Source organism: Gobio gobio (assembly GCF_949357685.1).
Source record: "Gobio gobio genome assembly, chromosome: 7".
NCBI lineage: Eukaryota > Metazoa > Chordata > Actinopteri > Cypriniformes > Gobionidae > Gobio > Gobio gobio.
This window is the reverse complement of record NC_137103.1, coordinates 59057145-59201323: the sequence shown is the minus strand read 5'-3', so window position 1 is coordinate 59201323 and position 144179 is coordinate 59057145. Positions and strand designations below refer to the sequence as shown.

The 144179-nt window shown below is 39.4% G+C and overlaps 1 protein-coding gene across 1 annotated transcript; it reads left to right on the top strand.

Annotated features, from left to right (window-relative positions):
- The first annotated feature begins 78194 nt into the window (after positions 1 to 78194).
- LOC307129815 (neoverrucotoxin subunit beta-like) lies at positions 78195 to 128092 on the top strand. The gene is made up of 5 exons (XM_079822573.1): positions 78195 to 78277; positions 122755 to 122867; positions 122978 to 123047; positions 125043 to 125135; positions 125300 to 128092. Exons 2-5 carry the CDS (start codon positions 122778 to 122780, stop codon positions 127102 to 127104), a joined length of 2058 nt encoding a protein of 685 aa, XP_079678699.1. The 5' UTR covers positions 78195 to 78277; positions 122755 to 122777; the 3' UTR covers positions 127105 to 128092.
- The last annotated feature ends 16087 nt before the right edge of the window (positions 128093 to 144179 follow it).

Genomic DNA, 144179 nt, shown 5'->3' with positions numbered 1-144179 from the left:
CCTATTTTATTTTTTAATAATGATATATATCTCTCTGTGTGTATGTGTGTGGACTCGTGGCGGCCAGTGGTACTCTGGACAGTGCACAACCGTTTCCGAATCCTTCGGGAATCGGATCCTGGATCTTCATTCACCTAACACAGCCCGCGCCGAGACGACTGGACCTCGGGTTGACCGCATGCTGGATTGTTTATATATGGTTATTAAATTTTAAAATTAAAAACAAATGTATTGATAGTGAAAAAACGATTTATGAAGCACCATACAGTGTTGAAAGGTATTTAGCAGTGGGAGGGGCACCCCGCCCTCTACCACTATGGAGTTGGAGAGGGAACAGAAACAGTTGTCATCCCAATTCGCCTGATGAGAACCTTGGGAAAGTTCGAAACGCGTCGCGAGAGTGTGCCTGGATGACACGGGACCGTAAAAATGAGTACAGCTGCCATCATTTGAAAGGTGGGTGATGTAGCAGAGCCTTGGAAAATTTTCTCTTCATGCCCAAATAGGCGTCGAGTTGGTCAAAATGGCCTCCATCATTGGTGTGAGTGATGTTGAAGAGCCGCATAATTTTTTCTCCGTCCCCTGTGACGTCGAGTGTCTCCTTATGTCCAAATAGACAGGAGTTATATATGTCCAAATAGACGGGAGTTATATGCCCCTCACCACATCTGCCTAAAACCTAACCTTCGTTTTTTTATAAAATTAAACCCTTGTTAATATAGCCCTCTTGATTTGAACCCTGGCAATTTTAGCCCTATTTTATTTTTTAATAATGATATATATCTCTCTGTGTGTATGTGTGTGGACTCGTGGCGGCCAGTGGTACTCTGGACAGTGCACAACCGTTTCCGAATCCTTCGGGAATCGGATCCTGGATCTTCATTCACCTAACACAGCCCGCGCCGAGACGACTGGACCTCGGGTTGACCGCATGCTGGATTGTTTATATATGGTTATTAAATTTTAAAATTAAAAACAAATGTATTGATAGTGAAAAAACGATTTATGAAGCACCATACAGTGTTGAAAGGTATTTAGCAGTGGGAGGGGCACCCCGCCCTCTACCACTATGGAGTTGGAGAGGGAACAGAAACAGTTGTCATCCCAATTCGCCTGATGAGAACCTTGGGAAAGTTCGAAACGCGTCGCGAGAGTGTGCCTGGATGACACGGGACCGTAAAAATGAGTACAGCTGCCATCATTTGAAAGGTGGGTGATGTAGCAGAGCCTTGGAAAATTTTCTCTTCATGCCCAAATAGGCGTCGAGTTGGTCAAAATGGCCTCCATCATTGGTGTGAGTGATGTTGAAGAGCCGCATAATTTTTTCTCCGTCCCCTGTGACGTCGAGTGTCTCCTTATGTCCAAATAGACAGGAGTTATATATGTCCAAATAGACGGGAGTTATATGCCCCTCACCACATCTGCCTAAAACCTAACCTTCGTTTTTTTATAAAATTAAACCCTTGTTAATATAGCCCTCTTGATTTGAACCCTGGCAATTTTAGCCCTATTTTATTTTTTAATAATGATATATATCTCTCTGTGTGTATGTGTGTGGACTCGTGGCGGCCAGTGGTACTCTGGACAGTGCACAACCGTTTCCGAATCCTTCGGGAATCGGATCCTGGATCTTCATTCACCTAACACAGCCCGCGCCGAGACGACTGGACCTCGGGTTGACCGCATGCTGGATTGTTTATATATGGTTATTAAATTTTAAAATTAAAAACAAATGTATTGATAGTGAAAAAACGATTTATGAAGCACCATACAGTGTTGAAAGGTATTTAGCAGTGGGAGGGGCACCCCGCCCTCTACCACTATGGAGTTGGAGAGGGAACAGAAACAGTTGTCATCCCAATTCGCCTGATGAGAACCTTGGGAAAGTTCGAAACGCGTCGCGAGAGTGTGCCTGGATGACACGGGACCGTAAAAATGAGTACAGCTGCCATCATTTGAAAGGTGGGTGATGTAGCAGAGCCTTGGAAAATTTTCTCTTCATGCCCAAATAGGCGTCGAGTTGGTCAAAATGGCCTCCATCATTGGTGTGAGTGATGTTGAAGAGCCGCATAATTTTTTCTCCGTCCCCTGTGACGTCGAGTGTCTCCTTATGTCCAAATAGACAGGAGTTATATATGTCCAAATAGACGGGAGTTATATGCCCCTCACCACATCTGCCTAAAACCTAACCTTCGTTTTTTTATAAAATTAAACCCTTGTTAATATAGCCCTCTTGATTTGAACCCTGGCAATTTTAGCCCTATTTTATTTTTTAATAATGATATATATCTCTCTGTGTGTATGTGTGTGGACTCGTGGCGGCCAGTGGTACTCTGGACAGTGCACAACCGTTTCCGAATCCTTCGGGAATCGGATCCTGGATCTTCATTCACCTAACACAGCCCGCGCCGAGACGACTGGACCTCGGGTTGACCGCATGCTGGATTGTTTATATATGGTTATTAAATTTTAAAATTAAAAACAAATGTATTGATAGTGAAAAAACGATTTATGAAGCACCATACAGTGTTGAAAGGTATTTAGCAGTGGGAGGGGCACCCCGCCCTCTACCACTATGGAGTTGGAGAGGGAACAGAAACAGTTGTCATCCCAATTCGCCTGATGAGAACCTTGGGAAAGTTCGAAACGCGTCGCGAGAGTGTGCCTGGATGACACGGGACCGTAAAAATGAGTACAGCTGCCATCATTTGAAAGGTGGGTGATGTAGCAGAGCCTTGGAAAATTTTCTCTTCATGCCCAAATAGGCGTCGAGTTGGTCAAAATGGCCTCCATCATTGGTGTGAGTGATGTTGAAGAGCCGCATAATTTTTTCTCCGTCCCCTGTGACGTCGAGTGTCTCCTTATGTCCAAATAGACAGGAGTTATATATGTCCAAATAGACGGGAGTTATATGCCCCTCACCACATCTGCCTAAAACCTAACCTTCGTTTTTTTATAAAATTAAACCCTTGTTAATATAGCCCTCTTGATTTGAACCCTGGCAATTTTAGCCCTATTTTATTTTTTAATAATGATATATATCTCTCTGTGTGTATGTGTGTGGACTCGTGGCGGCCAGTGGTACTCTGGACAGTGCACAACCGTTTCCGAATCCTTCGGGAATCGGATCCTGGATCTTCATTCACCTAACACAGCCCGCGCCGAGACGACTGGACCTCGGGTTGACCGCATGCTGGATTGTTTATATATGGTTATTAAATTTTAAAATTAAAAACAAATGTATTGATAGTGAAAAAACGATTTATGAAGCACCATACAGTGTTGAAAGGTATTTAGCAGTGGGAGGGGCACCCCGCCCTCTACCACTATGGAGTTGGAGAGGGAACAGAAACAGTTGTCATCCCAATTCGCCTGATGAGAACCTTGGGAAAGTTCGAAACGCGTCGCGAGAGTGTGCCTGGATGACACGGGACCGTAAAAATGAGTACAGCTGCCATCATTTGAAAGGTGGGTGATGTAGCAGAGCCTTGGAAAATTTTCTCTTCATGCCCAAATAGGCGTCGAGTTGGTCAAAATGGCCTCCATCATTGGTGTGAGTGATGTTGAAGAGCCGCATAATTTTTTCTCCGTCCCCTGTGACGTCGAGTGTCTCCTTATGTCCAAATAGACAGGAGTTATATATGTCCAAATAGACGGGAGTTATATGCCCCTCACCACATCTGCCTAAAACCTAACCTTCGTTTTTTTATAAAATTAAACCCTTGTTAATATAGCCCTCTTGATTTGAACCCTGGCAATTTTAGCCCTATTTTATTTTTTAATAATGATATATATCTCTCTGTGTGTATGTGTGTGGACTCGTGGCGGCCAGTGGTACTCTGGACAGTGCACAACCGTTTCCGAATCCTTCGGGAATCGGATCCTGGATCTTCATTCACCTAACACAGCCCGCGCCGAGACGACTGGACCTCGGGTTGACCGCATGCTGGATTGTTTATATATGGTTATTAAATTTTAAAATTAAAAACAAATGTATTGATAGTGAAAAAACGATTTATGAAGCACCATACAGTGTTGAAAGGTATTTAGCAGTGGGAGGGGCACCCCGCCCTCTACCACTATGGAGTTGGAGAGGGAACAGAAACAGTTGTCATCCCAATTCGCCTGATGAGAACCTTGGGAAAGTTCGAAACGCGTCGCGAGAGTGTGCCTGGATGACACGGGACCGTAAAAATGAGTACAGCTGCCATCATTTGAAAGGTGGGTGATGTAGCAGAGCCTTGGAAAATTTTCTCTTCATGCCCAAATAGGCGTCGAGTTGGTCAAAATGGCCTCCATCATTGGTGTGAGTGATGTTGAAGAGCCGCATAATTTTTTCTCCGTCCCCTGTGACGTCGAGTGTCTCCTTATGTCCAAATAGACAGGAGTTATATATGTCCAAATAGACGGGAGTTATATGCCCCTCACCACATCTGCCTAAAACCTAACCTTCGTTTTTTTATAAAATTAAACCCTTGTTAATATAGCCCTCTTGATTTGAACCCTGGCAATTTTAGCCCTATTTTATTTTTTAATAATGATATATATCTCTCTGTGTGTATGTGTGTGGACTCGTGGCGGCCAGTGGTACTCTGGACAGTGCACAACCGTTTCCGAATCCTTCGGGAATCGGATCCTGGATCTTCATTCACCTAACACAGCCCGCGCCGAGACGACTGGACCTCGGGTTGACCGCATGCTGGATTGTTTATATATGGTTATTAAATTTTAAAATTAAAAACAAATGTATTGATAGTGAAAAAACGATTTATGAAGCACCATACAGTGTTGAAAGGTATTTAGCAGTGGGAGGGGCACCCCGCCCTCTACCACTATGGAGTTGGAGAGGGAACAGAAACAGTTGTCATCCCAATTCGCCTGATGAGAACCTTGGGAAAGTTCGAAACGCGTCGCGAGAGTGTGCCTGGATGACACGGGACCGTAAAAATGAGTACAGCTGCCATCATTTGAAAGGTGGGTGATGTAGCAGAGCCTTGGAAAATTTTCTCTTCATGCCCAAATAGGCGTCGAGTTGGTCAAAATGGCCTCCATCATTGGTGTGAGTGATGTTGAAGAGCCGCATAATTTTTTCTCCGTCCCCTGTGACGTCGAGTGTCTCCTTATGTCCAAATAGACAGGAGTTATATATGTCCAAATAGACGGGAGTTATATGCCCCTCACCACATCTGCCTAAAACCTAACCTTCGTTTTTTTATAAAATTAAACCCTTGTTAATATAGCCCTCTTGATTTGAACCCTGGCAATTTTAGCCCTATTTTATTTTTTAATAATGATATATATCTCTCTGTGTGTATGTGTGTGGACTCGTGGCGGCCAGTGGTACTCTGGACAGTGCACAACCGTTTCCGAATCCTTCGGGAATCGGATCCTGGATCTTCATTCACCTAACACAGCCCGCGCCGAGACGACTGGACCTCGGGTTGACCGCATGCTGGATTGTTTATATATGGTTATTAAATTTTAAAATTAAAAACAAATGTATTGATAGTGAAAAAACGATTTATGAAGCACCATACAGTGTTGAAAGGTATTTAGCAGTGGGAGGGGCACCCCGCCCTCTACCACTATGGAGTTGGAGAGGGAACAGAAACAGTTGTCATCCCAATTCGCCTGATGAGAACCTTGGGAAAGTTCGAAACGCGTCGCGAGAGTGTGCCTGGATGACACGGGACCGTAAAAATGAGTACAGCTGCCATCATTTGAAAGGTGGGTGATGTAGCAGAGCCTTGGAAAATTTTCTCTTCATGCCCAAATAGGCGTCGAGTTGGTCAAAATGGCCTCCATCATTGGTGTGAGTGATGTTGAAGAGCCGCATAATTTTTTCTCCGTCCCCTGTGACGTCGAGTGTCTCCTTATGTCCAAATAGACAGGAGTTATATATGTCCAAATAGACGGGAGTTATATGCCCCTCACCACATCTGCCTAAAACCTAACCTTCGTTTTTTTATAAAATTAAACCCTTGTTAATATAGCCCTCTTGATTTGAACCCTGGCAATTTTAGCCCTATTTTATTTTTTAATAATGATATATATCTCTCTGTGTGTATGTGTGTGGACTCGTGGCGGCCAGTGGTACTCTGGACAGTGCACAACCGTTTCCGAATCCTTCGGGAATCGGATCCTGGATCTTCATTCACCTAACACAGCCCGCGCCGAGACGACTGGACCTCGGGTTGACCGCATGCTGGATTGTTTATATATGGTTATTAAATTTTAAAATTAAAAACAAATGTATTGATAGTGAAAAAACGATTTATGAAGCACCATACAGTGTTGAAAGGTATTTAGCAGTGGGAGGGGCACCCCGCCCTCTACCACTATGGAGTTGGAGAGGGAACAGAAACAGTTGTCATCCCAATTCGCCTGATGAGAACCTTGGGAAAGTTCGAAACGCGTCGCGAGAGTGTGCCTGGATGACACGGGACCGTAAAAATGAGTACAGCTGCCATCATTTGAAAGGTGGGTGATGTAGCAGAGCCTTGGAAAATTTTCTCTTCATGCCCAAATAGGCGTCGAGTTGGTCAAAATGGCCTCCATCATTGGTGTGAGTGATGTTGAAGAGCCGCATAATTTTTTCTCCGTCCCCTGTGACGTCGAGTGTCTCCTTATGTCCAAATAGACAGGAGTTATATATGTCCAAATAGACGGGAGTTATATGCCCCTCACCACATCTGCCTAAAACCTAACCTTCGTTTTTTTATAAAATTAAACCCTTGTTAATATAGCCCTCTTGATTTGAACCCTGGCAATTTTAGCCCTATTTTATTTTTTAATAATGATATATATCTCTCTGTGTGTATGTGTGTGGACTCGTGGCGGCCAGTGGTACTCTGGACAGTGCACAACCGTTTCCGAATCCTTCGGGAATCGGATCCTGGATCTTCATTCACCTAACCCTAACCCTAACCCTAACCCTAACCTAACCTAACCCTAACCCTAACCCTAACCCTAACCCTAACCCTAACCCTAACCCTAACCCTAACCCTAACCCTAACCCTAACCCTAACCCTAACCCTAACCCTAACCCTAACCCAAACCAAAAATGAATTAAGGGAAAGAGTGTACCAACATGCACATAATGTGACGCACAAAATAATGAAAAGGCAACATTTGGTACAGCATTTCCTGGTTCATGGCCTACAGTCGTTGAGGGTCACGTGTCTTCAAGCTAACCCACGATGGTCCTTACAGGAGCGACTCAGGGCCGAGAGTCGCTGGATCAAACGCTTGGACACTGTGCACCCCAGGGGACTAAATGAGATGTAAAAACTTATATGTATCTATCCTCTTTTATCTTTCTATCCTTTTCTCCACTTTCCAAAGCCTATGTTTTTTCCTTCTTTGAGCCACGTGTTTTTTATTAAGGTGACACACCACTCTAACCCTAAACCTAACCATTTGAGACCTGGCTCATAACCCTGATGGGCACACACCACTCTAACCCTAACCCTAACCAGCACACCCCTCTGGCACACAACCCTGAGGCGCTCACCCCTCGCTCTTCTAACCCTACCCGATTCTAGCCCGCGGGGTTAGAACCCGGGTAATAATAGCCCGCTCCAAAATTACCCCTCTGAACCGTACCCCGGGCTTGGTGTGACCCCCGGAAAAAACAAGTGGCTTTCTTTCTTCCCTTTTTGTTCTTTTTCTTAAATTATCAATACATTATTAATATATACCCCCTCTGTTCCTATAAAAACAGAAGTAATGGATAAATGGTTATATAAATAAATAAATAAATGAGTACATGAACACACTACAACACATCACACACAAGGAAACATGCAACTGTGGGGCAGAGTACTGTGGGGTTTGGACCCTGGCCCCGTCCAGTAGCCGTCTTTAGTGGTCAGTGGTTGGGTGGAGAGTGCATAACCATTTCCGATTCCTTCGGGGATCGGATCTTGGATCGATTTCCCCTAACAGGCCTGGTCCTCCAACTCTGAGCTTCGGATGGTGATGGATGGGGCTTGTGGTCACTCACTTCTCGGTTCTCTTCCCCTATTATTAAAAACATTTTAATACATGATCGCAATAAATATAATATAATAGGATAAAAAAGATCAGTGATAATAGAAATGGATTCATTAACATCAAAATGAGAATCATTCAGAATAAATACAAAAAAACATGGAATAAAGATGACACACACATTAAAAAAATACACATATTTTATTACCATGCACAGGATTGAAATAAATAAATATAATTCATAGACAGGAATTTTCTGTACAGATTGCTTCATTTTTAGCAGCTTTGGGAGCTATTTTGATAAGATTCTGAATGATTCAGGACAATTCTAATACATGATCACAATAAATATAATATAATAGAATAGAATAGAATAAAAAAGATCAGTGATAATAGAAATGGATTTATTAACATCATAATCAGAATCATTCAGAATAAATATAAAAACATGGTAATAAAGATGAGACACACACAAATAAAAAAATACATGTCATATCTTATTACCATGCACAGGATTGAAATAAATAAATATAGTTCATAGAAAGGATTTTTCTGTACAGATTACTTCATTTTCAGCAACTTTGGGAGCTATTTTGATAAGATCAAACATTTAAAATGTCTTTTTTCAATGTTATTGTATTGTTTACATCGTTTCACAAACCTTTCTGTCATTTGTACAGTTCCATGGATGGATTTTCATCGGGTTTTCAGACTTAAAACTGTTGGTTCATATATTTTACTCTCTGAGAAGGACTCATTTGCATACAGCTGCATTTTACACACACACAAACACGTGCAGCTAAGGAGAGAGACACATGATACTGTGAAAACTCGTTATATCTTCTTAATCTTCCTTTCTTTATTCTTAACCTCTTCATAAACCTTTTCTATAGGATATTCCACTATTTTTCGCTGTTTCAAACTCAAGTTTCATGTTGTTTTAGACTCATTGTAGTACTTTTTAGTTTCTCAGGATGACGTCATCCGATCCCTATATAAGGGGGCGCGCTTTGCGCGAGCTCTCATATGCAGCATAGCAGAGCTAGAGTACACACGTCGAGCAAATCCTCCGTGTTCTAAAACGAATTTTGACTTTAAAAACCTTTCTTTTGATTAACATTTTCTACTTTTACAACAAGCCCTTCCTGAAGAAGGTACAAATCAGTACCGAAACGTCGACAGGGCTTGAACAACTTTAATTAGACTTTTATTTATATCTTTTTTGATTTCTCATTCCATTTTTCTTTATTTTCGATTTTTTATTTTTATTTTCTTGTTTAAAACAAAAAACAAAAAGACCAAAAAAATCAAAAAAAATTCAGAAAGACCAAAAAAAGTGTTCTCTTTTTTATTTTCTCTGTACATAGTTAGTTTGAGATAGTGTAAAAAGACAGGATTAGTTAAATAAACATGTACAGAGGGAGACAGAGACAGATAGAGTCTCCTGGGCCCAGATACAGGCCTGATTACAGCTATGATGGCTCATATTATGTGAGAGCACGCCCCTATTTTCGTGGACCGGCCGGTCCTAGGGAAAGAGGGAGAGAAACTTTTAGAAGAGGTGACCCAAGAGGTTATGAGCAGAACAGGAGAGATTTTCAGAGCTTTTACGGACCCAGTTACGGCAGGCGGAGTTGGTCAGCAGATCCTAGACTGACCAGGAATGAAGCGTCCAGGCCTGGACGCTCATATGTTCCCACCGCTTCACACGACGAACGGTTTTACACTAGGGCTGATCCAGACAGATCTCCTGATCACCGTTTTCGCCATACAGAGGCAGCTGACACATACAGGCCTCAAAAAAATAATCAAAATAGAAACCGTAACAAAAAGAACAAAAAGAGGGACACAAGAAATAATACACAGAGGTTTAATGAGGGTGCATATTTTGAAACTCGAGCTGAGGACAGACATCCTCGATCATATGAGAGTTCTTATAGAGCACCACCTTACCAGAACCGTCCAAACAGAAGCCCCTCTTACGCAGCCACCTCCTATGCTCCCACACGTTTCAGAAATAAAAGAGTCTCCTTTCTCGGTCACGATGTAAGATCCCGTGATTTTTCAGTCCCTTCACACATAAGGACACAACAAAGTGTCAGTAAAAAACAGAGAGACGGTAATTACCGTCATTCTCCACAAGGGAGAGCCAGAGGCTCAGGTGGCTTCTCAAAAGAAGGAGGTAGATTAACGGGAGGTTTAAATAAAGCACAAAACACTGCGTCCACACCGGCGCCACCTCTACTCAAAAACACCATGAAACTGTTCTATGACGTGATCAGGCTGGTGCATCACCTGAGTAACATAACCACTAAGGTGCCTAACAATCAGCCAGTTACGTTCACAAGGCTCACGGAACTGCTTACAGACACAATTAAGCCTGCCTCGCCTAACGATCGTGTTAAGGAAATGCTGGAGGGTAATGCAAAAAATTGGTCTTTTACCACCCAGCTCATTTTAGAACAACACTATGAGGCGCTGATAGAGGAGGCTATGTCTAATATTAGACAACAGAATAACCAAGCAGATTGGCCGCAAGCCTTCGAGACAGCGAGTAACTGGGCTGAGAGAAGGTTCGGAAAAAGAATCACCAGCCAAACCATCGAACAGGCCGAAGCCTTGATCGCGGCAGAAAGAACAGAGGAAGCCACTAATGCAGTGGCTCCCTCAGAAAGAGCTGTAGTAGAGGTGGCGCCGGCACCACCACAAAAAAGACGCACCTATGCAGAAATAGTGGCACAAGTGTCCACTTCACAGCAGGCGGGTCCCAGTCGGGTCTCTATGCCAGTGGTGCGACCCAGAAAGGGGGTTCAACATATAGAGGTGCAGACTTCGCCCACGCTATTAGGGTCCCCTTTAAACAGGAGGGACTGGTCTTTCGAGGAGGAAGTTCCTCCAGCAGACCCCCGGGAGGTGCTCCAGCCCATACAGGCTGGTGAGTTCCCTCCATTGGAACAAAGGGCCCAAAAAAGAGCACAAAAACTCCGGCACTGCACTCGCCACCCTGACACCCCCGAGGCTCGCCCACCTCATGCAGCAGAAGTCTCTCCTGCCATAGCAGGGGAGCTGCTGTCATTTGAGGATGAGCAGCCACCACAGAGCCCACCTCATGCGGCAGAAGCCTCTGCTACAATTGTAGCGGAGCTGCTAGCATTGGAGGCCGAACCTCCTGTGGAGAATCCTCCTTCTCCTCCTCCTCCTCCTCCTCCCGCAGCAGAAGCCTCTGCTACCATAGTAGCGGAGCTGCTGGCTCTGGAGGAGGACGCTCCTTTAAACTCATTCCAAGTTCCGACCAGTCAGAATGACCCTGACCCCTTGTTGGACGCTCAGTCACCACAGTCTAGCGTCATCCTTTTCTCCTCATATCATTCGGAGGATCCGGCCCAATCACCATCTCCACTCACTAAACTCCTGAGACAGCTCTCACCAAATCTTAGTCCCATCACGGCTGTAGATAAAGAGAAAGGTCAGGAAAGTGAGACAGCGGAAAGGGTACAACAGGTCAAAATAAACCAACCCGTATTCACTGACATAACAAAAAGCAAGACAGTGCAGTTTGAGAGGTTCCCGTTAAGACCACTCTATGCCCCGACACACAAAGCACCAGAAAAGTCCACACTTGTGTCGTTGCGGCCGCTGGCAGATAACAGAGAGGTTCAGGTTCAATCACTTCTTCCAGTTAGTCCGATAGGCAGACCGGTCAGGCACGCAAACACGTACAAGAAGCTGTCAGATTGGAGTCTAACCATTGAGAAAAAATATGTCATCATCGGGGACTCTAATCTGTCCAGATTTCCTGATTTCGACTGCCCGGAGCTCCAGGTAGAAAGCTACCCGGGCGCCAAATTGCATCATGCGGGCCATTTAATAGAAAAGGCCACTATAACAACGGAACCAGAGAAAGTTATCTTAGCCTTCGGACTAAACAATAGAAGTCAGAGAAACAAACTCACAGCGGTCACTGAGCTGGTCCGAACTAACAGAGCGGCCATCAAAAGACTGCCCAGAACGGAGATCCTGTACCCTATCATTAATTTCTCCAGATCTCTTCCTATCTTTGAACAGGAAGTACTAGAGCATATTAATTCACATATAAAAAAGCACTTGAATTTTGTACCGGCCCTGCCCTCCACCAGTTTCCATGTTGACACGGACGGTTTTCATTGGAGGCCTGTTACTGCGAAAGCCATGCTGGAACATTGGATGCAGGCTTTAAACTGCCAGCTGTCCATAACCGAGTAGGGGGACAGAACAAGCTGATAGTTAACCTTTCCAAAACAGTAACACTCAGCCCAGTACAAAATGCAGTGCTCTCTCGTGGTCTCTCTTTCATTCCCACTCCGCTAGATTTTAAAACGCAAAGAATAGAGCTACTTAAAGACCTTCAAGACTATCACCGTAGACTTAAATTAGAGGCTTTCTTTGAAGGGAAGAAAAACAGTAAGGAAAAGGTCCCTTTTACCCACAACTCAGACTGGTCTCCAGCACTGTCCAGTCTCCCCAAAGAAATTATAAATATTATTAAAGCGGATAATTATGCATACAAACACTTAAATTGGGGACATAAAGATATCTTAAATTTAACGTCTACGGAAAGAAAGGCTTTGAAAGAATTAAAAAATAATAATAACATTATAATAAAACCCGCGGATAAAGGGAATGCGACTGTGATTTTAGATAGAGAGCAATATGTTCTAGAGGGACAGAGACAGTTAGGAGTGGAAGAACATTATCGTCCATTAGAAAAACCTATTTATACAGATACAATACAGGAAGTGAGAGAGATTTTAGAGGAAATGTGTATAAAGAAAATAATTAGCGGTGCGCAAAAGGGGTATCTGATGGGCGAGACATCCCCTAGGCCGAGGAGATTTTACCTCCTGCCGAAGATCCACAAAGAGCCAGAGAAGTGGAGCGTCCCCCATGAGGTCCCTCCAGGCAGGCCCATCGTCTCGGACTGCAACAGCGAGACGTATCGCACGGCGGAATATATTGAACATTTCCTGAATCCTCTCTCCACCAGACACCCCAGTTATTTGAAAGATACTTATGATTTTATTAATAAAATAGGGCCACTAAAAATTCCTCCAAACTCATTATTATTCACTATAGATATTGACAGTTTATATACCAACATAGAGACGGAAGTGGGATTAGAAGCAGTAAAAAAGATGATGATTAAATATCCAGATTATAACAGACCAGATAAATATATTCTCCAACTATTAAATATAAACCTTACTAAAAATGATTTCGAGTTTAACAATAAATATTATTTACAAACCAAAGGAACTGCCATGGGCAAAAAGTTCGCCCCTTCCTATGCCAATATTTTTATGGCAGATTGGGAGGAATCTGCTTTAAACACGGCCCCTATCAAACCATATCTATATTATAGATTTTTAGATGACATCTGGGGCGTCTGGACCCATTCTATGGACGATTTTGTTGCTTTCACTAATCACTTAAATAGTCACCAATCATCAATAACAATTAAATATACGGTACATCCAGAAAAAGTAAATTTCCTGGATGTTGTGTCTTACAAAGGTCCCAATTTTCCTGCCACCGGTCAGCTGGACTTCAAGGTCTATTTCAAAGAGACCGATACGCATTCACTACTACACAAAGACAGTTACCACCCTAGCCACACTTTTGGAGGTATAGTAAAATCACAGTTGTTAAGGTTCAAGAGAATTTGCACACAAAACACATCTTTCCTTGAAGCATGCAAGACCTTGTTCACAGCACTGAGAAAACGAGGATATACCCGTACTTTTCTCAAAAATGTATTCAGAACTTTTGATCGGCCGGCAGAGAAACCCTTAGAGGACGTGAGACAGAGAGACAAAATCATACCTCTGGTGACACATTATTCTAGTTTTAGTACACAGTTAAACGCAGCAGTTAAAAGTAATTTTGAAAAATTCATAACACCCTCTAAATACTTGCAACGTCATAAACCCATTGCAGCCTATAGGAGAAATAAAAACTTCCTGGACATACTGGTCCAAAGTAAACTTGTTAAACCAAAAAACAAAGGCCGAATTGGCAGTTGCAAATATTATGTTTCTCACAGATTCATTAAAAGCAGGGTAAATAAATGCGTTATAAAACTGTCCACGTCTCTGTCACATCTTAGCAAGAACTGCATATATCTCATTTACTGCCACAAATGTCGACGACAGTATGTAGGCCAAACCAAAAATGAATTAAGGGAAAGAGTGTACCAACATGCACATAATGTGACGCACAAAATAATGAAAAGGCAACATTTGGTACAGCATTTCCTGGTTCATGGCCTACAGTCGTTGAGGGTCACGTGTCTTCAAGCTAACCCACGATGGTCCTTACAGGAGCGACTCAGGGCCGAGAGTCGCTGGATCAAACGCTTGGACACTGTGCACCCCAGGGGACTAAATGAGATGTAAAAACTTATATGTATCTATCCTCTTTTATCTTTCTATCCTTTTCTCCACTTTCCAAAGCCTATGTTTTTTCCTTCTTTGAGCCACGTGTTTTTTATTAAGGTGACACACCACTCTAACCCTAAACCTAACCATTTGAGACCTGGCTCATAACCCTGATGGGCACACACCACTCTAACCCTAACCCTAACCAGCACACCCCTCTGGCACACAACCCTGAGGCGCTCACCCCTCGCTCTTCTAACCCTACCCGATTCTAGCCCGCGGGGTTAGAACCCGGGTAATAATAGCCCGCTCCAAAATTACCCCTCTGAACCGTACCCCGGGCTTGGTGTGACCCCCGGAAAAAACAAGTGGCTTTCTTTCTTCCCTTTTTGTTCTTTTTCTTAAATTATCAATACATTATTAATATATACCCCCTCTGTTCCTATAAAAACAGAAGTAATGGATAAATGGTTATATAAATAAATAAATAAATGAGTACATGAACACACTACAACACATCACACACAAGGAAACATGCAACTGTGGGGCAGAGTACTGTGGGGTTTGGACCCTGGCCCCGTCCAGTAGCCGTCTTTAGTGGTCAGTGGTTGGGTGGAGAGTGCATAACCATTTCCGATTCCTTCGGGGATCGGATCTTGGATCGATTTCCCCTAACAGGCCTGGTCCTCCAACTCTGAGCTTCGGATGGTGATGGATGGGGCTTGTGGTCACTCACTTCTCGGTTCTCTTCCCCTATTATTAAAAACATTTTAATACATGATCGCAATAAATATAATATAATAGGATAAAAAAGATCAGTGATAATAGAAATGGATTCATTAACATCAAAATGAGAATCATTCAGAATAAATACAAAAAAACATGGAATAAAGATGACACACACATTAAAAAAATACACATATTTTATTACCATGCACAGGATTGAAATAAATAAATATAATTCATAGACAGGAATTTTCTGTACAGATTGCTTCATTTTTAGCAGCTTTGGGAGCTATTTTGATAAGATTCTGAATGATTCAGGACAATTCTAATACATGATCACAATAAATATAATATAATAGAATAGAATAGAATAAAAAAGATCAGTGATAATAGAAATGGATTTATTAACATCATAATCAGAATCATTCAGAATAAATATAAAAACATGGTAATAAAGATGAGACACACACAAATAAAAAAATACATGTCATATCTTATTACCATGCACAGGATTGAAATAAATAAATATAGTTCATAGAAAGGATTTTTCTGTACAGATTACTTCATTTTCAGCAACTTTGGGAGCTATTTTGATAAGATCAAACATTTAAAATGTCTTTTTTCAATGTTATTGTATTGTTTACATCGTTTCACAAACCTTTCTGTCATTTGTACAGTTCCATGGATGGATTTTCATCGGGTTTTCAGACTTAAAACTGTTGGTTCATATATTTTACTCTCTGAGAAGGACTCATTTGCATACAGCTGCATTTTACACACACACAAACACGTGCAGCTAAGGAGAGAGACACATGATACTGTGAAAACTCGTTATATCTTCTTAATCTTCCTTTCTTTATTCTTAACCTCTTCATAAACCTTTTCTATAGGATATTCCACTATTTTTCGCTGTTTCAAACTCAAGTTTCATGTTGTTTTAGACTCATTGTAGTACTTTTTAGTTTCTCAGGATGACGTCATCCGATCCCTATATAAGGGGGCGCGCTTTGCGCGAGCTCTCATATGCAGCATAGCAGAGCTAGAGTACACACGTCGAGCAAATCCTCCGTGTTCTAAAACGAATTTTGACTTTAAAAACCTTTCTTTTGATTAACATTTTCTACTTTTACAACAAGCCCTTCCTGAAGAAGGTACAAATCAGTACCGAAACGTCGACAGGGCTTGAACAACTTTAATTAGACTTTTATTTATATCTTTTTTGATTTCTCATTCCATTTTTCTTTATTTTCGATTTTTTATTTTTATTTTCTTGTTTAAAACAAAAAACAAAAAGACCAAAAAAATCAAAAAAAATTCAGAAAGACCAAAAAAAGTGTTCTCTTTTTTATTTTCTCTGTACATAGTTAGTTTGAGATAGTGTAAAAAGACAGGATTAGTTAAATAAACATGTACAGAGGGAGACAGAGACAGATAGAGTCTCCTGGGCCCAGATACAGGCCTGATTACAGCTATGATGGCTCATATTATGTGAGAGCACGCCCCTATTTTCGTGGACCGGCCGGTCCTAGGGAAAGAGGGAGAGAAACTTTTAGAAGAGGTGACCCAAGAGGTTATGAGCAGAACAGGAGAGATTTTCAGAGCTTTTACGGACCCAGTTACGGCAGGCGGAGTTGGTCAGCAGATCCTAGACTGACCAGGAATGAAGCGTCCAGGCCTGGACGCTCATATGTTCCCACCGCTTCACACGACGAACGGTTTTACACTAGGGCTGATCCAGACAGATCTCCTGATCACCGTTTTCGCCATACAGAGGCAGCTGACACATACAGGCCTCAAAAAAATAATCAAAATAGAAACCGTAACAAAAAGAACAAAAAGAGGGACACAAGAAATAATACACAGAGGTTTAATGAGGGTGCATATTTTGAAACTCGAGCTGAGGACAGACATCCTCGATCATATGAGAGTTCTTATAGAGCACCACCTTACCAGAACCGTCCAAACAGAAGCCCCTCTTACGCAGCCACCTCCTATGCTCCCACACGTTTCAGAAATAAAAGAGTCTCCTTTCTCGGTCACGATGTAAGATCCCGTGATTTTTCAGTCCCTTCACACATAAGGACACAACAAAGTGTCAGTAAAAAACAGAGAGACGGTAATTACCGTCATTCTCCACAAGGGAGAGCCAGAGGCTCAGGTGGCTTCTCAAAAGAAGGAGGTAGATTAACGGGAGGTTTAAATAAAGCACAAAACACTGCGTCCACACCGGCGCCACCTCTACTCAAAAACACCATGAAACTGTTCTATGACGTGATCAGGCTGGTGCATCACCTGAGTAACATAACCACTAAGGTGCCTAACAATCAGCCAGTTACGTTCACAAGGCTCACGGAACTGCTTACAGACACAATTAAGCCTGCCTCGCCTAACGATCGTGTTAAGGAAATGCTGGAGGGTAATGCAAAAAATTGGTCTTTTACCACCCAGCTCATTTTAGAACAACACTATGAGGCGCTGATAGAGGAGGCTATGTCTAATATTAGACAACAGAATAACCAAGCAGATTGGCCGCAAGCCTTCGAGACAGCGAGTAACTGGGCTGAGAGAAGGTTCGGAAAAAGAATCACCAGCCAAACCATCGAACAGGCCGAAGCCTTGATCGCGGCAGAAAGAACAGAGGAAGCCACTAATGCAGTGGCTCCCTCAGAAAGAGCTGTAGTAGAGGTGGCGCCGGCACCACCACAAAAAAGACGCACCTATGCAGAAATAGTGGCACAAGTGTCCACTTCACAGCAGGCGGGTCCCAGTCGGGTCTCTATGCCAGTGGTGCGACCCAGAAAGGGGGTTCAACATATAGAGGTGCAGACTTCGCCCACGCTATTAGGGTCCCCTTTAAACAGGAGGGACTGGTCTTTCGAGGAGGAAGTTCCTCCAGCAGACCCCCGGGAGGTGCTCCAGCCCATACAGGCTGGTGAGTTCCCTCCATTGGAACAAAGGGCCCAAAAAAGAGCACAAAAACTCCGGCACTGCACTCGCCACCCTGACACCCCCGAGGCTCGCCCACCTCATGCAGCAGAAGTCTCTCCTGCCATAGCAGGGGAGCTGCTGTCATTTGAGGATGAGCAGCCACCACAGAGCCCACCTCATGCGGCAGAAGCCTCTGCTACAATTGTAGCGGAGCTGCTAGCATTGGAGGCCGAACCTCCTGTGGAGAATCCTCCTTCTCCTCCTCCTCCTCCTCCTCCCGCAGCAGAAGCCTCTGCTACCATAGTAGCGGAGCTGCTGGCTCTGGAGGAGGACGCTCCTTTAAACTCATTCCAAGTTCCGACCAGTCAGAATGACCCTGACCCCTTGTTGGACGCTCAGTCACCACAGTCTAGCGTCATCCTTTTCTCCTCATATCATTCGGAGGATCCGGCCCAATCACCATCTCCACTCACTAAACTCCTGAGACAGCTCTCACCAAATCTTAGTCCCATCACGGCTGTAGATAAAGAGAAAGGTCAGGAAAGTGAGACAGCGGAAAGGGTACAACAGGTCAAAATAAACCAACCCGTATTCACTGACATAACAAAAAGCAAGACAGTGCAGTTTGAGAGGTTCCCGTTAAGACCACTCTATGCCCCGACACACAAAGCACCAGAAAAGTCCACACTTGTGTCGTTGCGGCCGCTGGCAGATAACAGAGAGGTTCAGGTTCAATCACTTCTTCCAGTTAGTCCGATAGGCAGACCGGTCAGGCACGCAAACACGTACAAGAAGCTGTCAGATTGGAGTCTAACCATTGAGAAAAAATATGTCATCATCGGGGACTCTAATCTGTCCAGATTTCCTGATTTCGACTGCCCGGAGCTCCAGGTAGAAAGCTACCCGGGCGCCAAATTGCATCATGCGGGCCATTTAATAGAAAAGGCCACTATAACAACGGAACCAGAGAAAGTTATCTTAGCCTTCGGACTAAACAATAGAAGTCAGAGAAACAAACTCACAGCGGTCACTGAGCTGGTCCGAACTAACAGAGCGGCCATCAAAAGACTGCCCAGAACGGAGATCCTGTACCCTATCATTAATTTCTCCAGATCTCTTCCTATCTTTGAACAGGAAGTACTAGAGCATATTAATTCACATATAAAAAAGCACTTGAATTTTGTACCGGCCCTGCCCTCCACCAGTTTCCATGTTGACACGGACGGTTTTCATTGGAGGCCTGTTACTGCGAAAGCCATGCTGGAACATTGGATGCAGGCTTTAAACTGCCAGCTGTCCATAACCGAGTAGGGGGACAGAACAAGCTGATAGTTAACCTTTCCAAAACAGTAACACTCAGCCCAGTACAAAATGCAGTGCTCTCTCGTGGTCTCTCTTTCATTCCCACTCCGCTAGATTTTAAAACGCAAAGAATAGAGCTACTTAAAGACCTTCAAGACTATCACCGTAGACTTAAATTAGAGGCTTTCTTTGAAGGGAAGAAAAACAGTAAGGAAAAGGTCCCTTTTACCCACAACTCAGACTGGTCTCCAGCACTGTCCAGTCTCCCCAAAGAAATTATAAATATTATTAAAGCGGATAATTATGCATACAAACACTTAAATTGGGGACATAAAGATATCTTAAATTTAACGTCTACGGAAAGAAAGGCTTTGAAAGAATTAAAAAATAATAATAACATTATAATAAAACCCGCGGATAAAGGGAATGCGACTGTGATTTTAGATAGAGAGCAATATGTTCTAGAGGGACAGAGACAGTTAGGAGTGGAAGAACATTATCGTCCATTAGAAAAACCTATTTATACAGATACAATACAGGAAGTGAGAGAGATTTTAGAGGAAATGTGTATAAAGAAAATAATTAGCGGTGCGCAAAAGGGGTATCTGATGGGCGAGACATCCCCTAGGCCGAGGAGATTTTACCTCCTGCCGAAGATCCACAAAGAGCCAGAGAAGTGGAGCGTCCCCCATGAGGTCCCTCCAGGCAGGCCCATCGTCTCGGACTGCAACAGCGAGACGTATCGCACGGCGGAATATATTGAACATTTCCTGAATCCTCTCTCCACCAGACACCCCAGTTATTTGAAAGATACTTATGATTTTATTAATAAAATAGGGCCACTAAAAATTCCTCCAAACTCATTATTATTCACTATAGATATTGACAGTTTATATACCAACATAGAGACGGAAGTGGGATTAGAAGCAGTAAAAAAGATGATGATTAAATATCCAGATTATAACAGACCAGATAAATATATTCTCCAACTATTAAATATAAACCTTACTAAAAATGATTTCGAGTTTAACAATAAATATTATTTACAAACCAAAGGAACTGCCATGGGCAAAAAGTTCGCCCCTTCCTATGCCAATATTTTTATGGCAGATTGGGAGGAATCTGCTTTAAACACGGCCCCTATCAAACCATATCTATATTATAGATTTTTAGATGACATCTGGGGCGTCTGGACCCATTCTATGGACGATTTTGTTGCTTTCACTAATCACTTAAATAGTCACCAATCATCAATAACAATTAAATATACGGTACATCCAGAAAAAGTAAATTTCCTGGATGTTGTGTCTTACAAAGGTCCCAATTTTCCTGCCACCGGTCAGCTGGACTTCAAGGTCTATTTCAAAGAGACCGATACGCATTCACTACTACACAAAGACAGTTACCACCCTAGCCACACTTTTGGAGGTATAGTAAAATCACAGTTGTTAAGGTTCAAGAGAATTTGCACACAAAACACATCTTTCCTTGAAGCATGCAAGACCTTGTTCACAGCACTGAGAAAACGAGGATATACCCGTACTTTTCTCAAAAATGTATTCAGAACTTTTGATCGGCCGGCAGAGAAACCCTTAGAGGACGTGAGACAGAGAGACAAAATCATACCTCTGGTGACACATTATTCTAGTTTTAGTACACAGTTAAACGCAGCAGTTAAAAGTAATTTTGAAAAATTCATAACACCCTCTAAATACTTGCAACGTCATAAACCCATTGCAGCCTATAGGAGAAATAAAAACTTCCTGGACATACTGGTCCAAAGTAAACTTGTTAAACCAAAAAACAAAGGCCGAATTGGCAGTTGCAAATATTATGTTTCTCACAGATTCATTAAAAGCAGGGTAAATAAATGCGTTATAAAACTGTCCACGTCTCTGTCACATCTTAGCAAGAACTGCATATATCTCATTTACTGCCACAAATGTCGACGACAGTATGTAGGCCAAACCAAAAATGAATTAAGGGAAAGAGTGTACCAACATGCACATAATGTGACGCACAAAATAATGAAAAGGCAACATTTGGTACAGCATTTCCTGGTTCATGGCCTACAGTCGTTGAGGGTCACGTGTCTTCAAGCTAACCCACGATGGTCCTTACAGGAGCGACTCAGGGCCGAGAGTCGCTGGATCAAACGCTTGGACACTGTGCACCCCAGGGGACTAAATGAGATGTAAAAACTTATATGTATCTATCCTCTTTTATCTTTCTATCCTTTTCTCCACTTTCCAAAGCCTATGTTTTTTCCTTCTTTGAGCCACGTGTTTTTTATTAAGGTGACACACCACTCTAACCCTAAACCTAACCATTTGAGACCTGGCTCATAACCCTGATGGGCACACACCACTCTAACCCTAACCCTAACCAGCACACCCCTCTGGCACACAACCCTGAGGCGCTCACCCCTCGCTCTTCTAACCCTACCCGATTCTAGCCCGCGGGGTTAGAACCCGGGTAATAATAGCCCGCTCCAAAATTACCCCTCTGAACCGTACCCCGGGCTTGGTGTGACCCCCGGAAAAAACAAGTGGCTTTCTTTCTTCCCTTTTTGTTCTTTTTCTTAAATTATCAATACATTATTAATATATACCCCCTCTGTTCCTATAAAAACAGAAGTAATGGATAAATGGTTATATAAATAAATAAATAAATGAGTACATGAACACACTACAACACATCACACACAAGGAAACATGCAACTGTGGGGCAGAGTACTGTGGGGTTTGGACCCTGGCCCCGTCCAGTAGCCGTCTTTAGTGGTCAGTGGTTGGGTGGAGAGTGCATAACCATTTCCGATTCCTTCGGGGATCGGATCTTGGATCGATTTCCCCTAACCCTAACCCTAACCCTAACCCTAACCCTAACCCTAACCTAACCCTAACCCTAACCCTAACCCTAACCCTAACCCTAACCCTAACCCTAACCCTAACCCTAACCCTAACCCTAACCCTAACCCTAACCGCTACTGAAGATGTGTCTCACAAATTTCCCTCACACACAACACTTGAGGGAGTAGGAATTTCCATGGACAAAAATACTTTAACGTGACCCCTACTCCTACACTAACCCTAACCGTCACAGACCCACTGGCTGGAAACCCACCCACGTCAACCCTACTGATTATAACCCTAAGTCAAATTTCATAGGACAAAAAAATACTTTAACGTGACCCCTACTCCTTCACTAACCCTAACCGTCACAGACCCACTGGCTGGAAACCCACCCACGTCAACCCTACTGATTATAACCCTAAGTCAAATTTCATAGGACAAAAAATACTTTAACGTGACCCCTACTCCTACACTAACCCTAACCGTCACAGACCCACTGGCTGGAAACCCACCCACGTCAACCCTACTGATTATAACCCTAAGTCAAATTTCATAGGACAAAAAATACTTTAACGTGACCCCTACTCCTACACTAACCCTAACCGTCACAGACCCAATGGCTGGAAACCCACCCACGTCAACCCTACTGATTATAACCCTAAGTCAAATTTCATAGGACAAAAAATACTTTAACGTGACCCCTACTCCTACACTAACCCTAACCGTCACAGACCCACTGGCTGGAAACCCACCCACGTCAACCCTACTGATTATAACCCTAAGTCAAATTTCATAGGACAAAAAATACTTTAACGTGACCCCTACTCCTACACTAACCCTAACCGTCACAGACCCACTGGCTGGAAACCCACCCACGTCAACCCTACTGATTATAACCCTAAGTCAAATTTCATAGGACAAAAAATACTTTAACGTGACCCCTACTCCTACACTAACCCTAACCGTCACAGACCCACTGGCTGTAAACCCACCTGCATCAACCCTACGGACTAGAATCCCAACCCCCACGCTAACCCTACCCATTGTAAAACCCAAAAATCAATGGAATTTACTCACAAACCCCTTTCTACACTAAATCTACCCACCAGTGCACCTGTCGACCAGAGAACCTTTCTCAAAACCTTAGAATAAAAATCCAAATTCACGTTCCGCACGTCTAAATCGAAAGCTCTCAAACCATACGACTAATATGACCTTGACCTTTACCATATACCAAAATACTTCACCTCTGGGGGGGTTGCGATGCTGGATCAGGATTATCGGGCTTCGGCTTGGTTCGCTGGTCCAGAGCAAGTTCAGACCGGAAACTTCGCAATTCCTAAAAACCAGAAAAAGAAATAAGAACAATAGTTTTCAACAGTAAAGGTTAGCCACGACCCCGATACCACACTAGGACGTACCCGTCAGACTAACCCAACTGAATAAAACAGATTACAATTTAAAAAAAGACCCACAAATCAGTTTGAGGATCCTCATCCCCTCCGGTCTCTCTCTTGGCCCTCGGGTTTGGCAGAGAGACGGGATGGGGAGACGAATCGAACCCAGACAGGTTCGTTGGAAAATGTGAGTCCCAGACAGGTCGCACATTTTCTGATTCGTCCTTTCAAAATAGGATTTCTCAAATTGATTTCTCTCACGAGTTGACCTCCACCATAGACCAAAATACTTCACCTCTGGGGGAGTTGCGATGCTGGATCAGGATTATCAGGCTTCGGCTTGGTTCGCTGGTCCAGAGCAAGTTCAGACCGGAAACTTCGCAATTCCTAAAAACCAAAAAAAAGAAATAAGAACAATCATTTTCAACAGTAAAGGTTAGCCACGACCCCACTACCACACTTAAACTTACCCATCAGAATAATCCAACCTGACATTATAATAAATAAAAGGCAAAACAACAGAAGTTTCATAAACTAACGAAAAAAATAACAAGCTACCCACCTGGCCCATAAGCCAAAAAAGGCATTGCTCCTAGACGGGAGCTAATCACAGGCGACATAGTATAGTCTGACATGCGTCGGCCCGTGCCCCTCCTCATTCTCCCTACTACAAACCTTTCCAGACGAGTGCTGGCTTGGGGGGAGATGTTGTAATTTCCCCTACCCTAACCCTAACCCTAACCCTAACCCTAACCCTAACCCTAACCCTAACCCTAACCCTAACCCTAACCCTAACCCCTAACCCTAACCCTAACCCTAACCCTAACCCTAACCCTAACCCTAACCCTAACCCTAACCCTTATATATGTCCAAATAGACGGGAGTTATATGCCCCTCACCACATCTGCCTAAAACCTAACCTTCGTTTTTTTATAAAATTAAACCCTTGTTAATATAGCCCTCTTGATTTGAACCCTGGCAATTTTAGCCCTCTATTTTATTTTTTAATAATGATATATATCTGGTCTCGTCCAGTAGCCGTCTTTAGTGGTCAGCGGTTGGGTGGAGAGTGCATAACCATTTCCGATTCCTTCGGGGATCGGATCTTGGATCGATTTCCCCTAACACGCCAGGTCCTCCAACTCTGAGCTTCAGATGGTGATGGATGGGGCTTTGTTTATATGTGGTTATTAAATTTTAAAATTAAAAACAAATGTGTTGATAGTGAAAAAACGATTTATGAAGCACCATACAGTGTTGATAGGTATTTAAAAATAAATGTATTGAGGTTGAAAAAACGATTTATGAAGCACCATACAGTGTTGAAAGGTATTTAGCAGTGGGAGGGGCACCCCGCCCTCTACCATACGGAGTTGGAGAGGGAACAGAGACAGTCGTCATCCCAATTCGCCTGATGAGAACCTTTGGAAAGTTCGAAACGCGTCGCGAGAGTGTGCCTGGATGACACGGGACCGTAAAAATGAGTACAGCTGCCATCATTTGAAAGGTGGGTGATGTAGCAGAGCCTTGGAAAATTTTCTCTTCATGCCCAAATAGGCGTCGAGTTGGTCAAAATGGCCTCCATCATTGGTGTGAGTGATGTTGAAGAGCCGCATGGTTTTTTCTCCGTCCCCTGTGACGTCGAGTGTCTCCTTATGTCCAAATAGACGGGAGTTATATATGTCCAAATAGACGGGAGTTATATGCCCCTCACCACATCTGCCTAAAACCTAACCTTCGTTTTTTTATAAAATTAAACCCTTGTTAATATAGCCCTCTTGATTTGAACCCTGGCAATTTTAGCCCTCTATTTTATTTTTTAATAATGATGTATATCTGGTCTCGTCCAGTAGCCGTCTTTAGTGGTCAGCGGTTGGGTGGAGAGTGCATAACCATTTCCGATTCCTTCGGGGATCGGATCTTGGATCGATTTCCCCTAACACGCCAGGTCCTCCAACTCTGAGCTTCAGATGGTGATGGATGGGGCTTTGTTTATATGTGGTTATTAAATTTTAAAATTAAAAACAAATGTGTTGATAGTGAAAAAACGATTTATGAAGCACCATACAGTGTTGATAGGTATTTAAAAATAAATGTATTGAGGTTGAAAAAACGATTTATGAAGCACCATACAGTGTTGAAAGGTATTTAGCAGTGGGAGGGGCACCCCGCCCTCTACCATACGGAGTTGGAGAGGGAACAGAGACAGTCGTCATCCCAATTCGCCTGATGAGAACCTTTGGAAAGTTCGAAACGCGTCGCGAGAGTGTGCCTGGATGACACGGGACCGTAAAAATGAGTACAGCTGCCATCATTTGAAAGGTGGGTGATGTAGCAGAGCCTTGGAAAATTTTCTCTTCATGCCCAAATAGGCGTCGAGTTGGTCAAAATGGCCTCCATCATTGGTGTGAGTGATGTTGAAGAGCCGCATGGTTTTTTCTCCGTCCCCTGTGACGTCGAGTGTCTCCTTATGTCCAAATAGACGGGAGTTATATATGTCCAAATAGACGGGAGTTATATGCCCCTCACCACATCTGCCTAAAACCTAACCTTCGTTTTTTTATAAAATTAAACCCTTGTTAATATAGCCCTCTTGATTTGAACCCTGGCAATTTTAGCCCTCTATTTTATTTTTTAATAATGATATATATCTGGTCTCGTCCAGTAGCCGTCTTTAGTGGTCAGCGGTTGGGTGGAGAGTGCATAACCATTTCCGATTCCTTCGGGGATCGGATCTTGGATCGATTTCCCCTAACACGCCAGGTCCTCCAACTCTGAGCTTCAGATGGTGATGGATGGGGCTTTGTTTATATGTGGTTATTAAATTTTAAAATTAAAAACAAATGTGTTGATAGTGAAAAAACGATTTATGAAGCACCATACAGTGTTGATAGGTATTTAAAAATAAATGTATTGAGGTTGAAAAAACGATTTATGAAGCACCATACAGTGTTGAAAGGTATTTAGCAGTGGGAGGGGCACCCCGCCCTCTACCATACGGAGTTGGAGAGGGAACAGAGACAGTCGTCATCCCAATTCGCCTGATGAGAACCTTTGGAAAGTTCGAAACGCGTCGCGAGAGTGTGCCTGGATGACACGGGACCGTAAAAATGAGTACAGCTGCCATCATTTGAAAGGTGGGTGATGTAGCAGAGCCTTGGAAAATTTTCTCTTCATGCCCAAATAGGCGTCGAGTTGGTCAAAATGGCCTCCATCATTGGTGTGAGTGATGTTGAAGAGCCGCATGGTTTTTTCTCCGTCCCCTGTGACGTCGAGTGTCTCCTTATGTCCAAATAGACGGGAGTTATATATGTCCAAATAGACGGGAGTTATATGCCCCTCACCACATCTGCCTAAAACCTAACCTTCGTTTTTTTATAAAATTAAACCCTTGTTAATATAGCCCTCTTGATTTGAACCCTGGCAATTTTAGCCCTCTATTTTATTTTTTAATAATGATATATATCTGGTCTCGTCCAGTAGCCGTCTTTAGTGGTCAGCGGTTGGGTGGAGAGTGCATAACCATTTCCGATTCCTTCGGGGATCGGATCTTGGATCGATTTCCCCTAACACGCCAGGTCCTCCAACTCTGAGCTTCAGATGGTGATGGATGGGGCTTTGTTTATATGTGGTTATTAAATTTTAAAATTAAAAACAAATGTGTTGATAGTGAAAAAACGATTTATGAAGCACCATACAGTGTTGATAGGTATTTAAAAATAAATGTATTGAGGTTGAAAAAACGATTTATGAAGCACCATACAGTGTTGAAAGGTATTTAGCAGTGGGAGGGGCACCCCGCCCTCTACCATACGGAGTTGGAGAGGGAACAGAGACAGTCGTCATCCCAATTCGCCTGATGAGAACCTTTGGAAAGTTCGAAACGCGTCGCGAGAGTGTGCCTGGATGACACGGGACCGTAAAAATGAGTACAGCTGCCATCATTTGAAAGGTGGGTGATGTAGCAGAGCCTTGGAAAATTTTCTCTTCATGCCCAAATAGGCGTCGAGTTGGTCAAAATGGCCTCCATCATTGGTGTGAGTGATGTTGAAGAGCCGCATGGTTTTTTCTCCGTCCCCTGTGACGTCGAGTGTCTCCTTATGTCCAAATAGACGGGAGTTATATATGTCCAAATAGACGGGAGTTATATGCCCCTCACCACATCTGCCTAAAACCTAACCTTCGTTTTTTTATAAAATTAAACCCTTGTTAATATAGCCCTCTTGATTTGAACCCTGGCAATTTTAGCCCTCTATTTTATTTTTTAATAATGATATATATCTGGTCTCGTCCAGTAGCCGTCTTTAGTGGTCAGCGGTTGGGTGGAGAGTGCATAACCATTTCCGATTCCTTCGGGGATCGGATCTTGGATCGATTTCCCCTAACACGCCAGGTCCTCCAACTCTGAGCTTCAGATGGTGATGGATGGGGCTTTGTTTATATGTGGTTATTAAATTTTAAAATTAAAAACAAATGTGTTGATAGTGAAAAAACGATTTATGAAGCACCATACAGTGTTGATAGGTATTTAAAAATAAATGTATTGAGGTTGAAAAAACGATTTATGAAGCACCATACAGTGTTGAAAGGTATTTAGCAGTGGGAGGGGCACCCCGCCCTCTACCATACGGAGTTGGAGAGGGAACAGAGACAGTCGTCATCCCAATTCGCCTGATGAGAACCTTTGGAAAGTTCGAAACGCGTCGCGAGAGTGTGCCTGGATGACACGGGACCGTAAAAATGAGTACAGCTGCCATCATTTGAAAGGTGGGTGATGTAGCAGAGCCTTGGAAAATTTTCTCTTCATGCCCAAATAGGCGTCGAGTTGGTCAAAATGGCCTCCATCATTGGTGTGAGTGATGTTGAAGAGCCGCATGGTTTTTTCTCCGTCCCCTGTGACGTCGAGTGTCTCCTTATGTCCAAATAGACGGGAGTTATATATGTCCAAATAGACGGGAGTTATATGCCCCTCACCACATCTGCCTAAAACCTAACCTTCGTTTTTTTATAAAATTAAACCCTTGTTAATATAGCCCTCTTGATTTGAACCCTGGCAATTTTAGCCCTCTATTTTATTTTTTAATAATGATATATATCTGGTCTCGTCCAGTAGCCGTCTTTAGTGGTCAGCGGTTGGGTGGAGAGTGCATAACCATTTCCGATTCCTTCGGGGATCGGATCTTGGATCGATTTCCCCTAACACGCCAGGTCCTCCAACTCTGAGCTTCAGATGGTGATGGATGGGGCTTTGTTTATATGTGGTTATTAAATTTTAAAATTAAAAACAAATGTGTTGATAGTGAAAAAACGATTTATGAAGCACCATACAGTGTTGATAGGTATTTAAAAATAAATGTATTGAGGTTGAAAAAACGATTTATGAAGCACCATACAGTGTTGAAAGGTATTTAGCAGTGGGAGGGGCACCCCGCCCTCTACCATACGGAGTTGGAGAGGGAACAGAGACAGTCGTCATCCCAATTCGCCTGATGAGAACCTTTGGAAAGTTCGAAACGCGTCGCGAGAGTGTGCCTGGATGACACGGGACCGTAAAAATGAGTACAGCTGCCATCATTTGAAAGGTGGGTGATGTAGCAGAGCCTTGGAAAATTTTCTCTTCATGCCCAAATAGGCGTCGAGTTGGTCAAAATGGCCTCCATCATTGGTGTGAGTGATGTTGAAGAGCCGCATGGTTTTTTCTCCGTCCCCTGTGACGTCGAGTGTCTCCTTATGTCCAAATAGACGGGAGTTATATATGTCCAAATAGACGGGAGTTATATGCCCCTCACCACATCTGCCTAAAACCTAACCTTCGTTTTTTTATAAAATTAAACCCTTGTTAATATAGCCCTCTTGATTTGAACCCTGGCAATTTTAGCCCTCTATTTTATTTTTTAATAATGATATATATCTGGTCTCGTCCAGTAGCCGTCTTTAGTGGTCAGCGGTTGGGTGGAGAGTGCATAACCATTTCCGATTCCTTCGGGGATCGGATCTTGGATCGATTTCCCCTAACACGCCAGGTCCTCCAACTCTGAGCTTCAGATGGTGATGGATGGGGCTTTGTTTATATGTGGTTATTAAATTTTAAAATTAAAAACAAATGTGTTGATAGTGAAAAAACGATTTATGAAGCACCATACAGTGTTGATAGGTATTTAAAAATAAATGTATTGAGGTTGAAAAAACGATTTATGAAGCACCATACAGTGTTGAAAGGTATTTAGCAGTGGGAGGGGCACCCCGCCCTCTACCATACGGAGTTGGAGAGGGAACAGAGACAGTCGTCATCCCAATTCGCCTGATGAGAACCTTTGGAAAGTTCGAAACGCGTCGCGAGAGTGTGCCTGGATGACACGGGACCGTAAAAATGAGTACAGCTGCCATCATTTGAAAGGTGGGTGATGTAGCAGAGCCTTGGAAAATTTTCTCTTCATGCCCAAATAGGCGTCGAGTTGGTCAAAATGGCCTCCATCATTGGTGTGAGTGATGTTGAAGAGCCGCATGGTTTTTTCTCCGTCCCCTGTGACGTCGAGTGTCTCCTTATGTCCAAATAGACGGGAGTTATATATGTCCAAATAGACGGGAGTTATATGCCCCTCACCACATCTGCCTAAAACCTAACCTTCGTTTTTTTATAAAATTAAACCCTTGTTAATATAGCCCTCTTGATTTGAACCCTGGCAATTTTAGCCCTCTATTTTATTTTTTAATAATGATATATATCTGGTCTCGTCCAGTAGCCGTCTTTAGTGGTCAGCGGTTGGGTGGAGAGTGCATAACCATTTCCGATTCCTTCGGGGATCGGATCTTGGATCGATTTCCCCTAACACGCCAGGTCCTCCAACTCTGAGCTTCAGATGGTGATGGATGGGGCTTTGTTTATATGTGGTTATTAAATTTTAAAATTAAAAACAAATGTGTTGATAGTGAAAAAACGATTTATGAAGCACCATACAGTGTTGATAGGTATTTAAAAATAAATGTATTGAGGTTGAAAAAACGATTTATGAAGCACCATACAGTGTTGAAAGGTATTTAGCAGTGGGAGGGGCACCCCGCCCTCTACCATACGGAGTTGGAGAGGGAACAGAGACAGTCGTCATCCCAATTCGCCTGATGAGAACCTTTGGAAAGTTCGAAACGCGTCGCGAGAGTGTGCCTGGATGACACGGGACCGTAAAAATGAGTACAGCTGCCATCATTTGAAAGGTGGGTGATGTAGCAGAGCCTTGGAAAATTTTCTCTTCATGCCCAAATAGGCGTCGAGTTGGTCAAAATGGCCTCCATCATTGGTGTGAGTGATGTTGAAGAGCCGCATGGTTTTTTCTCCGTCCCCTGTGACGTCGAGTGTCTCCTTATGTCCAAATAGACGGGAGTTATATATGTCCAAATAGACGGGAGTTATATGCCCCTCACCACATCTGCCTAAAACCTAACCTTCGTTTTTTTATAAAATTAAACCCTTGTTAATATAGCCCTCTTGATTTGAACCCTGGCAATTTTAGCCCTCTATTTTATTTTTTAATAATGATATATATCTGGTCTCGTCCAGTAGCCGTCTTTAGTGGTCAGCGGTTGGGTGGAGAGTGCATAACCATTTCCGATTCCTTCGGGGATCGGATCTTGGATCGATTTCCCCTAACACGCCAGGTCCTCCAACTCTGAGCTTCAGATGGTGATGGATGGGGCTTTGTTTATATGTGGTTATTAAATTTTAAAATTAAAAACAAATGTGTTGATAGTGAAAAAACGATTTATGAAGCACCATACAGTGTTGATAGGTATTTAAAAATAAATGTATTGAGGTTGAAAAAACGATTTATGAAGCACCATACAGTGTTGAAAGGTATTTAGCAGTGGGAGGGGCACCCCGCCCTCTACCATACGGAGTTGGAGAGGGAACAGAGACAGTCGTCATCCCAATTCGCCTGATGAGAACCTTTGGAAAGTTCGAAACGCGTCGCGAGAGTGTGCCTGGATGACACGGGACCGTAAAAATGAGTACAGCTGCCATCATTTGAAAGGTGGGTGATGTAGCAGAGCCTTGGAAAATTTTCTCTTCATGCCCAAATAGGCGTCGAGTTGGTCAAAATGGCCTCCATCATTGGTGTGAGTGATGTTGAAGAGCCGCATGGTTTTTTCTCCGTCCCCTGTGACGTCGAGTGTCTCCTTATGTCCAAATAGACGGGAGTTATATATGTCCAAATAGACGGGAGTTATATGCCCCTCACCACATCTGCCTAAAACCTAACCTTCGTTTTTTTATAAAATTAAACCCTTGTTAATATAGCCCTCTTGATTTGAACCCTGGCAATTTTAGCCCTCTATTTTATTTTTTAATAATGATATATATCTGGTCTCGTCCAGTAGCCGTCTTTAGTGGTCAGCGGTTGGGTGGAGAGTGCATAACCATTTCCGATTCCTTCGGGGATCGGATCTTGGATCGATTTCCCCTAACACGCCAGGTCCTCCAACTCTGAGCTTCAGATGGTGATGGATGGGGCTTTGTTTATATGTGGTTATTAAATTTTAAAATTAAAAACAAATGTGTTGATAGTGAAAAAACGATTTATGAAGCACCATACAGTGTTGATAGGTATTTAAAAATAAATGTATTGAGGTTGAAAAAACGATTTATGAAGCACCATACAGTGTTGAAAGGTATTTAGCAGTGGGAGGGGCACCCCGCCCTCTACCATACGGAGTTGGAGAGGGAACAGAGACAGTCGTCATCCCAATTCGCCTGATGAGAACCTTTGGAAAGTTCGAAACGCGTCGCGAGAGTGTGCCTGGATGACACGGGACCGTAAAAATGAGTACAGCTGCCATCATTTGAAAGGTGGGTGATGTAGCAGAGCCTTGGAAAATTTTCTCTTCATGCCCAAATAGGCGTCGAGTTGGTCAAAATGGCCTCCATCATTGGTGTGAGTGATGTTGAAGAGCCGCATGGTTTTTTCTCCGTCCCCTGTGACGTCGAGTGTCTCCTTATGTCCAAATAGACGGGAGTTATATATGTCCAAATAGACGGGAGTTATATGCCCCTCACCACATCTGCCTAAAACCTAACCTTCGTTTTTTTATAAAATTAAACCCTTGTTAATATAGCCCTCTTGATTTGAACCCTGGCAATTTTAGCCCTCTATTTTATTTTTTAATAATGATGTATATCTGGTCTCGTCCAGTAGCCGTCTTTAGTGGTCAGCGGTTGGGTGGAGAGTGCATAACCATTTCCGATTCCTTCGGGGATCGGATCTTGGATCGATTTCCCCTAACACGCCAGGTCCTCCAACTCTGAGCTTCAGATGGTGATGGATGGGGCTTTGTTTATATGTGGTTATTAAATTTTAAAATTAAAAACAAATGTGTTGATAGTGAAAAAACGATTTATGAAGCACCATACAGTGTTGATAGGTATTTAAAAATAAATGTATTGAGGTTGAAAAAACGATTTATGAAGCACCATACAGTGTTGAAAGGTATTTAGCAGTGGGAGGGGCACCCCGCCCTCTACCATACGGAGTTGGAGAGGGAACAGAGACAGTCGTCATCCCAATTCGCCTGATGAGAACCTTTGGAAAGTTCGAAACGCGTCGCGAGAGTGTGCCTGGATGACACGGGACCGTAAAAATGAGTACAGCTGCCATCATTTGAAAGGTGGGTGATGTAGCAGAGCCTTGGAAAATTTTCTCTTCATGCCCAAATAGGCGTCGAGTTGGTCAAAATGGCCTCCATCATTGGTGTGAGTGATGTTGAAGAGCCGCATGGTTTTTTCTCCGTCCCCTGTGACGTCGAGTGTCTCCTTATGTCCAAATAGACGGGAGTTATATATGTCCAAATAGACGGGAGTTATATGCCCCTCACCACATCTGCCTAAAACCTAACCTTCGTTTTTTTATAAAATTAAACCCTTGTTAATATAGCCCTCTTGATTTGAACCCTGGCAATTTTAGCCCTCTATTTTATTTTTTAATAATGATGTATATCTGGTCTCGTCCAGTAGCCGTCTTTAGTGGTCAGCGGTTGGGTGGAGAGTGCATAACCATTTCCGATTCCTTCGGGGATCGGATCTTGGATCGATTTCCCCTAACACGCCAGGTCCTCCAACTCTGAGCTTCAGATGGTGATGGATGGGGCTTTGTTTATATGTGGTTATTAAATTTTAAAATTAAAAACAAATGTGTTGATAGTGAAAAAACGATTTATGAAGCACCATACAGTGTTGATAGGTATTTAAAAATAAATGTATTGAGGTTGAAAAAACGATTTATGAAGCACCATACAGTGTTGAAAGGTATTTAGCAGTGGGAGGGGCACCCCGCCCTCTACCATACGGAGTTGGAGAGGGAACAGAGACAGTCGTCATCCCAATTCGCCTGATGAGAACCTTTGGAAAGTTCGAAACGCGTCGCGAGAGTGTGCCTGGATGACACGGGACCGTAAAAATGAGTACAGCTGCCATCATTTGAAAGGTGGGTGATGTAGCAGAGCCTTGGAAAATTTTCTCTTCATGCCCAAATAGGCGTCGAGTTGGTCAAAATGGCCTCCATCATTGGTGTGAGTGATGTTGAAGAGCCGCATGGTTTTTTCTCCGTCCCCTGTGACGTCGAGTGTCTCCTTATGTCCAAATAGACGGGAGTTATATATGTCCAAATAGACGGGAGTTATATGCCCCTCACCACATCTGCCTAAAACCTAACCTTCGTTTTTTTATAAAATTAAACCCTTGTTAATATAGCCCTCTTGATTTGAACCCTGGCAATTTTAGCCCTCTATTTTATTTTTTAATAATGATGTATATCTGGTCTCGTCCAGTAGCCGTCTTTAGTGGTCAGCGGTTGGGTGGAGAGTGCATAACCATTTCCGATTCCTTCGGGGATCGGATCTTGGATCGATTTCCCCTAACACGCCAGGTCCTCCAACTCTGAGCTTCAGATGGTGATGGATGGGGCTTTGTTTATATGTGGTTATTAAATTTTAAAATTAAAAACAAATGTGTTGATAGTGAAAAAACGATTTATGAAGCACCATACAGTGTTGATAGGTATTTAAAAATAAATGTATTGAGGTTGAAAAAACGATTTATGAAGCACCATACAGTGTTGAAAGGTATTTAGCAGTGGGAGGGGCACCCCGCCCTCTACCATACGGAGTTGGAGAGGGAACAGAGACAGTCGTCATCCCAATTCGCCTGATGAGAACCTTTGGAAAGTTCGAAACGCGTCGCGAGAGTGTGCCTGGATGACACGGGACCGTAAAAATGAGTACAGCTGCCATCATTTGAAAGGTGGGTGATGTAGCAGAGCCTTGGAAAATTTTCTCTTCATGCCCAAATAGGCGTCGAGTTGGTCAAAATGGCCTCCATCATTGGTGTGAGTGATGTTGAAGAGCCGCATGGTTTTTTCTCCGTCCCCTGTGACGTCGAGTGTCTCCTTATGTCCAAATAGACGGGAGTTATATATGTCCAAATAGACGGGAGTTATATGCCCCTCACCACATCTGCCTAAAACCTAACCTTCGTTTTTTTATAAAATTAAACCCTTGTTAATATAGCCCTCTTGATTTGAACCCTGGCAATTTTAGCCCTCTATTTTATTTTTTAATAATGATATATATCTGGTCTCGTCCAGTAGCCGTCTTTAGTGGTCAGCGGTTGGGTGGAGAGTGCATAACCATTTCCGATTCCTTCGGGGATCGGATCTTGGATCGATTTCCCCTAACACGCCAGGTCCTCCAACTCTGAGCTTCAGATGGTGATGGATGGGGCTTTGTTTATATGTGGTTATTAAATTTTAAAATTAAAAACAAATGTGTTGATAGTGAAAAAACGATTTATGAAGCACCATACAGTGTTGATAGGTATTTAAAAATAAATGTATTGAGGTTGAAAAAACGATTTATGAAGCACCATACAGTGTTGAAAGGTATTTAGCAGTGGGAGGGGCACCCCGCCCTCTACCATACGGAGTTGGAGAGGGAACAGAGACAGTCGTCATCCCAATTCGCCTGATGAGAACCTTTGGAAAGTTCGAAACGCGTCGCGAGAGTGTGCCTGGATGACACGGGACCGTAAAAATGAGTACAGCTGCCATCATTTGAAAGGTGGGTGATGTAGCAGAGCCTTGGAAAATTTTCTCTTCATGCCCAAATAGGCGTCGAGTTGGTCAAAATGGCCTCCATCATTGGTGTGAGTGATGTTGAAGAGCCGCATGGTTTTTTCTCCGTCCCCTGTGACGTCGAGTGTCTCCTTATGTCCAAATAGACGGGAGTTATATATGTCCAAATAGACGGGAGTTATATGCCCCTCACCACATCTGCCTAAAACCTAACCTTCGTTTTTTTATAAAATTAAACCCTTGTTAATATAGCCCTCTTGATTTGAACCCTGGCAATTTTAGCCCTCTATTTTATTTTTTAATAATGATATATATCTGGTCTCGTCCAGTAGCCGTCTTTAGTGGTCAGCGGTTGGGTGGAGAGTGCATAACCATTTCCGATTCCTTCGGGGATCGGATCTTGGATCGATTTCCCCTAACACGCCAGGTCCTCCAACTCTGAGCTTCAGATGGTGATGGATGGGGCTTTGTTTATATGTGGTTATTAAATTTTAAAATTAAAAACAAATGTGTTGATAGTGAAAAAACGATTTATGAAGCACCATACAGTGTTGATAGGTATTTAAAAATAAATGTATTGAGGTTGAAAAAACGATTTATGAAGCACCATACAGTGTTGAAAGGTATTTAGCAGTGGGAGGGGCACCCCGCCCTCTACCATACGGAGTTGGAGAGGGAACAGAGACAGTCGTCATCCCAATTCGCCTGATGAGAACCTTTGGAAAGTTCGAAACGCGTCGCGAGAGTGTGCCTGGATGACACGGGACCGTAAAAATGAGTACAGCTGCCATCATTTGAAAGGTGGGTGATGTAGCAGAGCCTTGGAAAATTTTCTCTTCATGCCCAAATAGGCGTCGAGTTGGTCAAAATGGCCTCCATCATTGGTGTGAGTGATGTTGAAGAGCCGCATGGTTTTTTCTCCGTCCCCTGTGACGTCGAGTGTCTCCTTATGTCCAAATAGACGGGAGTTATATATGTCCAAATAGACGGGAGTTATATGCCCCTCACCACATCTGCCTAAAACCTAACCTTCGTTTTTTTATAAAATTAAACCCTTGTTAATATAGCCCTCTTGATTTGAACCCTGGCAATTTTAGCCCTCTATTTTATTTTTTAATAATGATATATATCTGGTCTCGTCCAGTAGCCGTCTTTAGTGGTCAGCGGTTGGGTGGAGAGTGCATAACCATTTCCGATTCCTTCGGGGATCGGATCTTGGATCGATTTCCCCTAACACGCCAGGTCCTCCAACTCTGAGCTTCAGATGGTGATGGATGGGGCTTTGTTTATATGTGGTTATTAAATTTTAAAATTAAAAACAAATGTGTTGATAGTGAAAAAACGATTTATGAAGCACCATACAGTGTTGATAGGTATTTAAAAATAAATGTATTGAGGTTGAAAAAACGATTTATGAAGCACCATACAGTGTTGAAAGGTATTTAGCAGTGGGAGGGGCACCCCGCCCTCTACCATACGGAGTTGGAGAGGGAACAGAGACAGTCGTCATCCCAATTCGCCTGATGAGAACCTTTGGAAAGTTCGAAACGCGTCGCGAGAGTGTGCCTGGATGACACGGGACCGTAAAAATGAGTACAGCTGCCATCATTTGAAAGGTGGGTGATGTAGCAGAGCCTTGGAAAATTTTCTCTTCATGCCCAAATAGGCGTCGAGTTGGTCAAAATGGCCTCCATCATTGGTGTGAGTGATGTTGAAGAGCCGCATGGTTTTTTCTCCGTCCCCTGTGACGTCGAGTGTCTCCTTATGTCCAAATAGACGGGAGTTATATATGTCCAAATAGACGGGAGTTATATGCCCCTCACCACATCTGCCTAAAACCTAACCTTCGTTTTTTTATAAAATTAAACCCTTGTTAATATAGCCCTCTTGATTTGAACCCTGGCAATTTTAGCCCTCTATTTTATTTTTTAATAATGATATATATCTGGTCTCGTCCAGTAGCCGTCTTTAGTGGTCAGCGGTTGGGTGGAGAGTGCATAACCATTTCCGATTCCTTCGGGGATCGGATCTTGGATCGATTTCCCCTAACACGCCAGGTCCTCCAACTCTGAGCTTCAGATGGTGATGGATGGGGCTTTGTTTATATGTGGTTATTAAATTTTAAAATTAAAAACAAATGTGTTGATAGTGAAAAAACGATTTATGAAGCACCATACAGTGTTGATAGGTATTTAAAAATAAATGTATTGAGGTTGAAAAAACGATTTATGAAGCACCATACAGTGTTGAAAGGTATTTAGCAGTGGGAGGGGCACCCCGCCCTCTACCATACGGAGTTGGAGAGGGAACAGAGACAGTCGTCATCCCAATTCGCCTGATGAGAACCTTTGGAAAGTTCGAAACGCGTCGCGAGAGTGTGCCTGGATGACACGGGACCGTAAAAATGAGTACAGCTGCCATCATTTGAAAGGTGGGTGATGTAGCAGAGCCTTGGAAAATTTTCTCTTCATGCCCAAATAGGCGTCGAGTTGGTCAAAATGGCCTCCATCATTGGTGTGAGTGATGTTGAAGAGCCGCATGGTTTTTTCTCCGTCCCCTGTGACGTCGAGTGTCTCCTTATGTCCAAATAGACGGGAGTTATATATGTCCAAATAGACGGGAGTTATATGCCCCTCACCACATCTGCCTAAAACCTAACCTTCGTTTTTTTATAAAATTAAACCCTTGTTAATATAGCCCTCTTGATTTGAACCCTGGCAATTTTAGCCCTCTATTTTATTTTTTAATAATGATATATATCTGGTCTCGTCCAGTAGCCGTCTTTAGTGGTCAGCGGTTGGGTGGAGAGTGCATAACCATTTCCGATTCCTTCGGGGATCGGATCTTGGATCGATTTCCCCTAACACGCCAGGTCCTCCAACTCTGAGCTTCAGATGGTGATGGATGGGGCTTTGTTTATATGTGGTTATTAAATTTTAAAATTAAAAACAAATGTGTTGATAGTGAAAAAACGATTTATGAAGCACCATACAGTGTTGATAGGTATTTAAAAATAAATGTATTGAGGTTGAAAAAACGATTTATGAAGCACCATACAGTGTTGAAAGGTATTTAGCAGTGGGAGGGGCACCCCGCCCTCTACCATACGGAGTTGGAGAGGGAACAGAGACAGTCGTCATCCCAATTCGCCTGATGAGAACCTTTGGAAAGTTCGAAACGCGTCGCGAGAGTGTGCCTGGATGACACGGGACCGTAAAAATGAGTACAGCTGCCATCATTTGAAAGGTGGGTGATGTAGCAGAGCCTTGGAAAATTTTCTCTTCATGCCCAAATAGGCGTCGAGTTGGTCAAAATGGCCTCCATCATTGGTGTGAGTGATGTTGAAGAGCCGCATGGTTTTTTCTCCGTCCCCTGTGACGTCGAGTGTCTCCTTATGTCCAAATAGACGGGAGTTATATATGTCCAAATAGACGGGAGTTATATGCCCCTCACCACATCTGCCTAAAACCTAACCTTCGTTTTTTTATAAAATTAAACCCTTGTTAATATAGCCCTCTTGATTTGAACCCTGGCAATTTTAGCCCTCTATTTTATTTTTTAATAATGATATATATCTGGTCTCGTCCAGTAGCCGTCTTTAGTGGTCAGCGGTTGGGTGGAGAGTGCATAACCATTTCCGATTCCTTCGGGGATCGGATCTTGGATCGATTTCCCCTAACACGCCAGGTCCTCCAACTCTGAGCTTCAGATGGTGATGGATGGGGCTTTGTTTATATGTGGTTATTAAATTTTAAAATTAAAAACAAATGTGTTGATAGTGAAAAAACGATTTATGAAGCACCATACAGTGTTGATAGGTATTTAAAAATAAATGTATTGAGGTTGAAAAAACGATTTATGAAGCACCATACAGTGTTGAAAGGTATTTAGCAGTGGGAGGGGCACCCCGCCCTCTACCATACGGAGTTGGAGAGGGAACAGAGACAGTCGTCATCCCAATTCGCCTGATGAGAACCTTTGGAAAGTTCGAAACGCGTCGCGAGAGTGTGCCTGGATGACACGGGACCGTAAAAATGAGTACAGCTGCCATCATTTGAAAGGTGGGTGATGTAGCAGAGCCTTGGAAAATTTTCTCTTCATGCCCAAATAGGCGTCGAGTTGGTCAAAATGGCCTCCATCATTGGTGTGAGTGATGTTGAAGAGCCGCATGGTTTTTTCTCCGTCCCCTGTGACGTCGAGTGTCTCCTTATGTCCAAATAGACGGGAGTTATATATGTCCAAATAGACGGGAGTTATATGCCCCTCACCACATCTGCCTAAAACCTAACCTTCGTTTTTTTATAAAATTAAACCCTTGTTAATATAGCCCTCTTGATTTGAACCCTGGCAATTTTAGCCCTCTATTTTATTTTTTAATAATGATATATATCTGGTCTCGTCCAGTAGCCGTCTTTAGTGGTCAGCGGTTGGGTGGAGAGTGCATAACCATTTCCGATTCCTTCGGGGATCGGATCTTGGATCGATTTCCCCTAACACGCCAGGTCCTCCAACTCTGAGCTTCAGATGGTGATGGATGGGGCTTTGTTTATATGTGGTTATTAAATTTTAAAATTAAAAACAAATGTGTTGATAGTGAAAAAACGATTTATGAAGCACCATACAGTGTTGATAGGTATTTAAAAATAAATGTATTGAGGTTGAAAAAACGATTTATGAAGCACCATACAGTGTTGAAAGGTATTTAGCAGTGGGAGGGGCACCCCGCCCTCTACCATACGGAGTTGGAGAGGGAACAGAGACAGTCGTCATCCCAATTCGCCTGATGAGAACCTTTGGAAAGTTCGAAACGCGTCGCGAGAGTGTGCCTGGATGACACGGGACCGTAAAAATGAGTACAGCTGCCATCATTTGAAAGGTGGGTGATGTAGCAGAGCCTTGGAAAATTTTCTCTTCATGCCCAAATAGGCGTCGAGTTGGTCAAAATGGCCTCCATCATTGGTGTGAGTGATGTTGAAGAGCCGCATGGTTTTTTCTCCGTCCCCTGTGACGTCGAGTGTCTCCTTATGTCCAAATAGACGGGAGTTATATATGTCCAAATAGACGGGAGTTATATGCCCCTCACCACATCTGCCTAAAACCTAACCTTCGTTTTTTTATAAAATTAAACCCTTGTTAATATAGCCCTCTTGATTTGAACCCTGGCAATTTTAGCCCTCTATTTTATTTTTTAATAATGATATATATCTGGTCTCGTCCAGTAGCCGTCTTTAGTGGTCAGCGGTTGGGTGGAGAGTGCATAACCATTTCCGATTCCTTCGGGGATCGGATCTTGGATCGATTTCCCCTAACACGCCAGGTCCTCCAACTCTGAGCTTCAGATGGTGATGGATGGGGCTTTGTTTATATGTGGTTATTAAATTTTAAAATTAAAAACAAATGTGTTGATAGTGAAAAAACGATTTATGAAGCACCATACAGTGTTGATAGGTATTTAAAAATAAATGTATTGAGGTTGAAAAAACGATTTATGAAGCACCATACAGTGTTGAAAGGTATTTAGCAGTGGGAGGGGCACCCCGCCCTCTACCATACGGAGTTGGAGAGGGAACAGAGACAGTCGTCATCCCAATTCGCCTGATGAGAACCTTTGGAAAGTTCGAAACGCGTCGCGAGAGTGTGCCTGGATGACACGGGACCGTAAAAATGAGTACAGCTGCCATCATTTGAAAGGTGGGTGATGTAGCAGAGCCTTGGAAAATTTTCTCTTCATGCCCAAATAGGCGTCGAGTTGGTCAAAATGGCCTCCATCATTGGTGTGAGTGATGTTGAAGAGCCGCATGGTTTTTTCTCCGTCCCCTGTGACGTCGAGTGTCTCCTTATGTCCAAATAGACGGGAGTTATATATGTCCAAATAGACGGGAGTTATATGCCCCTCACCACATCTGCCTAAAACCTAACCTTCGTTTTTTTATAAAATTAAACCCTTGTTAATATAGCCCTCTTGATTTGAACCCTGGCAATTTTAGCCCTCTATTTTATTTTTTAATAATGATATATATCTGGTCTCGTCCAGTAGCCGTCTTTAGTGGTCAGCGGTTGGGTGGAGAGTGCATAACCATTTCCGATTCCTTCGGGGATCGGATCTTGGATCGATTTCCCCTAACACGCCAGGTCCTCCAACTCTGAGCTTCAGATGGTGATGGATGGGGCTTTGTTTATATGTGGTTATTAAATTTTAAAATTAAAAACAAATGTGTTGATAGTGAAAAAACGATTTATGAAGCACCATACAGTGTTGATAGGTATTTAAAAATAAATGTATTGAGGTTGAAAAAACGATTTATGAAGCACCATACAGTGTTGAAAGGTATTTAGCAGTGGGAGGGGCACCCCGCCCTCTACCATACGGAGTTGGAGAGGGAACAGAGACAGTCGTCATCCCAATTCGCCTGATGAGAACCTTTGGAAAGTTCGAAACGCGTCGCGAGAGTGTGCCTGGATGACACGGGACCGTAAAAATGAGTACAGCTGCCATCATTTGAAAGGTGGGTGATGTAGCAGAGCCTTGGAAAATTTTCTCTTCATGCCCAAATAGGCGTCGAGTTGGTCAAAATGGCCTCCATCATTGGTGTGAGTGATGTTGAAGAGCCGCATGGTTTTTTCTCCGTCCCCTGTGACGTCGAGTGTCTCCTTATGTCCAAATAGACGGGAGTTATATATGTCCAAATAGACGGGAGTTATATGCCCCTCACCACATCTGCCTAAAACCTAACCTTCGTTTTTTTATAAAATTAAACCCTTGTTAATATAGCCCTCTTGATTTGAACCCTGGCAATTTTAGCCCTCTATTTTATTTTTTAATAATGATATATATCTGGTCTCGTCCAGTAGCCGTCTTTAGTGGTCAGCGGTTGGGTGGAGAGTGCATAACCATTTCCGATTCCTTCGGGGATCGGATCTTGGATCGATTTCCCCTAACACGCCAGGTCCTCCAACTCTGAGCTTCAGATGGTGATGGATGGGGCTTTGTTTATATGTGGTTATTAAATTTTAAAATTAAAAACAAATGTGTTGATAGTGAAAAAACGATTTATGAAGCACCATACAGTGTTGATAGGTATTTAAAAATAAATGTATTGAGGTTGAAAAAACGATTTATGAAGCACCATACAGTGTTGAAAGGTATTTAGCAGTGGGAGGGGCACCCCGCCCTCTACCATACGGAGTTGGAGAGGGAACAGAGACAGTCGTCATCCCAATTCGCCTGATGAGAACCTTTGGAAAGTTCGAAACGCGTCGCGAGAGTGTGCCTGGATGACACGGGACCGTAAAAATGAGTACAGCTGCCATCATTTGAAAGGTGGGTGATGTAGCAGAGCCTTGGAAAATTTTCTCTTCATGCCCAAATAGGCGTCGAGTTGGTCAAAATGGCCTCCATCATTGGTGTGAGTGATGTTGAAGAGCCGCATGGTTTTTTCTCCGTCCCCTGTGACGTCGAGTGTCTCCTTATGTCCAAATAGACGGGAGTTATATATGTCCAAATAGACGGGAGTTATATGCCCCTCACCACATCTGCCTAAAACCTAACCTTCGTTTTTTTATAAAATTAAACCCTTGTTAATATAGCCCTCTTGATTTGAACCCTGGCAATTTTAGCCCTCTATTTTATTTTTTAATAATGATATATATCTGGTCTCGTCCAGTAGCCGTCTTTAGTGGTCAGCGGTTGGGTGGAGAGTGCATAACCATTTCCGATTCCTTCGGGGATCGGATCTTGGATCGATTTCCCCTAACACGCCAGGTCCTCCAACTCTGAGCTTCAGATGGTGATGGATGGGGCTTTGTTTATATGTGGTTATTAAATTTTAAAATTAAAAACAAATGTGTTGATAGTGAAAAAACGATTTATGAAGCACCATACAGTGTTGATAGGTATTTAAAAATAAATGTATTGAGGTTGAAAAAACGATTTATGAAGCACCATACAGTGTTGAAAGGTATTTAGCAGTGGGAGGGGCACCCCGCCCTCTACCATACGGAGTTGGAGAGGGAACAGAGACAGTCGTCATCCCAATTCGCCTGATGAGAACCTTTGGAAAGTTCGAAACGCGTCGCGAGAGTGTGCCTGGATGACACGGGACCGTAAAAATGAGTACAGCTGCCATCATTTGAAAGGTGGGTGATGTAGCAGAGCCTTGGAAAATTTTCTCTTCATGCCCAAATAGGCGTCGAGTTGGTCAAAATGGCCTCCATCATTGGTGTGAGTGATGTTGAAGAGCCGCATGGTTTTTTCTCCGTCCCCTGTGACGTCGAGTGTCTCCTTATGTCCAAATAGACGGGAGTTATATATGTCCAAATAGACGGGAGTTATATGCCCCTCACCACATCTGCCTAAAACCTAACCTTCGTTTTTTTATAAAATTAAACCCTTGTTAATATAGCCCTCTTGATTTGAACCCTGGCAATTTTAGCCCTCTATTTTATTTTTTAATAATGATATATATCTGGTCTCGTCCAGTAGCCGTCTTTAGTGGTCAGCGGTTGGGTGGAGAGTGCATAACCATTTCCGATTCCTTCGGGGATCGGATCTTGGATCGATTTCCCCTAACACGCCAGGTCCTCCAACTCTGAGCTTCAGATGGTGATGGATGGGGCTTTGTTTATATGTGGTTATTAAATTTTAAAATTAAAAACAAATGTGTTGATAGTGAAAAAACGATTTATGAAGCACCATACAGTGTTGATAGGTATTTAAAAATAAATGTATTGAGGTTGAAAAAACGATTTATGAAGCACCATACAGTGTTGAAAGGTATTTAGCAGTGGGAGGGGCACCCCGCCCTCTACCATACGGAGTTGGAGAGGGAACAGAGACAGTCGTCATCCCAATTCGCCTGATGAGAACCTTTGGAAAGTTCGAAACGCGTCGCGAGAGTGTGCCTGGATGACACGGGACCGTAAAAATGAGTACAGCTGCCATCATTTGAAAGGTGGGTGATGTAGCAGAGCCTTGGAAAATTTTCTCTTCATGCCCAAATAGGCGTCGAGTTGGTCAAAATGGCCTCCATCATTGGTGTGAGTGATGTTGAAGAGCCGCATGGTTTTTTCTCCGTCCCCTGTGACGTCGAGTGTCTCCTTATGTCCAAATAGACGGGAGTTATATATGTCCAAATAGACGGGAGTTATATGCCCCTCACCACATCTGCCTAAAACCTAACCTTCGTTTTTTTATAAAATTAAACCCTTGTTAATATAGCCCTCTTGATTTGAACCCTGGCAATTTTAGCCCTCTATTTTATTTTTTAATAATGATATATATCTGGTCTCGTCCAGTAGCCGTCTTTAGTGGTCAGCGGTTGGGTGGAGAGTGCATAACCATTTCCGATTCCTTCGGGGATCGGATCTTGGATCGATTTCCCCTAACACGCCAGGTCCTCCAACTCTGAGCTTCAGATGGTGATGGATGGGGCTTTGTTTATATGTGGTTATTAAATTTTAAAATTAAAAACAAATGTGTTGATAGTGAAAAAACGATTTATGAAGCACCATACAGTGTTGATAGGTATTTAAAAATAAATGTATTGAGGTTGAAAAAACGATTTATGAAGCACCATACAGTGTTGAAAGGTATTTAGCAGTGGGAGGGGCACCCCGCCCTCTACCATACGGAGTTGGAGAGGGAACAGAGACAGTCGTCATCCCAATTCGCCTGATGAGAACCTTTGGAAAGTTCGAAACGCGTCGCGAGAGTGTGCCTGGATGACACGGGACCGTAAAAATGAGTACAGCTGCCATCATTTGAAAGGTGGGTGATGTAGCAGAGCCTTGGAAAATTTTCTCTTCATGCCCAAATAGGCGTCGAGTTGGTCAAAATGGCCTCCATCATTGGTGTGAGTGATGTTGAAGAGCCGCATGGTTTTTTCTCCGTCCCCTGTGACGTCGAGTGTCTCCTTATGTCCAAATAGACGGGAGTTATATATGTCCAAATAGACGGGAGTTATATGCCCCTCACCACATCTGCCTAAAACCTAACCTTCGTTTTTTTATAAAATTAAACCCTTGTTAATATAGCCCTCTTGATTTGAACCCTGGCAATTTTAGCCCTCTATTTTATTTTTTAATAATGATATATATCTGGTCTCGTCCAGTAGCCGTCTTTAGTGGTCAGCGGTTGGGTGGAGAGTGCATAACCATTTCCGATTCCTTCGGGGATCGGATCTTGGATCGATTTCCCCTAACACGCCAGGTCCTCCAACTCTGAGCTTCAGATGGTGATGGATGGGGCTTTGTTTATATATGGTTATTAAATTTTAAAATTAAAAACAAATGTGTTGATAGTGAAAAAACGATTTATGAAGCACCATACAGTGTTGATAGGTATTTAAAAATAAATGTATTGAGGTTGAAAAAACGATTTATGAAGCACCATACAGTGTTGAAAGGTATTTAGCAGTGGGAGGGGCACCCCGCCCTCTACCATACGGAGTTGGAGAGGGAACAGAGACAGTTGTCATCCCAATTCGCCTGATGAGAACCTTTGGAAAGTTCGAAACGCGTCGCGAGAGTGTGCCTGGATGACACGGGACCGTAAAAATGAGTACAGCTGCCATCATTTGAAAGGTGGGTGATGTAGCAGAGCCTTGGAAAATTTTCTCTTCATGCCCAAATAGGCGTCGAGTTGGTCAAAATGGCCTCCATCATTGGTGTGAGTGATGTTGAAGAGCCGCATAATTTTTTCTCCGTCCCCTGTGACGTCGAGTGTCTCCTTATGTCCAAATAGACGGGAGTTATATATGTCCAAATAGACGGGAGTTATATGCCCCTCACCACATCTGCCTAAAACCTAACCTTCGTTTTTTTATAAAATTAAACCCTTGCTAATATAGCCCTCTTGATTTGAACCCTGGCAATTTTAGCCCTCTATTTTATTTTTTAATAATGATATATATCTGGTCTCGTCCAGTAGCCGTCTTTAGTGGTCAGCGGTTGGGTGGAGAGTGCATAACCATTTCCGATTCCTTCGGGGATCGGATCTTGGATCGATTTCCCCTAACACGCCAGGTCCTCCAACTCTGAGCTTCAGATGGTGATGGATGGGGCTTTGTTTATATATGGTTATTAAATTTTAAAATTAAAAACAAATGTGTTGATAGTGAAAAAACGATTTATGAAGCACCATACAGTGTTGATAGGTATTTAAAAATAAATGTATTGAGGTTGAAAAAACGATTTATGAAGCACCATACAGTGTTGAAAGGTATTTAGCAGTGGGAGGGGCACCCCGCCCTCTACCATACGGAGTTGGAGAGGGAACAGAGACAGTTGTCATCCCAATTCGCCTGATGAGAACCTTTGGAAAGTTCGAAACGCGTCGCGAGAGTGTGCCTGGATGACACGGGACCGTAAAAATGAGTACAGCTGCCATCATTTGAAAGGTGGGTGATGTAGCAGAGCCTTGGAAAATTTTCTCTTCATGCCCAAATAGGCGTCGAGTTGGTCAAAATGGCCTCCATCATTGGTGTGAGTGATGTTGAAGAGCCGCATAATTTTTTCTCCGTCCCCTGTGACGTCGAGTGTCTCCTTATGTCCAAATAGACGGGAGTTATATATGTCCAAATAGACGGGAGTTATATGCCCCTCACCACATCTGCCTAAAACCTAACCTTCGTTTTTTTATAAAATTAAACCCTTGCTAATATAGCCCTCTTGATTTGAACCCTGGCAATTTTAGCCCTCTATTTTATTTTTTAATAATGATATATATCTGGTCTCGTCCAGTAGCCGTCTTTAGTGGTCAGCGGTTGGGTGGAGAGTGCATAACCATTTCCGATTCCTTCGGGGATCGGATCTTGGATCGATTTCCCCTAACACGCCAGGTCCTCCAACTCTGAGCTTCAGATGGTGATGGATGGGGCTTTGTTTATATATGGTTATTAAATTTTAAAATTAAAAACAAATGTGTTGATAGTGAAAAAACGATTTATGAAGCACCATACAGTGTTGATAGGTATTTAAAAATAAATGTATTGAGGTTGAAAAAACGATTTATGAAGCACCATACAGTGTTGAAAGGTATTTAGCAGTGGGAGGGGCACCCCGCCCTCTACCATACGGAGTTGGAGAGGGAACAGAGACAGTTGTCATCCCAATTCGCCTGATGAGAACCTTTGGAAAGTTCGAAACGCGTCGCGAGAGTGTGCCTGGATGACACGGGACCGTAAAAATGAGTACAGCTGCCATCATTTGAAAGGTGGGTGATGTAGCAGAGCCTTGGAAAATTTTCTCTTCATGCCCAAATAGGCGTCGAGTTGGTCAAAATGGCCTCCATCATTGGTGTGAGTGATGTTGAAGAGCCGCATAATTTTTTCTCCGTCCCCTGTGACGTCGAGTGTCTCCTTATGTCCAAATAGACGGGAGTTATATATGTCCAAATAGACGGGAGTTATATGCCCCTCACCACATCTGCCTAAAACCTAACCTTCGTTTTTTTATAAAATTAAACCCTTGCTAATATAGCCCTCTTGATTTGAACCCTGGCAATTTTAGCCCTCTATTTTATTTTTTAATAATGATATATATCTGGTCTCGTCCAGTAGCCGTCTTTAGTGGTCAGCGGTTGGGTGGAGAGTGCATAACCATTTCCGATTCCTTCGGGGATCGGATCTTGGATCGATTTCCCCTAACCCTAACCCTAACCCTAACCCTAACCCTATCCCCACACCCATTCCTGCCTAAACTTAGCCCTCACAGTCCTGATGGATCAGTGGCTTATACCTAAACCTAACCGTCACAGTCCTGATGGATCAGTGGCTTATACCTAAACTTAACCGTCACAGTCCTGATGGATCAGTGGTTTATACCTAACCCTAACCGTCACAGCCCTGATGGGTTAATGGCTTGGGTTGGGATCTATCCCCACACCCATTCCTGCCTAAACTTAGCCCTCACAGTCCTGATGGATCAGTGGCTTATACCTAAACCTAACCGTCACAGTCCTGATGGATCAGTGGCTTATACCTAAACTTAACCGTCACAGTCCTGATGGATCAGTGGTTTATACCTAACCCTAACCGTCACAGCCCTGATGGGTTAATGGCTTGGGTTGGGATCTATCCCCACACCCATTCCTGCCTAAACTTAGCCCTCACAGTCCTGATGGATCAGTGGCTTATACCTAAACCTAACCGTCACAGTCCTGATGGATCAGTGGCTTATACCTAAACTTAACCGTCACAGTCCTGATGGATCAGTGGTTTATACCTAACCCTAACCGTCACAGCCCTGATGGGTTAATGGCTTGGGTTGGGATCTATCCCCACACCCATTCCTGCCTAAACTTAGCCCTCACAGTCCTGATGGATCAGTGGCTTATACCTAAACCTAACCGTCACAGTCCTGATGGATCAGTGGCTTATACCTAAACTTAACCGTCACAGTCCTGATGGATCAGTGGTTTATACCTAACCCTAACCGTCACAGCCCTGATGGGTTAATGGCTTGGGTTGGGATCTATCCCCACACCCATTCCTGCCTAAACTTAGCCCTCACAGTCCTGATGGATCAGTGGCTTATACCTAACCCTCATCACAGGGTTATTGTATTAGTTTGGGTATATACCTAACCCTACCCATCATAGGGTTATTGTATTTGTTTGGGTTATACCTAGCCCTACCCATCACAGGGTTAGGGTATTAGTTTGGGTTTATACCTAACCCTACCCATCACAGCCCTGATGGATCAATGTTTTGGGTTTAGCTCCACACGGATCTTTTCCCATAATTTACCTGTTATAGTCTGGGTTAAGGGTTTTTCTTATACCAATTCTTGGTTCAGCCCTACTGGTTGCGGTTCAGACGAGGGGCGTTTGTAATTCTTCACCCACATATTATTATTATTTTTTTATAAATTACAGATGTCGCTTTTTGGAGGAGGGCGTGTTGGGGTTTTGTTTTTGGGGAGGGGCGTGGGGATTAGTGCGTGGGGATTCGTTGGGGGGTTTAGATTAGAGTTAAGGGAAGTGTGTGTGCCCAGTCAGGCCATGCATTTCCTGGGGGGGAGGGTCTTTTTGTTTATGGAGACCCGATACCAATGATGGTAAGGCCCCTAAGGTGGGGGGACGGCAGAGTCAAACAAGCGTCGGCCAGTGCCTTTCCTCAGACTCTTTTCCGGCCTAAGCAAGTGCTGGGTCGGGGAGGAGCTGTTGTAATTCTAAAAAACCTAACCTTGCCAGAGCCATCGGACCTGACCTGCTGGGAGACCCAAGTAGGGGTCAGATAAAGGGTTTTTTTTGGGGATTAGTTTAGTACCGTCGATTGGGTGCTGAGCAGCAGTTAAAATTGGGAGTAATTTTATTACTGGAGGAATGTGATGCCGGGCCAGGATTACCCAGTGTTGGCCTTAGGGTTGAGCTGGGTACGCTGGTTCGGAGCAGGTTCATTCAAGGACTTTGCATTCCGTCTGGTCCGTAGGGGATTGGCGTGTGTGTGGGGGGGTAGGGTAGGATTGGAGTACTTGCAGATCCGAGTACTTGAAATTGAATCAGAAGATACTGATGGGAGTGCAGTGCCAGGCCAGGATTATCCGGTCATGATTTTCGGATCGGGCTTTGCACTCTGCCAGGTTTTGAGTATGATGGGGTCAAAGTAGGGCCCCGTACTCTATTGGTCTTTGGAAAGAAGTAGGGAAGCGTGAGGAGTGGTTTAGTTTGGCCGGGTTTTTTGTTTTTTTTGGGGGGGCAGAGGCTCCCTCCGGCATCTTTCTTGGCCTATGGCTGGGGGAGATGCGGGATGGGGGAGCGAGCCAGGCCCAGACAGGCCCTAGGGAAATGTGCGACCCAGACAGGTCTAGCATTTCTTGGTTCGTCTCTGATGGGTTGGAGGGGGTTAGGGTTTGTTTAGGATGGGCGGTATTGGGACAGTGAGTAATATATATTTTTTTTTTTGTTTGTTTTGGATAGGATGGACACAGACGCGGAATTCAAGAGGACGGTTAGAGTATTTTTTAGATATATCAAGGCCTACCACTACGACCTAGAGGTCAGGGAGGCAGAGGAACAGAACCGCCAGCCAGCACACATGCTGGGATTGGCAAGGCGGGTTGCTGGGGGAGCTAAGCCAGCGTTTCCATCCTTGGACACAGAATGGCTGAATTATGGTAATGCCAGGAACTGGCTGCACACGGGAGTCCAGATCCTGAGCTCTCATTACATGGAGGCTCTGCAAGGGATCCGGGAGGAGCTATCAACCGTCTCCCGAGAACGGTGGGAGGAGGCGTTGCAGGTGGCAACAAGGTGGGCGCGCCGTAATGTAAAGGGGCTCAGGGTGCGTACCATTGACCTGGCCATTGGGGAAGTGAGGCGGACTATGTCCGGGGCCCCGGGGCAGAATCAGCAAAGGATGGGGGAAGTGGCTGAGCAGGGGGTTCTGGACCCAGGGCCAGCGGCCAAAATCCTGGTTCAGGAACGGGGAGGGTTGGCAGTGGCAGTAGAACCTATGCCCACGCCGCTGCCAAAGCGGAAAAAGCCAGCCCAACGGAGGTCGCCAAGATCTCCGATTCAGAACAAGAAACAAGAGCAGCAGGGTTCGGTAGGGGTGACTAAGAGTCCGGGCCAGGGGCCACGGGAGAACCGAGGAGTGGAGGAGCAGGGAGAGCTACAGGAGGTTTTTAGCCTGGAATCCCTGGAGCTTGGGGAAAGCCCCCCGTGGTCCTTGGAGGAGGACTTGAGGGAAGGGGCAAAGAAGAGTCAAAGCGCAGAGGCAGCAGTAAGAGAGGAACAGGCGCCGGTGAAGAAGACAGAAGGAAGGGGTCAGCAAGGTACTGGGGAGCAGGGCTTAAGCCTGCACCTCAAACACACCCACCCTGATGGGGAGAAAAACTGGGAGCTGGCTCCAGTCAGGAGTAGTCTAATAGTAGGCGATTCTAATTTGGGGAGGCTCCCCAAAATCAGTAACAGGGAGGTGGAGGTGGACTGTTTTCCTGGAATAAACCTGGCCCAGGCCTATAATTTAATTAAACACAGGACCCCGGTATCCCCGGTTGTACGGCATCTGATAATTTCAGTGGGTATCAACAACAGGAGGCAGGGGGACAGGGGTAACCTAAAACAGGGCTTGGCACGACTACGGGAGGCAGCGGCTAGGACCTTCCCTAGAGCAAGGATTTATATCCCTTTGTTAAATTTTAACAAGGATTTGCCAAGGTGGCAAAAGCAGAATCTGGCCTTGATTAATACCTTGATTACAGAAACAGGTCAGGTCTTACCCATCCTGCCAGAGGAAGATTTTCGCACTGAAAAAGATGGGATACATTGGACCTCAGGTACAGCGGAAATGATGCTTCGGCACTGGCTTACTGGGCTCCAGAGATAATTTGGAGGCCCGCAAGGAGGACAATGATTTTTTGGTTATATTTATTGTGGGAATAAGTTGGGAGTTAAGGGGATTATTGTTATTGTTTTTTTTAAAAATGTAACAATTAAGTTCATAAAAGAGAAAATAAACAAGGATGAGAATGTCCAAACAAATAAAGAATAAAAGAATTAAGAAATAAAGAATAAAAAATGAAAAAATGGAGAAAATGATGATTAGGGGGAAGGTAGGACAATAGTCCAAAGACCTAACCCTGGATCTGAATCTCCTTTATTTAACTCCGTTTGAGTTAGCAAAATATCGATAAAAGCTTCGGTTTGCCTAAAAGTAGTTTCGAAAAACGTACTATGGGTGTGATGACGGGTCCTAGAGAAGGGACTGGTCGGGTTTGAAGTGTCAATAAAGGCTTTGTTAAGCGCCAAAAAATCCTGGTTAAGGAAAGATTTTCAAAAAAATCAGTAAAATTTGAGTTTTTGCCTAGTTGATAGGATCATAGGGAATCTCAATATCGATAAATACTTTGGGTTTTGGCCTATTTTGACAGGATCATGAGGCATCTCGGGATATCGATTAATACTTCGATTTTTGCCTAATTGGCAGGATCATGGGGAATCTCTAAAATATTGGTAAATACTTCAGTTTTTGACCTGTTGGCAGGATCATGAGGAATATCGAGATATCGATAAAAACTTCGGGTTTTGATCTGTAGGGGAGTGATTTTTGAATTCCGAAAAATTTAGAGAAATTTCGGTTGCTGCCCAGTCAGATAGTGATCCATGGGTTGGAAAATATCGATTATAGCTCCAATCTGTGAGGAGTAGCGTTCGCAGAATTTTCGAGAAAAAACTTACCGCGGGTGAGGTGACAGGTCCTGGAATAGGTACCTCTTGGTGCAGTTGGGTAAAGTTAGGGATTGAAGCACCTGACGGTTGTCTTTCAGGTAAGGATGATGTCTGCTCGGTGTTGCTTTGATCCTTAGAGAGAAGGGCTGGTAGAAGCTTGATGTGCAGAAATGTGCATCCGCCAGTTTCGACTCTCGGCCCGGTTCGGGTTATAGGGAGAAGGGCTGGTAGAAGCTTGATGTACGGAAATGTGCATCCGCCAGTCTCAACTCTCTGCCCGGTTTGGGTGGTTGGGGCCTTGCCCTTTTCCCGGGGCAGGTGCTCTTGGTTTAAGTCAGTAGAAATTATTCTCTGACAAAGGGCCCTGATGTCAGACGTTTCTCTCAGGCTTTTCTCGAGCAACCTGGGTACCTTGCGGTGTTAACAAAGGGTTGTTTGGGGAAGCGGTAAGTATCCAGCCCCCCTGGGTCCACTTGGACAGCACGCAGGGAAGGTGGCCTGGGGCTAACAGGCCTTAATTGGAGCCCAGTCTTCTATCGGTGATGAGCACCGCCCAAGCAACAGCACATGTGCACCAACATGCGTACACACTGAAAATGTATTGTTGGGGAAGGGTTTGTAGTGGGGTACGAGTGATACTGTGTAAAGTTGACAACCCTAGAGAACCGAGCTTATAGTACACTTTGGACCGAATTGCAACCATTGGAAACTGAATTACAACCTTTGAAACAGTAAAAAACAGTAAAAAAAAAAAAAAAAAAAAGCGTATAATAATAATAAAAATTTTTACCGAAGCACAACAATTGGTTTTGCCGGTTCGGTTTACTGCGTTTTAGCGATTGACTAAGGGACACTGGTCTTGGGCTGATCATCCAAGGCGGGCCGCCAGAGAGGAGGGTGTCTGGTGTGTAAGGTGCCGAAACACCCGATGAGGCTCTGGAACACTACTGATGACAGTGTCTGGAATATTTCCCTCACCATTACGTTTGGGGGATTAGGGGATGATTACTGACTGGTTATTTTTTTTACCTTGAAAGAGCTTTTCTAAACGATCTACTTGTCACAAGTTCAGGTGGACCATTGACATTTCGTTCCTTATTACTAATTGTTGTGGACATATTTGCTTTCCTAATAACTTACCTGACCTAAACCTAACCGTCAGTCCTGATGGATCAGTGGCTTATACCTAAACTTAACCGTCACAGTCCTGATGGATCAGTGGTTTATACCTAACCCTAACCGTCACAGCCCTGATGGGTTAATGGCTTGGGTTGGGATCTATCCCCACACCCATTCCTGCCTAAACTTAGCCCTCACAGTCCTGATGGATCAGTGGCTTATACCTAAACCTAACCGTCACAGTCCTGATGGATCAGTGGCTTATACCTAAACTTAACCGTCACAGTCCTGATGGATCAGTGGTTTATACCTAACCCTAACCGTCACAGCCCTGATGGGTTAATGGCTTGGGTTGGGATCTATCCCCACACCCATTCCTGCCTAAACTTAGCCCTCACAGTCCTGATGGATCAGTGGCTTATACCTAAACCTAACCGTCACAGTCCTGATGGATCAGTGGCTTATACCTAAACCTAACCGTCACAGTCCTGATGGATCAGTGGCTTATACCTAAACTTAACCGTCACAGTCCTGATGGATCAGTGGTTTATACCTAACCCTAACCGTCACAGCCCTGATGGGTTAATGGCTTGGGTTGGGATCTATCCCCACACCCATTCCTGCCTAAACTTAGCCCTCACAGTCCTGATGGATCAGTGGCTTATACCTAAACCTAACCGTCACAGTCCTGATGGATCAGTGGCTTATACCTAAACTTAACCGTCACAGTCCTGATGGATCAGTGGTTTATACCTAACCCTAACCGTCACAGCCCTGATGGGTTAATGGCTTGGGTTGGGATCTATCCCCACACCCATTCCTGCCTAAACTTAGCCCTCACAGTCCTGATGGATCAGTGGCTTATACCTAACCCTCATCACAGGGTTATTGTATTAGTTTGGGTGTATACCTAACCCTACCCATCATAGGGTTATTGTATTTGTTTGGGTTATACCTAGCCCTACCCATCACAGGGTTAGGGTATTAGTTTGGGTTTATACCTAACCCTACCCATCACAGCCCTGATGGATCAATGTTTTGGGTTTAGCTCCACACGGATCTTTTCCCATAATTTACCTGTTATAGTCTGGGTTAAGGGTTTTTCTTATACCAATTCTTGGTTCAGCCCTACTGGTTGCGGTTCAGACGAGGGGCGTTTGTAATTCTTCACCCACATATTATTATTATTTTTTTATAAATTACAGATGTCGCTTTTTGGAGGAGGGCGTGTTGGGGTTTTGTTTTTGGGGAGGGGCGTGGGGATTAGTGCGTGGGGATTCGTTGGGGGGTTTAGATTAGAGTTAAGGGAAGTGTGTGTGCCCAGTCAGGCCATGCATTTCCTGGGGGGGAGGGTCTTTTTGTTTATGGAGACCCGATACCAATGATGGTAAGGCCCCTAAGGTGGGGGGACGGCAGAGTCAAACAAGCGTCGGCCAGTGCCTTTCCTCAGACTCTTTTCCGGCCTAAGCAAGTGCTGGGTCGGGGAGGAGCTGTTGTAATTCTAAAAAACCTAACCCTAACCCTTATATATGTCCAAATAGACGGGAGTTATATGCCCCTCACCACATCTGCCTAAAACCTAACCTTCGTTTTTTTATAAAATTAAACCCTTGTTAATATAGCCCTCTTGATTTGAACCCTGGCAATTTTAGCCCTCTATTTTATTTTTTAATAATGATATATATCTGGTCTCGTCCAGTAGCCGTCTTTAGTGGTCAGCGGTTGGGTGGAGAGTGCATAACCATTTCCGATTCCTTCGGGGATCGGATCTTGGATCGATTTCCCCTAACACGCCAGGTCCTCCAACTCTGAGCTTCAGATGGTGATGGATGGGGCTTTGTTTATATGTGGTTATTAAATTTTAAAATTAAAAACAAATGTGTTGATAGTGAAAAAACGATTTATGAAGCACCATACAGTGTTGATAGGTATTTAAAAATAAATGTATTGAGGTTGAAAAAACGATTTATGAAGCACCATACAGTGTTGAAAGGTATTTAGCAGTGGGAGGGGCACCCCGCCCTCTACCATACGGAGTTGGAGAGGGAACAGAGACAGTTGTCATCCCAATTCGCCTGATGAGAACCTTTGGAAAGTTCGAAACGCGTCGCGAGAGTGTGCCTGGATGACACGGGACCGTAAAAATGAGTACAGCTGCCATCATTTGAAAGGTGGGTGATGTAGCAGAGCCTTGGAAAATTTTCTCTTCATGCCCAAATAGGCGTTGAGTTGGTCAAAATGGCCTCCATCATTGTTGTGAGTGATGTTGAAGAGCCGCATAATTTTTTCTCCGTCCCCTGTGACGTCGAGTGTCTCCTTATGTCCAAATAGACGGGAGTTATATATGTCCAAATAGACGGGAGTTATATGCCCCTCACCACATCTGCCTAAAACCTAACCTTCGTTTTTTTATAAAATTAAACCCTTGTTAATATAGCCCTCTTGATTTGAACCCTGGCAATTTTAGCCCTCTATTTTATTTTTTAATAATGATATATATCTGGTCTCGTCCAGTAGCCGTCTTTAGTGGTCAGCGGTTGGGTGGAGAGTGCATAACCATTTCCGATTCCTTCGGGGATCGGATCTTGGATCGATTTCCCCTAACACGCCAGGTCCTCCAACTCTGAGCTTCAGATGGTGATGGATGGGGCTTTGTTTATATATGGTTATTACATTTTAAAATTAAAAACAAATGTGTTGATAGTGAAAAAACGATTTATGAAGCACCATACAGTGTTGATAGGTATTTAAAAATAAATGTATTGAGGTTGAAAAAACGATTTATGAAGCACCATACAGTGTTGAAAGGTATTTAGCAGTGGGAGGGGCACCCCGCCCTCTACCATACGGAGTTGGAGAGGGAACAGAGACAGTTGTCATCCCAATTCGCCTGATGAGAACCTTTGGAAAGTTCGAAACGCGTCGCGAGAGTGTGCCTGGATGACACGGGACCGTAAAAATGAGTACAGCTGCCATCATTTGAAAGGTGGGTGATGTAGCAGAGCCTTGGAAAATTTTCTCTTCATGCCCAAATAGGCGTTGAGTTGGTCAAAATGGCCTCCATCATTGTTGTGAGTGATGTTGAAGAGCCGCGTAATTTTTTCTCCGTCCCCTGTGACGTCGAGTGTCTCCTTATGTCCAAATAGACGGGAGTTATATATGTCCAAATAGACGGGAGTTATATGCCCCTCACCACATCTGCCTAAAACCTAACCTTCGTTTTTTTATAAAATTAAACCCTTTTCTCGGCGCCATAGGTAGACTGGTCATCAGACTGTCGAACGTCCTGCTGCGCAACCCCGCATCTGGGGTTTTAGGAGCTGATAATCCGTCCATGCTCATGTAGCTCATGTTTCTCTTTGCTGATAGCTGTAGAACACACTGGCCCCATTTATATATACACTGCTCTGGGATGTGGGAGGGGAATTTTCTGATAACAGCGACTTCAAAAGATAAAACCTTCTGTCAATAACATGATTTATTATACCGCATTCAAAAAACAAAAAACCAACTGTCAAAGTCAAAGACATCAACCAACTGTCAAAACATCAAAAACTTACTGTCAATCATATGATTTATTATGACAATAGGTCAAAAACCAACTGTCAAAAACATCAAAACCTAATGTCAATCATATGATTTATTATGACAATAGGTCAAAAACCAACTGTCAAAAACATCAAAACCTAATGTCAATCACATGATTTATTAAACAGGAAGTCCCGCCTATACAGGAAGTCCCTCCTACACCGGATGCCCTGCTTATACAGGAAGTCCCTCCTACACCGGAGATCCCGCCTATACAGGAAGTCCCGCCTATACCGGAAGTCCCGCCTATACCGGATGTCCCGCCTACACCGGATGTCCCGCCTACACCGGATGTCCCGCCTACACCGGAAGTCCCGCCCCCTATACCGGAAGTCCCGCCCCCTATACCGGAAGTCCCGCCCACCTGTCAATCAATCAAATTTTGACAGTTGGTATAGTATACTTACTACTTTATATATATATATATATATATATATATATATATATATATATATATATATATATATATATATATATAAAATTATAGTTTTACTTTTTGAATGAAATTACTGATATAAATCAACTTTTTGATGATATTCGAATTATATGACCAACACCTGTACATATAAAACATCTGAAAACAAATTCTTCTATCTGCTAAAGTCAAGAAATTACGTGGCTAAGACGTGGTGAGGAGGTCAAAATAATTGGTCATCAGCTGGTCTTTAGACAACGTTGTGGGGAGGTAAGGAAGCGACCAAGCGCTGCAGTCGAGATCGCAACTTCTGTTCTTCGTTGCCACAACGTCGTGGTATAGTCTTTTGGTGACGTGACGAACCCACGACCAATACTGACGTCACTTTTGTTCGCCGTTACGTCACGTGTTTGCTGGGTAGTCCCTCGCCGAAATGCTACTCTAAACCTAACCCTCAGTGTGGTAATAACCCTTGTTTATGTAGCCCTCATCATCCCAACCCGGGCATAATTTTATTTAATGATTTGAAAGTGTGTTCAGGCCGATGTTGGCTTTCTCACAGGATCGTGTTGGCTTTCTCAAGCAGTTTTTATATTTTTTTAATTCGATGTATTTGTTGGGTGACGGGCAGAACACATTGGTCCCGTGCACAACCGTTCGTCGGCTGGTCCGTCGTGGGGTTTTTTCCTTGTGGCGGATCGGCTGGCATTCTGGATCCTTACTTTTACCTAACCCAGCCAGCGCCATGTCTATGCATCTCCTGACAAAACATGGGATTAAAAATATAAAACGTCTGTGTAAGTGCCTACTTTTTTGTTTGTAAGTGCCTATTGTCTTGGCACTTGATAGCATTATGTAAAAATGAATATTAGTAAAGATTATTATATCATACTGTTTATGAAACACTATTTTGTGCTGAAAGGGGTTAAGTTTTGTTGGTAGTGCGAGAAGTCCCGCCCACACGGGGTATATAAGACCGTGTGGGTTCAGAAAAAAATTCAGTCATTGCCTGCGCCTGAAGAAGACAAAAAACATGTCGAAACGTTGCAAATACAGGTAGAATGAGCTAAAATGGCCGCCATCATGAGTGTGTGTGTGATGTTGCTGAGCCCAGGAAAAATACTCACCTTAGTCCAAACAGACTTTGGTCACTCAGGGATCTTCAGTGGACATCAAGGATGCTAGTCCCTCGCCGAAATGCTACTCTAAACCTAACCCTCAGTGTGGTAATAACCCTTGTTTATGTAGCCCTCATTATCCCAACCCGGGCATAATTTTATTTAATGATTTGAAAGTGTGTTCAGGCCAATGTTGGCTTTCTCAGGCAGTTTTTATATTTTTTTAATTCGATGTATTTGTTGGGTGACGGGCAGAACACATTGGTCCCGTGCACAACCGTTCGTCAGCTGGTCCGTCGTGGGGTTTTCCTTGTGGCGGATTGGCTGGCATTCTGGATCCTTACTCTTACCTAACCCTAACCCTAACCTTAACCTAACCATAACTCCGCTATTAATTTTGTCTTAACAAACTTAATTTCCTTCCTAAGTAGAGCATGTTAATTGAGTGGTCTACCAGTTATCGACTGGATTTGGTAGGTCGAAGTTGCAGACATGCGGAGCTTGAGCTGGCGGCAGAGGGTTCCCGAGATGAAGTTCCCGGCTGACCCAGAATCGAGGAGGGCAGTAACTGAAAGGGAAATTCCAGCAGCAGTAAGGTTTACAGTTGTGGTGAGTGGCTTCATATTATTTAGAGAAGGGATGATTGCACTCACCATGGGTCGAGGAGGACGGACTCGGCATTCGGAAATGTAATGCCCAGGTAGACTGCAGTACAGGCAGAGATTCTGGGTCAGCCGTCTCTGCCGCTCAGCCGATGTCAGTCGTGTGTTCTCCAGTTGCATGGGCTCGGGGTTAGGTTCTGGAGTGCTGACATCACCTGGTCGGCAGAGGCATGATGAAAATGACGACTGGCCCTGGTGTTCTTCAATACACGACTGCATACGAGTGGCGAAGCGGATGGAGAGTTGAATGAAGCGTTCTAGCCCGATGGTACCCTCGTATGCAGCCGCACCCGAGGATCCAGACCCTGTCGGTAGGTCGTAATCAGGGACTGCTCGTTCCATCCCCTAGCAGCCGCGAGGGTTCAAAACTGTAGAGCATACTCATTAACAGTGGAGGTACCTTGTTTCAGATGATATAACTGTTCTCCGATCGACGAATCCCATGATGGTTTCCCAAAGACCTCCTTAAAGTGAGACATGAACCCTGACAGGGTCTGGATCACTGGACTGTCGGTGGACCACATGGATTCCGCCCAACGGAGCGCTTTACCGGAAAGTTGAGATGTAATGAACGCCACTTTAGCACGATCGTTGGGGTACAGGCGCGGCTGCATCTCCAGGACCAGCAAACATTGTAGAAGGAATCCGTTGCAATCCTCCGCCGAACCAGAGAAGGGCGCCGGTCTGGCCATGGGACTGGCGTACTCCGGGGGCGAAGAAGCAGTGGTGTGGATTCCGGAACTGCTCGCTGGTGAAGGTGCAGGTGCGCTGGTGGGGAGAGCTCGCCGAACGGCATCGACAAGCTCTTGGAAGGGATCCGGGGTGCTCATCCTTGTGAAGTGCTGTGTTGGTCCGGTAATCTGTTACAGACAGAGGTGACACGGATAACAGAGGCAGGTGAAAGCAGAGTTTATTTGCAGAACCAGGATGTGAGCAGATGAGGTGAGAGTCAGAGAGAGTGATTCAGGTGAATGCTGGATAAACTGATGATACTGTACGTTTCTTGATTGTAGAACAACGGGACAATGGATTGAAGGAGACAAGGACCAGGAGACAGGACGAGACGAGGAGACACTCAGGATACGAAGGAGATCAGGTTAGTAGTCAGGTGAGTCCGAGGAAGCAAGCATGAGTAGTAGCATGTGCAAACGATACCGGACAGTGACTGAGTGTGAGCGTGAGGCTTAAGTGCAGGTGGTGATTGCAGTGATGATGACGTGCAGGTGTGTGTGCTCAGTACTCCGGTGATAGGGATCGTTGTGGTTGTGAGAGGGTGGAGCCTGGCGTGCTTGTAACATGTACATGAATTTGTATGTTATTTATGAAAACAGAAAAATAATACAGTGTAATTTGTCATTAATGATATAATCCTTAAAATAAAAGTCAAGGTGTTTATTTTCATTGAATTCTGGGAATTTCATTAAAAAGTTTAGAGAGCATTTACAAAGAGAGAGTAATAAATAAAGCCAACATTATTGTGCAGGATAAGAGGCATCCCTTATATTATGCTTTTGAACTACTGCCATCTGGACGGCGGTATTGTGTTCCCAGATGCATGAAAAACAGGACCAAACTATCTTTTGTTCCCCAAGTAATCAGATTTTTTAATTCATCCTCTAATGATGATTGATGGTCAGCTGGGGCCCGTTCTTCGTACCTCGCTAACTCCGTTAGCTGGATTTGATTGTTGACGATTTGGCATGATCTTGGATTTTTTGGTTCTTCGAAGCTCATCCTGGACTTGCTGTCATAGCAACAGGTCCGTAAGCTTAAACCTGCTCGGGAGCAGGCTTATTTCATGTAAACAGGATTAGATTGCATCTTGAGGTGATACTTAAAATCTGTCCCAGCCACTGCTACTTTATTACAAGAGTGCATTACTGAACCAGGGGCAATAATAATCATTTTAAATAATAATATAAAAATGTTATATTGTATATGTATATGAGAATGTATAATACTATAGACAGCCACTTGATTGAGCGATTTATTTGTGATGGAAAAATTACTTTATATAATTTAATTTTTATTGGTTTACACACATCACATGTTGTACAGTTAATCTGAGCCGTGCATTAAGTGATCACGGATATTATGGTAGTGGCTTGATGCAGCGCAAGAGAGGATAATTTGATCTTGACCCATTAGAAACTTGAATACTGTCACGTTACAAATCTGCATGAAATTGAATTAAAAATTAAATTACAACATTGAAATAAAAATGTAAAGGGTGTACAAATACTGTATAAAATCGTGAATATAAATAATTGGTAATCATGTTAAAAAAAAAAACATTTATCATTTATCTATTATAACTTTTGTGTTGGTTTGGTTGTTTGGCTGTTTCCTTATAAAGGTTCAGAAATTCGTGGGGGGTTTTTGTGTAATTTGTCAAGTTTTTTGCCAGGTGGCTTTTTAATTATATGATGTCATTACGTTGCTGTCTTGACGCCAGCCAATCGCTGCATTGCTGATCGTGGTTTCGAGTATCGATGCATCTGCCCTCTTTAGGGGAAAAAAGAACGCGCAGTAATCTTAGATCATTTAATCCAGATATTTTAATCCAATCCGCAAATTCGTTTGAAGAACCAAATTAGCCAGAGATCAGTTATCACGATTAAAAGATCTGGGATCTGTCAAATCATCTTAGATGTATTAAGCGAGGTACGAAGAACGGGCCCCTGGTCTGGCTATCTTATCTTAAACTCTAAAGTAGATTTATTGGTTTTAAATTATGATTGTATATGCCAATTATGAAATCCTAAATGTCTGTGTGAGTATGCTGCATATGTACTTTCCCTACGGGGATAAATAAACTGACTAACCAACTAACTAACTAACTAACTAACTAACTAACTAACTATTTAGATATTGTTTGTACTTTTATATCGTTTTAAACATAATTCAAAATTACAAGAAAATACTGTAAAAAACTGTTTTTTCTGTAAAATGAGGATTTGTTTTTTACAGTGTAACCTTATTGGTTGCACCTCCATTGCGTCACCACATCTATTGTGAGTGGTGGATTTCAAACCTCAAAACGCCCCTTTTTTGCATCTTGTTAAAGTTAAGAATCTTGCAGTGACACTTTTTGTTAACAGTTGCAGAGCTGAAAGATCTGCTTGTTTCTGTGTTTCTTGAGCAAGTGAATCCCTGCTCTTTTTTATTCCATATTTTTATTTTGAGCATATCAGTTTTTGGTGTTTTTTAAACAAACTTTTTTATATTCCACATTTCATCTCCTTTTTATTTAATGTTATTATTGCCTGCAATTTGTAAAACTTTGCAAAAAATTGTTTGGGGATAGACTAAAATGTTTAGTTAATTATCATTTGTTAATTCCATTCCATTTCTTTGTTTATTTCATTACATATTCAGATTTTTTTGTGAACATATATGTTCAGACAGGGTTTTTATTTTGTACTGTTTTTATAAAAAATATTTGATTAAGAGACTCTTTTCATGCATTGGTTTTAAGGCCCTCACACACCATTCTGACGGTTTGACCCAGACCCAGACGTGAGCCAAACCCACAGTCGGCTTTAGTCATTGCTAGTTCGGTTTAGTATTTCAGGGCCTTAAGAATTTATTTTTCTGTACAAAAAGCTTGTTTGCTGTAACCTACAGTAGAACAGAGATAATTCTCAATCCTGAAGTCCTCCCTCTGAGAACAGCCAGCACTAGTGTCAGGCATTAACATATGAAAGGTCTTCTTCACACCTAACAGTCTTCAGTCCTAGCACACCCAGCAGTGTTTCAGCTGTATATGTCCGCGGATTTCACGGATTCCTGTATACGTCCGCATACGTGAGGTTTCCGGGTTTTTCTGGAAATATACTGTTCCATGTTACTCTGATCTGCTTTTTCCCACATACATCCGGTAAACATCAAATTAAACAGGAGTATACCATGCCCGGATATTGCTGTGTTTGGTGACTTAGATAATGAATATCATGATCAGATAATCAATTAAATTTACTTATATCAACCTCAAGAAAATATCAGCGAATATATCAAATGTCTTGAATTAACTGTGAATGCAAACAAATAAAATAAAATGTAGTTTGTTCTGAAATATATTGAATTATTATAATATGTTGACTATAAAAAAAGTATAAATACATTATACACTAAAAAAAAGCTGTTTGGAGTATGAATGCTTGTTTTCTACAGATATGTGTGTGATTGATTTGAGGATGCTTTCCATAAAAATAAAAACAATTATTAAAAAGAAAACAATTTGCAATTAAATCAAGAAGGGCAAGATATTGTTTATCCCTTTCCCTGGTCTCTCTCTCTCTCTCCTTTCCTCTCTCTCAACTGCTTCCCGATGCCTTCTTTCCTCAGTTTCTCTGTCCTCTCGCTCTTGTCTTTCTTGTCCACCATCGTCTTTCCTCCCTCGCTGTTGCTTCTCGCTCTCGTGCAGCCTCCATCTCCCAGATTAGGTCCTCAAAACTTTTTCCCTTTACCCCCCTCACTGGCTCAGGGCTCTCCGAGGATGAAGAGGCCACAGCAACATTCAAGATTCAAGATTCAAGAGTTTTATTTGTCACATACACAGTTATATACACAATATACAACTGGCAGTGAAATGTAAACAGGTCCGCTCCATGGACAGTGCAAATAACAGTTACAAGAAATTAAATAGAAATAGAATAAAGTTAGAATAAAAAGTATTAACATAAGTAGAATTATAAATAAATCAAGTAAAAGATAAAAATAGGAAATAAGATAAAAATAAAAATATAAAAAATATGTGGATGATAAGTGAGATAAACTGTAGACTTAAAAATAAGTGGTTAACATAAAATATATAATATGTATATATAAAGAAGTATAATGTGCAAGGTTTATTACAGGTTGTTACGCAGTAACAATAGGGACGTAAAGTAAAGTGCAGTGCAATTGCAGTATGTGGATGTTAATGTTGAAAGACCGTATGTTTATGCGTGTGCGGGGGTGAAGTGAGTCACGTGACTGAGTTCAGGAGTCTGATGGCCTGGGGGAAGAAACTCCTCCTGAGTCTTTCAGTCTTTGCCATCAGGCTACGGAAGCGCTTACCAGATGGCAGCAGGGTGAAGTGAGAGTTTGCAGGGTGATTAATGTCTCTGATGATTTTAGTAGCTCTACCTCTGCAGCGTTTGGTGAAGATGTCCTGCAGAGACGGGAGAGCTGAGCCTGAGATGCGCTCGGATAAGCGCACCACTCTTTGCAGGGCTTTGCAGTCGTGACTGGTGCTGTTCCCGTACCACGCTGTGATGCACTGAGTCAGGACACTTTCTATCGCCCCTCGATAGAAAGTTTTCAGGATGGCTGGTGAAACCCTGAATTTCCTCAGCTGGCGCAGGTGGTACAGTCTTTGCCTGGCTTTTTTCACCTGTGTCTGGATGTGTGTAGTCCAGGTCAGATCCTCGGAGATGTTCACACCCAGGTATTTGAAGCTGCTCACTCTCTCTACCGGTGTCCCGCTGATCATGAGAGGGGAGTATGACCGATGCTGTCTCTTCCTGAAGTCCACAATCAGTTCTTTGGTCTTGTTAACATTCAGAGAGAGACAGTTGTCCTGGCACCATGATGTCAGTTGCTCCACTTCGTCCAAGTATGCCGTCTCATTGTTGTTGGAGATGAGACCCAGGACAACAGTATCATCAGCAAACTTGATGATCGAGGTGGAGCTGTGTGTGGACAAACAGTCATGGGTGTAGAGAGAGTAGAGCAGGGGACTCAGCACACAGCCCTGTGGAGCTCCAACACTCAGGGTGATGGAGGTGGAGGTGAACTGGCCTACTCTCACCGCCTGGGGTCTGCCAGTGAGGAAATCTTCAATCCAGAGGCAGAGAGAAGAATTCAGGCCTAGATCCAGGAGTTTGTGTGTTAGCTTAATGGGAACTATGGTGTTAAAGGCTGAGCTATAGTCAATAAATAGCAGCCTGACATAGTTCCCACTTTTGCTGTCGATGTGAGTGAGGCAGGAGTGAAGGACGTGAGAAATGGCATCTTCAGTCGATCTATTGGGACGATAGGCAAACTGAAGAGGGTCCAAAGTGTCAGGAATGGAGGAGCAAATGTTGTTTTTAATGAGTCTCTCAAAGACCTTCATGACTAAAGATGTGAGAGCCACTGGACGATAGTCATTTAGGCAAGAGGGTTTACTGATCTTAGGTACAGGGATGATGGAGGATCGTTTGAAGGAGGTGGGGACAACAGATGTAGCAAGGGACTCGTTGAATATGGATGTAAAGAGCCCTGCGAGCTGATCAGCACAGGACCGCAGAACACGACCTGAAATACCATCCGGCCCAGCAGCTTTCCTGACATCCACACGTTTGAGTGCCCTCCGAACCTCGTCCTCCGAGACAGAGATCACGTGACCGTTGCTGCTCTGAGGGACTCTCTCTGACGCGTCACTCGCCGGAGTCGCGCTGCCGCGATTACCATCAAAGCGAGCGTAGAAAGAGTTTAACTCGTTCACCAGTAACGGATCAGCTCTCACCTCTGCAGAGGATTTAGTTCCAAAAGCACAGATGGTTCTCAGTCCCTGCCACATCCGCCGGGAGTCGTTGAGTTGGAAATGAGATTCCACTCGGTCTTTATAGCGGAGTTTTGCGGCTTTAACGGCGCGCCGGAGAGCGTAACATGAAGCTTTGTACTCCCTCATATCCCCCGTTAGGAGACCGGCATTGTAAGCGGTGGTGCGCGAGTTTACTGCAGTGCGAATTGAACTGTCCACCCACGGTTTCTGATTAGGGAAGGACGTTATAGTTAATGTTTGTGTGGCTTGCTCTGTCAGTGTGTTAATAAAGCAGAGCGCCACTTCTGTGAACTCGCTGACGTCTTCAACATTCGGGCAGAAGGAGTGATGGAGGGTCTGCCCCCAATTGCCTCGTCCATGGCCCTGTACCACTTCCAGGAGCTGCTGTGGGCTCCCCAGAAAGCAGGTGTTACTGTATGTCATGAAGCTCAGTGCAAATAGTCCATGACTGTGTGTACTGGGTTCTTCAACTCTGGTCCTCGAGGTCCACTGTCCTGATCAACCCTTGTGAACTTAGCACTGCAAACAAGTGTTGAGACAGAGAAAAAGATTCAGCAGAAAACGAGCAAAACATTAACAGAAAAACAACCTCGGTTACAGAGTAGATACAGCAGGGGTGTCCAAACTCAGTCCTGGAGGGCCACTGTCCTGCAGAGTTTAGCTCTTACTTGCCTCAACACCTGTCTGGAAGTGTCTAGTATGCCTAATAAGACCTTGCTTAGCTGGTTCAGGTGTGTTTAATTGGGGTTGGAGCTAAACTTTGCAGGACAGTGGCCCTCCAGTATCAGGATTGGACACCCCTGAGATACAGGATGAACCAGACACGGGAATGTGCAGATTTTCATAAATACAACACATTTATAGGACATAAAATATCTCTGCGGCAAAAGCTAAAGTACAAGCAGTTGAAGTGTTTGGAAATGTCTCTTGGCACAGCAAAGCACCAGTTTCACTAAAATGATATACAGTGCACAGCATAAATGAGTACACCCCCTCTGAAACATAACACATTCAGCAAATACTCTGAACTTAGAAGACATGTTAGAGTTCTTTAGAGATATACAGTTTCAGGAAGTCTGCTTGACCAATTACCAAAGAAGCATGTTCAAATTATTCAGGAAAATAATATTTTCTTATCAAAGTGATAAAATGTTTTGATGTAAAAATGATTACACCCTCCTGAAAGTTACTAAATAAAACAAAACAATTTTTTTTCTGGTGTAAGTTTAAGGCAATTTTTGATCAACAGGTAAGTATGTTGAACCGGAACATTTAAAGAGAAGTAATTTCTTGACCTTTAAAAGTGTTATAAAGCCCACTGAATCATTCTCAGACTCAATGCTGGCAACAATTGAACCACCTTGGAGAGAACTGTGAGGAGACTTATTCCTAAGCACAAAAGAGGACAGTGGTACAAGAGGATTGCCAAATCATTGTTTTAGGTGTGAAAATATAGCAAAAGTAACAGAAGTTCAAAAATAACGGACTTGAGACAAGGCCACTGAAATAATCAGGCTAAGCTTTCCTTTATGACTGAGAGTTTCTTGAGTGATATTTTGCTAGGCAGGGAGTAAGAGAAATTCCAAGTGAGTGTCCCAGAGCCAGCAAAAGCTCTGAAAAGAGAGACGATACAGATCCACTTTTGTGGCACGACTGAAGCGTGGTGTTGTGACGCTTGCCCTCATGTGTACATTGATGGGCGTTCCTCAAGTTTGCCGCGTTGGGCGTGCTTTTAAGCCATGTTTTTTTTTATTGCAATATTAACAAACAGAACAAGTCGACACATTCAAGAAATATAAACAATCTTTGAAAACAAAAAGGAAATGGTTCAATACTTTTACAGAGGAAATGTAAGACAACTTAATTTAAATTTAAATTTAAAATCTATTGAACAATAATCCAAAAAAAAAAAACAGACAGAAGAAGAAAAGAACAGAAGAGAGCTCAAAAATAAAGAAAAACATATTAAGGAAGAGTATTAAACATGGCACAAATTCTGGATGTTTTCATTGCTTTCTTGTTAACGTTGTTAAGAAGTTGAAATTATATTGAAATACTTCTTCAATTCTTGTTTGAAAACGTTAAAGTGGGGTTTACTTTTCATTTATGTACATTTATGGATATAAAACGTTTATACAAAAACTTGCATTGGATTCTTGTCTTTGAGATAAACCCAAAAAGAAAATCTATAAACAAAAGTTCCAAAAACTTTTTTGAGCCGTGATTTTAAACCATTTACTCTAAACTAACCATCTTCTTCCCTCTCCAATTTATCAATTTGGAGGGATAAGGGATATGTGTATCAGCCATGAATCGACAACAGAGAAGGGTCATTGTAGCTGCTCTGCTATACCTCCGGAGGAAGAAGGCACGACGTCGCCACTGGGTTCACCCTATCCGGAGTGAAGTTGTCCGGCAGGTGTGTGGTAGTGTTAATTTTGTCACCTATTTTTCATTTAGTCTTAGTCTTAGTCTTGTGCCAAATGTCCTTGTTAGTTTTAGTCATATTTAGTCATTCAGATATCTTTTTTTGTAAGTCAAGTTTTAGTCGACTAAAAGTCTCGTCATTTTAGTCTAGTTTTAGTCAAAGGAAAACTCAATATATTCTGTGGGAAAATAAGTTACATAAAATACATATAACCTGCATAATGTATGTGCCACAACACCACAGCTAACTGGATGATTTACAGCGTAGATGCCTAAAATCAGCATTAGCTTATGAGACGATGGGCACAAATATCGATTTCGATCTTGATTCAGTATGAATTCATATTTATATAGCCTATAAGGAAAAATAAGTTTGCCTTTTAGCACTATTTTAAACTTTTTTGGGGTTATATTATATTTGCTTGCATTCTTTACTATTCCCTATTATTAACATTTTAAAATTTCACAAATAAGTAAGCAGTTATGATCTGCAATACTTTTTTGAGCAACTAGACACATGTATATTAATTAAAGAGCCATACAGGCACCAGTAATGGCATTACAAGTGAAACTTTTTATTTTTCCAGCCACAAAATGGCTCTAATTTGCCTCTTTACATTGGAATTCTCTATTTTAACCTTGATTAATACACTAATTGTAATATAAATAATACAAATATTAGAATGATTTTTTTTATGTGGTCATTAATGGACCATAAGTATTGCACAAATACTTTATTTAGTACCAAAAGATCTCCTCCAAATATTCAATAAATATTATTGAACTAAAATATAGGCTATTTATTTAAAAACATAATTAAGATGTATGGTCACATTTGAACATCAATGAGTATAAGTGTGACTTAATTAGTAAGGAATACCTGAGGGCTAAATACAAGAAAAACATTAACATTAATGTAAACAATGTTGCATCTCCACCATCACTCTCTATAATAAAATGATACTGTAAATGTGGCTGACGTAATAATTAATGTAGGCTGTAGGCACTGTAAAATCCAACAGTTGTTCTGACTAAGACTTTTTAGTAAACTTAATTGTTTTAAGTAAGTTCAACAAATTATTGGACATTAAGTATAATGTCCAATAATTTGTTGAACTTACTTAAAACAATTAAGTAATCTGAACTATTTGCATGCTATGCCTTCGTTACTTAGAAAACTCAAGTAAACATTACTTGACTGGTTTGAGTACCATTTTGCCAAAGAAAAAAAACAAGCAGGCGGACCGGCGGGCGGACAAAGTGTTTTTGAGGTGGTGCAATTTTGTATAGACTTATCACTCATTTCCTCCACTTCCTCTCACCATAATTGTGATTAGTGTTCCCTTTGGTTGGACACTTGGAACTTCATTCATATTATATTAATTAACTTCCTATTAATGCAGCAATGCAACAAGAAATCATAGTTGTATGATTTCAAAAGAAGGAAAGTTATATATATATATATATATATATATATATACAATATTTGTCCATTAATGATATACAACATAACTATTTAATGTCAAATAATGATCTTTTAACTAAGGCTGTCAAAAGATTAATCGCGATTAATCGCATCCAAAATAAAAGTTTGTGTTTACATAATATATGTGAGTGTACTCTGTTAATTATTATTTATATATAAATACACACACATTCATGTATATATTTAAGAAATATTTGCATGTATATACTGTATATACATTTATATAATCTATAATATATATAAATATAAATGTTTTATATATAAAAATAATATTTTTTTCTTAAATATATACATGCTTGTGTGTGTATTAATATATAAATAATAATTAACAGAGTACACACATATATTATGTAATCACAAACCTTTATTTTGGATGCGATTAATCGCGATTAATCTTTTGATAGTCTAATATATTTGGCATAACCTTTTAATTGAGTTGATATAATCCCTCTATATTTGTCACAATATCATTTGACCATGCTTGAGTGTGTCACACACAGACTTCAACATTCAGCATGCAAAACACAACAATGGTAACAAGGATTTTTTTTAATTTTATTTTTTATTATTATTAATACGACCTTTACTATTTTACTTGCTGTCATTATTGTTATACTAGTAATACTGTAAAATAAAGCTAAAAATAGTAAAACGAAGCAATTAATTTATTCATGCCACAATGCACTCTTGGAGTACACTTCCTCAGATCCCAGATAGAAATAAGTTGACAAAACTTAAATGGTTTAAGTAAGAACAGCTAAATGCAATTAAGTAATGCTTACTTAATTGTTTTTACAGTGCAGTACCTGTAGACTATTGATAAGTAATAAATAAGTGTTGAATGGAGTTCAATTGTTGCTTTTTGTCTTATTTTTTTAAGTTCAGCTTACTTGAATTTTAAGGCAATCGGTTTCCTAATATTTTCCTAGTAATGTGAGCACTAATAACAAGTTAACATAACTAATAATTTTGAGTTAAGTATACTTCATTAACAAGTTTTCTGTACAAATTTTATTAAGTTTTGCAGACAAAAAAATAATACGTTGCTTTACTTGAAAATTTTAAGGCAATCGGTTTCCTCACTTTTTCTAAGTAAAGTCAACTTATTACGTTTTACAGTGTGTTTACCAAAAATTGCTGCAAACACCTGTGTAGTGAAGCTGTTGTGTAACTTACGCGGTTTAAGCCATTCAAATGTATTGAGCGCTCCGTGAACCACGTGACCGCGCGCGCCGCCGCAAGATGACAGGAGGAGAATGAGAGAGACCTGTAGCCTACTCGAGCAACAGCGCAAACTCTTTCGGAATATTTTGAACAGCTGAATATTCATCTCATGATTAAAAAGTAGAGACGATTGTAAACAAAAATGAAGAGAGATTTTATCTTATTTTTTATTTTATGCAAAATATTTTAGTCTCGTCCTTTTTCGTCAACAATAATACATGTTAATTTAGTCTTAGTCAGCGTTTTTGGACATTGGTGCAGTCTCATCATCGTCTCGTCTTCGACAGGGAAAAAAAGGTTGTTGATGAACATATTTAGTCTCGTCTCGTCTGACGAAATTAACACTAGAGTGTGGGGAGGACCACCGCCTTGTGATGGAGCTCCGGCTGGACGATGACATGTTCAGGGAACATTTCAGGCTGTCCAAGGAGCTGTTCGACGAGCTGTTGGCGCGAGTGGGATATAAAAATATATAAACATATATAATTCGAAATATTCTTAAAATGTAAAATAACTATTTAATATATGAAATAAATATGTTTTCTATGTCAATATATTTTAAAATGTAATTTATTCCTGTCATGCTAGCTTTATATTTCAGATAAATGCTGTTCTTTTGGACTTTCTATTAATTAAATAATCCTTTAAAAAGAATTGTACACAATTGTGTTCAACACTGTTAACAATAAAATGTTTGTTTGAGCAATATCATCATATTAGAATTATTTCTGAAGGATCATGTGACATTGAAGACTGGAGTAATGATGATAAATTCACCTTTGAATAACAGAAATAAATTGCATTTTAGAAAATATATTAAAAAATATATATATTTTAAAGTGAAAGAGTAGGCTACTTCAAAAGAATTCTGTTGTTGCTGTATTTTGGATCAAATAAATGCAGCCTTGGTGAGCAGAAGACAAAACAATCAAAATAGTAGTTTCCAAACTTTTGACTGGTAGTGTACTACATGCAAATGTTACTTAATATATCTTCATATCTTCACAGATACCTCTCAACAGGGGATTCGTTCAGGACAATTGCAAGCAACTCCAGGGTGGGCCACTGCACTGTGGGAAGAGTGGTGAAAGAGGGGTCAGCTGCCATCTGGGATGCCCTGCTGCCTGAGTACTGGCGTGCCATTGCACAAGTGTTCAGTCATCACTGGAACTTCCCCAACTGTCTTGGTTCGGTGGATGGGAAGCACGTGGTCATCCAGGCCCCAGACAACTCCAGCTCCCTGTATTATAATTACAAGGGCACATATTCCATCGTGCTGTTGGCAGTGGTCGACGCCGACTACCTCTTCAGGATAGTTGACGTTAGTGGGTATGGCAGGACAAGTGAGGGCGGATCCCTGCACAACTCTGCCTCCGAGGTGGCACCCTGGACCTTCCTGAATCTGCGATCATCCCTGGGTCTGAGCATCGTGGTAAAATGCCCTTTGTGTTTGTGGGAGATGAGGCATTTCCCCTCCGCCATAACCTCATGCTCCCTTTCCCTGGCCCCCATGTCCCTGGAGAGCAGAGGGTATACAACTACCGCCTCAGTCGTGTCAGGCTTGCAGTTGAGTGTGCTTTTGGCATTCTGTCTTCACAGTGGAGAATGTACAGAAGAGTGATGGCTGTCAGCCCCACTACTGCTGAGACATGTGTCAGAGCCACTTGCGTTATCCACAACTACCACTGCATGAAAAGTGGGATTTTCGACCCCGTAAACGCCTGTAGACTCCCAGAAATCTCCCTAATTTTCGGCAGTTTTCGACAATTTAGAGGCAGCGAAAGTCGCGTTCGTCTGTGCCACAAATTGTCGTAAACGAACCATGACGTAGGTGGAGAGCCCCCCGCTGAGAGACCGTGCGTGTGCGTGCGTGTGCGTGCGTGTGCGTGCGTGTGCGTGCGTGTGCGTGCGTGCGTGTGCGTGTGCGTGCGTGTGCGTGCGTGTGCGTGCGTGCGTGTGCGTGCGTGCGTGTGCGTGCGTGTGCGTGCGTGTGCGTGCGTGTGCGTGCGTGTGCGTGCGTGTGCGTGCGTGTGCGTGCGTGTGCGTGCGTGTGCGTGCGTAAGCCTTCTGCTTAATCTCGCACCACGTATGGCGCCTCCGCTGTGGGCCAGATGCAGTACTGGGGGTCGGGGATGTTGAAGGCCGACCGGTCAGCCCGAGCTTCAGCGTGCGTGAAGTTTATCTCTAAAGATGTTACTCTGCTGATGTTGAGCAGAAACTCACGACTGTATGCACATTGTAGAACAGATAGACGTGACGAGGACGTACAAAAACATTGACTCACAAGATAGAAAACACAAAAACACTGTGCTGTTGGGAGAGAGAGAAGACGCAGCGTGTGCACGAATAATAAATAATTAGCTACACATCAGAAATCACTGATAACAGATCAGAAGGAACTGAAAAAAGACTTCTGTTTTCATTTGTACATCCAAACACTGAGAAACTGCCAGCATTCACTCTTTCACTAGCCATGATCTCTCGAGGACAAATATAGTACTTGCATGGGCGTGCCAGATTCTCTGGGCGGAGGAAAGGGAGGAAACCGTTCCTGTTATGACTTCATAACAGGAAAATTCCAGATCAGCTCGTCTGGGCTGTCATTTTCTCAAAGGCAGAGAAAGACAGCCAGAACTCCACTTGGGGACAATATTCAGGCTAGGGGAACTCATATTAATGTTGAAAAACCTCATAAAATGAAAATTTCATGCCATGGGACCTATCTATCTATCTTGGCTTAGCAAATGTGCACAGGAAGCATAAAACCTACAGAACTGTGCTGGGAATGATAGTCATGCACATCATTGAAACCACTAAATTATTTATTGCACTTTTGGAACAAAATAAAGAAATCAAACAGGCTCATAAATATAAATATGTAAAACAAACAACACAAACATGAACATGCCATTTTAAAGAAATGTATTCCCTTTCGCCAAATTCCGCCTCATAGACTAGGCTATATATTTTAAATTTCACCATGGCCCTCTTGGTCAGGGTTATCCTTCGCAATGCAGGCAAGAGGCTTAAAAAAATCTCGTCCTCATCTGCTGTGGACAGAGCTACTTGAGGAGGAGGAGGAGGTGGTGGTGGTGGCGGCTCCACATTACCTGGCTCCTGAAGCGTATTTAATAGCTCTCGCTCAAATACAGACATGGCTGCCCCTCTCTTCTTCCTCATCTGAGGCCTGAAATCAGATGTGGAAGGGCCTGCGTCCTCCAGGTCTCCCACCACCTCTGTGGGTGCAGCCGATGGGGTGGGTGCAGCTGGAGGGGGGGGGGATGCAGCTGGGGGGAGTGTGGCAGGGGTAGCTTGGTGGGGCAGGTTGGAGGTGGTTGGCCTGCCCTCCAGGAATGGGGCCAGGAACCCCATCACAGCCATATATTTCCATAGCCGAGCTGATGATGCCCCAGCCCCACTCCTGTTCCTTTCCTCTTTTCCCTGGTGTACTGGTCCCTCAAGGTCTTCCACTTGGAGTGACACACATCCTCTAATAATAAAAAAAATGGTTTTCCATATATATATATATATATATATATATATATATATATATTGGTTTTAACCTATTATTTGCATCTTGCTTTAAGCTGCATATTGATATATTGAAATTCACAGAAAAAAAGATTTTTGTCTTGTTTCTAATCTAAATATCTAAAAAGTATTAAATCAAGATACATTTACTTGATAAGTAAAGTTACATGATATTTGTTCTTGAAAATAAAATCAAACTTAAGTGAGTTTTTGCTTTAAACAAGTTACATTATCTGCCAATGGGGTGAGACAAATAATCTTGTTTCTGATTTAAATCTTGTCTCTTGTTCCTGTCCCAAACAGAAATAAAATTATTTTTCTTACCCCATTGGAAGATAATCTCAATCATAATCAGTTAACTTCAGTTTGAATTTTTCCCCAGAAAACAAGAAACAATATCTTGTGTCATTTTAATTATGTAGTAAATGCATCTTGATGTAAGAATTTGTAGATATTTGTTCTGGAAACAAGAAAAAAATACTAAATAAGAAGAGCATTTTCGCAGTGCAATTGTCAGATCTGCCATGAGTGCAGATTCACATGTGCTGTCTGTTACCATTACAACTCAACTGTTGAATTAACATTGTATTTTACACAGTGCAAACTCATAAAACCCACCAGGTGCTCCAACGACCTCTGCCACCCTCCTCCAGGCAGAATTGTGTTGCTCGTTGTCCCTATAGGACAACAAAGATGCGTCATATAAATTGGGTAATGCAGCAACTGCAACAAATAGTTTCTCCTCCATTTGCGCTACTCGGAGTAGGACGTCTATAAACCTGTGAAGGACTTCCCCCCCGTCTCCATGTGCTCTACTTCTATTGGATAGTCGCATCACGTTCAACGGATTAATTTGCTTAAAGTTGAGCTTCGGCCAGCTTTTTTGACGGGCAACATTTGTTAAAATGCAGCGCCGCCTTCCCGGAATGCTTTGCGGGCGCGTTAAAGTCGCATGACGTCACCCATAGGAATAAAGTGGAGTGTGGCGCGACAGAAGTGTTGCACGGACAAGTGGATCAGCACTTTGAGTGTTAATCTCACAGAGTAAGATGTGGCCTGCAGAAGTGACACGCATGGTTTTTGTCCACACTGGAACTACCTACAGTAGCCAAAGCACAATAAAGTCTGTGGCGAGGTTGGCAAGCGAGAGACGTGGGAGGAGCGAGCGAGACCGGTGTGAGCATTACCTGCAAGGCACACCGGTCTCGAGTCCTCTCATGAGGGAGCTCGGAGGCATATAAAGACGAGCGACTGCAGTGAAGGGCGAGAGAGAACCAGGCCAGGAATTTATGTTGTGTTTTGGTTTACATTTTAATAGTATGTGTGTGGCAGTCGTCCGTGAGGCACTGCCGCTTTTAATTTCATTTTGTTCATTTATTTATTAAAGTCTTTAAATGTTTGCCGGTTCCCGTCTCCTTCTTCCTATAACAACGAAGGCCATTACAAAGTCAATTAGCCTTTTCCAAGGACCATATTTACAAAATATAGACTTCCGGGAATCCATACTCTGGTCTCATGAGGCCAAGTCAATCATGTTGGATCTAAAAGCATCTCAAATGTTCTGGTGTTGCTAGAGGAGGAGTGCAGTGAAAAGTGCCTGGTTCCCACAGTGAAGTTCACTGATAGTAAAGCTCTTATATAGGGATATAAGAGTGCTGAAGGTGTGAGAGAGTTGTGCTTTATCAATGCTGTCATGAATTCACACACTACTGTGAGATGTAATACAAAAACTTGAAACAGAAGATGCTACCCTCTCCTCATTCCCTGCGTTGCTGGGTATTTTTTCAACATGACAATGACGATATGCATTCTCCCAAGGTTTACTGCAGTCAGCCGGGTCCGTGCCGTATCCAGATCAGATGGAGGACCTGCACCCAGACAAGACCAACACATGACCCTGAAGTGTCTGAGAGACCGTGATTAGACTCCCCCTGCAACTGCCTCATCGACACGGCATCCTCAATAAACCCGTCTCCGGCGTGATGACTCCGATCTTTCGAATATTCCAATCTATTATGATCTCTGACCTGTAAAGTTTCCAGAATAATAATCATACGCTGTTTGTTAATTGGCCAGAGGAGAACTGGTACCCCGACAGAGCCTGGTTTCTCCAAAGGTTTATTTTTCTCCATTCTGCTCCTGATGGGGTTTTGGTTTCCTTGCCACTGTTGCCTCTGGTTTGGCTTGCTCAGTTGGGGACACTACATGTTCAACTAAATATCCAAATGAATCTAATTAGTAAACTAAATTAACCATATAAACTAAATTAACTATATGAACTTAATTACTGATCTGCCCACATTGTCACTGTGTAACACTCCACTACACAGCTATGTGGAGCTTACACTATTTAATGAGAACACTCGTTCCTCTTAGATAAAAGGAACGGTTAAATGAATTTAAAAGTAAACTCAAAACACATTTGTTTAATCAGTATTATCAGTCATGACAATGTTAACTTGACATAACACAATCACAATGTTAACTGACTACCAATAATCTGTTGCATCTTTACTCTAACTGCCCACCATGCTGTCTGTAATTAATGTTTGTTGCCTTTGTTTTTCATGTTGTATTGCAAATGTAGTGCGATTTGCAACTGCAATCGCTCATTACTTGGACTGGGCAAATGTCCACTGTCCGTCTATGTGTAAACTGCTTGTTATTTACTGTTATTGTGAAGCGTCCTTGAGCTTGGGAAAGGCGCTATATAAATTAAACTTATTATTATTATTATTATTACAAAAATCCAAACTGATCACACTTGTAACACAGCTGGTCATTCTTTCCCAACCTGATCTCATGCTTTCATTTTAGTTGTACATATTTTCATTCTACATGATCACAAGGTTATTGTAATATGTAATGAGATCATTTGGTGTAATCACTGAAACACAACAGTGTGATCTGTCAATTTAGTATTTTTAACACTCAGTTCATTTAATAGCAAACAATGCAAGATACATGTTTCAAATCACCCTTGTTGCTGAATTAATTACAATAACACAGGCTACAGTTCCCACATTAGAAAATACACTTACATTACCTAACTTAATAATAAATAAATCCATACTGTTTCTAATGGTATCTATTCAGTGGTATCTACTGCCAGAAAGCATTTCAAGGTCCAAGGGGCATTGACCTCCCCTCTCCAATCTTTCACAACATTTCCCGAAATCGCATGTTTTCATGAGGCGTTCCCTCAGTAGCAGGACTATAAACATCACTACAGATTTCAGATCAGCTTCAGACTCACCATATCAAGAACAGAGACTCCAGGTAAGATGTGATTTTAGAACAATATGAACAGGCAGTGTCAGTGTTATTGTGTTGGAGTAAATAAAGGTGACTTGACTTAAGGGTTGAGCAAAGCTTCACAGCAAATCAATTTACACGTTCACTGAAAGGAAAAGTTATGTTTTTAAGAGGATAGATGTAAGAAGTGAAGAAACTGGCGAGACTAGAAAGTGCAAGGTTATATTGAACTTTTATATTATATTTTAACTATTATATTAGTGTGTGTGACCCGTTCTGGCAGAATGAGCTGTAATGCTAATTATGAGCTACTTGCTAAACAAGTGGAACATTTTCAATTTTATTCAATTTCAATTTGAGGTTTTCACTAAAATGAATTAATTAAACCCTTGTCTAGCGATCCCAATGCTCCAAATAGTAATTAAAGTCTCTGTATTTGCGTGTTTTCTGAGAGGTCTACCTTCCTAAATTCAATTCAATTCAATTCGATTTGATTTTAATAATCCATGAAACATTGCAGTTTTTCTCTGATAGTTTCTCAACGACTGCCGCTTCCCCTCAGCAGTTTGGTATCGTTGTAAAGCGCAGTATTCCAAGATTTGAGAATATTCATAGCAAATTCTCGGTGACATGAGTCTAAACCAATGAAATGTGATTTTCAAACTCCTGCTGATGTAAACAAAGTGATCTTAATCGAGTGACACATCTGAAGTGTCACACAAAGACTTGTGATCCTGATATACACAGACACACAGAATTACGGTCTTTCACAATATCTGTCTTGGCATGTGTTCACCCAAACATTATCTGTTAAGTCTTAATGAACGTTTGGGTGACCTTTGGGAAAACACAATCTGATGTGTAGCATTATATCTGAGCGTTACAGTGGGTCTTAATATGTAGACTGTCTGTCTCAATGTTAATCAAACAATTGTGCTATCATGGGAAAAAGTTAACTATATATTTTACCTGTACATATGGGTTTTGACTTGGTTTTTGTGGAAAATTAATTTTGTGAATTTTGTTTGTTGTGTTTTCTGTTCGACCTTAGTGAATCAAGGTAAAGCTCCTAGACAACAGGTTATCACATTAATACATTGATTGCAGCTCAATCAAGTGTACAAGTATCCCACAAAAAAAATTTGGAAACATAAATAAATAAATAAATAAATAAATAAATAAATAAATAAATAAATAAATAAATAAATAAATAAATAAATAAATAAATAAATAAATAAATAAATAAATAAATAAATAAATAAATAAATAAATAAATAAATAAATAAAAAAGGGGAAGAAAAAGAAAGAAAAAGAGAAAGTAAGAAAAATAAAATAATAATTTAAAATAAATAAATAAATAAAATAATAATAATTTGAAAAATTAATAAATAAAGACAGAAAATTATTAAAATAGAGAAAATATAATAATAATAATAATAATAATAATACAAATTTGAAAAAATAAAATAAATAAATTAAATAATAAAATAATAATTTAAATAAATAAAAAAAAAATGTAAAGAAAGAAAAATAAGTAATATTAATTTGAAAAATAAAATAAAATAAATAATTTGAAAAAATAAAAAAATAAAAAGAATAATGGAAAGAAAGAAAAATAAGTAATAATAATTTGAAAAAATAAAAAATAAATAAAAAGGAAATAAATAAATAAATAAAAAGGAAAGAAGATAAATAATATAATATTAATAATTTGAAAAATAAATAACTAAAATAATAATAATAATAATTTGAAAAATAAATAAATAAATAAAAAAGAGAAAGAACAAGAAATAAAATAAAATAACATAAATAAAAAACAAACAAACAAATAAATAAATAAATAAAGTAATTATAATAATTTGAAAAATAAATAAATTAATAATAAATAAATAAAAATATAATTAATAATAATAAATAAAAAGGAAAGAAAGAAAAATAAAATAATAATAGTTTAAAAAATATATAAATAAACTATAAATAAATATAAATAAATAAAAATAGAAAGAAAAAGAGAAAAAGAAAGAAAATAAATAAATAAATACAATAAATAAATAAAATAGTAATAATAATATGAATATGAATAAATATTATTAATATAAAAAGAAAAAAAAGAAAATAATTTGAAAAACATTTTTAATAAAAAAATAAATAAAAATAATAAATACATTTTAAATGAAATAAAATAAATAAAATAATGATAATTTGAAAAAATATATATAAATAAAATAAATCAAAATAAATGAAAAACAGAGAAAAAGAAATAAAATTTTAAAATAAAAAATAAAAATAAAATAATAATAATAATAATAATAATAATATGAAAAATAAAAAAATATATGTAATATAAAACAACTGAAAGAAAATTTAAATAATAATAATAATTTGAAAAAAAAGAGAAAATAAATAAATGAAATAATAATTTGGAAAAACAAAAACTCATCTGAAAATACAATAAAGTCCCAAATAAATCTACAATTACACAAAGGCACTGAGAACAGATGAAGAAATATGCTCAATTCTACAAAAAAGGTTTAATATCAAATTCCTCATTCAACCCAAAAGGTGATAAAGTATTTAAAGTAAAAATCCAAAAGCTCTCCCGTTGCAACAGTTTTCTCTCAAGATCTCGTCCTCTTGTTGGTTTGTGTGCCTTCTCTATACCGATATATTGTACGGCACTAACATTATGGCCCGCTTGTGTAGAGTGTAACGCTATAGGACTGCGCACAGTTTTGCTGACGTAAGCGAGACCGCATGGACAGCGTATAAGATAAATCACATGTGTGGATGAGCAAGTAATCATCCCATGTATCAAAACATTACGACCAGTGTGTGGATGATACATTAGTGTGTAAAAGTACACTGGGCACAGTTACCACAGCGATAATTACCAGAAGGAAGAGTCGGGATGCCCGTTTTCACCTTACAAGACGAAAAATCCGATTTTACAAGCATGTCACGCAAATTACTTTGACGTCTGAAGACCAATCGAGGACCTTCTATAAACACACTAGACAAATTTGGATCACTAGAAATAATATGCCAATGCCTGTGTAAAGATTTACGGACTTCCCCACCCAATGCTGAATATTAGACAGCACAGATAGGGTCATTTCCTGGTTGTACTTTACCCGTAACACATAAACTCTGTATTTGAGATGCAACATCAAATTTCTCTTTAAACCATCTCCAGCGTGATGACTCCGATTTTTCAAATATTCCTATTTATTAATTGTTTAATCGACACATCATCCTCAATAAACCCGTCTCCGGCGTGATGACTCTGATCTTTTGAATATTTGGATCTAATATGACCCCTGACCTGTAAAGTTGCCAGAATAATAATCATTCGCTGCTCGTTCTGAGTGATTTTTAACCACATATCGTTATTTCTGCATTACAAATATAATGATATAATCACAGAAGAGCTGGGATAATAGATTCTAGTTGGGATATAAACACTGATGTCTATGGAAGCCATCAAAATAGAGCACATCACCTTTTGAAACTGAAAGTGACATGGCGCTTTAAATAATGATTGTATATATTACATGATTAGGCCACCATGTGTATCAGGTGAAAAAAGGGACACTTGTCGCCACCTGGTGGCCTACTCATGTAATCTATACACAGTGTTGGGGAGAAACGGAATACATGTACTGGCGTTACGTAATCAGAATACAAATTATGAGTAACTGTACAATTTAAATAGTTGGTATTTAGAATACAGTTACATTATTGAAATCAATGGATTACATGACAATACTTCTCGGTTTCACGAGTTTATTCACTCTCTAAATAAATGAAGGCAACGCCATGCATTTCCCAGAACACCCCAATATGAAAACGCGCGGTTTGCTTGATCAGTCACAATGGAGTCAGAAGAGCTTTCTTCCACTTAAGAAGACTTGTGCACTTTTAAGCTATTGTTATTTTACTGTATCTCTTTACATAAATATTATTTTCTACTTAAAAACTATAATTTTGTTATTTTACTAACCCATCTAATGACTCATCCGGGCTTTAGGTTAAACGCAGTTTTCGCAATCCGTTACGGAGCTATTCAATTTTGATTTTGCATGTTGTTTTTTAAACATTCCTACAATTTGTTTTTACTATTTGTGCATTGATTAAAACAATCTGAGATGGGCTCTGTGTTGAAAGTTTTGATGAAGGGCTTTAGAATGCCCCAAACAATCACAAAAATAACACCAGAAATGTTCTCTTTTATTAACCGAATATAACGGCGCGTTGTAGGCTACACATGCGCTTCAGTCTGTAGCAGAAAAGCAGAGGCTGCAGTCACCAATGAAAATGGGCAGAAATATTTGCGTGCTATTAAGGTAATTACGAGATGTTGTATTTGTGAATATGTATCATGTAAATATTAATATGCAGCTTTGATTTGATTATTCATGTCAAGTTAAAATTAGCTTAAAAAACTTGCTCATTTAAGAACGTGCATTTATTGCATGGACAGAGCTAGAACATATTGTAGCTAAGTGTATAAAATGCAAATGCACAGTTCAGTTGAAGCCTTGCCCTCTTTGTCTTGCTGTTGATGCTGTTAAACTGAATGTGCGAGGCAAGCTGACTGTTTAAATAACAGCACTGAAATAAAAATGAGCTGTTATCTTTTAATCAGTCTAGGGCCTGTCACACAGGACGCGTTTTTGCTGTTAAAAACGTGATATACAGGTGTAGAGACGCGTTTTAAAAAAAAGTTATCTTTTTTCCTTTTTTTAAATGAGTGCCGCGTTTATAAAGCCGCGTTGTGCACGAACTCTACAAAAGTATGGAAGAGATGCGAGCGCAGCGGTCCAGGGCGGGTCGCCAGGATGATTAAAAAAAAGTTACATTAAAAATAAAAAAATAATAATTTTGTTTTCAATAAAAGGAATACATTTGTGAAATATATTTGCCTTAATTAACAGATTAACAAAAAGAAAGAAAAAACTGCGACTGCTGCTGAGTTTGGTTCATTATCGTGAGGCGTGGCACTCCTCAAACAAGTTCACGCAAAGGAAACCAGACGACAGAAAGCACATCTAGTGTTCTTTATTTTACAATAGTACAATGTAAGTAAACACTTTGCAGTTTTGAACGATGTCCTACTCTTATTGTCTGTAACATGATGGAGTATTTTATGTTTCCTCCGCTCGTTTGCACACACACATCATATTCCAGCATTGCACACTTGACATCGCAGTCAGTTCATTATCAACATAAAATAGTCAACCTAACGTATAAAGTTACACAGCTCAGTTGAAATAGTCAGTAGTAGCCTACAGTTCGTGCCATTCAGCGTGAGCTCCGCCACTGTGGTGTTTCAAGCTCATGTGTGCGCATGTGAAGAGGAGGATTTCTCCATCAGTATTGGGACGCGAGTAAACAAAGCCTATAATAAAAAATCGGGAGCTTAATGCTAGTTACTTTCAGATTTTCATTAAATGATTTCGTTTTGGCTTTATAGTTATATACCTACATGTTTTAACTCTTGATCTGTTCTGAAAACCGTTAAATTTAAAGGATGTTGTAACGCGTTGTGTCCGGAGGAAAATCGGGATAGCTCACTTAACTGGAGTTATTGTAGACATGGAGGCGATGGACATTTCACAGCTCACACTTTATTCCCCGTAACAGTCCGTCACAAACACTATACCGTCCACAGAGTTACTTAATTAAAAACAACTTGATTTGAGCAACAGGTCTAGCTATCAAATTAGCGCAGAATCAACTTTTTTTGAACAAGGTCTGTTTATTCAAGATTTTACAACATACAACAAAACCCCCCCCAAAAAACCCCATCCCTCAACCCATCAGACAGCAATTATTGGATATATACAGTAAAAAAAAAAAAACAAATAATAATAATAATAATAAAAAAACACTTATAAAGATTATTAGAAAAGGATACATAAATGTACATACATAGACATAAAATAAATAAAAATACATGTATAGATAAAAAAAAAAAAAAAAAAAATATATATATATATATATATATATATATATATATATATATATATATATATATATATATATATATATATATATATATATATATATATATATATTTTGGGACTGTATTCTCTACTTGATTTTTTCAACAAATGTCAAGAAGGGTTGCCAGATTGCATAAAATCTCTGAACAGACCCTTGAAGAGAGTATCTTATTTTCTCTAGTTTAAGATACTGCATAATCTCCTTAATCCAATGAGAAAAAGTGGGAGGAAGAGAGTCTTTCCATTTAAACAATATTAATCTTCTGGCAAGAAGTGTGCAAAAGGCCAACATTTTACAAGTATAGCTGCTCAGGTACAAGTTCTGTGGTGTAACACCAAATAAAGCAAGAAAAGGAGATGGTTCTATTGGGAATCCTATTGTTTCTGAAAATGCGTTGAAAATCAATTTCCAAAAGTTATACAAACTTGGGCATGTCCAGAACATGTGTAAAAGGCTTGCAGGAGCTTGTCTACATCTATCACAAATAGGATCTAGTTCTGGTCTGAATTTAGATAACCTAACCTTCGACCAATGAAGCCGGTGTACCAACTTAAATTGTACAACCACATGACGTTGACAAATAGATGATGAATAGATCCGTTTAATAATTTTCTGCCACATTGTCTCTGAAATTTGTTCGTTCAGATCTTTCTCCCATTCATTTTTAAGGAAATCTAAATCTTTCAGGCAATGCTGAATCAGGAGATTATAAATTCTACCAATGGCTTGTTTTGGATCTTTCCCTTTTATTACCTTAAAAATAGAGTCTAATAGAGATGTAGGAGGCTGTGAAGGAAAACAATCAGTATGTGAAACCAAAAAATTCCGTACTTGCAAAAATCTAAAGAAATGGGACCTGGGAATCTTAAATCGATTAACCAGCTCATCAAAAGATGCAAAGGTATTCTCAATTAGGGCTGTCAACGAATATTCTAAATTCAAATATATATTCGAATAGTTTTTAAAAAACGAATTTCGAAGGTGAAAATTAATATTCGAATAAATAAAAAATGTGGGGAAAAAAACGCCCGCGGTAGTAGAGGCGTGGCTGTCTGCTTTGCGAGTGGGCGCTAGCGCGCCTGAAGCCTTGTGTATGGCCTGTCTCCAGAGCGCGAGCCCACGCTGACTGCGCGCGCTCCTCCCCAAACGGACTAGGCGTTTATACTTGACACGCTCGCTGTTGTGCTTTTCTTTGAAACGACAGATGGCGACTCGGAGTAATTGTTCTATAAACTATCAGGAAAAGCGTCGAGAAGAAGTGGGCTAATGTACACAGGTGACGATATTTATTTTAGTACACTTCACCGAAAACCACACTACAAAAGAATCATGTAAAACAGATCAAAATAAACCTTGATATTACTTGTGACATGAGAACAAAATGTATGTAGAAATGTAACGTTAACTTATACAACTCAATGTATGATATCTAAATGTTTCCTAATTTCACTAAACACTTTAGTGAGTTTTCACTTAGTTTCGTGAACTTTTCTTTATTAAACGGGCTTTTTTATGCTTTTGTAGGCTCGTTTTGTAAATATAAGCAACTAATTTGTATGTGAAAACTGGACCACCCTTACTTTGCATCGCCCGCCACAAGCTCTCTGTCTGCAACACGACAAGAGGCCATAACGGAGAAATTCATTTTGTTCATTTGTAAGGACATGAGAGCGATCAGTGTCGTGGATGGGGCAGGCTTCAGGGAGTTCTGTCAAGCAATGGAACCGAGGTACTGACTGAATAGATATTGCATGAATGAAGGATAAATGCACTGCTTCCACTAGTTTGATTATTTACCGTTTCATGTCAAGGAAAAGTTCCATGTTTACCACAGCACAGCTCGCTCGGAGCGTTCAATAATATGCTGTAAAACTTATATTAATATTTGTTTCAATCACTGAATGAAGCCTGCTATATTTGGGACAAGAGTCGCGACCTTAAATTGCTTACACAAAACTCTTGATCAGTCTCAAAATGTGTGTGTGTTCATTTAAACCGTTATGCGCAGAGAGGGTGAGGGCGAGAGAGAGTGAGGTCTGCGGTCTTTAGCCATTAGTTGATTTACTTGTTTTTGTGTAGGTGTAATACGTTGTCAAATATGTTTAAACTTAAATAGACTACCTATATAAGTAGTTATGTGTCTTTGTATTCATTTGTCCTGTTATTGACGTAATGCGCGTCATTGATAAAATGCGCAACCAGATGTTCGAATAGTTCGAATATTCGTGCTTTTTTTAGAGGGAATATTCGAACGTCATTTTTGAGCAATTTTGACAGCCCTATTCTCAATATAAAGATCTTGTAATGTACAGATCCCACTCTTAGCCCAGATATCGAAGGCTTTATCTAATATTGAAGGAGTAAACATAAGGTTTTTACTTAATGGGGCACATAAGGAGAGGCTACGGAGAGCAAATGATTTTCTAAATTGATTCCAAATTTTCAAGGATTGTGACACTATAGGATTGGAGGAATAGTGTGAGGCAGGTTCAGGCATTGGAAGTTCAGAGCATATTAAAGAGGATAAAGAGACAGATTTGCAGGAGATTTTCTCCAAATTAAGCCATTTAGGGGTGTCAGAGCTATCATTATACCTCATCCAATAAGTCAGTCCTCTAATATTGGCCGCCCAGTAATAAAACATAAAATTAGGGAGTGCCATGCCACCTAAGGTGCGAGGCTTTTGTAATACACTTTTCCGAATCCGAGGATTTTTGTTGTTCCAGATAAATGCTGATACAAGTTTATCTATGGAATTAAAAAAGTATTTGGTCAAAAAGATAGGAAGATTTTGAAACGCGTATAGGAACTTAGGCAATACATTCATCTTAATAGTATTAATTCTACCACTTAAAGAGAGGGGCAGCAGGTCCCAGCGTTTGATATCCCGTTTCAGACCTTCTATCAAGGGCAGGAGGTTAGCTTTATAGAGGTCCTTGTAACTATGTGTTGCCCAGATCCCCAAATATTTAATCTTTTTGGTGGTGACTTTAAAAGGAATCGAATTGGGAGAGATAAGTGAAGCAGCTGCATTGATTGGCATTAACTCGCTTTTTTGAAAATTTATTTTATAGCCAGAAATCTTACTGAATCTTTCCAATATGTTCATTAATTTAGGGAGACACGACAAAGGATCTGATAAATATAACAATAAATCGTCTGCATAAAGCGAAATTTTGCACTCCACATCTCCCCTACGAATTCCTTTAATAAAAGTGTCTTGCCGCACAGCTATAGCCAGTGGCTCGATTGCGATGGCAAATAGGAGAGGGGATAGCGGGCAGCCTTGCCTGGTGCCTCTATGTAAACTAAACGGGGCAGATTGATGATTGTTAGTGCGAACCACTGCCATTGGGGAGGAATAGAGAATCTTAACCAACGATATAAAATTAGGGCCAAATCCAAATCTACCTAGAGTGTAGAAGAGGTAGTCCCACTCCACCCGATCAAAGGCCTTTTCGGCATCAAGTGATATCAAAATCTCTGGTATGTCGGGTGAGGAGGGGCTGTAAATAATATTTAAAAGACTCCTAACATTAAAAAAAGAGTAACGATTCTTTATGAAACCAGATTGATCTGTGGAAATAATGGAGGGAACAAGGGCCTCAATACGTCGGATACTAGCAATACTAGCAGTTTCGCAAGAATCTTAACATCAGAGTTCAGGAGGGAAATTGGACGATAGGAGCTGCACTGAGAGGGATTCTTATCTTTCTTCAAAATAAGAGAGATAGTTGCTTCACGCATAGTGTGAGGGAGAGAATTTGAAGACAATGATTCTTTGAACATCAGTAAATATTATTACTGCATCCATACAAGAAGGACATCACGCCGGCCTCGAAGAAGGTTCCTGACATCGTTGAAAGCGGCCCATGCTCTGGCCACACTTGCGGTGTAATCTGGGAAGATGGCTATCGGTTCACCTTTATAACGAAGTGGGCCTTGTTCTCGTGCTCGGCGTTAGAACTTCAACGCAGTCCTGGTAATAATGGAGCTTTGCGACAATTACCCGGGGCTTTCCGTTAGGCTTTTTTGGCATCAGGCCTCTGTGTGAACGGTCGATTAGGATGTCTTTCTCCAGGTTTAAAACTTCCTTCAGCAGCTTAGAGACAGCAACGGTAGAGCTCGAGCCGGTCTCCTCTGAAATCCCCACAATGCGCACGTTACATCTCCGCATCCGTCCCTCTAAATCGTCGATCTTTTCCTTCAGGTTAGCAAGCTCTGTTTTAAGTTCTGCAACTGTCGCCTGTAATGAAGTGATCTCGTCCGACCATGATGACATTCCTGTCTCCACATCGGTGATAGCGGCCTTCATGTTGTCTATTTCAACACGTACCGCCGCCGTATTGTTCGCAATTTCCGATTTGACTTCTTTTAACTCATTCTTAAGGAAGCTAAAATCTTCAGCAAGAGCATTTTTAAGTTCCGCACGGATGAAAACAGAGAAATCCTCTCTCAGGGATGTAAGAATATCTGCTTTCCAATCCTCTGTGTCCGTCGCCGACTTTGACTGCGAAATAGGAGGGAAATCAGCGGGGGCGGTACTGGCTTGCGTCGAGGTTGTCTCCGGCCTGGTGCTCGCAGGGCCGCTGTATTTATATTTACGCAGCTTAGACGCCATTGCAGAGACTGATACGAATGGCAGTTGTTCAGAGGGGTGTCACGAATATTAGAAAACAGCGTCCACAATAAATTCAGCGAAAATGCGCTATAAAATAATAATTTTAAAAGAAGCTAGACAGGAGCTAAGCTACACACGTCTTACTCCATTGAATGCTCACTAGCGCCCCTCGCAGAATCAACTTTGCGTTGCAAATATGCATCAATAATCAAAAGCGTTTATGTGGAAAAGTGCTGAGCGGAATTTGTGTCATCTAGTGGTTTAATGGAGGATAGAGTCAAATGACCAAATGTAAACAATTGAATGCACAGTGTAAAACATGTAAAAAAGACAAGAGCCAATGTCAAGATCAATATTTGAGTAGCCTGACACGGTATTTTCACAATCACGTCACGTCTCTGGCATAGACTACAGTAATTAAAATAGCATAGATGCATTAGTTCTATTCTCACTTTAATTTACAGAGCAATCCCTGCAGTGCAAAGTTTTTAGGTTAACTATTGAATAGACTAGGATTAGTGTGTGTCGCTAGCAAGACTCAAACGGATTAGTTCATAAACACTGATTCATCCAGTAATGAAACAAGTGAAGTCTTTATGAGTGAGTCTTTGAATCATTCACTCAAAAGATTCATTCAAAAACACTGATTCATCCAGTAATGAAACAAGTGAAGTCTTTATGAGTGAGTCTTTGAATCATTCATTCAAGAGATTCATTCAAAAACACTGATTCATCCAGTAATGAAATAAGTGAGTTTTTATGAGTGAGTCATTTAATCATTCATTCAAGAGATTTGTTCAAAAACACTGATTTGTCCAGTAATGAAACAATGAAGTCTTTATGAGCGAGTCGTTGAATCATTAATTCGAGAGATTTGTTAAAAAATGTTGATTCATCCAGAAATGAAAAAATGAAGACTTTATGAGTGAGTCATTGAATCACTCATTCAAGAGATTTGTTCAAAAACACTGATTCATCCAGTAAGATAACAAGTGAAGTCTTTATGAATCATTGAATCATTCATTCAAGAGATTTGTTCAAAAACACTGATTCATCCAGTAATGAAAAAATGAAGTCTTTATGAGTGAGTCATTGAATCATTCATCCAAGAGATTTGTTCAAAAACACTGATTCATCCAGTAATGAAACAATAAAGTCTTTATGAGTGAGTCATTGAATCATTCATCCAAGAGATTTGTTCAAAAACACTGATTCATCCAGTAATGAAAAAAGTCAAAATATTTATGAGTGAGTCATTGAATCATTCATCCAAGAGAATTGTTTAAAAACACTGATTCATCCAGTAATGACACAAGTGAAGTCTTTATGAATCATTGAATCATTCATTCAAGAGATTTGTTCAAAAACACTGATTCATCCAGTAATGAAACAATGAAGTCTTTATGAGTTGTTGAATCATTCATTCAAGAGATTTGTTCAAAAACACTGATTCATCAAGTAATGAAACAATGAAGTCTTCATGAGTGAGTCATTGAATCATTCATTCAAGAGATTTGTTCAAAAACGCTGATTCATCCAGTAATGAAACAAGTGAAGTCTTTATGAGTGAGTCATTGAATCATTCACTCAAGAGATTTGTTTAAAAACACTGATTCATCCAGTAATTAAAAAAGTCCAAATATTTATGAGTGAGTCATTGAATCATTCATCCAAGAGATTTGTTCAAAAACACTGATTCATCAAGTAATGAAACAATGAAGTCTTTATGAGTGAGTCATTGAATCATTCAATCAAGAGTTTTGTTCAAAATCACTGATTCATCCAGTAATGAAACAAGTGAAGTCTTTATGAGTGAGTCTTTGAATCATTCATCCAAGAGATTTGTTCAAAAACACTGATTCATCCAGTAATGAAAAAAGTCCAAATATTTATGAGTGAGTCATTGAATCATTCATCCAAGAGATTTGTTTAAAAACACTGATTCATCCAGTAATGACACAAGTGAAGTCTTTATGAATCATTGAATCATTCATTCAAGAGATTTGTTCAAAAACACTGATTCATCCAGTAATGAAACAATGAAGTCTTTATGAGTCGTTGAATCATTCATTCAAGAGATTTGCTCAAAAACACTGATTCATCCAGTAATGAAACAATGAAGTCTTCATGAGTGAGTCATTGAATCATTCATTCAAGAAATTTGTTCAAAAACGCTGATTCATCCACTAATGAAACAAGTGAAGTCTTCATGAGTGAGTCATTGAATCATTCACTCAAGAGATTTGTTTAAAAACACTGATTCATCCAGTAATGAAAAAAATGAAGTCTTTATGAGTGAGTCATTGAATCATTCAATCAAGAGTTTTGTTCAAAATCACTGATTCATCCAGTAATGAAACAAGTGAAGTCTTTATGAGTGAGTCTTTGAATTATTCATTCAAGAGATTTGTTCAAAAACACTGATTCATCCAGTAATGAAACAAGTGAAGTCTTTATGAGTGAGTCATTGAATCATTCATTCAAGAGATTTGTTCAAAAACACTGATTCATCCAGTAATGAAACAAGTGAAGTCTTTATGAGTGAGTCATTGAATCATCCACTCAAGTGATTCGTTCAAAAACACTGATTCATCCAGTAATGAAACAATGAAGTCTTTATGAGTGAGTCATTGAATTATTCACTCAAGAGATTTGTTCAAAACTGTTGATTCATCCAGTAATGAAACAATTCAGTTTTTATGAGTGAGTCATTGAATCATTTATTCAAGAGATTCGTTCAAAAATGCAGTTTCATCCAGTAATAAAACAAGTGAAGTCTTAATGAGTGATTCATTGAATCATTCACTCAAGAGAGTTGTTTAAAAACACTGATTCATCCAGTAATGAAACAATTCAGTTTTTATGAGTGAGTCATTGAATCATTTATTCAAGAGATTCGTTCAAAAATGCAGTTTCATCCAGTAATGAAACAAGTTAAGTCTTTATGAGTGAGTCATTTAATCATTCACTCAAGAGACTTGTTCAAAAACACTGATTCATCCAGTAATGAAACTATGAAGTCTTTATGAGTGAGTCATTGAATCATTCATTCAAGAGATTTGTTCAACAACACTGATTCATTCAGTAATGAAACAAGTGAGTTTTTATGAATGAGTTATTGAATCACTCATTCAAGAGATTTGTTCAAAAACACTGATTCATCCAGTAAGATAACAAGTGAAGTCTTTATGAATCATTGAATCATTCATTCAAGAGATTTGTTCAAAAACACTGATTCATCCAGTAATGAAACAATGAAGTCTTTATGAGTGAGTCATTGAATCATTCATCCAAGAGATTTGTTCAAAAACACTGATTCATCCAGTAGTGAAACAATGAAGTCTTTATGAGTGAGTCATTGAATCATTCATCCAAGAGATTTGTTCAAAAACACTGATTCATCCAGTAATGAAACAATGAAGTCTTTATGAGTGAGTCATTGAATCATTCATCCAAGAGACTTGTTCAAAAACACTGATTTATCCAGTAATGAAAAAAGTCAAAATATTTATGAGTGAGTCATAGAATCATTCATCCAAGAGATATGTTTAAAAACACTGATTCATCCAGTAATGACACAAGTGAAGTCTTTATGAATCATTGAATCATTCATTCAAGAGATTTGTTCAAAAACACTGATTCATCCAGTAATGAAACAATTAAGTCTTTATGAGTTGTTGAATCATTCATTCAAGAGATTTGTTCAAAAACACTGATTCATCCAGTAATGAAACAATTAAGTCTTCATGAGTGAGTCATTGAATCATTCATTCAAGAGATTTGTTCAAAAACGCTGATTCATCCAGTAATGAAACAAGTGAAGTCTTTATGAGTGAGTCATTGAATCATTCACTCAAGAGATTTGTTTAAAAACACTGATTCATCCAGTAATGAAAAAAATGAAGTCTTTATGAGTGAGTCATTGAATCATTCAATCAAGAGTTTTGTTCAAAATCACTGATTCATCCAGTAATGAAACAAGTGAAGTCTTTATGAGTGAGTCATTGAATCATTCATCCAAGAGATTTGTTCAAAAACACTGATTCATCCAGTAATGAAAAAAGTCAAAATATTTATGAGTGAGTCATTGAATCATTCATCCAAGAGATTTGTTTAAAAACACTGATTCATCCAGTAATGACACAAGTGAAGTCTTTATGAATCATTGAATCATTCATTCAAGAGATTTGTTCAAAAACACTGATTCATCCAGTAATGAAACAATGAAGTCTTTATGAGTCGTTGAATCATTCATTCAAGAGATTTGTTCAAAAACACTGATTCATCCAGTAATGAAACAATGAAGTCTTCATGAGTGAGTCATTGAATCATTCATTCAAGAGATTTGTTCAAAAACGCTGATTCATCCAGTAATGAAACAAGTGAAGTCTTTATGAGTGAGTCATTGAATCATTCACCCAAGAGATTTGTTTAAAAACACTGATTCATCCAGTAATGAAAAAAATGAAGTCTTTATGAGTGAGTCATTGAATCATTCAATCAAGAGTTTTGTTCAAAATAACTGATTCATCCAGTAATGAAACAATGAAGTCTTTATGAGTTGTTGAATCATTCATTCAAGAGATTTGTTCAAAAACACTGATTCATCCAGTAATGAAACAATGAAGTCTTCATGAGTGAGTCATTGAATCATTCATTCAAGAGATTTGTTCAAAAACGCTGATTCATCCAGTAATGAAACAAGTGAAGTCTTTATGAGTGAGTCTTTGAATCATTCATCCAAGAGATTTGTTCAAAAACACTGATTCATCCATTAATGAAAAAAGTCAAAATATTTATGAGTGAGTCATTGAATCATTCATCCAAGAGATTTGTTTAAAAACACTGATTCATCCAGTAATGAAAAAAGTCAAAATATTTATGAGTGAGTCATTGAATCATTCATCCAAGAGATTTGTTTAAAAACACTGATTCATCCAGTAATGACACAAGTGAAGTCTTTATGAATCATTGAATCATTCATTCAAGAGATTTGTTCAAAAACACTGATTCATCCAGTAATGAAACAATGAAGTCTTTATGAGTTGTTGAATCATTCATTCAAGAGATTTGTTCAAAAACACTGATTCATCCAGTAATGAAACAATGAAGTCTTCATGAGTGAGTCATTGAATCATTCATTCAAGAGATTTGTTCAAAAACGCTGATTCATCCAGTAATGAAACAAGTGAAGTCTTTATGAGTGAGTCATTGAATCATTCACCCAAGAGATTTGTTTAAAAACACTGATTCATCCAGTAATGAAAAAAATGAAGTCTTTATGAGTGAGTCATTGAATCATTCAATCAAGAGTTTTGTTCAAAATAACTGATTCATCCAGTAATGAAACAATGAAGTCTTTATGAGTTGTTGAATCATTCATTCAAGAGATTTGTTCAAAAACACTGATTCATCCAGTAATGAAACAATGAAGTCTTCATGAGTGAGTCATTGAATCATTCATTCAAGAGATTTGTTCAAAAACGCTGATTCATCCAGTAATGAAACAAGTGAATTTTTTATGAGTGAGTCTTTGAATCATTCATCCAAGAGATTTGTTCAAAAACACTGATTCATCCATTAATGAAAAAAGTCAAAATATTTATGAGTGAGTCATTGAATCATTCATCCAAGAGATTTGTTTAAAAACACTGATTCATCCAGTAATGAAAAAAGTCAAAATATTTATGAGTGAGTCATTGAATCATTCATCCAAGAGATTTGTTTAAAAACACTGATTCATCCAATAATGACACAAGTGAAGTCTTTATGAATCATTGAATCATTCATTCAAGAGATTTGTTCAAAAACACTGATTCATCCAGTAATGAAACAATGAAGTCTTTATGAGTTGTTGAATCATTCATTCAAGAAATTTGTTCAAAAACACTGATTCATCCAGTAATGAAACAATGAAGTCTTCATGAGTGAGTCATTGAATCATTCATTCAAGAGATTTGTTCAAAAACGCTGATTCATCCAGTAATGAAACAAGTGAAGTCTTTATGAGTGAGTCATTGAATCATTCACCCAAGAGATTTGTTTAAAAACACTGATTCATCCAGTAATGAAAAAAATGAAGTCTTTATGAGTGAGTCATTGAATCATTCATCCAAGAGTTTTGTTCAAAATCACTGATTCATCCAGTAATGAAACAAGTGAAGTCTTTATGAGTGAGACTTTGAATCATTCATCCAAGAGATTTGTTCAAAAACACTGATTCATCCATTAATGAAAAAAGTCAAAATATTTATGAGTGAGTCATTGAATCATTCATCCAAGAGATTGGTTTAAAAACACTGATTCATCCAGTAATGAAAAAAGTCAAAATATTTATGAGTGAGTCATTGAATCATTCATCCAAGAGATTTGTTTAAAAACACTGATTCATCCAATAATGACACAAGTGAAGTCTTTATGAATCATTGAATCATTCATTCAAGAGATTTGTTCAAAAACACTGATTCATCCAGTAATGAAACAATGAAGTCTTTATGAGTTGTTGAATCATTCATTCAAGAAATTTGTTCAAAAACACTGATTCATCCAGTAATGAAACAATGAAGTCTTCATGAGTGAGTCATTGAATCATTCATTCAAGAGATTTGTTCAAAAACGCTGATTCATCCAGTAATGAAACAAGTGAAGTCTTTATGAGTGAGTCATTGAATCATTCACCCAAGAGATTTGTTTAAAAACACTGATTCATCCAGTAATGAAAAAAATGAAGTCTTTATGAGTGAGTCATTGAATCATTCAATCAAGTGTTTTGTTCAAAATAACTGATTCATCCAGTAATGAAACAATGAAGTCTTTATGAGTTGTTGAATCATTCATTCAAGAGATTTGTTCAAAAACACTGATTCATCCAGTAATGAAACAATGAAGTCTTCATGAGTGAGTCATTGAATCATTCATTCAAGAGATTTGTTCAAAAACGCTGATTCATCCAGTAATGAAACAAGTGAATTTTTTATGAGTGAGTCTTTGAATCATTCATCCAAGAGATTTGTTCAAAAACACTGATTCATCCATTAATGAAAAAAGTCAAAATATTTATGAGTGAGTCATTGAATCATTCATCCAAGAGATTTGTTTAAAAACACTGATTCATCCAGTAATGAAAAAAGTCAAAATATTTATGAGTGAGTCATTGAATCATTCATCCAAGAGATTTGTTTAAAAACACTGATTCATCCAATAATGACACAAGTGAAGTCTTTATGAATCATTGAATCATTCATTCAAGAGATTTGTTCAAAAACACTGATTCATCCAGTAATGAAACAATGAAGTCTTTATGAGTTGTTGAATCATTCATTCAAGAAATTTGTTCAAAAACACTGATTCATCCAGTAATGAAACAATGAAGTCTTCATGAGTGAGTCATTGAATCATTCATTCAAGAGATTTGTTCAAAAACGCTGATTCATCCAGTAATGAAACAAGTGAAGTCTTTATGAGTGAGTCATTGAATCATTCACCCAAGAGATTTGTTTAAAAACACTGATTCATCCAGTAATGAAAAAAATGAAGTCTTTATGAGTGAGTCATTGAATCATTCATCCAAGAGTTTTGTTCAAAATCACTGATTCATCCAGTAATGAAACAAGTGAAGTCTTTATGAGTGAGACTTTGAATCATTCATCCAAGAGATTTGTTCAAAAACACTGATTCATCGGGTAATGAAAAAAGTCAAAATATTTATGAGTGAGTCATTGAATCATTCATCCAAGAGATTTGTTTAAAAACACTGATTCATCCAGTTATGATACAAGTGAAGTCTTTATGAATCATTGAATCATTCATTCAAGAGATTTGTTCAAAAACACTGATTCATCCAGTAATGAAACAATGAAGTCTTTATGAGTTGTTGAATCATTCATTCAAGAGATTTGTTCAAAAACACTGATTCATCAAGTAATGAAACAATGAAGTCTTCATGAGTGAGTCATTGAATCATTCATTCAAGAGATTTGTTCAAAAACGCTGATTCATCCAGTAATGAAACAAGTGAAGTCTTTATGAGTGAGTCATTGAATCATTCACTCAAGAGATTTGTTTAAAAACACTGATTCATCCAGTAATTAAAAAAGTCCAAATATTTATGAGTGAGTCATTGAATCATTCATCCAAGAGATTTGTTCAAAAACACTGATTCATCAAGTAATGAAACAATGAAGTCTTTATGAGTGAGTCATTGAATCATTCAATCAAGAGTTTTGTTCAAAATCACTGATTCATCCAGTAATGAAACAAGTGAAGTCTTTATGAGTGAGTCTTTGAATCATTCACTCAAGAGACTTGTTCAAAAACACTGATTCATCCAGTAATGAAACAATGAAGTCTTTATGAGTGAGTCATTGAATCATTCATTCAAGAGATTTGTTCAACAACACTGATTCATTCAGTAATGAAACAAGTGAGTTTTTATGAGTGAGTTATTGAATCACTCATTCAAGAGATTTTTTCAAAAACACTGATTCATCCAGTAAGATAACAAGTGAAGTCTTTATGAATCATTGAATCATTCATTCAAGAGATTTGTTCAAAAACACTGATTCATCCAGTAATGAAACAATGAAGTCTTTATGAGTGAGTCATTGAATCATTCATCCAAGAGATTTGTTCAAAAACACTGATTCATCCAGTAGTGAAACAATGAAGTCTTTATGAGTGAGTCATTGAATCATTCATCCAAGAGATTTGTTCAAAAACACTGATTCATCCAGTAATGAAACAATGAAGTCTTTATGAGTGAGTCATTGAATCATTCATCCAAGAGACTTGTTCAAAAACACTGATTCATCCAGTAATGAAAAAAGTCAAAATATTTATGAGTGAGTCATTGAATCATTCATACAAGAGATATGTTTAAAAACACTGATTCATACAGTAATGACACAAGTGAAGTCTTTATGAATCATTGAATCATTCATTCAAGAGATTTGTTCAAAAACACTGATTCATCCAGTAATGAAACAATGAAGTCTTTATGAGTTGTTGAATCATTCATTCAAGAGATTTGTTCAAAAACACTGATTCATCCAGTAATGAAACAATTAAGTCTTCATGAGTGAGTCATTGAATCATTCATTCAAGAGATTTGTTCAAAAACGCTGATTCATCCAGTAATGAAACAAGTGAAGTCTTTATGAGTGAGTCATTGAATCATTCACTCAAGAGATTTGTTTAAAAACACTGATTCATCCAGTAATGAAAAAAATGAAGTCTTTATGAGTGAGTCATTGAATCATTCAATCAAGAGTTTTGTTCAAAATCACTGATTCATCCAGTAATGAAACAAGTGAAGTCTTTATGAGTGAGTCATTGAATCATTCATCCAAGAGATTTGTTCAAAAACACTGATTCATCCAGTAATGAAAAAAGTCAAAATATTTATGAGTGAGTCATTGAATCATTCATCCAAGAGATTTGTTTAAAAACACTGATTCATCCAGTAATGAAAAAAGTCAAAATATTTATGAGTGAGTCATTGAATCATTCATCCAAGAGATTTGTTTAAAAACACTGATTCATCCAGTAATGACACAAGTGAAGTCTTTATGAATCATTGAATCATTCATTCAAGAGATTTGTTCAAAAACACTGATTCATCCAGTAATGAAACAATGAAGTCTTCATGAGTGAGTCATTGAATCATTCATTCAAGAGATTTGTTCAAAAACGCTGATTCATCCAGTAATGAAACAAGTGAAGTCTTTATGAGTGAGTCATTGAATCATTCACCCAAGAGATTTGTTTAAAAACACTGATTCATCCAGTAATGAAAAAAATGAAGTCTTTATGAGTGAGTCATTGAATCATTCAATCAAGAGTTTTGTTCAAAATCACTGATTCATCCAGTAATGAAACAAGTGAAGTCTTTATGAGTGAGACTTTGAATCATTCATCCAAGAGATTTGTTCAAAAACACTGATTCATCGGGTAATGAAAAAAGTCAAAATATTTATGAGTGAGTCATTGAATCATTCATCCAAGAGATTTGTTTAAAAACACTGATTCATCCAGTTATGACACAAGTGAAGTCTTTATGAATCATTGAATCATTCATTCAAGAGATTTGTTCAAAAACACTGATTCATCCAGTAATGAAAAAAGTCAAAATATTTATGAGTGAGTCATTGAATCATTCATCCAAGAGATTTGTTTAAAAACACTGATTCATCCAGTAATGAAAAAAGTCAAAATATTTATGAGTGAGTCATTGAATCATTCATCCAAGAGATTTGTTTAAAAACACTGATTCATCCAATAATGACACAAGTGAAGTCTTTATGAATCATTGAATCATTCATTCAAGAGATTTGTTCAAAAACACTGATTCATCCAGTAATGAAACAATGAAGTCTTTATGAGTTGTTGAATCATTCATTCAAGAAATTTGTTCAAAAACACTGATTCATCCAGTAATGAAACAATGAAGTCTTCATGAGTGAGTCATTGAATCATTCATTCAAGAGATTTGTTCAAAAACGCTGATTCATCCAGTAATGAAACAAGTGAAGTCTTTATGAGTGAGTCTTTGAATCATTCATCCAAGAGATTTGTTCAAAAACACTGATTCATCCATTAATGAAAAAAGTCAAAATATTTATGAGTGAGTCGTTGAATCATTCATCCAAGAGATTTGTTTAAAAACACTGATTCATCCAGTAATGAAAAAAGTCAAAATATTTATGAGTGAGTCATTGAATCATTCATCCAAGAGATTTGTTTAAAAACACTGATTCATCCAGTAATGACACAAGTGAAGTCTTTATGAATCATTGAATCATTCATTCAAGAGATTTGTTCAAAAACACTGATTCATCCAGTAATGAAACAATGAAGTCTTTATGAGTTGTTGAATCATTCATTCAAGAGATTTGTTCAAAAACACTGATTCATCCAGTAATGAAACAATGAAGTCTTCATGAGTGAGTCATTGAATCATTCATTCAAGAGATTTGTTCAAAAACGCTGATTCATCCATTAATGAAACAAGTGAAGTCTTTATGAGTGAGTCATTGAATCATTCACCCAAGAGATTTGTTTAAAAACAATGATTCATCCAGTAATGAAAAAAATGAAGTCTTTATGAGTGAGTCATTGAATCATTCAATCAAGAGTTTTGTTCAAAATCACTGATTCATCCAGTAATGAAACAAGTGAAGTCTTTATGAGTGAGACTTTGAATCATTCATCCAAGAGATTTGTTCAAAAACACTGATTCATCGGGTAATGAAAAAAGTCAAAATATTTATGAGTGAGTCATTGAATCATTCATCCAAGAGATTTGTTTAAAAACACTGATTCATCCAGTTATGACACAAGTGAAGTCTTTATGAATCATTGAATCATTCATTCAAGAGATTTGTTCAAAAACACTGATTCATCCAGTAATGAAAAAAGTCAAAATATTTATGAGTGAGTCATTGAATCATTCATCCAAGAGATTTGTTTAAAAACACTGATTCATCCAGTAATGAAAAAAGTCAAAATATTTATGAGTGAGTCATTGAATCATTCATCCAAGAGATTTGTTTAAAAACACTGATTCATCCAGTAATGACACAAGTGAAGTCTTTATGAATCATTGAATCATTCATTCAAGAGATTTGTTCAAAAACACTGATTCATCCAGTAATGAAACAATGAAGTCTTTATGAGTGAGTCATTGAATCATTCACCCAAGAGATTTGTTTAAAAACACTGATTCATCCAGTAATGAAAAAAATGAAGTCTTTATGAGTGAGTCATTGAATCATTCAATCAAGAGTTTTGTTCAAAATAACTGATTCATCCAGTAATGAAACAATGAAGTCTTTATGAGTTGTTGAATCATTCATTCAAGAGATTTGTTCAAAAACACTGATTCATCCAGTAATGAAACAATGAAGTCTTCATGAGTGAGTCATTGAATCATTCATTCAAGAGATTTGTTCAAAAACGCTGATTCATCCAGTAATGAAACAAGTGAAGTCTTTATGAGTGAGTCTTTGAATCATTCATCCAAGAGAATTGTTCAAAAACACTGATTCATCCATTAATGAAAAAAGTCAAAATATTTATGAGTGAGTCATTGAATCATTCATCCAAGAGATTTGTTTAAAAACACTGATTCATCCAGTAATGAAAAAAGTCAAAATATTTATGAGTGAGTCATTGAATCATTCATCCAAGAGATTTGTTTAAAAACACTGATTCATCCAGTAATGACACAAGTGAAGTCTTTATGAATCATTGAATCATTCATTCAAGAGATTTGTTCAAAAACACTGATTCATCCAGTAATGAAACAATGAAGTCTTTATGAGTTGTTGAATCATTCATTCAAGAGATTTGTTCAAAAACACTGATTCATCCAGTAATGAAACAATGAAGTCTTCATGAGTGAGTCATTGAATCATTCATTCAAGAGATTTGTTCAAAAACGCTGATTCATCCAGTAATGAAACTAGTGAAGTCTTTATGAGTGAGTCATTGAATCATTCACCCAAGAGATTTGTTTAAAAACACTGATTCATCCAGTAATGAAAAAATGAAGTCTTTATGAGTGAGTCATTGAATCATTCAATCAAGAGTTTTGTTCAAAATCACTGATTCATCCAGTAATGAAACAAGTGAAGTCTTTATGAGTGAGACTTTGAATCATTCATCCAAGAGATTTGTTCAAAAACACTGATTCATCGGGTAATGAAAAAAGTCAAAATATTTATGAGTGAGTCATTGAATCATTCATCCAAGAGATTTGTTTAAAAACACTGATTCATCCAGTTATGACACAAGTGAAGTCTTTATGAATCATTGAATCATTCATTCAAGAGATTTGTTCAAAAACACTGATTCATCCAGTACTGAAACAATGAAGTCTTTATGAGTCGTTGAATCATTCATTCAAGAGATTTGTTCAAAAACACTGATTCATCCAGTAATGAAACAAAGAAGTCTTCATGAGTGAGTCATTGAATCATTCATTCAAGAGATTTGTTCAAAAACGCTGATTCATCCAGTAATGAAACTAGTGAAGTCTTTATGAGTGAGTCATTGAATCATTCACCCAAGAGATTTGTTTAAAAACACTGATTCATCCAGTAATGAAAAAAATGAAGTCTTTATGAGTGAGTCATTGAATCATTCAATCAAGAGTTTTGTTCAAAATCACTGATTCATCCAGTAATGAAACAAGTGAAGTCTTTATGAGTGAGACTTTGAATCATTCATCCAAGAGATTTGTTCAAAAACACTGATTCATCGGGTAATGAAAAAAGTCAAAATATTTATGAGTGAGTCATTGAATCATTCATCCAAGAGATTTGTTTAAAAACACTGATTCATCCAGTTATGACACAAGTGAAGTCTTTATGAATCATTGAATCATTCATTCAAGAGATTTGTTCAAAAACACTGATTCATCCAGTACTGAAACAATGAAGTCTTTATGAGTCGTTGAATCATTCATTCAAGAGATTTGTTCAAAAACACTGATTCATCCAGTAATGAAACAAAGAAGTCTTCATGAGTGAGTCATTGAATCATTCATTCAAGAGATTTGTTCAAAAACGCTGATTCATCCAGTAATGAAACTAGTGAAGTCTTTATGAGTGAGTCATTGAATCATTCACCCAAGAGATTTGTTTAAAAACACTGATTCATCCAGTAATGAAAAAAATGAAGTCTTTATGAGTGAGTCATTGAATCATTCAATCAAGAGTTTTGTTCAAAATCACTGATTCATCCAGTAATGAAACAAGTGAAGTCTTTATGAGTGAGACTTTGAATCATTCATCCAAGAGATTTGTTCAAAAACACTGATTCATCGGGTAATGAAAAAAGTCAAAATATTTATGAGTGAGTCATTGAATCATTCATCCAAGAGATTTGTTTAAAAACACTGATTCATCCAGTTATGACACAAGTGAAGTCTTTATGAATCATTGAATCATTCATTCAAGAGATTTGTTCAAAAACACTGATTCATCCAGTACTGAAACAATGAAGTCTTTATGAGTCGTTGAATCATTCATTCAAGAGATTTGTTCAAAAACACTGATTCATCCAGTAATGAAACAAAGAAGTCTTCATGAGTGAGTCATTGAATCATTCATTCAAGAGATTTGTTCAAAAACGCTGATTCATCCACTAATGAAACAAGTGAAGTCTTCATGAGTGAGTCATTGAATCATTCACTCAAGAGATTTGTTTAAAAACACTGATTCATCCAGTAATGAAAAAAATGAAGTCTTTATGAATGAGTCATTGAATCATTCAATCAAGAGTTTTGTTCAAAATCACTGATTCATCCAGTAATGAAACAAGTGAAGTCTTTATGAGTGAGTCATTGAATCATCCACTCAAGAGATTTGTTCAAAAACACTGACTCATCCAGTAATGAAACAAGTGAAGTCTTTATGAGTGAGTCATTGAATCATTCATTCAAGAAATTTGTTCAAAAACACTGATTCATCCAGTAATGAAACAAGTGAAGTCTTTATGAGTGAGTCATTGAATCATCCACTCAAGAGATTCGTTCAAAAACACTGATTCATCCAGTAATGAAACAATGAAGTCTTTATTGCACTTTAATAATTATTTAATCAACATCATCCTCAATAAACCCGTCTCCAGCATGTTGCCCCCGGTCCCTCGAATATTCTGATCTATTATGACCTCCGAGCTGTAAAACTGCCAGAATAATAATAATAATACGCTGTTTGTTAATTGGCCAGAGGAGAACTGGCACCCCGACTGAGCCTGGTTTCTCCCAAGGTTTATTTTTCTCCATTAGGTCACCTAATGGGGTTTTGGTTTCCTTGCCACTGTTGCCTCTGGCTTGGCGTGCTCAGTTGGGGACACTAAATTTTTCAACTAAACATCGAAATACATCGAAATAATAAACTAAATTAACCATTTAAACTAAATTACTGATCAAATTATTGATCTAAAGCCCACACTGTCACTGTATGATACTTGAAATTTTTCCAGAATGGCTATACAGCTGAATAAAATTATGCTGCATTATTTTCCTGTTTAACACTGTAAAGCTGCTTTGAAACAATCTACATTGTTAAAAGCGCTATATAAATAAAGTTGACTTGACTTGACTTGACTTATGAGTGAGTCATTGAATCATTCACTCAAGAGATTTGTTCAAAAATGTTGATTCATCCAGTAATGAAAATATTCAGTTTTTATGAGTGAGTCATTGAATCATTTATTCAAGAGATTCGTTCAAAAATGCAGTTTCATCCAGTAATAAAACAAGTGAAGTCTTTATGAGTGATTCATTGAATCATTCACTCAAGAGAGTTGTTTAAAAACACTGATTCATCCAGTAATGAAACAATTCAGTTTTTATGAGTGAGTCATTGAATCATTTATTCAAGAGATTCGTTCAAAAATGCAGTTTCATCCAGTAATAAAACAAGTGAAGTCTTTATGAGTGAGTCATTTAATCATTCACTCAAGAGATTTGTTCAAAAACGCTGATTCATCCAGTAATGAAACAAGTGAGTTTTTATGAGTGAGTCATTGAATCATTCATTCAAGAGATTCGTTCAAAAACACTGATTCATCCAGTAATGAAACAATGAAGTCTTTATGAGTGAGTCATTAAATCATTCATTCAAGAGATTTGTTCAAAAACACTGATTCATCCAGTAATGAAACAATGAAGTCTTCATGAGTGAGTCATTGAATCATTCACTCAAGAGATTTATTTAAAAACACTGATTCATCCAGTACTGAAAAAAGTCGAAATATTTATGAGTGAGTCATTGAATCATCCACTCCAGAGATTCGTTCAAAAACACTGATTCATCCAGTAATGAAACAAGTGAAGTCTTTATGAGTGAGTCATTGAATCATTCACTCAAGAGATTCGTTCTAAAACACTGATTCATCCTGTAATGAAACAATGAAGCCTTTATAAGTGAGTCATTGAATCATTCAATCAAGAGATTCGTTCAAAAACACTAATTCATTCAGTAATGAAACAAGTGAAGTCTTTATGAGTGAGTCATTGAATCATTCACTCAAGAGATTTGTTCAAAAACACTGATTCATCCAGTAAGATAACAAGTGAAGTCTTTATGAGTGAGTCATTGAATCATTCAAACAAGAGATTCGTTTAAAAACACTAATTCATCCAGTAATGAAACAAGTGAAGTCTTTGAGTGAGTCATTGAATCATTCACTCAAGAGATTTATTCAAAAACACTTATTAATCCAGTAATGAAACAAGTTTAGTCTTTATGAGCGAGTCATTGAATAATTAATCCAAGAGATTCATTCAAAAACATTGATTCATCCAGTAATGAAATAAGTGAGTTTTTATAAGTGAGTCATTGAATCATTCACTCAAGAGATTCGTTCTAAAACAATGATTCATCCTGTAATGAAACAAGTGAAGTCTTTATGAGTGAGTCATTGAATCATTCATCCAAGAGATTTGTTCAAAAACACTGATTCATCCAGTAATGAAAAAAGTCAAAATATTTATGAGTGAGTCATTGAATCATTCATCCAAGAGATTTGTTTAAAAACACTGATTCATCCAGTAATGAAAAAAGTCAAAATATTTATGAGTGAGTCATTGAATCATTCATCCAAGAGATTTGTTTAAAAACACTGATTCATCCAGTAATGACACAAGTGAAGTCTTTATGAATCATTGAATCATTCATTCAAGAGATTTGTTCAAAAACACTGATTCATCCAGTAATGAAACAATGAAGTCTTTATGAGTTGTTGAATCATTCATTCAAGAGATTTGTTCAAAAACACTGATTCATCCAGTAATGAAACAATGAAGTCTTCATGAGTGAGTCATTGAATCATTCATTCAAGAGATTTGTTCAAAAACGCTGATTCATCCAGTAATGAAACAAGTGAAGTCTTCATGAGTGAGTCATTGAATCATTCACCCAAGAGATTTGTTTAAAAACAATGATTCATCCAGTAATGAAAAAAATGAAGTCTTTATGAGTGAGTCATTGAATCATTCAATCAAGAGTTTTGTTCAAAATCACTGATTCATCCAGTAATGAAACAAGTGAAGTCTTTATGAGTGAGACTTTGAATCATTCATCCAAGAGATTTGTTCAAAAACACTGATTCATCGGGTAATGAAAAAAGTCAAAATATTTATGAGTGAGTCATTGAATCATTCATCCAAGAGATTTGTTTAAAAACACTGATTCATCCAGTTATGACACAAGTGAAGTCTTTATGAATCATTGAATCATTCATTCAAGAGATTTGTTCAAAAACACTGATTCATCCAGTAATGAAAAAAGTCAAAATATTTATGAGTGAGTCATTGAATCATTCATCCAAGAGATTTGTTTAAAAACACTGATTCATCCAGTAATGAAAAAAGTCAAAATATTTATGAGTGAGTCATTGAATCATTCATCCAAGAGATTTGTTTAAAAACACTGATTCATCCAGTAATGACACAAGTGAAGTCTTTATGAATCATTGAATCATTCATTCAAGAGATTTGTTCAAAAACACTGATTCATCCAGTAATGAAACAATGAAGTCTTTATGAGTGAGTCATTGAATCATTCACCCAAGAGATTTGTTTAAAAACACTGATTCATCCAGTAATGAAAAAAATGAAGTCTTTATGAGTGAGTCATTGAATCATTCAATCAAGAGTTTTGTTCAAAATAACTGATTCATCCAGTAATGAAACAATGAAGTCTTTATGAGTTGTTGAATCATTCATTCAAGAGATTTGTTCAAAAACACTGATTCATCCAGTAATGAAACAATGAAGTCTTCATGAGTGAGTCATTGAATCATTCATTCAAGAGATTTGTTCAAAAACGCTGATTCATCCAGTAATGAAACAAGTGAAGTCTTTATGAGTGAGTCTTTGAATCATTCATCCAAGAGAATTGTTCAAAAACACTGATTCATCCATTAATGAAAAAAGTCAAAATATTTATGAGTGAGTCATTGAATCATTCATCCAAGAGATTTGTTTAAAAACACTGATTCATCCAGTAATGAAAAAAGTCAAAATATTTATGAGTGAGTCATTGAATCATTCATCCAAGAGATTTGTTTAAAAACACTGATTCATCCAGTAATGACACAAGTGAAGTCTTTATGAATCATTGAATCATTCATTCAAGAGATTTGTTCAAAAACACTGATTCATCCAGTAATGAAACAATGAAGTCTTTATGAGTTGTTGAATCATTCATTCAAGAGATTTGTTCAAAAACACTGATTCATCCAGTAATGAAACAATGAAGTCTTCATGAGTGAGTCATTGAATCATTCATTCAAGAGATTTGTTCAAAAACGCTGATTCATCCAGTAATGAAACTAGTGAAGTCTTTATGAGTGAGTCATTGAATCATTCACCCAAGAGATTTGTTTAAAAACACTGATTCATCCAGTAATGAAAAAAATGAAGTCTTTATGAGTGAGTCATTGAATCATTCAATCAAGAGTTTTGTTCAAAATCACTGATTCATCCAGTAATGAAACAAGTGAAGTCTTTATGAGTGAGACTTTGAATCATTCATCCAAGAGATTTGTTCAAAAACACTGATTCATCGGGTAATGAAAAAAGTCAAAATATTTATGAGTGAGTCATTGAATCATTCATCCAAGAGATTTGTTTAAAAACACTGATTCATCCAGTTATGACTCAAGTGAAGTCTTTATGAATCATTGAATCATTCATTCAAGAGATTTGTTCAAAAACACTGATTCATCCAGTACTGAAACAATGAAGTCTTTATGAGTCGTTGAATCATTCATTCAAGAGATTTGTTCAAAAACACTGATTCATCCAGTAATGAAACAAAGAAGTCTTCATGAGTGAGTCATTGAATCATTCATTCAAGAGATTTGTTCAAAAACGCTGATTCATCCAGTAATGAAACTAGTGAAGTCTTTATGAGTGAGTCATTGAATCATTCACCCAAGAGATTTGTTTAAAAACACTGATTCATCCAGTAATGAAAAAAATGAAGTCTTTATGAGTGAGTCATTGAATCATTCAATCAAGAGTTTTGTTCAAAATCACTGATTCATCCAGTAATGAAACAAGTGAAGTCTTTATGAGTGAGACTTTGAATCATTCATCCAAGAGATTTGTTCAAAAACACTGATTCATCGGGTAATGAAAAAAGTCAAAATATTTATGAGTGAGTCATTGAATCATTCATCCAAGAGATTTGTTTAAAAACACTGATTCATCCAGTTATGACACAAGTGAAGTCTTTATGAATCATTGAATCATTCATTCAAGAGATTTGTTCAAAAACACTGATTCATCCAGTACTGAAACAATGAAGTCTTTATGAGTCGTTGAATCATTCATTCAAGAGATTTGTTCAAAAACACTGATTCATCCAGTAATGAAACAAAGAAGTCTTCATGAGTGAGTCATTGAATCATTCATTCAAGAGATTTGTTCAAAAACGCTGATTCATCCACTAATGAAACAAGTGAAGTCTTCATGAGTGAGTCATTGAATCATTCACTCAAGAGATTTGTTTAAAAACACTGATTCATCCAGTAATGAAAAAAATGAAGTCTTTATGAATGAGTCATTGAATCATTCAATCAAGAGTTTTGTTCAAAATCACTGATTCATCCAGTAATGAAACAAGTGAAGTCTTTATGAGTGAGTCATTGAATCATCCACTCAAGAGATTTGTTCAAAAACACTGACTCATCCAGTAATGAAACAAGTGAAGTCTTTATGAGTGAGTCATTGAATCATTCATTCAAGAAATTTGTTCAAAAACACTGATTCATCCAGTAATGAAACAAGTGAAGTCTTTATGAGTGAGTCATTGAATCATCCACTCAAGAGATTCGTTCAAAAACACTGATTCATCCAGTAATGAAACAATGAAGTCTTTATTGCACTTTAATAATTATTTAATCAACATCATCCTCAATAAACCCGTCTCCAGCATGTTGCCCCCGGTCCCTCGAATATTCTGATCTATTATGACCTCCGAGCTGTAAAACTGCCAGAATAATAATAATAATACGCTGTTTGTTAATTGGCCAGAGGAGAACTGGCACCCCGACTGAGCCTGGTTTCTCCCAAGGTTTATTTTTCTCCATTAGGTCACCTAATGGGGTTTTGGTTTCCTTGCCACTGTTGCCTCTGGCTTGGCGTGCTCAGTTGGGGACACTAAATTTTTCAACTAAACATCGAAATACATCGAAATAATAAACTAAATTAACCATTTAAACTAAATTACTGATCAAATTATTGATCTAAAGCCCACACTGTCACTGTATGATACTTGAAATTTTTCCAGAATGGCTATACAGCTGAATAAAATTATGCTGCATTATTTTCCTGTTTAACACTGTAAAGCTGCTTTGAAACAATCTACATTGTTAAAAGCGCTATATAAATAAAGTTGACTTGACTTGACTTGACTTATGAGTGAGTCATTGAATCATTCACTCAAGAGATTTGTTCAAAAATGTTGATTCATCCAGTAATGAAAATATTCAGTTTTTATGAGTGAGTCATTGAATCATTTATTCAAGAGATTCGTTCAAAAATGCAGTTTCATCCAGTAATAAAACAAGTGAAGTCTTTATGAGTGATTCATTGAATCATTCACTCAAGAGAGTTGTTTAAAAACACTGATTCATCCAGTAATGAAACAATTCAGTTTTTATGAGTGAGTCATTGAATCATTTATTCAAGAGATTCGTTCAAAAATGCAGTTTCATCCAGTAATAAAACAAGTGAAGTCTTTATGAGTGAGTCATTTAATCATTCACTCAAGAGATTTGTTCAAAAACGCTGATTCATCCAGTAATGAAACAAGTGAGTTTTTATGAGTGAGTCATTGAATCATTCATTCAAGAGATTCGTTCAAAAACACTGATTCATCCAGTAATGAAACAATGAAGTCTTTATGAGTGAGTCATTAAATCATTCATTCAAGAGATTTGTTCAAAAACACTGATTCATCCAGTAATGAAACAATGAAGTCTTCATGAGTGAGTCATTGAATCATTCACTCAAGAGATTTATTTAAAAACACTGATTCATCCAGTACTGAAAAAAGTCGAAATATTTATGAGTGAGTCATTGAATCATCCACTCCAGAGATTCGTTCAAAAACACTGATTCATCCAGTAATGAAACAAGTGAAGTCTTTATGAGTGAGTCATTGAATCATTCACTCAAGAGATTCGTTCTAAAACACTGATTCATCCTGTAATGAAACAATGAAGCCTTTATAAGTGAGTCATTGAATCATTCAATCAAGAGATTCGTTCAAAAACACTAATTCATTCAGTAATGAAACAAGTGAAGTCTTTATGAGTGAGTCATTGAATCATTCACTCAAGAGATTTGTTCAAAAACACTGATTCATCCAGTAAGATAACAAGTGAAGTCTTTATGAGTGAGTCATTGAATCATTCAAACAAGAGATTCGTTTAAAAACACTAATTCATCCAGTAATGAAACAAGTGAAGTCTTTGAGTGAGTCATTGAATCATTCACTCAAGAGATTTATTCAAAAACACTTATTAATCCAGTAATGAAACAAGTTTAGTCTTTATGAGCGAGTCATTGAATAATTAATCCAAGAGATTCATTCAAAAACATTGATTCATCCAGTAATGAAATAAGTGAGTTTTTATAAGTGAGTCATTGAATCATTCACTCAAGAGATTCGTTCTAAAACAATGATTCATCCTGTAATGAAACAACGAAGCCTTTATAAGTGAGTCATTGAATCATTCAATCAAGAGATTCGTTCAAAAACACTAATTCATTCAGTAATGAAACAAGTGAAGTCTTTATGAGTGAGTCATTGAGTCATTCAATCAGGAGGTTCGTTCAAAAACACGGATTCATCCAGTAATGAAACAAGTGAAGTCTTTTTGAGCAAGTCGTTGAATCATTCATTCAAGAGATTTGTTCAAAAACACTGATTCATCCAGAAATGAAACAAGTGAAGTCTTTAGGAGTGAGTCATTGAATCATTCACTCAAGACATTTGTTCAAAAACACTGATTCATCCAGTAATGAAACAAGTGAAGTCTTTATGAGTGAGTCATTGAATCATTCACTCAAGACATTTGTTCAAAAACAATGATTCATCCTGTAATGAAACAAGTGAAGTCTTTATGAGTGAGTCATTGAATCATTCACTCAAGAGACTTGTTAAAAAACACTGATTCATCCAGTAATGAAACAAGTGAAGTCTTTATGAGTGAGTCATTGAATCATCCACTCAAGAATTTGTTCAAAAACACTGATTCATCCAGTAATGAAACAATGAAGTCTTTATGAGTGAGTCATTGAATCATCCACTCAAGAGCTTTGTTCAAAAATGTTGATTCATCCAGTAATGAAACAATTCAGTTTTTATGAGTGAGTCATTGAATCATTTATTCAAGAGATTCGTTCAAAAATGCAGTTTCATCCAGTAATAAAACAAGTGAAGTCTTAATGAGTGATTCATTGAATCATTCACTCAAGAGAGTTGTTTAAAAACACTGATTCATCCAGTAATGAAACAATTCAGTTTTTATGAGTGAGTCATTGAATCATTTATTCAAGAGATTCGTTCAAAAATGCAGTTTCATCCAGTAATGAAACAAGTGAAGTCTTTATGAGCGAGTCATTGAATCATTTACTCAAGAGACTTGTTCAAAAACACTGATTCATCCAGTAATGAAACAATGAAGTCTTAATGAATGAGTCATTGAATCATTCATCCAAGAGATTTGTTCAAAAACACTGATTCATCCAGTAATGAAACAATGAAGTCTTTATGAGTGAGTCATTGAATCATTCATCCAAGAGATTTGTTCAAAAACACTGATTCATCCAGTAATGAAAAAAGTCAAAATATTTATGAGTGAGTCATTGAATCATTCATCCAAGAGATTTGTTTAAAAACATTGATTCATCCAGTAATGACACAAGTGAAGTCTTTATGAGTGAGTCATTGAATCATTCAATCAAGAGTTTTGTTCAAAATCACTGATTCATCCAGTAATGAAACAATGAAGTCTTTATTAGTGAGTCTTTGAATCATTCATCCAAGAGATTTGTTCAAAAACACTGATTCATCCAGTAATGAAAAAAGTCAAAATATTTATGAGTGAGTCATTGAATCATTCATCCAAGAGATTTGTTTAAAAACACTGATTCATCCAGTAATGACACAAGTGAAGTCTTTATGAATCATTGAATCATTCATTCAAGAGATTTGTTCAAAAACACTGATTCATCCAGTAATGAAACAATGAAGTCTTTATTAGTTGTTGAATCATTCATTCAAGAGATTTGTTCAAAAACACTGATTCATCCAGTAATGAAACAATGAAGTCTTTATGAGTTGTTGAATCATTCATTCAAGAGATTTGTTCAAAAACACTGATTTATCCAGTAATGAAACAATGAAGTCTTCATGAGTGAGTTGTTACGAACCCTTTTGTTAAAAGTGGCTACGTAAGGGTTTCGCAACATAAAGAAGGACACGTGAAACATGAGTACACTGCATTAACATTTATTATACTCACGAACATATAGAAACTCACGAAACACGTATCACAGACACAGAAACATACTTCACTTCAAATAATATGAAGGTAACAAATATTAACAAGACGAACAGCAAAGTAATTTAACTAAATCAAAAGAAAATGAAAAGCTTGTTTGCTGGTTCTCCTCTCTCCTGCCATGCTCCGCTTCAGTGCCTTTATTATAGTGGATCCAAAACGACTCCAACGAGGTGCAGGTGTATAATGACACACAGGTGCGGACCTAATAAGGAGCTCAGACACAGAGAAAAAAAACAGAGTCATGACGTCATTACAAGGAGAAGAAAACACGAGACACAAACCGTAACACTCCCCCACTTAAAGAAAGAACCAGTCCTCTTTAGACAGGTTCTGGATGGAGCGAACAGTAAAAACAACCAAGAACATAGTTACAATAATACAAATTATACACCAACATATATGAAATTATACATTTACCCTAGCCCCGAGAAAGGGCATCTGCCATGATGTTATCAGTTCCCTCCTTGTGGTGGATCTCCAGATTATAACATTGGGCCATTAGCGCCCAGTTCATCAAACGTTGGTTATGATTGTACATTTTATTTAAAAAAACCAACGGATTATGGTCCGTGTAGACGATGACAGGAGTAGAGCTGTATCCAACGTATACCTCGAAATGCTGCAAAGCAAGCAACATAGCTAGAGTCTCTTTTTCGATAGTAGAATAGTTCAACTGGTGACAGTTGAATTTAGCTGAAAAATAAGATACTGGATGGGAGATTCCATCAGCACCTCTCTGAAGGAGAACGGCTCCGACTCCGGTCGCGCTGGCGTCTACCTCAAGCTTGAAAGGACAAGCTAGGTCAGGAGCAGACAACACCGGAGCACTGCAAAGGAGGGACTTCGCACACTCAAAGGCACTTTGACATTCAGTAGTCCAATTAAAAACAATTTTAGAGCTGCACATCTTCGTTAAGGGAGCGACTACAGTAGAAAAATTTCTACAAAAACACCTATAATAGCCAGCCATACCTAAAAATCGTCGCAACTCTCTCCGCGTAGTGGGCACAGGATATGCAAGAATAGCGGTCACTTTTGCGTCGACCGGACGTACTTGACCGTTTCCAACCTGTTTCCCCAAGTAGGTAACGGAGGCTTTCGCAAAAATCGCATTTAGTCAAATTTAAAGTCAAAGAGGCGGCTGTTAATCGGCCAAAAACACTGTGCAAGGTAGAGATGTGCTCAGTCCACGAAGAAGAATAAATAACAACATCATCAAGATAAATATTACAGTTTGGAACATCACCCAAAACTGTAGACATCAACCTTTGAAAGGTAGCGGGCGCGTTTCGAAGCCCGAACGCCATACGCGTATACTGAAGAAAAGAATCGGGAGTCACAAATGCGGAGATCTTAGAAGCACGTTCAGTTAATGGCACCTGCCAATAGCCTTTCAAAAGATCTAGTTTCGTAATGTACCGGGCAGTGCCAAGGTTGTCAATACAATCCTCTATTCGAGGCAACGGAAATGCATCCGGCACAGTGACAGAATTCACCTTGCGAAAATCAGTACAGAAACGGAATGAACCGTCAGCTTTGGGTACTAAAATGCACGGTGAACTCCACGGGCTATTACTCTTTTTGGCGAAACCATTTGTAACCAGATAGTTCACTTCACATTTCATGATCTCCCGTTTACCTACTGGTGAACGATACGCATGCTGTTTTATGGGGAGTGCGTTACCTACCTCAATGTCATGTTCAATGACAGAGGTACCAGTCGGAACATCACCGAACAAGTTAGGATACTCTTCTATTAAGTAAATCACATCCTGACGCTGGTCGCTAGATAAATAAGACAAATGAGATGATAAAACTTTTAAAATCTCTGAATTATTTAGAGGACCACCACTGAACATCTCCGTTGACATTTTCAACCCATCATCTACATCTTCAGCACCCCTGGTACTGGACAGCAAAGATACTCGTTCCACATTTAACACCGGCTGTACCTGACTCTGGGACAAATCAGTCCCCTCATCAGTTTTCCCAGTTCTAGCTACATATCGTTTCAGCATATTTACATGACACAAACGTGTCTTCCGTCGTCGTTCTGGGGTGAGGACTATATAATCAGTGTCACTCAGCTTACTCTTAATTACATAAGGACCCGCAAATCTCGCAGCCAACGCAGAACCAGGTAAAGGAAGCAACACTAGTACTTGTTCTCCAGGTGTGAAATTACGCACAACCGCGATCTTGTCGAAATGACACTTCATTTTCTTCTGCGAAAGAGCAAGAGCTTCTTTCGCTACAGCACAAGCATTTCGCAATCGTTCACGGGTACGAGAAACGAAATCAAGCACATTATGTTTCTCAGTCACACCAGTGGAGAAAAATTCATCTTTCAGTACTTTTAAAGGACCCCGTACATTATGTCCAAAAACCAACTCCGACGGACTAAAACCAAGTGACTCTTGTCGCGCTTCACGCAGTGCAAATAAAACCAAAGGGACTCCCTCATCCCACTCATTCCCTGCCTCCAGGCAATATTTTCGCAAACTGGACTTCAACGTCTGATGCCATCTCTCCAGTGCGCCCTGCGATTCAGGATGGTAGGCACTGGATGTGACATGTGACACGCTCAAACCTTTCAACACATTTTGGAACATTTTTGACAAGAAATTAGTTCCTTGATCGGTTTGCACAGTTCTCGGCAATCCGAATGTCGTGAAAAATTTTATTAGAGCCTTAGTGACGCTTTTGGCAGTTATATTTCGTAACGGAATTGCTTCTGGAAACCGTGTGACAGCACACATAATTGTCAAAATGTACTGAGAACCGGATTTAGTTCGCGGCAGCGGACCGACGCAATCTACCAAGACGCGTTCAAACGGTTCACCTACAGCCGGAATAGGACGAAGTGGAGCAGATGGCACAATCTGATTGGGCTTTCCTACTACTTGGCAGACATGACAAGACTTACAATATCGAGACACATCAGCCTTCAACCCAGGCCAAAAGAAATGCTGGAGCATCCGATGGTAAGTCTTATTTATACCAAGGTGTCCAGACCAAGGATGATCATGTGCCAAGCTTAAAATATGCTGTCGAAATTTCGAGGGTACCACAATCTGATGGACCACGTTCCAATCATCCGAATTCTCATCTTTCGATCCTCGAGCATTCCAGCTACGCATTAACACAGTGTTGTTCCAATAGAACTGATGATTAAATGCAGGTGACTTTGTGTCAGCACTTAAACGAAATTTCTCTAACGTATGATCACTTTTCTGCGCTGCAGTAAGAACGTCGCACGAAACAGGCAAAAATACGTCAGGATCGGGACGAACAGATTTTTGGATCGAATTAACATCCACATGCTCTGCCACAGCATTTTTCTCAAAAATCTCTACAAAAATAGACTCACCTAAATTCACTTCATTCTCCTTACCGAGATTTTTCGCCTGAGCGCGCGTCGTAACTGCACTAAAAGCAAAAACATTTGGGAAATGTTGTGCAAGCGCATCTGATTGTTGATCAGTAACTGGGATTTGGGTAACATGCACAACTGGCATCACTTTTCCTCCAGCAAGATCATTTCCCATAATAAAATCGATACCTTTCACAGGTAGGGAAGAACGAGCTGCTACATTAAAACATCCAGAAACTAATTCAGACGTCACCCAGACGCGATGAAGGGGGACCGTGATGAAGCCCATTTCTATACCCTGCACAATAGTGCTAGTATCACATTCGGAGCTTGCACAAAAAGGCAAAGTGTCAGACAATATAAAAGACTGAGATCCTCCCGTATCATGCAAGATCTTCACAGCTTTCTGATCCTTAACACAACCAGTCAATGATACATAACCGTCAAACACGAAAGGCTGAAAAAACACTCATCAGGAACTACTGACATCATGGTCTGTGGAGACACACTTTTGACTAAAACTGAACCGCGGGGTTGAGCTGAAAAATCCTGACGTTCATGCTTTCGTTTTAAAATTCGACACTCAGTAATAATATGTCCGACCTTGTGACAATAGCCACACTCTTTACGCATATTCGGGCTAGATGGACTAGGCCTGTCTTTAAAGTTAGAAGAATTAACTTCATTCTCTCTTTGTGAAGTGTATCCTAAATCACTCGCACGCTTTACAAACACAGGTTTATGAATGAGTGCATACTCGTCTGCTAAGACAGCTGCTTGCTGCACAGTAGTAACCTTTTGTTCGTTTACATATAAAGCAGTACGCTCAGGAACGCAATTCTTAAACTCTTCAATGAGCAAAAGTTCACACAAAGATTGATAATCCGCGACTTTACATGCCTTTATCCATCGATCAAAAAGTATACCCTTCTCACGGGCAAATTCGACATACGTCTGAGAAGCGGATTTTTTCATTGAGCGAAAACGTTGTCGGTAATGTTCAGGTACTAACTCATAGGCACGGAGAATCGCATTTTTTACGGTCTCATATTGAACACTTTCCTCCAACGGAAGAGAGGCACAAACTTCTTGCGCTTTCCCTGTTAACTTACATTGTAACATTAATGACCAGACCTCTGTTGGCCACTTCAAAGCAGATGCTATTCTTTCAAATGCCTGAAAATAAGCTTCAACCTCTTTCTCCCGAAAAGGTGGAACAATTACAACATTTTTCGCTACATTAAACGAAGTCGAATGATCAAAAGAATCTGTTAACACAGGTAAAGAGCTAACTATAGGTATCGCAGGAATATTTGGCACTAATGCAGCAGCTTCAACCTCAGAACTAGGTCTATTTTCGCAAGCAATTTTTTTAGATCTTTCTGCGTCATCTCGACCAGACTCTAACTCTAACTTACGCATTTTAATTTTCATCTCCGCATCAATACGGTGCATTTCAAGCTGATGCTGCAACTCATCCTTCCGTGCTTGAGCTCGGTCTTGCGCCTCAAGCTGTAAACGAGCTAATCGTACCTTTAAACGCAAATCTCCCTGATGTACAGGCGATTCATCGGTAGAGAGGGATAAAGGATCAAATTTAGGCAAAGAAAGAGGTGGTAGTCCTACCTTCGCCCCTTCACCGGGACCCGGCGTAACTGGATTGCCTACGAGAGAACACAGTGAGGTAGAAGAATGCAGTGGAAGTTGCTCCTCATCCAGAACAGCTACAACTGCTTCTGCTGATTCAGGAACATCCTCCACTAAAGACAACACACCAACATTAATTAACCCAGTTAACAAACAAGCTTTCAAGTCTTTCTTAAGCAACGTTTTAGAAACAGGTATTTCAAAGTGTCGAGCAATAAGGAACAAATCGTCCTTTCTACATGTTTCCAACACTGCAATACTAGGTTGATTTACAAACTCATTTAAATCAAACGTCGCCATAATAAATTGATGAGCAAAAAACAAACATAATAAATTAGTAGGCTACGAACGACTCCGGACCTAAACCTACCTAACCGAGACCTAACTAAGACCTCTCTAGTCTTCAGAGGGTACCAGTTAAGAGGCAAGCCTCTCCCCCGGAATACCTCCAAAAACAACAAACTAAAACAATAAAGAAAACAATAAATAGCAAACCGTAGTGAGAACCGGCGCTAAGCACGGCCCCCCTGGTTTACTCTAACTACCCGGAGATCGCGCCCAGCACCACTAACTTTATCTGCTCATCAAACATAATTACCGTAAACTGAGATCTCGACGAGCCCCCAATTTATGTTACGAACCCTTTTGTTAAAAGTGGCTACGTAAGGGTTTCGCAACATAAAGAAGGACACGTGAAACATGAGTACACTGCATTAACATTTATTATACTCACGAACATATAGAAACTCACCAAACACGTATCACAGACACAGAAACATACTTCACTTCAAATAATATGAAGGTAACAAATATTAACAAGACGAACAGCAAAGTAATTTAACTAAATCAAAAGAAAATGAAAAGCTTGTTTGCTGGTTCTCCTCTCTCCTGCCATGCTCCGCTTCAGTGCCTTTATTATAGTGGATCCAAAACGACTCCAACGAGGTGCAGGTGTATAATGACACACAGGTGCGGACCTAATAAGGAGCTCAGACACAGAGAAAAAAAACAGAGTCATGACGTCATTACAAGGAGAAGAAAACACGAGACACAAACCGTAACAGAGTCATTGAATCATTCATTCAAGAGATTTGTTCAAAAACGCTGATTCATCCAGTAATGAAACAAGTGAAGTCTTTATGAGTGAGTCATTGAATCATTCACTCCAGAGATTTGTTTAAAAACACTGATTCATCCAGTAATAAAAAATGAAGTCTTTATGAGTGAGTCATTGAATCATTCACTCAAGAGATTTGTTCAAAAACGCTGATTCATTCAGTAATGAAACAAGTGAGTTTTTATGAGTGAGTCATTGAATCATTCATTCAAGAAATTCGTTCAAAAACACTGATTCATCCAGTACTGAAACAATGAAGTCTTTATGAGTAAGTCATTGAATCATTCATTCAAGAGATTTATTTAAAAACACTGATTCATCCAGTACTGAAAAAAGTGAAAATATTTATGAGTGAGTCATTGAATCATTCACTCAAGACATTTGTTCAAAAACAATGATTCATGCAGTAATGAAACAAGTGAAGTCTTTATGAGTGAGTCATTGAATCATTTACTCAAGAGACTTGTTAAAAAACACTGATTCATCCAGTAATGAAACAAGTGAAGTCTTTATGAGAGAGTCATTAAATCATTCATTCAAGAGATTCATTCAAAAACACTGATTCATCCAGTAATGAAACAAGTGAAGTCTTTATGAGCGAGTCGTTGTATCATTCATTCAAGAGATTTGTTCAAAAACACTTATTCATCCAGTAATGAAACAAGTGAAGTCTTTATGAGTGAGTCATTGAATCATTCACTCAAGAGATTCGTTCTAAAACGCTGATTCATCCAGTAATGAAACAAGTGAGTTTTTATGAGTGAGTCATTGAATCATTCATTCAAGAGATTCGTTCAAAAACACTGATTCATCCAGTAATGAAACAATGAAGTCTTTATGAGTGAGTCATTGAATCATTCATTCAAGAGATTTATTTAAAAACACTGATTCATCCAGTACTGAAAAATATTTATGAGTGAGTCATTGAATCATTCACTCAAGACATTTGTTCAAAAACAATGATTCATCCAGTAATGAAACAAGTGAAGTCTTTATGAGTGAGTCATTGAATCATTTACTCAAGAGACTTGTTAAAAAACACTGATTCATCCAGTAATGAAACAAGTGAAGTCTTTATGAGAGAGTCATTAAATCATTCATTCAAGAGATTAATTCAAAAACACTGATTCATCCAGTAATGAAACAAGTGAAGTCTTTATGAGCGAGTCGTTGAATCATTCATTCAAGAGATTTGTTCAAAAACACTTATTCATCCAGTAATGAAACAAGTGAAGTCTTTATGAGTGAGTCATTTAATCATTCACTCAAGAGATTCGTTCTAAAACACTGATTCATCCTGTAATGAAACAATGAAGCCTTTATAAGTGAGTCATTGAATCATTCAATCAAGAGATTCGTTCAAAAACACTAATTCATCCAGTAATGAAACAAGTGAAGTCTTTATGAGTGAGTCATTGAATCATTCACTCAAGAGATTTGTTCAAAAAAACTGATTCATCCAGTAAGATAACAAGTGAAGTCTTTATGAGTGAGTCATTGAATCATTCAATCAAGAGATTCGTTCAAAAACACTAATTCATCCAGTAATGAAACAAGTGAAGTCTTTGAGTGAGTCATTGAATCATTCACTCAAGAGATTTATTCAAAAACACTGATTAATCCAGTAATGAAACAAGTGTAGTCTTTATGAGCGAGTCATTGAATAATTAATCCAAGAGATTACTCCAGTAATGAAATAAGTGAGTTTTTATGAGTGAGTCATTGAATCATTCAATCAGGAGGTTCGTTCAAAAACACGGATTCATCCAGTAATGAAACAAGTGAAGTCTTTATGAGCAAGTCGTTGAATCATTCATTCAAGAGATTTGTTCAAAAACACTGATTCATCCAGTAATGAAACAAGTGAAGTCTTTATGAGTGAGTCATTGAATCATTCACTCAAGACATTTGTTCAAAAACAATGATTCATCCAGTAATGAAACAAGTGAAGTCTTTATGAGTGAGTCATTGAATCATTCACTCAAGAGACTTGTTAAAAAACACTGATTCATCCAGTAATTAAACAAGTCAAGTCTTTATGAGTGAGTCATTGAATCATCCACACAAGAGATTTGTTTAAAAACACTGATTCATCCAGTAATGAAAAAGTCAAAGTCTTTATGAGTGAGTCATTGAATCATTCAGTCAAGAGATTCGTTCAAAACACTGATTCATACAGTAAAGCAACAATTCAGTTTTTATGAGTGAGTATTGAATCATTCATTCAAGAGATTGTTCAAAAACACTGATTCATCCAGTAATGAAACAAGTGAAGTCTTTTTGATTGAGTCCTTGAATCATTCATTCAAGAGATTTGTTCAAAAACACTGATTCATACAGTAAAGCTACAATTCAATTTATATGAGTGAGTAATGAATCATTCATTCAAGAGATTGTTCAAAAACACTGATTCATCCAGTAATGAAACAAGTGAAGTCTTTTTGATTGAGTCCTTGAATCATTTATTCAAGAGATTTGTTAAAAAACACTGATTCATCCACTAATGAAACAAGTCAAAATCTTTATGAATGAGTCCTTGAATCATTCACTCAAGAGATTCGTTCAAAAACACTGATTCATCCAGTAATTAAACAAGTGAAGTCTTTATGAGTGATTCATTGAATCATTCACTTAAGAGATTTGTTTAAAAACACTGATTCATCCAGTAATGAAACAAGTGAAGTCTTTATGAGTGAGTCATTGAATCATTCATTCGAGAGATTTGTTCAAAAACGAGCATGGACGTGGGCTGGAGCCTGGACGTGGACTGGAGCCTGGACGTGGACTGGAGCCTGGACGTGGACTGGAGCATGGACGTGGGCTGGAGCATGGACGTGGGCTGGAGCATGGACGTGGGCTGGACGTGGACTGGAGCCTGGACGTGGGCTGGAGCATGGACGTGGGCTGGAGCATGGACGTGGGCTGGAGCCTGGACGTGGACTGGAGCATGGACGTGGACTGGAGCATGGACGTGGGCTGGAGCCTGGACGTGGACTGGAGCCTGGACGTGGGCTGGAGCATGGATGTGGGCTGGAGCATGGACGTGGACTGGAGCATGGACGTGGGCTGGAGCATGGACGTGGACTGGAGCATGGACGTGGGCTGGAGCATGGACGTGGGCTGGAGCATGGACGTGGGCTGGAGCATGGACGTGGACTGGAGCCTGGACGTGGGCTGGAGCATGGACATGGACTGGAGCATGGACGTGGACTGGAGCATGGACGTGGACTGGAGCCTGGACGTGGGCTGGAGCCTGGACGTGGGCTGGAGCCTGGACGTGGGCTGGAGCCTGGACGTGGACTGGAGCCTTGACGTGGGCTGGAGCCTGGAAGTGGGCTGGAGCCTGGACGTGGGCTGTGGCTTGGCTATGGATGTGGGTGGGAGAGGTGGTCGCTGGACTCTGGACAGGTCTGGCTGGGTTGTGGTGGGTACTATGGGATTGCCGGGCCCCTCTTCCACAGTCCCCACAGTAAAAGAACACCCGGCCAGCAGAAGTGCAAAGTCAATATATTCTTCCAGCGTGCATGGGCCATTGCTCTCAGGCATCAGGTAACGTAATGAGTCACTTAGGCCATTACAAAAAATGCCTTTGAGATCAGCATCATTAAAGCCAACCTCATGGTAGTCCACAAAAGTCCACAACATAGTTCTCAATGGGATGCTGGTCTTGACGTAGGCGCAGGAGAGAAACTGCTGGGTTCATGGTTGACGGTCTATTATTCTGTAACGAAGTCCACTGACGGCAAGCTTCAGAACCCAAGTGCAGTCCTTTATTAATAAACTCCAAAACATAAAACAAAGACTTGACTTGACTTGACTTGACTCCATCAGAAACAAAGACTTACCAACAAGTGGGTTACAACATACAATAACAGACAAAGACACATGGCAAACATGAAGGCTTAAATACACACAGATTAATGACATTAACATTAACAATGCAGAACCTTGAACTGAGGAAAGGTGAGAGCTTAAATACACATGGAATGATAATCAACCGCACAGGTGTGCACAATCAGAAACAACAACCAATGAGAACTCAAATGGCACAGGGAGAACAAAGCAGAATATGACAATGAAACTAAACAAGACCAGGTCATGGTATGCATCTCCTTCACTGACCTTCACTGACATTCACACAGGTCTCCTTGTTGACGATTCCAAGATGGCGGCACGTATGATGTCCCTGAAGCAGCCGAGCTGGATCTACTGTACATGTTTATGGTTGGCAGCCCTAGCTGTGGTGAATGCACAGGTAAGTGCACTCCCTTAGACAAAATGTGGAAGTGTAAACAGATGTATTTCATGAGATTAAGGATAAAAATTCTTTGTATATGATTTCATGAACCATTCTTCCAAAAATAGGAAGTGCTACAACTCAAACCTAACAAGCTTCAGATTTTAAGAGACACCAAAGAAAACACAAAATATCTAGGTAAGATTGAAATGTTACAAAATGTGAATGTGCTATCACCAATATCACAGGGACAGATTCAAAATCATTAGAAGGACAAATTGTCTCAGGTTACGTATGTAACCCATTTCCCTAAGAAGGGAGCGAGACGCTGCGTCATGGTAATGAATCTGTGGGAATGCCTGCTGCGGAACCGGTGTCTGAAGCACGTGTGCCAAAAAACACACCAATTCTGACCTGAATTGATTTGGAGTGATTTTGGAGGGGTGTCCCAATACTTTTGGCAATATAGTGTATATGTTCTAGCACTGCCCAAATCAAACCAGACTGTGTGTTTTTTTTTTATCCGTTTGCTGTCTTGTACACATATCGAAGTATGACGGAAACGTCATGATCAGAGCTGTTTTCTTGGTTGTGTGTTAAAAGAAATGCTCACTGCTGTGGCACCGTACAAACACATCCAGTGTGAATACTCTCACGCGTCTGCAGCTGCAGTGACGGTGTAGTTTGAAGTAACGCTTACTGTGTGAAACAGCCGTGAAAGATAACAGCTCATAGATTCCAATCTCTCAACTGAGGATGTTTTAAATTCCAGAGCTCCCAGCACAAGAAAATTGTGTGACCGGCCATCCGATTGAACTTCAACTCTTGAATCGGCATGAATCGCCGTAGCAAGAGAAGGTCTTTCTTCAGACAATTAGAATCTGGGTATTCTGTGACATACGTGCCGCCCATTTATGGTCTCGCTGACTCGTCACACTATGTCACCGGACCCCAATCACTTCATGGCCACAGGTGTATATATCAAGCACTAGGCATGCAGACGCTTCTACACACATTAGTGAAAGAATGGTCACTCACAGGAGCTTGGTGTACAGAACCTGTGGAGCTGGAAGGGTGAGGGTGATACAAAGGGGACAATGGGTTGACACCTTTTTTAGCATAGGGCAGGGCTTTCAAGTTTTGAACTGAGTTCAGAGTGAGATTTTTGCGAAATTTGTAAATGGAAAACAAAAACAAACATGTAATTCAACATTTCTGTGTGTGTGTGTGTGTGTGTGTGTGTGTGTGTGTGTGTGTGTGTGTGTGTGTGTGTGTGTGTGTGTGTGTGTGTGTGTGTGTGTGTGTGTGTATAGTATTAATTCTTGCATTTCTCTATTTCAAAGATGTCAGGGAAGAGGCAAATTAATAATCCATAATAATTTAGATTTTTTTTCTTCAGAATTTACTGTGTTGTAAATATAATTTATTTTGAAGCAATAGTGTCACCAGTGTTCAATCAGCTTTGAGGAATTTAAATCTGCATATCTTTGATATTTTTACCTTTTATGAAGGGCATTTCCCCATAATCTTATTAAATAAAGGCTATGCTTCAGCTTTCATTTTATATTCTTAAATTTGATCCATATATTAAATTAGAATAAAACACTGTAGGGCTAATGCCAATCAAAATTGAATCATTTACACTGAAACATTTTATGAGATTGTTTTAAATATTTTTGAATATACAAATAAGAAATGTTGGAAAGAAAACATTAAACTAAACCACCAGTAGGTGGCAGAATGTAAACGTTGTTGTTGCGGGAATATCTAAATCTTACCCGGATACAGCAATGATATTTTCTGATTGGCTGTTCGGTAGCTATATTTTTTATTTGATTGGCTGGTGCGTGGCAGGGCCTTCTGAACCCACTTGATTCCTCTTAATAGTGGTGCAACTTGGTGGGCATTATCCTGGAAATTTCTCTGCGTGAGAAATACAAGGTGTGGCGTGTGAGCGGGTTGAAATGCGTGTGTCTCACGCCCTCTGCGTGAGACTTGAGAGCCCTGATAGGGTCTGTTCTTTATTTTGATATATTGTATGTTCAAATATTCAAACAACAAAATATTCTGGGGGCCAGAAACCTTTGTGTAAATGATCAAAAATGCGTTAAACATTATTCATTATCACCAGATGTAATTTTGTTCATATATATCATAAATATATATAAATATGACCTTTATTATTTACTGCAGCCTTGGCATCAGAGCCCATTGAAGTGGCAGCTCTGGGAAGACCTCTGTCTCCTGGTATGCTGTATGACTGCCGCACGGATACCTTCATTCCAGGTGCTTTAGCAACCTAAAATAAATAAACAAATAAAAGGTTATTTTCCCCTCTTCACCAAATGTTGCATCACTAGTGCTTGTGTAACAACACGATAAAACTGCATGTTTCTTCAACAGTGCATTGTGTTCTCATACGTGACTGCTAAAGCCATTTCTCATTTCAGGTGTTACTCTGTGGGATAAGAAGTCACTGAGTGAAGATTTGGACACCCGTCCACAGCCCAAGACAGATGTGAAGTTCAGTAGCTCCGACTCTCTCTCTAGTAAGGCCAGTCTCCTGGATGTAAGTGCTTCCCTGAAGGCCAGCTTCATGGGAGGGTTGGTGGAGGTGGAAGGATCTGCCAAGTTTCTGAATGACACCAAATCCTCAAACCAACAGTCCAGAGTAACAATGCATTACAGTGAAACCTCCAGATTTGATAAGCTCACTATGAGCCATCTGGGCCACATCACCTACCCTCAGGTGTTTGAGCAGAAAACTGCAACTCATGTGGTCACAGCTGTTCTCTACGGAGCTCAGGCCTTCATGATGTTTGATCGGACATTTTCAGAAGAGGAAGACGAGCAGGAGTTTGATGTGGTCACACCTGTACTGTACGGAGCTCAGGCCTTCATGGTGCTTGATCATACATTTTCAGAAAAGGAAGACAAGCAGGAGATTGAGGGAGAACTGAATATCATGGTCAAGAAGATCCCTGGATTTTCTATTGAAGGAGAAGGAGCTGTAGAAATGACAGATGCTGATAAGCAAAAGGCTGAGAGAATTGCTTGCACATTTCATGGTGACTTCCACCTTGAGCAGAACCCCACCACTTTCCTGGAGGCCGTAGATGTGTACAAGAAGCTCCCCTCTATCCTGAAGGAGAATCCACAGAATGCAGTTCCAATCAAAGTCTGGCTCTATCCTCTTTCTCTACTGGATTCAAAAGCTGCTCAGCTGGAGAGAGAAATAAGCACACGTCTGGTTTCCAACACTGAAGATATAATGGAGGAGCTGGGAGAAGTAGAGAGGACATACAACGACCTGTCCGGAAAAACACTGGTGAATGCTTTCAGTGATGTCAAAGAGAGGCTGCATTCATTTCAGAGCTCATTTAGCAGTTACAAGACAATGCTCCTGAAAGCAGTGGCCAGGGTCTTGCCTGCTATACGAGGAGGAGAGATGGAGGAGAAGTCACTGGAAGATGTCCTGGAGACCCACTACAGCTCCCCTTTTAATGCTGACAGGCCTAACCAGTGGTTAGATGGTGCAAAGTCTGAACTTAACCTCTTGAGTTCTCACACCAAGGTACTGAAGAGAATAAAAACTGAAGACTCAGAACGTCTCAACTCCATCCTCTTTGATCCTGATATTGATGTTGTGGTGTGCTTGACCTTCACATCTCTGAAGTATGAAGACCCGTATCTTTCAAACCTGACAGATTTTCTGAAATCTGACAAGTTTAAAGAGCTAGATGGGGAAAAAAACATGGTTTCTGTGGCATCTGAGAGAAAGTGGTTCAACGATCCTGCTGTCATCTCAAAGATGAAAGAAAACTTGTCTCTTTTCAGAAGTTTTTCAGAGGCTAATAAAGATGAAAAGAGATACAGATTCGTTATGTCAGCCATCTCTGATCCATCCAGTCCAGGCTCCTCCATCCGTCTGTATGAAAAAGGGAAGCTGACAGACACTCAGTTCCAGCCCGTGTCAAAGCCTCCCCCTCCAGGAGTGGTCGTGGGGGACCGTGTGTCCCTGAAACTGCAGAAGTCCCCGACTGGAGAAACTGTGCAGTACAGAGTGGAGTACCAGAAGAGAAACGGGGAACACTGGCATGTCATAAACACACCTCATGAAGACTTTAAAATGAATGAATTGCCGTTTGGAAATAGTTACATGATCCGCTACAGGATAGTGGGTAAAGTGGGAGTGAGTGAAGCCAGTGACATTATCGGCCCCATGGAGTCTACATTTATGTGCAGTAATCCTTAAAAAAATAATAATAATTTGCTTCACTCACTCAATGTTTGTACTGATAACCATATTTCCTAACTGGTGTGGCTATTAATAATTATAGGGTACAATATTAATGTAACAGGTTGTAAAGTGTTTCCCAATTGACTGTATATATGAACGTCTTATTTGCCTCGTTCATGTTGTCACAAAAAGTCCTTAAAGACAGAGGATATCATGTATTTGATGTCAGATGTATGCTACTGTACTACTGTGGAGATCATGGGCAGATGTAACAAACGCACATTTCTCTGTATGAAAACCAAAAGGACAGTTAAAAATATAGCTAACATAAAAATAAATGACTCATAATTAAAAGTCCTGTTCTTTTCCTGATCGTCGCCTTGTCGTCGAGACACTGTTGTTTTCATCCCGGAGTCAAATCACATTTGTTTGGCCTTCAGGGACGTTTGGACTTCAGCTGTACTTTGAGCACATGCATCTCCCCGTTTTGGTAAGGGGCGTGACCTTTCCGGGCAATGTGCGCATAGCTGCTGTCCAATCACAACACGGGAACCGCTGGCACAATCAGAACTCGTTACGTATTTCTGAAGGAGGGACTTCATAGAACAGGGAAATCTTCGAGCCGTTTTTAGGACCGTGAAAACAGCGGTATACAGATAAGTAAATTGTGTGAAAAATACTGTGTTTTTTTACACGCGAAACATGAACACATGTTATATTGCACACTGTAAACACAATCAAAGCTTCAAAAACACAGGAAAAACGGGACCTTTAAAACAAAACACAAACAAACAACAAATTCACGAGTTCACACTTACATATAATTTATGGAGAGTAATTGAAATGCGTATTTGGCTTGCTGTCTGGGGGGAGGGCTTCGAGCTCGGAATTTGGCCCGAACCCAGAGTACCCCCAGTGTATGTAAGTGGTTGATAAAATAAAAGTGTGGAGAAGGGGTGGTGGAGGGATGCTAGAAAACTGTCAATAAATGGAGGTAAGACTGCTGCGTGTATATATACCTCTTACTGTTGATTAGCACAGTGCTCTCCACCTGTCTAAATTATCTGAACGTGCTCCTCCCGAACTATGTTTATAAAACATCATTAATCAACTTAGAACACAAAAACTGTTAAGCTTACAGTATCATGGCATTTATGCAGAAAGACCTCAGTCATCCCTGAAAACGAAATGATTGATTAATATAAATATCTTTAACAAATGCAAAACTCATCATTTATATTCTTTAATAATAATCATTATAAATTATTCATAACAAATTCAAAGCATACAGAAGTTCATTGTGAATCTATAAAATAAGGTATGATAAGTTCAAGCTTCAATGATAAAAAGAGAAAGACGTGAACAGATTCAATATTTTTAAATATACTGTATGAATTAGTTCAGCACATCATGACAGTAATATTACAGACAACACAACTCTCACGGAGTACAGTTCTAGCAGGTCCAGTTGTTACCAGCAGGGGTCTGTATGTTTGTGTTGTTTGGGAATATACCTGTGTCAGCAGATCTTCTGTCCTGTTGGATAGTCAGGTCATGCTTGTGCAATCCTGTAAACATAAGAGCAGTTATCAGTAAAACCGACTCATTCCTCTCTCCACGTGGTTTTTGTATAGGGGGGCGCGGGGCACACAACTATTTACTAGGTGCCATATCAACATTATTTAGAGAAAATTTTGGCAAAATTTTAAAAATCTTTGGAAGATATTACTGAACATTTATTTGACCATTGCAAAAGTAAATTTCTAACTTCAGTTTATTTTTGATCTCTGTTTTTTGTATTTGTTTAAAATAAGACAAATCTGATATTATATTAATCTTATATCAGTTATTTAACATTTGAGATCGTTCTTTAATGATCTAACAGCAGAAGACACGAGCCGAGGTTAAATCCCATTTGTGGGGCATGTGGTCTCACTGAGCCCCTCTTAGAACTACGCTATTATATTCTATACCTTTATGAAGAAACCATGAGAAAAGGGTGAATAATGACTGAGAGTCAATGTTCAGAAATTATTATTCATTATCATTATGTTTTTAACTATGCTGAATAGCTGTATTTAATGATGTGTTTGTTGTCAAACTCAAAAATCAGTATATTTTTAATGATTAAAAGATGCCATTATTTTATTTTAAAAAGTTAATAATTGTATTTCTGTCAGGTCCATTAAGTCAAGAACACACATGACAATAAAAATGATTTAGAAATTTTTATTGAATTGCAATCAGTTGATGAATTCTGAATTCAATTTGTTTTTTGGCGGTCAGGCTCTGTTCAGGGAGTCCTCTGACCTTTCATGAGCACCATGAAATAGCAGAGAGTCAGAGGACAGCTGCAGCATTAGGGAATGCTCACACAGTTTAGAACTGGGAGAGCTTAACTATTCCCCCCATACAAACCACACCTGCAATCCTCTTGAGAATAAAACAAGAGGATGGAATTAGACAATTAAAATGCTTAGACGTCTTATGAATGGATTACGAATTAGTGCAATATGGTTTTGTTCTCCAGACCTTTCATGAGCACCATGAAATAGCATTGAGTCAGGGGACAGCAGCAGCATTAGTGGACGCTCACGTGAATTAGGACTAGGGGAGCTGAACTATCCCCCCCCCCCCCCCCACACCATACCAGGCAATCCTCCCTGGCTCTTCCACCTAATTGAAGAGACAGCAGGGGATACAAAGCAATTTCATCCAAGTGAAGCTAGCAGGAGGAATGCAGCTACAGTTATTGATACGAGTAAATATGCGATATGGCTCTGTTCTTAATTCCCTTTCATTATCATGGGGAGCTCCATGAAATCCAAAACAGGGAACAGCAGCAGCTTCTAGGGGCAATCCGCCTATTTTATAGACTGGAGAGTAGCATAAATCCCCCCAACAGACCATACCGGGCAATCCTCCCAGGCTCTTCCTTCTAATCGAAGAGCCACGGAGGATCCAAAAGTGTTTCGAGAGAAGGCAATCTATCTGATTTTAATTGTAAAAATCCAATCAATCTACGTGAAGCTAGCATGATGAATGTAACCAGCTAATGATAGAAGTCATTTATATTTATATATATATATATATATATATATATATATATATATATATATATATATATATATATATATATATATATATATATATATATATATATATATATATATATATATATGCACAGATACTGAAGCTATAATATTACATTTCTCATGCCACGATCAGAGAGCAGCACTCATAGCTCTCTAATGGATGCTCGAGCATCGGGCCAGATAAAACGTTCATAAGCAGATGAAGACAATCGCATGAATGGCCTTCAAATGTAGAGACAGGAGTGGAGGACACTGCAGTTGTAGCAACCATTATACACAAAGAATGAGCCATATAACGCTCTGAGGGAAGCTTGCAGTATGCATAGCGGCGGAGACAGGAGGAAAACCAGGCTCTGGACACAACCTTTCCCTACTCCAAGGCAAATAATGGATCCTGCTGACCAGCTTGTGGATGACTTCTCAGGTGCTAACATAGATGACATAAAGCAGAGTCAGATTCAGAGATAAAACGCCGTTCATCCCCTTTCCTATCAGTTTAGTGTGCTTAGAATTATGCTGAAGTGCTAGGAACAAATTGATACATAAGAAATGTGGGGTCATGTGGCCACGTATCTTAGCAATATATCAGGATAAGGTCCAAAAACACCTCTATCAGCTTTAATAATATCAATTCCCATAGTGCCTATAGCTTTAAGAAAACGCATATTTCCACATTTCCAATAGCGACTTTAACTTGAAGCAAGAATTTCCAATTTTATTTATTTATTTATTTATTTAATTTAATTTATTTCCTGAGTCTAAGGGTGAATGAGTAATCTGTACAAGTTGATACACCATAAAAATAGTGTCGTGGTAATCTTTAATCAAATCTGAAAAGTAACTTCTAACTCTAAAGTTCTACTCTAAAGTTAGTTACAACTTAAGAACAAGTGTGTTTCTAATAGCACCTACAGCTTTTAAAAACAAGCATGTTTCCAAACTCTACTATAGCTTACGATATCACTTTAAGACAAGCACATTTCCAACATCTATAGCTTAAGAAAAAGTAGTTTTCCAGTAGCTATATTGCTTAAGCCAAGCATGCATCAGACACTATAGTTTTAACAACAAACGATTTCCAATATTGATTATAGCTTTAAACAAGCATGTTCCTGATATCAACTATTAATTAAACAACAAGCGCTTCCAATATTAATTATAGCTTTAAGAACGAGCACTTCCAATATTAGTTATAGCTTTAAAATTGATTATAGCTTTAGTAATAAGGAAAATTCTGTGTTCTTAAAACTAGCTAATATTGTAAATGCTTGTATTAAAGCTATAATTAATATTGGAAGTGCTGGTTCTTAAAGCTGTAGCTACTATTGGGATGCTTGTTCTTAAAGTTATATTAAAATTGAAAGTGCTTGTTCTTAAAGCTATAGTAATATGGAAAATTGCGTGTTCTTATAGATTTAAGAACAAGCACTTTCAATTTTAATATAACTTTAAGAACAAGCATCCCATTAGTAGCTATAGCTTTAAGAACCAGCGCTTCCAATATTAATTATAGCTTTAATACAAGCATTTACAATATTAGCTAGTTTTAAGAACAAGGATTTCCAATATTAATTATAGTTTTTAAGAACAAGCATTTCTGATATTAGCTATAGCTTTAGAAACCAGCGCGTCCAATATTAATTATAGCTTTAATAACAAGCATTTCCAATATTAGCTATAGTTTTAAGAACAAGCACTTCCAATATTAGCTAAATCTTTAAGAACAAGCCTTTCAATAAAAGCTTTAAGAACAAGCATTTATATATTAGTTAAAGCTATAAGAACAAGCATTTCCAATATTTGCTATAGCTTTAAGAACAAGCACTTTGAGTATTAATTATAGCTTTAAAAACAAGCATTTCCAATATTAGCTATAGCTTTAAGAACAAGCACTTCAAATATTAATTATAGCTTTAAGAACAAGCATTTCAAATATTAGCTATAGCTTTAAGAACAAGCACTTCCAATATTAGCTAAATCTTTAAAAACAAGCATTTCAATATTAGCTAAATCTTTAAGAACAAGCATTTCATATTAGCTATAGCTTTAAGAACAAGCATTTCATATTAGCTATAGCTTTAAGAACAAGCATTTCCAATATTAATTATAGCTGTAAGAACAAGCACTTCCGATATTATAGCTTTAAGAACAAGTACTTCAAATATTAATTATAGCTTTAACAAGCATTTCCAATATTAGCTTTAGCTTTAATACAACGCTTCCAATATATAGCTTTGATATCAGCACTTCAGATATTAATTATATCTTTAAGAACTAGTGCGTTCCCAATCTCAACTATAGCTTAAGACAATATCCAATAGCAACTTTAGCTTAAAACGAGTTCCACATTTACAAATATACTTGCCACTATATGCCACTATAGAGACAGAACAATATCCATAAGCCTAGCATTTTACTGAAACGACTAAGCTTAAGCAAAGCAATGCAAATACCATTTTCAATTACGTTGCCAATTACCTGATAATTTTTAACAGTGTTTTAAAATTAACTTAGCTTCATGAAGACACAGATGAATGAGAGTGAAAATTGCCTGCTGAGACATAGGCTTGATATACTTAACTTGTGGAGTGCAGATTTCACTGAAATTGTTCTTGAGTCAGCCACAAAAGTTTTAAGTATAACTTCAGAGAGTCCATGAAAATAATGCAGCGATGCAAACTCCAAATTAGTAGTGATGGGCAGACCGAGGCTTCGTGAAGCACTGAAGCAGTTGAAGCAAATGTGCCATATTGTTTCGAAGCTTCGAATCAATCCGACACCCGTCTCTACAGCGACATCTAGTGGTCACTTGCATGTGTTGATCTGAAATACCTTGTCAATGATCCATGAAAAAAATTAAAAATATTTTTTAACATTTGTCTGACAACTACATGATCTTGGTTGTGTAAACTGTAGCCTCCTCATTGTGAATAACTATAGTTTTTTGTGTGGTCATGAAAAATTTACATTAATAAAATAAATAAAGCCACAATGTGTCACATTTGTTACATACATTTTTTTTTCCAAAAATATTATTTGCTCTGCTGTTAATATATAATAAGGAGTTAGCTGACTTCTTTTATTACATATAATTTCTCCAGCCTTTAAAGAAATCCTCTCACATGGGACACTTGTCCTCTGCACCCTCCAAAATGCCAGGATGAGCTCTTCAAATGGTGCATCAAGGCTAGCTGCCTATCACAATACACACATCTCACTTTATTTGGTGTTTCCAAATGGAAATGCTCCCACACCACAGATGTACGGCATCTCTTGTAATAGACAATAACAAAGATAACTTCCTGATTAAGTCAAGTCAAGTCAAGTCAACTTTATTTATATAGCGTGTGACGAGTCTCTCTGGGCATATCAGCGTCGCCCTGGCAACCAACGCACGGCACCTGCACGACCTCATCACGGGCTGATCGGTCACAGCTGCACCCGATCAGCGAGAGGGTGTAAAAGCCGCTGCCGCTCTCACTTGAGCAGACACCCGTCTCATGCTGAACGTGCTGGAACTAACCCTTTCTCTCTTACCTCACAGAAGGCAGCGAGTGACCGACAGCCCGACTGAGCACGCTTGGACACCCACCTTCACGAGCACGAGGACTTCACAGGGACACCAGCCACGACGACAGCACGCACCTTTGTTTCACCGTTAGCACCTATTCCCCAAAGTGTTCACATTAAATCCACCCTCCGGGGTTCACTTTCACGAGCTACCTTGTTGTGTGATTTCTCACCCGTGACAAGCGCTTTTAACAATGTAGATTGTTTCAAAGCAGCTTTACAGTGTTAAACAGGAAAATAATGCAGCATAATTTTATTCAGCTGTATAGCCATTCTGGAAAAATTTCAAGTATCATACAGTGACAGTGTGGGCTTTAGATCAATAATTTGATCAGTAATTTAGTTTAAATGGTTAATTTAGTTTATTATTTCGATGTATTTCGATGTTTAGTTGAAAAATGTAGTGTCCCCAACTGAGCACGCCAAGCCAGAGGCAACAGTGGCAAGGAAACCAAAACCCCATTAGGTGACCTAATGGAGAAAAATAAACCTTGGGAGAAACCAGGCTCAGTCGGGGTGCCAGTTCTCCTCTGGCCAATTAACAAACAGCGTATTATTATTATTATTCTGGCAGTTTTACAGCTCGGAGGTCATAATAGATCAGAATATTCGAGGGACCGGGGGCAACATGCTGGAGACGGGTTTATTGAGGATGATGTTGATTAAATAATTATTAAAGTGCAATATTCGAATGATCGGAGGCAACACGCTGGAGACGGGTTTATTGAGATGCCGTGTCGATGAGGCAGTTGCAGGGGGAGTCTAATCACGGTCTCCCAGACACTTCAGGGTCCTGTGTTGGTCTTCTCTGGGCGCAGGTCCACCATCTGATCTGGATACGGCCCGGATCCGGCTGACTGCAGTAAACCTCGGGATAAAACAGAGAGACTAACATTAGCGTAGATGCCATTCTTCTGATGATGTAACGAGTACATCAGGTGTTATGGGAAGTGTTCCCCGGTTCCGGCTGACCTAGTTAATGCAGCCTAACAATCATTTCATTGAAAAAGTGTTTTATGTGTATGCCACAGTAAAGAGATGTGTTTTTAGTCTAGATTTAAACTGACAGAGTGTGTCTGCTTCCCGAACAATGTTATGAAGACTGTTCCAGAGTTTAGGTGCTAAATAGGAAAACGATCGACCGCCTGCAGTTGATTTGGATATTCTCGGTATGATCAACTGGCCAGAATTTTGAGACCGCAGTAGACGTGATGGAGTATAATATGTTAAGAGCTCGCTCAAGTATTGGGGAGCTAAACCATTTAGTGCTTTGTAAGTAATAAGTAAGATTTTAAAATTTATGCAATGTTTAATAGGCAGCCAGTGCAGTGTTGACAGAACTGGGCTAATATGGTCATACTTCCTGGTTCTAGTAAGAACTCGAGCTGCTGCGTTTTGGACCAGCTGGAGTTTATTTATTAAGCGAGCAGGGCAACCACCCAGTAGAGCATTACAATAATCTAACCTTGAGGTCATGAACGCATGAACTAACTGTTCAGCATTTTGCATTGAGAGCATGTGCTGTAATTTAGATATATTTTTAAGATGGTAGAAAGCAGTTTTACAGATGCTAGAAACGTGGCTTTCAAACGAAAGATTGGTATCAAAGAGCACACCCAGGTTCCTCACTGACGACGAGGACTTGACAGAACAGCCATCAAGTGTTAGACAGTATTCTAGGTTACTACTTGTGGAGCTTTTTTGTCCAATAATTAAAAATTCAGTTTTTTCTGGATTGAGTTGCAGGAAATTACTGGTCATCCAATGTTTTATATCAGCTATGCATTCCGTTAATCTTGTGAATTGGTAAGTTTCTTTAGGGCGTGAAGAAATATAGAGCTGAGTATCGTCAGCATAACAATGAAAACTAACGCCATGCTTCCTAATGATATCTCCCAGTGGTAGCATGTACAGGGTGAAGAGTAGCGGTCCTAGCACTGAGCCTTGTGGTACTCCATACTGAACTTGCGATCGGTGTGACATATCTTCATTTACTACTACAAACTGATAACGGTCGCATAGGTATGATTTAAACCATGATAATGCAATTCCACTAATACCTACATAATTTTCGAGTCTATTCAAAAGAATGTTGTGGTCGATAGTATCAAATGCAGCGCTAAGATCGAGTAACACTAATAGAGAGATACAGCCACGATCGGATGATAAGAGCAAATCATTTGTAACTCTGACGAGAGCAGTCTCAGTGCTATGATACGGTCTAAATCCTGACTGGAAATCCTCACAGCTACCATTTCTTTCTAAAAAGGAACATAATTGTGAAGACACTGCTTTTCAAGTATTTTTGACAGAAAGGGTAGATTTGAGATTGGTCTATAATTGACTAAATCTGTAGGATCAAGTTGCGGTTTTTTAATAAGTGGTTTAATAATAGCCAACTCAAAAGTTTTCGGTACATATCCTAATGACAAAGATGAATTAATGATATTAAGAAGAGGATCTATGACCTCTGGTAGCATCTCTTTTAATAGCCTAGTTGGTATAGGGTCGAGCATACATGTTGTCGATTTTGATGATTTAACGAGTTTAGCCAATTCTTCTTCTTAACAACATCCTCATACTGGATATACATTTTTATATACACAAATGCAAGTTCTTAAAGGTGAAACCAAGATTTTATTAATTTCATAATGAGTTTAACTCTATACAAAAGCCCTCAAAGTTATGAAAAGGCAATCAGTCTTTGTTCCATTATAGAAAAATATGATCTTCAAACAAAACCCTAGCCCCTTTAATGTTTTTTGTGTCTTTTATTATGATTTGCCTGATATATTTTTTCTGCTGTACTTTCAAGCACCTGATCTGTATTTTGTAATACAAAAATGTTCTGTTATTGCCATGCTGTCTGTATATGTTTATTTGTTCGGCAATAAAAAAAATGTACGGCATCTCTCATGTGGAGCCTCCGTTTTTTATATTAATATATCTATCTATATATCACCTATGAATCTATATAATTCTATATATCTCAATTATGCTGTGCTATCTATCTGTCACTATCTAACTTAACCTATATGAATGTGTCACTATATCTATCCTATCCGTCACTGTTTACTATCAGTCAATATATCTCATTTAAATCTAGCCTAAATATAGCCTAACTAACCAAAGCGCACTATAAATCTCACTTAGCTATATCACAAAATCACTATCACAAAATCTCTCTCCTCTCACAAAAACCGACGAGGTGAAGATGGATTTACTTCACTTTTAAACTGTTGTGAATTAGGTTTATACTGATGTGTGACTGTGTGATTTGTTCCCGCCCCCTTTAATCAGCGCAGTTTCGGCAGGCACAACCTGATGAAACACTTCAGAGCTTCATTTAGCCATAGTCACGTGACATGGGTGTTTCGAATCACAGTTCGGAGCAGTGTTTCGAAACATCTGCGCTTCGGGAACTCGGCAAAGCCCCGAAACGTCAGTTTCGCGTCAGCCATCCCTACAAATTAGACAATTTATGAACCATGAGACAAAATCGCAAGTTCAAGTTTACAACCTGAATGAATGTTAGGTGAACTGTGTGGGGTCGAATTGCTCTCATTATATTTCGCACAGCACAAAACCTTGTGATATGATTCTGTTTTGCCTGCCGATTTCCCCATTTAATTAGTTCCTGACACCCGACGTATCTGAGAGTCGAGACACAGAACCCAGTAAAACGTTTGCCAAATGATAAAATTACAGGCTCATCAAGCGGGGTTGCTTTCGTTGAGAAGATAGCTTGTAACGTTAGAACTTGAACCGCCACACTCGGGTAAGCTGGAAAAAAAAATCATTCTTACGAGACAGCAGTTAGTCTAGTAATAAGCTGACGAAAGTATCCAACACATGGTCATAATTGTTGCTGCTCCCTTAGTTATGAAATCGTATATGTCCTGATATAATTCTGCTGAAAATGCAGCTGCTGGCGTTTGTATGTAATATTGAATACATTATTTGCAAAAATAATGCTCACATTGCATGATTGAATCATTAGCCAACACATACTGATCTCACTCAATAGAACACGGAGTGAAAGGCAATGCACTTTAACCCTTGTGTTATGTTGCGGGTCAATTTGACCCGTTTTGATTTTTAAGTTGTCAGAAATATCAGTTAACCTATGTTTTTTTCTCTTTAAATTTTGTGACTTTTTCTCATTTAGGGTCATGAACATGCATGCAAAGTTTCAACACGCTGATGTGTTTTGACATCATATTTTAATGTTCTAAGGCAATTGTAGAGACCCAAAATAATAACATTTCTTGGTTATATTTTGTTATTTTAGTTTTTTACTAACCTATGAAGCTACAAAAATTAGCTTTTCCCCATTTTTTCAATACAGAAATATTTTTTGTATGCCACAAATGGTAAAAATGAGCTATAATTTCTTTTTTCAATCTATCTGAAATACTATCTAACCTACATTGTTTTTCTTGAAATTGTGTGACCTTTTCTCATTTAGGGTCATCAACATGCATGCAAAGTTTCAAAATGATAATGCGTTGTGAAATGTGCATATCAAAAATTTTATACACTCTTGCTGTTTGTGGATCAATTTGACCCATATAGGACAGCTGTTCAAAAGTGCAGTACAGACACAAAATACAAAACACTTTGTTGTATCTCAGAGCTCTTCAACTATTAACAACTTCATGAAGGAGTGTTTTGAAATCGGCCATCACTGTATAAGTCGTAAAAGTAACGTTTAAAACAAGTTATAGAAGTTTATGAACATGAAAATATATAACATATATATTTTTATATTTTATATAAAATATACATTTTACAAAACATGTTAAATTCTAAAACCTCAAGAAAATCAAAGCTAAATATCTGAACAAATTCTGTACCAAATTTTAGGTTGATATCTAAAAAAACTAAACAAAAAAACGTTTTTGTGTGCAGTACCAACGTTTTCCACTAGATGACATGTAGACTCTTCGATTTCCATATATGGTTTGAGTGATCTGAACGTTATATTTTCATACTTTTCAAAATATCTTTGAAGTAGACATCCTAATGAGAAGTAGTTTGGGCAGTAATGTTAATATTTGATTTGAATTCAATCTCTAAAATGCATATAAAAAAAACATGGAAAGAGTCAAAACGTGCGTTATAGTTTGGTACCGCATCACAAATGACGAATCTATTGCTCTTTATCTCCTACTCTGTCATCTCTTTTGAAAATCAGTCACCAAATATGAAAATTAGTGTCTGAAAGCTTTAAAATGCTATATAGTTGGTCAAGATTACTGTAGGTTTAGACTAAGATAGTATTGTTCTAAATGTATAAAGGCAAGTGTCCTGAGGGCCAATCTTAAAAATAAAAATAAAAATGGTTAAAAGTATTTTTATAAATCATAAATTCAGATATTTATTCTTTGTAATGTGTGAAAAGTATTGATATTAAAAGTTAATTGTTTGTACCTGATTGTATGTGTTTTTTCATAGTGTGATTTTTGGGGAATTGTATTGAATCCAATTAGGGTCAATTTGACCCGGACCATAAGGGGTGTAACCAGAAATCGAACAGTGCACGAGGGTTAAAGAGCCTTGTGTATGTTCGGTGATTTGTTAAAGCAGACTGCACAAAATGCATAGCGATAAGCAAAGGAAAACCAATAAATTCTTATCCTGAATGCAAAGCAGCGAGCAGCAAGTAGTAAGAGCAAACTGGATCTACTTTAAATAGGCGCCCTGCTTTTAGCGTAGCCATTAGTAGCGAGGGGAGTTGAAACAGCTGATGCAAATCAGCTGATGAGACATTATTGTTACCAATAGCGTTAGCAGCGTCTTGACTACTTGACCTGCCAGAACTGACGCTGACGCTCAATTTTATTGACCAAATATTTTAGTTTGTCTTGGATATTTTTTTTATTATATCAGGTAACATTTTAAGCTGTCATTTGCTCATGTTACAATCTGCCCCTCACATGTTACAATGTACCCCACCTATGGGGCATGTTGTCACAATTCACTTCCATTCTTTCGGGGTAAATCAAGAGAAAAGTATACACTGTATTAATGAAACAAAACCACATAATTTTACTAGACATGTGGGGAATTAATGTGAGAAAAAAAATACATACTCTGAACCCCAAGTGAATTTACACAAATTGAGAAAGTCAAAAAGCGTTAGGTTATGCCCCGCTCTCCCCTACTGTTACATTCCCTTCTCAGTCTAGGGGATTAGGAGGAGGAGGGAGTAACAAGACAAAAAGATCACTAAAAGTTAATAAATAAATAAATAAACGTGGAGGAATCTCCTTTTCCACTATCCCAGCTTTGTTAACTTTTACACTTGTTATTTCCAGAAAAAAGTTTCCACAAATTTTTTCTAACACCATAAAAGAAAAAGAAATGGAAGAACCAATAATATATTGAACAATTTTTTTATTAAAGGGTTAACAAAAACCAGTAAATAAATAAAGATCAGAAAACAGATAACAAACTTAAATAACCAAATCGTCAGGAGAGGGCAAGGCCAAAATAACAAGCAAAACTATACCTTCCTAAAGAGTTTTAAACAAAATAAATTCCCTAACAAAAGAAACCAAAAGTAAACACAGTTATCGTACCTCTCTCCCTAACTAAAAATATTAAACAGGACAAAACGTTTAGGAGTGGGTAAACCCAAATAAATGTCTAATGTCAACTAAATGGCAACTTCGTTGTGATCACACCACAGATTCACAATACACAATTTGCTCAACAGCAATTAAAGCCACGATGTGTCTGGGATAGCAGAAGAGGGACTCCTCACGAGCTTCGTCTCACTGCTGCTTTATATCCATTACACTGAAGCCACGCTCCTGCTAATTAAGATCTGCTGCGGATGGTCTGGAGCGCCACATGGCCGAGGGTGCGTCTCAATCAGCTCTAGCTCAGTAGTCAGGTCAAGTCAAGTCAACTTTATTTAAATAGCGCTTTTAACAATGCAGATTGTTTCAAAGCAGCTTTACAGTGTTAAACAGGAAAATAATCATTTTAGCAGCATCATTTTATTCAACCGTTCTGGAGAAAACGCTGATGTCATCAGTTAATTTCAATTATCATACAGTGACAGTGTGGGCTTTAGATCAGTAATTAGATCAGTAATTTAGTTTATATGGTTAATTCAGTTTAATAATTAGATTTATTTCGATATTTAGTTGAAAAATGTAGAGTCCCCAACTGAGCACGCCAAGCCAGAGGCAACAGTGGCAAGGAAACCAAAACCCCATCAGGTGACCTAATGGAGAAAAATAAACCTTGGGAGAAACCAGGCTCAGTCGGGGTGCCAGTTCTCCTCTGGCATAGTCAGGGCACTGATCAGGACAGAAGTCAATGGGATGATCCCTGATCAGTGCCCTGACTACTGAGCTAGAGCTGATTGAGACACACCTAGAGAGATAGCGAGAGAGAAAAAGAGGGAGGGGAGTAAAACATCATTACAATATTCAATAGCAATTACGTCACGGGACGTTACAGTACCAAGTTACTACACACCATATTCTCTGTTGTCAGTTTAGGATTATTGGCTTAAATCACGTTTCGCCCGTTCAAGTCTTTGAGTAAATACAAGTCTTTGAGTAAATCTATCGGCTAAATACAGTATCTGACATTAAATGCCCATACTCTGTGACTTGACACTATTCATAACAATGCATTTGTGAACTTTAAGGAAGTAATATTAGCTATCACATAATACAGTCAAATGGGAAATATTTTGCAATACAGTTACACATTTATTAATATATTTTCAAAATGAAAAAGATAAAGGTGCAGAGTGTAGTATTTAGGAGGATCTATTGACAGAAATGCAATATAATATGCAGAACTATGTTTTCAGTGGTGTATAAGGACCTTACATAATGAACCGTTATGTTTTTATTACCTTAGAATGAGCCGTTTCTATCGACACACACCGCAGGTCCCCTTTATCACAGATTGCTATGTCCTTGTTCAGTATAGGGTTAAAGGAACTTTAAACAGAATAAGATTGGTGTGATGTGTGGAGGCAGCAAGGTTCAGTTCCCAACCTCAGTGCTTTAACAAAAAAACTGAAAACAACTCACTGCAGCAATTTCAAATATAGGAGGATTGAGGCTTCAAGAGGGTGCAAGGCCAAAACAACAAACATAAACCCTCTAAATACTATAAGGGAGACACAAACTAAACTACAAAAGTACAATACAAATACAAATACACCGACTCCCTAGCAAACCTAAACAGGAGAACACAGAATATAAAGAAAATGGCACCCGCCTCTCTACTAATCCTTTTCCCAAAGAATTAACAATATAAACTTGGTTAATAAAATACCATAACAAAAGTAAATACAAACAGATAATAACAAAATAGTTTTCTTGTCGTAGACACCAGTCACCAAAAAACCATTAACACAATAAGAACTCAATCAACAAGGGTTCTCCCTTTTTCAAAAAAAGAAAACTTTAAACTCTTTAAGGTTGGGAAGCGAAGCCTTACCAACATACCCCCCCTTACCAACACCCCCCCCCCCACACACACACACACACACAAACGTCATGTTTCTACAGTGGCCCTAAAGGGACAAACTTCTCTACAGAGCTCTAGCTACTCTCTGCTGTCTCAGACGAACACATCTGTGTCCTGTGTAGGCCACCGTAGCTTCTCTACGGAGCTAAATCTCCATACAGACAACAAGATCTGTGTGTGTGTGTGTGTGTGTGTAATGAATCTCCATACAGACAACAAGATCAGTGTGTGTGTGTGTGTGTGTGTGTGTGTGTGTGTGTGTGTGTGTGTGTGTGTGTGTGTGTGTGTGTGTGTGTGTGTGTGTGCGTGTGTGTGTGTAATACATCTCCATACAGACAACAAGATCTGTGTGTGTGGGTGTGTAATACATCTCCATACAGACAACAAGATCAGTGTGTGTGTGTGTGTGTGTGTGTGTGTGTGTGTGTGTAATAAATCTCCATACAGACAACAAGATCTGTGTGTGTGTGTGTGTGTGTGTGTGTGTGTGTGTGTGTGTGTTACGTCCATGATGTATGTTGGCTGTTTTCTTTCTTCCTTTCTCTATTACTCTCAGCTCTCATTCATTCTTAGGTTCACGATTGGTTGGGTTTTTTTCACGTCAATCATCATTGCTCATGAGTGACATTAAAGAACCAATCGGAGCTCGCCGTCCCTGTATAAAGACCTGGAAGTGACCAGAGGAAAGGAGGCGTGGTTTTCTCTCGTTTGCTTTGTGTTGTTTGTTGCTAGCCTCCCTGATTGATGTTTTGTTGGTTAACTTTCTTTTGAAAGCTTCATTTTGATTACAACTTTAAGTTTGTACTGTAGTGAATTAGCTCTGAGGGGAAATATTAAACCCTAACCCTAACTAACGTCTCGGTTACGTATGGTAACCCTCGTTCCCTGAAGGAGGGGACGGAGACGTACGTCGGTTGTTACAGACGAATTGGGATCACTTCAGAGAGCCCCCATCAGCTTCGAGATATAGAGAACGGGCCAATGGGCCATTCCGGGGGGCCACTCCGCCCCGCGCCGCGGGTATAAACAGGAAGCGTTTTTCACTGAGGAGCCACACTAGTGACTCGGCCCTGTAGTGATGGTAAGGAACTGTGGCGACAGGACGTACGTCTCCGTTCCCTCCTTCAGGGAACGAGGGTTGCCATACGTAACCGAGACGTTCCCTCTCAGTCGGTCACGTTCAACGTACGCCGGACATCACAGACGAATTGGGATCCCTTTGGAAAACGCCACAGTTACTACCACTTCCAGCGCCCAGCGAGAGCCCCTCAGACCCCGTTCAAACTCTAACATGAAACAGGAAACTCTAACATCATTAGACGCTGATCTTTTGTTGGTTTTAACACATTTGTAGTGAAGTAGACCTCCCGAAACTACTAGTGTCGAGGAGCGGGCGTGTTACGGATACGTGGTGTTGTCAGACACGGCACGCAGTTGGCGGATGTTTGTATTGGTGCATTGCTACAGTGAGCTGAAATGACAAGAGTGCACATTTGGTAAATAATTATAAAACAACATTTATTCATCACACAACTATTTACAACACAACCAAAGAGGCTTTGCTTGAGTTGTTTCTCCGGATTTTGTTATTTTTAAGAAAGAAAAAAAACTAAACTAAAACGAAAAAAACTAAAGAACTAAAACTTAAAAAAACTTGTCTGTTTAGTATTGTCACCTTTTCTGTTCTACATGGAGCTCACGCATCCGTTGTTTTTTTTGTAAAAATTTCTATAAGGACTCATTTTTTTATATAAGGATTTTTTTATACTTGCCCTGCCAAAATTTTCACTGGCCCCACCACAAAAAAAGTAATAAATAAAATAAAATAAGCCCAGTATTGTTTTTGTTGTTTTTGATCCATGTAACCTTAATAAATAAGTTTATGACTCCAAAAACTACTAGCCTAACTAATATATATTG

Bases quoted from the DNA above. Each gene is read 5' to 3' on its own strand.
- LOC307129815 (XM_079822573.1), top strand. From the start codon at position 122,778: ATGGCGGCACGTATGATGTCCCTGAAGCAGCCGAGCTGGATCTACTGT. The intron at 123,048-125,042 runs GTAAGATTGAAA...TATTTACTGCAG, and splicing joins AGAAAACACAAAATATCTAG to CCTTGGCATCAGAGCCCATT. The intron at 125,136-125,299 runs GTGCTTTAGCAA...TTCTCATTTCAG, and splicing joins CACGGATACCTTCATTCCAG to GTGTTACTCTGTGGGATAAG.